Source organism: Coenobita brevimanus, unplaced genomic scaffold (genome assembly GCF_032717465.1).
Source record: "Coenobita brevimanus isolate Jiangsu-jjx unplaced genomic scaffold, ASM3271746v2 jjx.HiC_scaffold_144, whole genome shotgun sequence".
Classification (NCBI taxonomy): domain Eukaryota; kingdom Metazoa; phylum Arthropoda; class Malacostraca; order Decapoda; family Coenobitidae; genus Coenobita; species Coenobita brevimanus.
The window spans coordinates 82873-227051 of record NW_027642276.1 but is presented as its reverse complement, the minus strand read 5'-3'; the positions used below and the strand labels follow the sequence as shown (position 1 = coordinate 227051).

Below are 144179 nucleotides of genomic sequence, written 5' to 3'. Positions count from 1 at the left end.
AAGGCCTTCTCCAGATCAATGAAGACAGCTAGGCCTCTGCCGCCACGCAACTCGGACAGGAACGAACTCAGGCACTCAGCAGTCCCCTTACCCCTGGCATAGGCAAAAATATGGCTGTGAAGGTCTGGCAGGAGCCAGGTGAGTCGCCGGAGCACCATCCTCTCGGCAGTCTTGCATAGGCAGCTGAGAAGGGAGATGGGCCTGAAGGTGGTGGGGTCAGTTGGTTTGGGGATGGGGTGAATGGTGGCAGTCTTCCACTGATCTGGGAGTTTGCCCATGGACCAGGAATGGTTGATTAAATCAAGTAAGGCAGATCGTGCTGTGGTGCCAGCATGTGCGAGCATGGAATATGTGATACCATCGGGGCCCGGGGCAGTGTCAGTGCTAGTTTTGAGCGCGTTCTCTAGTTCATGGATGGTAAACAACTGATCACAGTCTGCTGGGGTGGTCTTGCAGGTGTGTATCAGTTCTGATCTGGCTTGGTGTAAGGCTTCTTGCTGACGTCTAGTGTCATCAGGAAGCTGGGTGGGAGAGGTCCGCTGAGCGAATGCAGCTGCCAACCTTTCAGCCTCTCTCTGTGGGTCGGGATGAGAGGGGGGACTAGGTGGATGGGGGTTAGAGACAGTCCTCAGCTTCTTCCAGATACTCCCCAGCCGTGAATGGGCCCCTAGGGATCGACACCATTCCAACCACCTTTCTTCCTTGATGTCGGCCTTTTCGGATATGGAGTGCCTGATGACAGCTTGAAGGTGGGCTAGGCTGTCAGGTGTTGGGTTGGCTCGGTGGATCTTCTTGGCTCTGTTAAGACGCCTGTTAAGTTCCTGCACTCTGGCACAATAGAACCAGTGGTCCTTATGGAAGACTTTTGGTGGGGCGGTTTTGGGGATGGAAGAGCCTGCTGCTGTGCTGAAGGCGTCTGTGAGTAGAGTGGCATGTTTTTCCAGGTCGACTGGGGAGGTGAATGCTGCTGTGTTCTCCAGTGTGGCAGTGAAGTGTGACCAGTCTGCTTTCTTGGTGTTCCACCTTGGTGGGGGCCCAGAAGGCTTGGGGAGTGGGGCCACATGAATGGTAGTGACAATAGCATGGTGGTCAGATGTGAGGGTGGGGTGCAGTTCCCAGGTGCTAAGGGTAGTCAGGCCAGAGGAGACGAAAGAGAGGTCCAGCCTGCCTCCTCGTACATGTGTTGGTATGGTGGGGTCGTTAAGGAGAGCTACATCAGGCACCTCTTCCAGCATCTCGGCTATATGGCGGCCAGCAGTGTTAGTGGTGGACCTGGACCCAAGACTGGGGTGGTGGGCATTGAGGTCGCCGCCGATAAAAAGTCGTAGCAGCAAGGCAGGACAAGATCAGGCGTGGCTCAGCAGTTACGAGAGCAGTCTGGTGGCGATATAGTTGACGAGGGCAGCTTTTTTGTTGTTGTTGTTGTTGTGATATTTGCCTCACAATAAGGTGAGGACACGGGCAAACAGAGAGCCCGTCAGAGGAATGGCAAAAACAAAGCTCTCAAAAGAGAGCATAGCGGTGACAATAACTGCAAGCCGAAGCAGCAAGGCAAGACAGGATCAGGCGTGGCTCAGCAGTTAAGAGAGCAGTCTGGTGGCTATATAGTTGACCAGGGCAGCATGTGGTAGGTCGAACTCGATGCCCTCACGGATGGCGGCTTCCTCAGATGGAGAGAGGGAGTTGGAGATGTATGCCTCACGGATCTTCTGATACAGAGTCTGGTAGACGAGAGGCAGTGTATCGTCGTCGTTGATCGGATCCGTGAGGCAGAAGAGTAGCTCTTCTAGGTCCGCATCCGTGCGGGCATCGAGATCACGATTCCCTGAGAGTGGTGGAAGGAGGGCCTCGATCCGGCGAGCAACGGAGGAGGGGTCGCTCTTGGTCTTTCCCCCTTTCTTCTTTTGTTTCTTCCTCTTCTCCTTAGGTGGAGGGGGAGAAGAAGAGAGAGCGATGGCGGCAGGCGGTGGTGAAGGTGGAAGAGGCTCCTCCACTTCGATTGGCGGTGTTTGCGATAGTGTTTGCCCAATGTGTGTTGTGTTCTGTTAGAAGGGATGTGTGTAGTTGAGTTTGAAGTAGTTTGTATAGTCTAAAGTGATCTCGTGTCCAACCATGTGTTTGGGAGTGAGTTCTTAATGCATTGTATTGATTGATGAGGATCTGTGTGTCTCTGTTGTGTTTAGTTGTAGTGATTGTTCTATGTGTGGTTGTAGGGATGTTGTTGTTGATTGCAATATTTATGTTGGAGTACCATCTTTCAAGAGATTGATCGATTTCCTCTAGTGTTCCATCACCGGGGATATGAAAGTTAGTAAATGTTGTGGTTATATCTTGTTTAAAGTCATTCCAGTTGGCCGTTAGGTCGAGGTGGAATGGGGACGGTTATTGGGGCAGTGGAGATAGTGGCGATTATGGGGATGTGATCACTAGTGGTGAGAGGGCCGGGAGAGAAATGGGTGTTGTGATAAGCTGTTAGGTTGCAAAGAGCTATGTCTGGGGTGGAGGTAGAGTTGTGTGAGAGGAATGTAGGAAAGCTGAGACCAATGTGTCTTATTGTGGTGTCTTGGATGAGTCTTGCAAGTTGTCTTCCTACGGCGTTTGAGTTTCTGTTGCCCAGGAGGCGGTGTTTAGCGTTAAGATCACCAATGAGGTATACAGGGATGGTTCTTCTGAATAAGTTAATAAAATCGGGGGTTGGGAGGTAAGGGCGGCTAGGGGGGAGGTATACTGTAGCAATAATGATTTTTCCAGTGTGTGTTTGTAACTCTACTGCAATCAGATCTGAGATAAAATTGTCTATGATTTTGTATTGTAAATTGTTTTTCAGTGCAATGGCTGTGCCGTCCATAGGGCGATTGAGAAAGTTTTTACTATGTGTTTTATACCCAGGGATACGGAGTGAATTTGGTGAGGTAGTGCCGTGGCTATTTATAAGAATGATATCTGGATCTAAATTACGGTAGGTATTTGCTAAGACCTAGACTTCGACCATGCCAATTAAGGACGTTATGTTGAATTATTTTCATTGTCTATGTCTTTGGGGTCTGGACTGAGAGGGTTGGGAAGCCTTTGTGTGCTGATCCCCTAGGCGAAGAAGTCTTTCTTCTTCAGTGTTAGCTGGCCGAATAAGATGTTGGAAGGTTTCTAGTTTTTCACAGGTGATTCTTAGTTGGTTGAGTGCTAAATCTGGATTCAGTATGTTGTGATTTTGTATGAATAAGGCTTTGTTTTCTTTTATAGCTTTGGCTAGTTCTCTTTGTTTGTACTCTTTGTTTGACTTGCAAACTGAGGGGAGGACTACGACCTCTACCTTGTCATTTTCGGTTTCGTCTTCGTCAGAGGAGCTTAGGTGTTCGTCTGATTCGCTGTCTGTTTGGTATTTTGAGATGTCATTACTTCCATGTGGGATGGATTCATCTTCATGTGTGTCAAGCGCCATAGCCTCTTCGTTTTTCTCTTCAGAGATAGGGATGGTTTGTGTGTAAAGGGATGACTCAGCAGGTTATTTTTAGTTGTAGATGGCAGAATGGCTTGTATAATTTTTTCAGAGGGGGGGTTAGGAGGGAGTTTGACAATTGGTAGTCCATTAAGTGTTTAACTTTCCCCCAGAATTTTATTAAAGCTGCCTGGGTTTGCAAGCTCGTGCATGTGAGCATTCATGATAAGAAGCATGTAGTCTGCAAACTTGTCGTTGGGAGATCCATTTTGTATAGCAGCTGTTGGGGTGTTAGGGTTTGGTTTTGTTACTTGTGCAAAGCTTAGACCTGGTCGTACTGTGGCGGGGGGGGGGGTGTATTTATTGCTTCCTTTACTATTTCTTTTCTTTTAGGGCATTTCATAGCCATAGTGCGGTGGTCTCCTTCGCAGTTAATACACTTTTTGAAGTTGGAGTTGCATTTCTTCCAAGTGTGATCAAGACTGGAGCATTCAGAACAGATTTTAAAATCTTTGGGTTTAGGACATTCGTTGATGTTGTGTGTGTCCATTTCATAGCACTTCATACACATTATGATATGTATATATTTCTCAGCCTGGATCTGATTTTTGCTGATGCACAGATGGAACAATTTCAGCCCTTCTATTGCTTTTTCTGCCATCTTGATATCATCAAATTCTATTTTCATAGTGTTTCTGTTGCCAAATTTGGTTATTTTGGTGATTTTGGCCCAAGAGTTTTTTTTAATGACTTCATGTTCAATCTCCTCTTCACTGTGGCAGTAGATGATGTCATCTACTTTGGTGCATATAATGCTCCTTTTAGCTTTTAGGTCGGGAGGGAGGATTGGGGTGAAGCCATTGTCCTGTAAAGATGTTTTCAGAGGATGGGACAGGAGCTTATTAGTGTCATCGTCTGTGGCTGTAGTTGCGATGATGAATTCTTTTGAATCATGGAGTCCTGTTATTTTTATGTTGTGAGGAGCAACTATTTCAAGCAATTTCAGTTTAACTTGATTTTCTTGGGGATTACTGTGTTTGATTTTAAGTTTACCCATTTTTCAACATGGGGAAAAAATCCTGAGAGGCCACTAACAGGCCGCCTAGTTGGTCCAATCTACCTGTGATCTGGAGCTTGTAACCTAAACTCCCTCCCTCTAAAGGGAGTGACCACTTGCAAGGTCAAAGGAGTACCCCTGATCCCTAACCCTATTAAAGAAAATACCCATTCCAGTGCTTCCTATAACCACCCCAGAACGGGGTCCCTCGTGCCACTGGCCTCGGGGTTCGGCTTCGTACCACACCAGAGCCTCTACTGGGCGAGCCTAACAGGACCAAAGTAAAATCTAAGAAATAAAGGTAGTCTTAAGTAGTAAAAAAGATTTTCAGCCAAGGTGAGCGAGCTGACAGACTTGCAGAATGATGGGAAAGTCGTAATCGGTAAGGTGCTGGGAAAAGCAGCAGTGAAAATCTTAGCTTGCGCTATCCACGTTTCACTATGAGCGCCGAGTCTATGCAGAGCGGGAGCGAGCGGGAGAGATGTTACCGCTGCGGCTGCCGGGAAGAGAATACTGGGCGAGCCTAAAAGGACCAAAGTCTATCTTGGGAATTCTGAGTCTGTCTCAGCTAGAGAACAGGGGTGAGGAATGATCCACGGGCTTGGATGATCAACATCGGCGTGAATTGGTAAGGGGAGGGTTGGATTTGACACTGCAGTACTGCTTTCCTATATAGTGATGTAAGACTCGCGAGTCAATCGTTCAAATCGAACGATTCCTTTCGCTGAATCGGGTGTATCGAGTCATTGTTTTCATTAACTCGTTCACTTAGTATTAGTTTATATTCTAACATTATATTTCGGTTGAGACTCGAGAGTGGTATGTGCACTGCTTATATCACTGCCAGGTATGAGGACACACCACCACTCATACCACACCATCACTGGCTGTTCACTGACCTAGTGACCAGACCTTCAGCTCGTGGCAGGCTGCGGGTATCAGCCTCGAGTTATGGACACGAGTGTCACGAGTGACATAACTTTAGAACTCGACTGACTCAGGCCGCTCCGGGCAAATGTGGCGGGGCCCGACCCGGCTCACCACTCACGAGTTTGAAGTACCCGGTCGCGGTATAAGTATTGCTCAGTGTTCACACCACTGCTTGGTATGAACAGTAGTGTGAGCACACATCACCACTCATAGCACAGGACCACTTGCAGGCAGCGTGTTCCAGCTTCGATTATTGAGTGTGAACAAGATTTCGCAGAACTCGTAATACATGACTCAGGCCACCCCGGACAGATGCGGTGGGGCCCGGCCAAGGCCCGGCTCACCGAGTCACTGGTGACTCACGAATTGGAAAGGATTTAACATAACAGGTCGCTGTGTTTTTCATTTCTATTTTATTCTAGCAATAAAATAATAATTTATTAAGCAATCTAAATGTTTTTCTTTATCCCACTAATAATTTAAAGCTATTTACATCACCTCAGAATGGCTTAACGTTTTTTAACGTTTTTTTTAATGCAGTCCTCTCAGTGCCTCAGTTTTTTAAAGGTTGGTTTAGAGACGATTCAGTTTTGGTAACCCCATCGAGGATAATGGCGTCGGCCAAAAGATAGAAAGATAGAATTTAACTGCCACAGTTTAATGGATTATGTTTATTTTTGCTCTAAATATGTCATTATTCAATTTGTTTAACGGAATAGTAAAGTTTTTTTTTTTTTATGTAATATAGGTGTTTCATTCTTTACCCCGATAATTAAAATTTTCTTGCATCAGGTCCATAGTATGAATAGGAGGGAGTTGGCAACATTCAATGATTAACCGAGTGTTGAGCGAGCGAGCTACGCTCTCTCACCCACCACCGACTTGCTCGGCTAGTCGGCTGGCAGAAATAACGGTTGCTGCAGCCAGGCTACTGACTTGGTGAATCGAGTGACTCAACTACCCGATTCTCTTCGGTGACTGACTCATAAAAACTCGAGTCACCAAAGTGAATCGAGTTTTCCATCTCTATTCCTATATAATTTGCCTGTGAGACAGTTGGACTGTCGTATTCTGCTGGATCGCGTGCCCTCCAATCAGGAAGCAGATCCGGCGCCATCCAATCAGAGCGCAGTGAGGTGTCAGCCACTGGCTAGTGGAAGATCGGAGGCCTCTTCTGGTAGATGTGCACGGTGCGAGAGCTTGAGGCAGAATGACATGATATGACATCGACATGGGCACCGCCGCACATGTTTGTCTGTTTGTTGAGGATTTTCCCTTCGTTGAAGTGGAAGGGGCCGGGCCATATGTTAGCCCAGTCAGTGATTTAAGCAGAGACAAGTAAGTGATGAAGACTGCAGGAGCAGTCTCTTGACTTTAAAAACTATATGCACATATATACACACATGTATATATATATGCATATGCACACATGCTCGCACGCACACTCGCACAGACACACACACACACATACATACCCTGCATATCAGTGGATATGCACGTTAGGTGGGAGGAGGTGCAGAGCGCACCACCTCAGTCAGTGCTGAGAGCGGGGCCGTGGCTACAACGTAGGCTGCAGCATTACGTAAAGAGTTTATGGATCTGGCTGCTTCGTGAGTTCTGGGAGTGTCTGGGTTAGGAAGAGGTCGTTTCCTGATGAGGGATGTGGCTGGGCATCTGAGAAGATAGTGCAGGAGGGGATAAAGTGGAGCCTCCTGGCAGTGTTCACATGCAGGTTCTGGGGTTTCGTCATCTGGAACCATTTCATCGTAGCATTTATAGCCCAGGCGAAGGCGGCGCAGACGATTGAGCATCGTAAGGTTGGATCTAGTTGTGATTGGCAGTGGTTTGTAGCGTGTGGCAAGTGAGTACCATCTAGCCGAGGGAGAACCCAGTTCAACATATAGGCGGTGGTCTTCTTTATTTAATCTGGCTGCCCTGGTCTTAATGGCATGCTTGACTTGGCGCAGGCTCGTGGAGATTACAAAATCAATGCTGGGGTTTTCTAGGGCTTGTTTTGCTATTCGATCTGCCTTTTCGTTGCCTGCAATGCCTACGTGACTAGGGATCCAATTTATGGTAACCGATCCCCCAGCATTGCGGATAGCTTGGGTGGTGGTGAGAATGTTGTATATTAGGTGAATGTTGTCTTTGTGAGCGTTTTGGCGAAGGGTGTGAATGGCCGAAGCCGAGTCTGTGTGTATGATAGTGGGAGTTGTTGGACTGTGTCCAGTCGCCGCACAGACGTTGTTGTTGTTGTTGTTGAAATATTCTCCCCACAACGTGGTGGGGAACGGGCAAACATGAGAGCCCGTCAGGGAAAATGCAGAAAACAGCTCCAATGAAGGGGCAAAGCGCGGACGGCAGACTGGCAGACAGGGCAAGGGCGGCAGAGGAAGGGAACGAGGCGATGATGGTGAGGCAACAGCCCGATGATCGACGAGGCGAGGGGGAGAGCGGTAGACTGCACGGCGCCGATGGAAGGGGCGCCGGCATGCTCAGGTGGATCCCCAAACGACTCGGCGGTGGTTGGCGGCCGGCTGCTCAATGTTTACAGAGGGCAGAGAGGGACGAGAGCATGGTAGACTAAACGGCGCCGATGGTGAGGGCGCCGAAGCTCTGATAGAAGCGTTCCGAACTCTGCCCTCAACCCCCATTCACTCGCTCCAGCTCTCCACAGCAGCAGGTGGAAGCGTAGAGGGAAGGCCCAGTCCAGGTGGACACAAGGGCACAACCCCGGTCAAGGTAGTGGCGGAGGGAGGGTGGTCGGCCATGGAAAGGGCGGACGAGCCTCAACCTCCTGGTGGGCTGACCAGGTCACTCCCGTAGGTGGAGAGGACAGACCCGTCCTTCAGCTGAAACGGCTGCTGTGGAGAGCTGGTCCCGCCGGGAATAGCGGTGGAGGTGTTGCCTCGGCGAGAGGTGGGCTGCGAGTGGCCGCACTTCACTTCACTTCGTCATAGAAAAGTGGGGGGAAAGAAGAGGGAGAGATTGGAAGAGATTAAGTGGGGAAATATGAAAGACAGTCGGAGGTATAAAGATTGGGGGCCGTCCCCATTGCTGTGGCTTAGTTTTTATTTTTTTGTGTATGCTGTGTTCCTGTTGGTCCTATACAGCGGTCACTCTGTGTATGTGCAGACAAGGGTAGATATATCGATGAAGGTGAAGAGCCTTAGTTTGTACCCCCGGCGCTACTAAGGGTGGTTCCTGTCTCTGTGGCATTGGTGGGTTCTGCTGTCTTGGTGGGTTGCTGCTCTCTGTTTCACAGGCTCTATAGTCATGGAAAGGAGGAGTTTTAGTATTAAAGAAAATGGGGGGGGGGAAGGATAGAAATTATCTTTCCTCCCCATGGCACTCACTGCACGAGGCATAGGCTGTGCATTGGCAATGTCTATTCCCAACCCACTCCACGTTCACGACTCCGCCATCAGATGTGACAGCTCCTTACATTTTGGTTTCAGGAGCTAGCACAACGGACGACGGAGTGCATTCACTCAGGAGTGGGCAGGGAATGAGTGTGCAGTGCAACTGTCTCCTGACAGTAGTGGTGGTCTGGTGCGGTCAGTTCAAGGTCGGCAGGTGTATGGGATATAGGGTAACGTGGTCTTTCGCTTCGTTGCTGCCGTTTGTATTATTAGTTATTATATATAATGAGAGGGGTTGTCGTTAGAGGGACGTATAAATTGGGTTTGGTGGCGGTCTATTTCTGTTTAAGAGGGAGCTGGGGAACCAATTATGCATCCTCCCGTATTCTTTGTTGGTGATGTCCTCGTAATTTGGGTCTCTGGTCTCTTCTAGTTTTTGCCAGATTTTTCCTGCCCTCTTGTGCATCCGGATGTTTAGTGCAGCTATTTTGTGCATGCTGTGTAATTGTTCTGTGATATAGTTGAAGGGGTGATGGTCGTTTTCGACAAATCTCAGAGCTTTGTTTAATACTCTTTGTAGTTTTAGTTTTTGGGTGTTTGATATAGTGTCCAGTGGCACAGGAGGGTATTCTAGCAAAGGGAGAATGTAGGCTAGGCTTTAACGAGGTGGCTTTTTATTTTTCTATTTAGCGTTTTAAAACGGTAGAGGGTGGACAGTGCTGCCTTCCCCTTGCATATTCGTTCCCTTACATGTTTTGTGATCCCGGCCTGAGTTATTGTGAGGCCTAACAGGCTTCCCTCATTGCTTGTGTTTAGTAGCTCACCATCCACAATGATTTCTTCCATGTATTTTTGTGCTAATGGAATTATTTTAAATTTCTGTTGATTAGTCCTGATCTTCCATCGTTTCTCATAATCACTGATTCTGGTGATTTCTCTGGCTACTTTGCTGGCCATCATGAGTTTGGACCGTCCTTGGTAAGTCACTATTTGAGTCACATCGTCAGCATACATTATGTCTAGGCAGTCTGGAGGTGGGTGGGGGGGTGTCAATAGTGTAAAGAATGTATAGGGTGGGGGAGAGGACGCTCCCTTGTGCCACCCCACTGTCGAGCTGTATAACGTCGCCTAACTGGTCCTTGTGTCTAATTCTCGCGGTGCGGTCAGTCACAAAATCGCATAAAAACTTCTCGAGGATGGTAGGGAGTTCTAGTTGTAATAGTTTGTATCTGAGTCCTTCATGCCAGACCTTGTCAAAGGCCTTGCTTACGCCTCTGAGGACGAGACAGCACTGTTCCCGTCTCGACAGGGTCTGGGCGATAGTCTCGTAAGTCAGGGCTATGGCTTCGTTTGTGTCTTTTTGTGGTCTGAAGCCGTACTGTCTGGGGTTATGAAGTCTGTTTGTCTCTAGGTAAAGTCGGAGTCTTCTGTTGATGATCCTTTCAAGCAGTTTTCCTGGTACTTCGAGCAGTGAGATTGGTCTATAGTTCTCGGGTGTCGTGTCAGTCTTTCCTGGCTTAGGTATCATTACTATTACGGCTTCTTTAAGTTTGTCAGGGAAGTATCCCGCGGACAGGGAGGCGTTGAAAATGTCGATGAGTCTTTCTATCATGGAGTGTGAGCATTCCATGATAACTTGTTTGTTAATGCCTGTCAGTCCTGGGGCCGTGTTCTTCGTTTTTGTGACTACTGTCTTAAGTTCGTCTACTGTGATTCGTCTAGTGAGAAGGTTGTTCGTTAGTCTGGAGAAGTCTGCTGTGTCATGGGGGAGGATTCTGTCTCTGTTGTCATTGAGGAAGTGAAGGACCATTCGTTCGTTGTCCTCGTCAAAATCGTCATTTTCGTCGTCAGATATTTGAAGAATGTCACGCCATAGGTTGGTAAAAAGAGTCAGTTGTCCTTGGGTATCATGTATTTTACGTCCTTGGCGGTCAATCAGATAAGGGGTGGGTCGTTTGTCTGTTCCTTTGAGAAGACGTACTTCTCGCCAGAACTTGGTTGGGTCAGGATATTTCTCTGTCAGCTGGGTGATTTTAAGGTTCCATTGGTCATTGCAGAGCTGTCTGCACAGTGTCTGTATGTCTCTTTGAAGCTGTCGATATTCTTGGTATTGGTCGTATGTCAGTCCCTGTCGTTCAGCAAGGTTGTGCAGTCTTGTATAGTGAGTCTGGAGTACATGCAGTTCTGGGGAAGGTCTTTGTGCTCTAATAATTTTAAATGTTGTTGTAGGGATAGCAGTTTTAATGCCACTATCCACTGCTTTAAGCCACTGCTCAAGTGCAGTGTCTATGTGTTCCAGAGTCTGATTGTCAAGGGAGGGGACGTCAAGGAGGGAGGCGTCAGAGGTCCTTCTGAAAAGGTCCCAGTCAGCTTGTCTGTAGTTGAGTCTGGGTGTGGCAGGGATATGTATAGGTGAGGTGGAGATGGTGAATACGATGGGTATGTGATCTGATGAAGTTAGAGGGCCGGGTTGAGAGAAGGTGTGATGATGGGCACGGTTGTTGGTGATGATGATATCAGGTGATGTGGCACTATTATGGCGGATTAAGGTTGGGAAGTTGGGGCCAGTATGCAGTGCTGTGCCTGCGTTAATGAATGTCATTAGGTTTCGTCCTACTGTATTGTCATAATTGTCTCCCAAGGCTGGATGTTTGGCATTTAGGTCGCCCAGTATGTATACAGGGTCGTTGTCATAGAGTAGTTTGTGAAAGTCGGGGAAGGGTAGGAAAGGTCGTCGTGGGGGAATGTACAGTCGCGAGCAGATGAAATGGAGACACCAGCACACACACCTCTGGGTCGCTTCTACCCGACTAGTTACTAGGTGTGGGGGGGAGGGGAGTGAGAGAGGAAGAAGGGAGGGGGGGTGGGAATGGAGGGGCTGGTGGAGGGAGAAAGGGCAGGGGAGGGTACGAGAGGCGTAACCATGGCTGTTCAGGTTTTACTTTATCTTAAGGATGTAGGATTGACTTTGGCCGAGCTTAATTAATCATGATGTCATACATATCACTGATAAGGTAATGGGTTTGTAACTTTAAGTTGTTTTCCATTTAAGCGAGAGAGCAATATATTGTATTACACATGAAGATATGGCTAGCTTCGCAGCTCAACTGTGGCTTCATAAGAATCAAGGCAAGAGCTAAATCGTTAACCTAAAGTTTCACAATGGCTACGCCGAGTTGAAGAGGGACAGGGAGTGAGAGAGGAAGAAAGGAGATGGTAGGCTGGGGAGGGAGGGGGGGAGGGGGAGAGCTTTTGGTGAGTGGAAGGGGAGGGAGAAACAGTCTTGGCTGTCTGAGAATGAAGGTGGTTGCCAGGCATCACATTTTGATATTGGCGAGTTTGTTAGTCATTATTCCCATTCTGGCAACATTCCTGGTGTGTGTGTGTGTGTGTGTGTGTGTGTGTGTGTGAAGGGAACTGCGGTTCACATGAATGGAACCCTCACTTCACCAGAAATGAGCTTATATTCTGCAAGAGGGTTTGTCTCACTCCGTTCCTCACAATTTTCTTTTATCATAAAAAACATGAATACCTGTGGTTCTCGTATTTTATATTATTAATAATTATTGCTAAAACACATTAAGCACTGAAAATAGCCCATTCATTAAAGAAACTGTAATCATTACAGTTGTAATATCGAACAAATACTGACGTATGATGACTTAACTAAAAATCAATACATAGCTTTGTAAATGTGAAATCCATCTAATTCGGTTTCATATGCTTTTGATCCCTAGCATTCCCAAGATAAAAAATGTGTATAATCATGGCTAGAGTCTGATGACATATAGCAAGACATATTTATGCTGACATCCTGAATGACGAGCACAATCAACCTATTAAAATGTTCATCCATTAATTGTTGGGCACCAGAACCATCACAGACAAGTGTTAACCCGTCGTGCACATATTTTCTTCACCTTTGGCTTATGACTACATTACTATTCTCCTCATTCCCCAATATTTTCCACCACACCGCTCAAACAGGTGTTACCCCCTCCCTCTTGAACCCCTTCCAGTTTCACCTCTCACCAATGAACCCCTCGAATGGAACTCGCACCTGGGGAGGGATACTTTTGAGACAGAAAAGCCTATTATAATTTGGCACGGGTGGAGGGGAGGAGAGAGAAAGAAAGGAGATGGGAGACTCTGGGGGTAGGGGCTGGTGGTAAGAGGAATGGGAGGCGAGGGGCCGCCAACATTCTATGCTGTCTGAGTAAGAAGGTGGTTGCCAGGCATAACATCTGTATAAGGAGTGAGTTTTGTTAGACAATAAACCCATTCTGGCAATATACTTGATTTGTGTGTGTGTGTGTGTGTGTGTGTGTGTGTGTGTGTGTGCGTCCACTGCTCCCTCCACCTGCTTTGACTGATCATCATCATCATCTAAATTGCCTGGGATTTCCATGCTTAAAACTTTGCTTTAAGTTAATTTCTGTTTATACTAGGGCAGAGGATCATGCAACAAACAGGTCTCTATGGTGCAAACAAGATGTTTGTCATGAGTAGGTCATTCATTATACTAATATACTGTATGATGCCTTATACTTGTAGATACTCATTTATAAAAAATCTTTAACCCATGACAAGAAGTAAATAGATCAGACAATAGGAGAGCTGCCTGTATAACGAAATCGTATCAGGAGGAGACACCACACAATATCTTATAATGGAACTAACATTTTATTTAGATTGTGGAAGGATGTCAGACATTCATACCGGTATGAAAAGTATTTTATATGTTCCAAAATAATGTAACACTATAACTACTACTTATATGGAAAATGAAGGAAAGCATTACACAGCTATGTTAAATACAATATTTTTACAATTGTCGACAAGATTATTAAATTAGTAAATACATTCCATGCTGTAATGAATCCAGCTAGCACTAAACATCATAGACATCATAGCTCAGGTCTCACGCTGCAGCCACGACTCTAACCACTTGCCGCTCTCGACCATGGGAGGTAAAGGACAGAGCCTCGGCACTCTGCCACGAGCCAAGACGGAAACATGCATTGACAGCAGACTGTGGAGGAAAAAAATGCATCATGTTACAATAAAGTTATATAGTTACGACTGATGTAGGGAAATAGAATTAATAGACTTGCACCAACCAAAACAATTACCGTTTTTGTGTGCATTAATGCGTATTTGTAAGGGAACATGATCTTATTATAGATGGACGGATAGATACAAACAACAAAATCTGCAAGTAAAATATTCACGTGATTAATATCCTGTCCATCCACCCTCTCTGTCAATCACAGCTTGAAGTCTCCGCTGCATGTTTCCTGTGTGGCGCTTCACGAGCTCCGGCTGTGCTCTGAATGTCTCCCACACCTCCTTGGCGTGATTTAGGAGTTCAGCAGGCGTCCTTTCCTCACCAGGGATCCATGTTTTCACCATGGAGCCCCAGATGTTTTCAATGGGGTTGCAATCAGTCCCTTTACTGGGCCACGGTAACAGTTGAAATTGTGGATGATTATTGAACCATTCCTGTACGACCCTGGCTTGGTGGATAGGGCAGCGGTCGTGCACAAGGTATACCGGGCCCTCTGGAAATGGGTGATTCCTGTTGGCAAAAGATGGTACGAATTCGTGGGTAAGGATTTCCACATACCTTTGTGCATTAAATCTACCCTGTATATGATGCATATCACCCATTCCATGGTGGCTTATCCAACCCCAAACATTTACAGTTTGGTGACCACTCCTGCGTTCCTCATAGATATTCTGGCGGTCGTATCTGGAAGAAAAGTTTTATGGTAGTTTTTATATATGCAAGTTGCTCAGCTAAACAATCATGACAGAATGCATGTTTGGTTAAATAATCTTCAAGCATTCTTTTAATTTGACGAAAACTATACTCACCGAGTATTGTTGCGCCTCCAACAGTGAAGCTGGCCATGATTTGTAGAGCTGAATGTTTTCTCATCAGTCCAGATTACACGCTCCCAAAAATCATTGTCTTTGTTAATGTGCTCTCTGGCAAACTGTAGCCTCCCATCTCGGTGCTGCTGAGTGAGACGATCCTTCGGTGCAGGAACTCTGTGATGCAGGCCTGCTTCGTGAAGTCGCCGTCGCACTGTCCACACACTGGCATCGAGGTGTTGGGTGTCACGGATGGCCACAGCGTTAGTGTGCGGGTGTGCCTCTGCTGAAGCGGCAATATCACGGTCCTGGGCAGGTGTAGTGCAGCGTGGTGGTCTTCCCCTTGGCAAATTAGCCAAGTTGCCACTTTCGTGCCACCTGTGTTACCAGCATTTACTATAAATCATACGGGAAATATCGGCATGAATGCATTGAAAGAAGATTAATACATGAAAAATATACATCACAATAGATATTGATTTGCAGTTATTCCACACATCCTGTTCAAGTTCCGAGAAGATATGGAGCTCTGTACTCTAGCACTTTCGCATCAAGAGCTGTAGAAATATCTTAGCACTGGATTCCCACAGCAATTTAAGAGGAGCCTCTCTTGCTGGTAAATTGCTGGGCTATTGTTTCGTTCAATCTACACCAGGAAACAGACGACCACATTGTTCCTAGTAAGGGATCTGTTTCGTGACATAGTTTGGAGGATTCAGTAGACCTAAATGTATTAACAAGATAGTTTCCCCTTAATTGATCCCATTATTACCCGTGGATTACTATTCGTTTCAGACCCTATGACATATCGTTTTTCGATAATATCTTCCAAACAAACATATGGATGAATAGAACATTTTCCTTGAAAGCAGTGATAAGAAACAGGGAAGTGAGCATGGAAGTAAAAAAGTTACTACATGACAGTATTGTGATACCAACTCTAACGTACGGAAGTGAAGCTTGGACATTGTTGGAAGGACACAAGTCAAGAGTGAGAGCCGTGGAAATGAGTTATTTAAGAGGAGCCTGTGGAATCACATGGAGAGACAGGCTGACGAATGAGGATATAAAGGAGCGTTGTGGTGTGGATGTGGATGTGATAGGAAGCGTTGTGAGGAACACACTGAGGTGGTTTGGCCATGTGGAGAGGATGGAGGGTGAAAGACTGACGAAGAGAGTGTATATGAGTAAGGTGGAGGGTGGAAGAGGGAGGGGGAGACCGAGGATGAGATGGAGGGATGGGGTGGAGAGGTATATGAGAGAGGGGGGTGTGAGTTGGGAGCAGTGCAGTGAAATGGCGGGGGACAGGGCGACTTGGAGGCGATTTGTTTGTGGCCACCCCAAACGGGATTGAGGCGTCTGGCAATAGATAGATAGATAGATAGGACATTTTCACACAGCTTGTGTGACACCCTTCCCTAATTTCTGACACTAGAGTGCATTGCCAGGTGTAAACATTCGGAACGTGATGGTGATGGCTGGGGTTCGGATGAGGAAGGCAAGGAGAGAGGGAGGTCTTCCCCTGTCCGAATGTCTACATGACTCTTGCCAGCTTCGCCTTAATAACCATAAGTAAACTCCTTTATTATACACACTTGAGAATGCACTGTAGTGTCACAAATTAGGGGAGGGTCTCAAAAATGCGGTGCCAAAATGTCATTCATCCAAATGTTTGTGTTGAAGATATTTGCAAAAAACGATATGCCATAGGGACTGAAATGGAGAGTATAACTTTTAGGCTCACCTCCTGATCCACCGTGAAACCTTCCCCGTAGAGCACCCCATGGTCCTGGCTATATCACGGATGGACATTCCACTCTCTCGGAGTCCAATTATGCGACCCCGTTCTGCTATGACCTCAAATCGTCTCTCCATCGTGAGCAGCAGCCTTGTGTGATACCCATAGTGCTGATGAACTCCTCTTCATCTCGGTTTAGCCAATATGAACCATTAGGTTAACGCTTTGGCTGTTGTATAGAATCTTATGAAGCCACAGTTCAGCTGCAAAGGTGCCAACTTCATCTATGACACAACAAACTACTCTCTCGCTTCAAGTGAAAACAGTTTTAAATTAAAACCCATTATCAGTGATGTGATTGACATCATGATTAATTAAGCTCTCCCAAAATCAAAAATTAATCCATAATCAAGATAAAGTAAGACCTTGACAGCCATGGTTATTGCCGCCCCTCCTCTCCTCCCTTCCCTTCTCTTCCCTCTCTTGATGTTTTTCCCACCACCAGCCACTCCATACACTCCCCCTCCCTCTCTCACTCTCCCGTAACTCGTCGGGTAGAAGCGACCCAGAGGTGTGTGTGCTGGTGTCTCCATTTCATCTGCTCGCGACTGTACGTCGTTGCTAGTTTAAGTGGTCCTGTCGAGGTTTGCAGCGTGATTGAGAGCATGTCTGTAATGTAGTCATCGTCTAGTCTGTATGTCAGTCCGTGTCTGATGGCTATAGCTGAGCCATCGCCGTTCTCACCACTGGTGTTGCGTTTGTGGACAGTGTAGCCATAGATTTTTATACTGTCACTGTCTTCAACTCCGTGGCTGTTGATGAGAACGACGTCAGGTGCTATAGTTTGGTAGATCGTCGTTAGAGTTCGTTTGTTTGTCGGCCAGTGGAGGACGTTGTTGAATTACTCTAATCGTTTCCATTTATTTGTTAACAGTACGAGTAGGGGGTTTTCTAAGTCTGTCAGTGCGGAGGAATACACTATGGCATTTGTTGAAGAAGCCGGGTTTCGCAACCTTGAACTGGCATGAGTTGATATCAACCCTTTTCTGGATGAACAGACTGTACACGTACTTTGTTGAAAGGTTGTCATTGCCGTATTCGATTTTTACATGTGGTGCGATGGTTAGCGCTGCTATTTGTTGCCTACCTAGTTTTGTTTTATTTTCCTGGAGGGATTCGAGGCTGTAGATTATTACTCCTCCTAGTTCACTGGCACTGACTTCTTCTTCGTCGGTCTCTTCGTCTTCCTCTGAAGTGGAGGCATCGGTTATATACTCTGTGTTCTGTGACGGTAGAGTAGCGTTAGAAGTGGCGTTTTCTGCCTTAGAGGGCGATGGTGGGGTCGGGTTTTCATCACTGATTGATTCAGCTGTTACCTGGGTGGGGGGGGTGCGATTGGGTGGCGATGGGGGGATTCCCCATCAGTTCATTGTCGGTGAGTGCTGATTCTGAGGGCGTGGTGAGGGTTGAAGACTCAGTCTGGAAGGCGGGGAGTAGAGGGGAGGCAGTAGGGGGTGTGGTGGTAACTGAATTGGTTTTGTTTAGGATAGCTTTAGAGGGTGGGTTGCTTGGGGCCTTGACAGGTGGAATTCCATTGTCTTGGAACAGTTTATTTAGGTGAGTACCATAAGTCCCAGGGTATGTTGCATTAAGCATATGTGCTTCATACATGCAGTACAGAATAGTACTGGGCGGGACTGTGAGGCTTGGTAGGGGTGAGTTAGTGGTAGTGCTGTTGCTGTTGATTGTTGTTGCAGCGGCTGTACTGTAAGTTCTTGATTGTCCAGCTTGCTGTTCAGGCAACTGGGTAATAGACTTTCTCTTCTCCTGCACCGCTTTTTTTCCTTACAGGGCAGGACATGGCAGTTGCTCCATGTTCACCATCACAGTTAACACATTTTTTTGCGCTTGAGGTGCACTGTGTGTACTTGTGCTCTGTGCTGGCACAGAGGGAGCATACTTTGTACTCTCGAGGTTTGGGGCAGTCCTTTACCGAGTGTCCATCGACTGCATAGCACTTGTAGCAGGTCAAGATCGGGATAAATTGTTCTTGTTCAATTTGGTAGTGAGGAATGCTGAGGTAGAACAGTTTAAGTCCTGCCTCAGTTGCTTTCTTTGCCTGCGCAATCTGTTTGAATGTTACTTTGATGTTGTGAGAGCGTGGAAACTTGTAGATGTTCTCCACGTCTCCCTCCCGAATGAAGGTGTTGTTGCAGGTTATTTCTTGTATGATGTCATCCTCATTGTTGTCGTAGATGATGTTGTCTACGTTTCTTAGGATGACGGATTTACGTGAGCGCAGTTGTGGGGGAAGGACAGGTTCATAGTCATTGGCCAGGAGATCTCGAGTGCATTCCTCTGAGAAGATCTTGTCAGCATTCGAGTCATCTGCCGTCAGTATGATTAAAGCATCATTGGTGGGAAACACTTTCAAAGTGGCTACTTCAGATTTAGCCAGGACCTGTAGCAGTCCAATCTGGGTGTTCCGGAGTTTAGGGCGGGAGTGTTTAATTTTAACTCTCGCCATCTTCACGCATGGAAAAAAATCTCCCTCTCTCTCTCTCTCTATACTGTATATATATATGTATACTAATATACAATATATATATATATATATATATATATATATATATATATATATATATATATATATATATATACTTTGTCTAATTATATATTTATTTACCCCTTCCTTAATTACTTATATACACACACACACACACACAAACATACACATGTACATCAGTAAATGTACACGTGTACGCAAGCCATGTGTCCATATATATGTACGGGACTGAATAAATAAACAATCTAAGTAGACAAACAAATGTCAGCAAGCAGTCCGGCAGTTCCCTACAGTAACGGGGGGCCTAACTCCCCGCCCTCTAGAGGGCGTCGTGGGAGACCCCGTCACTGCCCCGTGAGGGTCTTGCCTAACCTAGCCCTAACAGAATGCCACCCTTGCCGCCTCCTATAACCAGGCCTCTGAGGCCCCCCTTCGTGGAAGTACCCTAACGGTACCCCTTCAGGGTTCGGCTTCGTACTACGGCAAGGGACTCTAAGTGGCAGGCCGGAATGCCAGCTGACAAAGTAGAAAAGGAACGTGGAGACAAAGTCACTGAAGTTAACTGCAAGTTCGCCTAGATAGCAGCGCGAAAGTCTTGGGAGATGTGATTCCAAGTTTGAATACTGGGGAAGAGATGTTACCGCTGCAAGTGCTGGGAGAAGAATGATGTAATGCGTAATCATGGCGTCGATCCGTATCCACTCCAAGCTGCCACAGATATTTATAGCCTAACCTCAGTCTAGTGCATACAGAATCTTTCCACTTATTTCTATATTTTCCATATGTGAAGTGGGTTCTCAGAGCAACGTTAGTATAGTGATACACAGTTTCACTACTAGAATGTTTGCTGCTCCATTCTCTGATTTTCCTCTTGACCTTGTTTTGTTCTTATTATAGTTTTAATCTGTTTCAAGGTTAGTTGGCATACTACATCTATGTCTTCTTTTTCTGCTGCACTCTTGGCTAGTTCATCAGCTCTTTCGTTACCTGGTATTCCAACATGGGATGGTATCCATGTGAATGATATGAATCTACCCGATTGCTTGAGCTGATGCAGGACAGCTCTACACTGGAAGACTACGTCTGCCAGTGCAGGTGCTGTGCTCTTAAGGGACTCCAGTGCTCCTCGGCTGTCTACGAAGAAGCACACGTCTCCTTCACCTCCTGTGATCTCCCTGAGGCCGTATAATATTGCATATAGCTCTGCCTGAGTGGAAGACACGTTGTTGCTTATTCTAAAATTTATTTCGCTCTGCACACATGCACTGTCTACTTTATCTAATATTACGATCCCACACCCTGCTCTGCCATCCTCTCTGACCGAACCATCGCAGTAGACGTGAGCAGTGTTTTCCTTGTAGAGTTTATTTATTTGGTTTTGTGCATGTGTCCTTAACACACCTACAGCATAACATTCTTTCTTTTTCTGTAGTGGAGATATGCTCACCTTTACCTCTTCCTCTTCCCAGGGTGGAGGCCTAGGTGCCTGCGGTATCTCCTCACAGAAGTTTTGTACCTCGTATTTGAGTACGTTCCTCGCAAGGTCTTTCACATAGCCATTCTTGCCTTGCCTCCAGAAGGTTCTGGTTCCGTTAACAACATCTTTGATGCTGTTACGGAGTCCCAGTCCGCTTTCTGACCGCATGTGTCTTATTGCAGCCGCCACATTGTCTTCCTGAATTCTATTTTTTACACTCTGCAAATTTAGCTCAAGTCTCATGACATCTATCATGGTGTTCCTTGGGCAGCTAAGTATGATTCTCATTGCGGCATTCTGGATTTTTCAAGTTTTTCCAGCCTTCCTTCACCAAGGCAAGAGAGGACTGGGCTTGCGTACTCTAATACCGATCTGACAGTAGTGAGGTACATCATTTTTAGTACTGGTACACCCACCCCTGCACCACTATAGGCCATTGATCTCAAGGGCTGCAATCGTGCCTTGCATTGCGTTATTATGTGGGTCATCTCGGCATCTTTACAGTCTGCTGTGTAGCCGACATACATTCCTAGGTACTGGTAAATTCTCACCCTCTCGATGTTTTTGCCATTAATTATTAAATGTTTTTCCCCTAACGCACGGCACTGGAACTTTGTCTTACTCTCATTGATTACAAGACGCAGACGTTTGATCAGGTTGCCGAACCTGTTCAGTGCAGTTTGCGTAACATCAAAAGTTTTGGACTGTATCATGATGTCGTCGGCATAGATTACTGCACTGACTCCGAAACCCAGGTTTTCACGCGCCACTTTGTTCATTAAAAGATTGAAAAGTAATGGGCTTAGGACTCCTCCCTGTGGTGTACCAAGCTCTAGATGGCTGAAGAGTCACACTATCGTGACCATGAAATAGGATACAAAAACCCACACTGGCAGACGAAAAAAGATGTATTCCAAACAGTTTCGGCGACAGCTGTCGCCCTCTTCAGTGGATCTACAGACCAAGAGTGGTACATACAAATGCTGAGAAGCTGCTTATATGCAGGGTGAGGACACGTTTTCTCAACCACACCTGATGTGACCTCACCTGACTCTCCCTCTACTCTGTCCAGGTGAGGTCACATCAGGTGTGGTTGGGAAAACGTGTCCTCACCCTGCATATAAGCAGCTTCTCAGCATTTGTATGTACCACTCTTGGTCTGTAGATCCACTGAAGAGGGCGACAGCTGTCGCCGAAACTGTTTGGAATACATCTATTTTCGTCTGCCAGTATGAGTTTTTGTATCCTATTTCATGGTCACGATAGTGTGACTCTTCAGCCGTCATAGATCCCACGATAAGACACACATTCTTCCACTTCTTTTTGGTCACTTTCCCCCATCTTGTGGCCTGCTTTCGTCGTTATGAGAAGCTGCTTATCTCCGTCAAACACAAGAAACTACAGCAACATTTCCTCACCGATTGCCTCCATGAACAAGTGGTGCCTAGATCTTTCCGACCTTCTCTCTTCAGGCAGCAACACGACCCCTTCCCTGATTCTGCACGGATGTTACTGAAGGACGGTATACGCAACGTGAAGAGAGAAATTGACGAAACATACTACCATCTACGACGTACGTTGAGTTTCCTCAAGCAACAACTGCCAAGTGATTTATTTGAAGCAATATGTGAAACAGCTGATAAGAAATGTAACAGAGAAACTTATTTCACACGCATCCGACTGCAAGAAAAACTTAGTGATTTGTGTAACCACAGTCCGTGGAGTATGTGTATGTTACCGAATTCCATCTTAAATCTTTCTACGTATGTACTGAGTCGTGTCGAGGAGCAAGTTTTAAATTTAGGTTTGTCCTTTGCCTTGAAACCAGGAAATGATGTAGCACTTGATTTTGTTTCTTCTACCTTTAACAGCAAGCTGGATATCCCGTGCCTTACTGGTTTAATAATTAGCAGTTTCATAGGAAATTTTGAATCCAATGACTCCATACCACGACGTTTTCGTTTGGCCCTTGAAAGTCTCAAGAAAAATGATTCTATTCTTATTACAAAAGCGGACAAAAGTAATTGTGTGGTCATTCTAGACAAACCTGATTATGTGGAAAAGATGAACCACCTGTTGAGTGATGCCACTACTTACGAAAAAACTTGTGTCATCCCCTCTCAAGAGGTTAGCCACAGACTTTAATAAGAAAGTCAAAAGCCTTTTAAAGGATGTGCCAAACATTGATGCAAGTAAGTTCACTCAAATTAATCCAAAATTACCTTACATTTATGGGTTACCAAAGACCCATAAACCACAGATTCCCCTTCGTCCTATCATCTCACAGTGTGGCTCATTCACTTACAAACTTTCAAAATTTCTAGCGAACAAATTAGCACCATTGGTTGGCACATTCTCTAAATCCCATGTCCAAAACTCTACTGATTTTATTGATAAGATTAAGTCTCTCAGTTTCTCCAGTGGCAGGTTGGTCAGTTTTGATGTAGACTCGCTTTTTACTAAAGTCCCTATTGAAGATGTAATTAGTTTCTTGGAAGAAAAATTACCTAATTGTAACATTGATCTCGGCATGCCACATGATGTCTTTCTCCAACTTATTAGCCTTTGTGTGCAGTGTAATGCATTTTCTTTTGGTGATCAGTTTTTCATGCAAAAGTTTGGTATGGGTATGGGCTCGCCCCTCTCTCCAATTCTTAGTAACCTGTACATGGAATATTTTGAATCCAACCTTCTTACCACCATATCTCCTCAAAATTTAATTTGGTATAGGTATGTTGATGATGTGTTTTCATTTTGGCCAGACGTATACGCTAACTTTGACGAGTTTCCTACAAAATTAAATGCACTGGTTCCCTCAATTAAATTTAAAGTTGAATGGGAAAATAATGGTTCCCTTCCATTTTTAGATGTATTTGTGCACAGGGATGAACTTGGGACACTTAGCTTTTCTGTATACAGGAAACCAACCCAGTGCAATTTGTATATACATTATTATTCATATCACCACAGTTCCACTAAAATGTCAGTTATTTCTTCTATGTTCCTTAGAGCACTCAGAATTAGTAGTCCCCAACATCTGGATACGGAAAACGCCAAGATATGGAAAATATTTTTAGATCTAAAATATCCCAGTTGGTTTATAAGGCAAGCGTATTTTAAAGCCAGAAAAGCCTTTTTTGTACCTAGACCAACATCACAAAGTCAGCAAAATAAGCCATACATCACGGTTCCGTATGTGTCAAATCTTAGCTTGGTGAAGTCTGTGAGTCATGATTTGGATGTAAACATTGCATTTAGATATACTTCCACCTTAAGATCAATGCTGGTAAAGAATAAACCAATTAGTAACAAAACTGCAGGGGTATACAAAATTCCATGTAGAGACTGTGATTTGGTTTATGTTGGTGAAACGGGAAGGGATTTGGACACTCGCATTAAGGAACACAAGTATGCTTGTAAGATAGGCAACATAAATAACGCAGTGTACGTTCACTCTTCGGAAAACGACCATAGAATCGACTGGAATTCTAGCCAAATATTGTACAAATGTAGTAACTATAAGAAACGTAGGATTGTGGAAGCTGTATGTATAGAGAGATATAATAATTTTAACCATGGTGAAGGAATGTATAAACTAGATCCAGTGATGAGATGATTAGTGGCAAGGTCCTTGCCGCCCCTCGTAATCCCTCACTCAGGTCGTGGACAGAGTAGAGTGAGAGTCAGGTGAGGTCACATCAGGTGTGGTTGGGAAAACGTGTCCTCACCCTGCATATAAGCAGCTTCTCAGCATTTGTATGTACCACTCTTGGTCTGTAGATCCACTGAAGAGGGCGACAGCTGTCGCCGAAACTGTTTGGAATACATCTTTTTTCGTCTGCCAGTGTGGGTTTTTGTATCCAAGCTCTAGATGCTTTTCCCGGGAGAGTGTCCCTTGGGTCCACACCTGGGCCCGCCGCCCAAAGAGATAATCCCCACCCAGTGCAGCAATCTTCCCCTTACCCCCAAGCTAGCTAATTCATATAAAATTACTTCTCCATTGGCCTTATCGAAATCACCCTTGAGGTCAATGAATACCCTGCAGTAGTCAGTATCGCTAGAAAGGCACTTAATGACGGCGTCTTTTGTCCCTTTACCTTTCATAAAGCCATACAGATTCACACGTAGAGACAGTTTAGTATCCTTGGTGAGGGTGGCATAAGCTGGAAGTGTGAGTGTTTCACTATGAGCACTGCAACCGTCACCCAGGACCAAATGTCCTATACCTTTAACAATCTGTATTGTCTTACTTATCTCATTAACAGCACAATTAAGAGTAAATTGCATAGGCTTATTCGTAGAAAAGCACCACTTATCGTTATTCTTAACAAATACAGGAACAAAGTTTTTAATGACTCTTTTCCTACAAAGCTGAGGCGCAAAGTCCTTGTTGAGGAATGTAGCACTCTCACATGTGCTAGTACTTGACCTCAGCACTGGACTCTGCGGCTCGCACACCAGCAACTGCTGATGAGTGCGGCACTGAGTGAAATCGTCCATAAGCATATAATGTAAGCGATTTTCACTCAGTGCAATGAATTTGGCAGAGGGGACAGTCTGTACATAGACATCTGTGTCAGGGACTTTATAAGGCAAGGAAGTGATCCGGAAGACATCAAAAGTATCTGCCGGGTCACCCTGAACCGGAGCTAGTAGGCCTAAGTAGAAGCACACTGAAGAGGGAGTCTTGCGAGGCACTACCTTAACGAGATCCCTATATAACGCAAGGTATTCGGGTCGAGCAGGGAAAAGCAGTCCTGGTCTCATTAAAGAAATATTATTTAAAAGTTCCAGCAATAAGGTATTTGGCACGATGTCCACACTCAGACGAGCTTGCATCATATTCTGTAGGCCTAACTTAATCCTCACATGATCGGCAATGATATCCGACAAAGCTAACTGGAGATTAAGAAAAGCCTCAAATATGCGAGCTTCGCCTTCTAACGCTAGAGTTTTTATGGAGAAGAGCCGAATTACAGCATGTGAAATATTAGCTGCCCGCTGCAATTTAGTAATTGCAGCATGCATATGTGACATGTCTCTTATGGTCGTATTTAGTATTTGGGAGTGAACATTTAACACTCGACGCTCATTCTCGGACATCTGTTCAATTTGACCCAATCTAGTGTGAATTTCGTCCACCTGATTCTGGGTAGCAGTCCCAAATAAAGCATTAGCAATATTGCCAACAAGATCAATTGCGCCTCTAGTTCTACGACCTGACAGTGGTTTATCCGACAACAAATAATTAACAGAGTTCTTTAAGTCATCAAATCTAATTCTAAACTCATGTTGAAATGATTTCAAAGTCTCTCTTAATGACGACACAAGGGTGGATGAGTTGTCCATGTGATCTATATTCCACTGGACAGAGTCAACCAGATCCTGTGCCTCAGTAAGTGGTCGGTATAACTCATCCTGTATTAACAAGACAGGGACAACATAATGATTTCCAGTTGATATAAGTTTGGAGACTGGAGAATAGATGAGGCCTGTTGGAGCAGGTTTCTCAACGTGGGGGTCAATGTGCCTAGTCTTTCCTGATACTACGACTGCAAGCAGCATAATCTGGAACAAAAATAAAATAGCATGACTAGTAACTTATTCTTTACTTGTCTTCCTGTCAGTGTGTTCTATTGGCCTATCCATAACTAGAGGTAAATCGTCTACTGTTGTGCGTGATCTTAGGCTGTATCTAGGGGCCGACGCAGGGCTGAGGCTGCTAGCCGGGGAGAAACGATCTGGCGCCGGGCCGACCACTTTACTCGGGGACTCCCCTTCTCCACTCGCCTCGTGACTGCTCGCTCCGTTTTCTATCTCGCCTCCATCCTCGCTCTCATTTTCGCTTCTACTTTCATTATCACTTTCATTCCCACTCTGCTGAACTGGGTTGGTAGCACCCATAGAGCTTTGATTTACTGGCGTGTTGGATGATTGTGTCGTACCGCGGCTAGATACCGGAATGGCTGTTCATCTGAGCCGTCCTCGCCATCACCATCATCATCATCATCATCTGTTTCATATACTGGGTATGCCCTACGTACATTCTTATTATCCTTAGTGGTGAGGCAAGATTCGGGGATTACTCGCACACGATCAACATGAAGGGTGGAGACAGCTCCATCCTTCACACGTCGTACTTTAATTACAACATCACTAACACGCTCCGTGACTCTGTATGGTCCTGCATAGAGAGGCTGTAACTTCTTAGCAACTCCCCGTTTAGGAATCGTGCGTACGTACACTCTGTCTCCTGCCTTGATCGGTTTTACTACAGCCTTTTTAGCCCTGTAATTCTCATTCTCGGTACTAGCCCGGTCCAAGTACAATTGACATCTTTGAAATACTTTAGTGGCCATGGCTGCTAGCATATGTTTCGCATCATCTACATTGTAATGAGGTTGAGTCTCATGTATCGTTTCATAGGGTACTTGTGGGTCTCTCAGGTACAACAGGAAATAGGGCGAGTCCCTGATCGACCTATTATACCCTGAATTATAAGCCATGCATGCCAAATGTATCATTCGGTGCCAATGGTTTGCATTACTGTCGATCATCGTACGTAAGATTTGAATGACAGTTCCGTTCACTCTTTCTACTAATCCATTCGCAGAAGGGTGATACGGAGTCGTAGTGACGTGCTTCAATTTCAATATTTCCGCAATGCCGCGAAGATACCGCTTCAATGATCCCCAAACCGGATGCGCATCTTGCTGCTTCCGCAGTTCGTCAAGATTCCAGCTAACAGTGTCTGTATCGGTCACGCCCCTCGTAACAGCTATAAGTTCTATATCTTCGTCTTGCTCTCTGCGAAGACGTGACAAGGCGTCAGCCACTCGGTTCTGGTGTCCTGGCAGGTAGGATACCTCTAAGTCGTATTCGGCAACCTGTATCTGCCATCTAGCTATTCTGCCAGAAGGCTCCTTCACATTAAAGAGCCACGTGAGGGGTCGGTGATCCGTCTGCACAATCACTTTGTATCCCAAGACAAGAGGCCGATTTATCCGCAATCCGTACACAATACTTAAGGCTTCTTGCTCGATAGTGGCATAATTAAGCTCAGCTTTATTTAATGCTCTACTAAAATATGTCAACGGTCTAAGGTGTCCATCCTCATCTTCCTGTTGTAATACCCCACCTATCGCAGTACCACTCGCGTCAGTTGTCAGATAGAATGGTTTATCAAAGGAGGGAAACTTGAGTACGATGTCGTCAGTAAGCTTACTTTTCAGACTTCTAAAAGCTTGATCAGCCTCATCGTTCCACTCGATTTTTTGTTTACTGTTTTTCACTTCCTTCTTTCCACGAGTCAATTTTGTGAGAGGCAGAGCAATCTTAGCATAGTCACTTATGAATCTACGGTAATAATTAACTAACCCTAAGAAAGATTGGAGTTCCTTCAGTGTCTTAGGAACAGCAATTTCCCTTATGGCTCGGACTTTATCCGGTTGGGGCCGCAAGCCTTCTGCAGAAATTATGTGTCCGAGGTAAGACACTTCATCCTTGAAAAAACTGCACTTCTCTAACTTAAGAGTAAGTTGAGCTTCCTTAAGTCTGGCAAGGACCTCATCTAGGTTCTGTACATGTGAATCAAAATCCTCACCATAGACAATTATGTCATCCAGGTAAGTATGACTGATACGCCCTGTCAGTCCTATCAGGACTTCGTTAACGATCCTTTGGAACGCAGCAGGGGCATCTTTTAAGCCAAACGGTAGACTATTATATTCCCAATGACCGTCTGGTGAGGAAAATGCGGTCAGCGGTCGTGACGCCTCATCCAGAGGGATCTGATGGTATCCTTGCCTCAAATCCAAGCTACTGAATACAGTATTTTCTCCTAACTGGGAAAGAATTTGTGCAATGTTTGGCAATGGGAAGGGGTCTGATGTTATCTGCTTATTCAAATGGCGAAAATCGAGACAAATTCTTAGTCCACCATCCTTCTTGGCCACCGGGACCAAGGGTGAACAATATGGTGATCTAGAAGGACGTATTATATTTTGCTCCCTTAGTTCATTTAGCTGTTGCCTAAGAGTTTCGTGATACTTAACCGGTACCTTATAAGGACGACGGTTTACAACCGGTCCTGTTGCACAGATGTGATGGAGGAAATAAGGTGTAATATTCAGTGGTTCATCAGGCAAGGCAAACACTTGAGGATGCTTTCGCACTAGACGTTTGAGAGCATCATTCTCCTTAGTCTCCGGTGGACATAACTCATCTACTTTTAGAAAGAGCTTAGTTAATCTCCCTTCTCCCTGTGTCACACCAGTTATTTGCCCTTGCTCATCCTCCTGATCCTCGTCCCACATTATCTCCTCAAACGGTTCTATTGTCCCCACCCTGTACCTGCCAGATATACTGACCCGGTCAGGGGTGGCGTTAGTGTAGGCAACATAAACCCTGGACTTTCCTCCCGCCTCGCCCGGGACCATCTGTACAATCCCTGGCCACAGCATAGCAGCGAAAGTACTACCAGGATTAGGTGAGAATAACCCAAAGGACCATCCTGAAATTTCAGTCTCTAACGAGATCATTCCACTTGTGAACGGATCAATCACGACTGTCTCACTCGTCATACAACGCCCAGAGATATACTCCTGGTCATCTGATAAGCCGGTTTCAACTACATGCAAGGAGGAAGCACCATCTATGCGAAGATTCTCCTCTCCCGACTGTAATTCTACCTTCTCCCCATCGATCTCTATGCACAACGAATCTGGTGTAATACATAATGTATATTCCGAGCGAAAATAAAATCGGAACCTAGAATCACTGAAATAGTACACGGTAAGTTCCTCACCACTACTAATTCACTCTCGTAGGTGTGACCAGCCAACCCTATAGGCAGGCTAACCACTCCTACCACCCATTCTCGTTCGAACAGCGGAAGGAGCAGCATCTCCAGCTCTTTAATTCTACGGAGTTTACATCCCACGTTTCACTTTCGTCAACTCGATTCCTCATTTCCTGCCACCAGCAGCACCACACGACTGTGACTATACACTGTTGGGCAACTGACAGCTGTATATCACAGTCAGGCGGGTTTTCCCGCCTTCCAAACACTCTCCTTTCTGTAACGTTCCCCCCCCACCGTCTCCCCCCACACACATACACACACACACATCCAATACACCACACTCTATCTCCCCGTCCTTTGCAATCCTTTGCCCACATCGCCGTAGGATTTCCTGCAACCCCATCACTGGCGAACCGAACCCCGCGGGAAGGCCGTTTAGGGCCGCCACAAGGGGGGCCACTAGGTTGGCTGGGGAGCCAGGGGGTTGCAGGAAGGCAAAACGCTGTTAGGGTTAGGTTCCCCTCAGGGGGCAATCAGCGTAGGTGCAAGGGTCCCTCCCCACGACGTCCTTTAGAGGACGGGGAGGTAAAAACCCGGCGCCTAGGATCGCTGATATAGGTAGGCCTGGGCACTCCCTTTCTCTCTCCCTATCACTATGAAGAAAACGACCAACCAACCCAGAACCCCTCCCCAAGGACAAGGAGGAGGAGGAGGAACCATCCCCAAAACCAAGACAACGAAGCCAAAACCAATACAACTGAAGACAGGCACAACAACCACAGGCAACATGACGAAACTAGCTGGCCTAAACAAAAGACCAAGAGACCCCAGCCCCAAGGAACATACACCAGGAGCAAAAAAGCAAGTACCTGTGCAACAGGACAACTCGCAGAAGAAAAACCCGCTGACTCCACCCACCGAAAATTCAAGTGAAATGGACACCACTCCACCACCGCCAGAATCTGATCTTACAGAAGCAATCTCCACTTCACCCAGTGACACCAACGACACGGCCCAAGACTGCACAGCACAAATAGATGAGCAAGAGGCAGACAACTCCAATACAGCACCAGATGAAGACGAAAACTTCACCGTCGTCACAAACAAGAAAAAGAACAACAAAAACCAGAAACGAAGCAATGACAGCAGCAATGACTCACTAACTCTGCCAGCCCCCCTTAAATCGGGAAACGACAACCCCCTGCAGCACGACCTCCAAACATCCAACCCAGAAGAACTCCAGCTGTCTCTGTAAAGACTGCCCCACGCCCCACTACAAACCTACCACCCTTCTTGATACCAAAGCAGGAGGCCTTCGCCACAACAATGGACCTAGTCATGCAACTAGAAGAGGAACACCCCAACCTAAAATTCCACACCACAACGAGACGAGACTACAGTATGATCTTAACACCACACGACCAAGACACGTACGAGACCCTGAAGTATTGCAAAACAGTAGCAGGCTACCCTGCAATCATAAAGGAATTAAACCCCGACCTCGCAACACGCAAAGTCATACTGATGGGCTACAACCAATTCCAGCCACTAGAACCAATCCTAAAACACAGCCAGGTGGAAACAGCCACACGCTGCGAAACACGAGGGGAACCGACAAGACAAGTCGCTTTCTCAGTGCAGACCTCTTTCTCCTCCTTCCACTTGGGACAAACCCTCGAGGAAGTGGAGTGAGCATCCTGGCAGTGAAAGCAGCACTCAGTCTCGGATGTACAGTTGTCAGCAGAGTGACTTACAGCCGCACACTTGCCACACACGATGTTGGAAGCCCGACAAGCCTTTTCATGATGTCCATAGAGCTGACATTTTGAACAACGAAGGGGATTCGGGATGTACGGTCTTACATTTACAATTTCATATCCTACTTTGACATTTGTAGGTAGAAAAACTTTGCCAAAAGTGAGGACAACAGTGGCTGTCTTCATCCTTACGCCTTCCTGATAACGAGTGATGAATCTGGCATCAATTACATCCTGCTGAGCAAGTTCCTGTATGATCTCTTCCTCACTCATCACCATGAGATCCCTGCAAGTGATAACACCCTTGCAGGAATTCATGGATGTTGGGATCTTGGCTTCGATATCATGGCAGTGAAACTTGAGCAGCTTTAGCAAGTCTTTAACCTGAGCTGAGTTGAATGTCTTTACTAGGAGGTCCCCATTTCCAAGTTTTTTTACTTGTTCCACCTCTCCCGCACAGTGGTCAATCACCTTCTTGACAATGAAGGGATTGAGTCTGGACAGGGGAGTGGAAACTAGTGCATGAAGCGTTACGAAGGTCGCGTTATTTACAGGTATGTCAAGCGGGGAACGAGTCTGGCGTCCGTCAGTCTGGGGCCGGTCAGTCACGGTAGGGATGTCGTCAGGACTACCTCCCTCCCTGAAGGGGGGGAAGGCAGTAGGGGCGTCCGTCATAGCTACCACTTCCCCCGTGAAGGGGAAGTGGGAAGAGAGAGAAAAACGACCAAAGGGCAAAGTACCTGGGGAAGACCCACCTAGGCTGAGATTACCCTCTCAAACCACTGTCGGGAGGACGCGCCTGTGTGTGACTCACACCCCAGAGCGATCAGTGGGGGGTACACTCCAGAGGTGAGTAAGCAAAGGCAATCTCAGAAATTAGATATAGACACCTACTATATCTACTAAGGCCAGGGAGGAAAATGAGGTCTAGCTAACCTAACTTTATTGAAAAACGCCCTAGTGGCGAAAAAAGAAAAAGCTAACGCCGGTGAGGCAACCCTGCAGCTAGAGGAGAGCTCAGAAACACGTCTTCCTTCTCCACGACCATTCATCAAAGTCCAGGAAGCAGCAAAGACAGCAACAATATTAATACTCGAAGGAAGGCCAAAAGCAGAGTACAGGAACCAGTTTATGTCAACGTTTCGCCCACAAAGCTTCTTCAGGAACATCATTACTGGACAACACTCCACTCCTTAAACAGACCCAAGCCTGACTGGTAGTGCAGGATTGTGTACTTGTGTTCTGGTCACCATTCAGGCTTAGGTCAATTTAAATAGTGAAGCACTGTCTACTGGTGTTGTTCCTGAAGAAGTCTTGGGGCAGAATGTTGCAAGTGGGATTCTGTACTCTGCTTTTGGTCTTTCTCTATATACAGCAGCGAATACACCATAATTTTACTGTTTATCTTCCTTATGAAAGCTTACCCAGAATCCAGCTAAATGAAACGAGTATTTCCCCATCCAATTTTTATCCCATACTTCACACTCGGGACGATTTGCATCAGTATATGACCGATTCCCGCCTCAGTGTTACGAGTCCTTTGACGGAAGGTAATCGAATATTGTTTTTGCTGGGTTTTATGGGCCGGCTAAATGCCTCACACATAGTAAAGCCTCTAGTCATACAAGCCTCCGCACGCAACATACTGGTGAAGCACAAATGGTGATGGGTTTCTGTAGTGAGAATGACGCCAGATCCAATATTAACCCTCTGCAGTTCGGGACAGCTCTAGTATTACGCAAGTCTAATTGAATGTTGTTTTTGCTCAGTTACAGTATATGGACCAGGTTAATGTCTCTCACATTGGGAAGCCTTAAGTCTTACAAGGTTAGGCACGCAACACAGAAGCACAAATGGTGATGGGTGTCTGTAGTGAGAGTGATACGTAAATGTGTTATAATGATTCATCCCGTCAGTCTGCAATATGAACCGACAGGGTGATCACATATGCAAGTATGTCCGTGAGCAAAAAGCCTCCAACACCTATCTGCCAGTTGAGGCAATGGAAGGGTGCCACATGAACTAGTTTCTTGTGATAGCAATATGAAACACACAAGAGAAAGGTATCAGAAGGAACGATACTCTCATTTGACAAGAGTGAGAAATACGGAAAGTAGGACGCAAGGCTGGCAGAGAATTTTGACTCCACATGAAAATACTTAATATCAGGATTCTCTTTAAATGGCCGCCTTGGTTTGAGTTACCCTAAAAACAGATCACGAGACAAAAACGCTTTCACTGAGCGACCGTGGATCTCCAGCTGAAAGTATATTGATGGTTAAATAGTAGTGATATGTACGTTGGTCTGCTGTAACATCACATATTAGTTCTGTAGTGTGTTTTTATGAGCAAAGTGCAAACACCAGTAGATTACATGACCTCCCCCCCTTTCCGTGCGCGCGCAATCGCCCCCCTACACACCTCTACACGCAAGCTAATCAGTTTCCACATCTTAAAGTTGTACAAACCTACCTACGTGCAAGATATACAAGGAAAGTTATTACGAAAATGGTTATGGTCATCATCTTGCTCGTTCATTGGCGAGTTTCCTTAATTGGCCTCTGTGTGTGGTTTATGGCTTCTCTCTAGACTTGAAGGACTTGTATCTCAGTACTTGAAGCTTATTGATTCCTTGTTTTTTATACTGTGATAATTATAGGTCTTTCACAATAACCTGGCCCATTATTTTCGTCCTTCATACATATATCTCCTGGTCCATTTTCTCGTCCTTCATACATACATCTGCCACCCATTTCTGTATTACCTTCACCTTCACTTGGTAGATTTTTGTCCTGTATACCTACTTCGACCATCCATTTCTACTGTACACTCACTTTAAGCTGGTCCAAATTTACGTCTTCCATACAAACTTCACTTATCAATCATTCAGTCAGTCAGACAATCAATCTAACTGTCTACCTGTCTGTCACCAGATGCCTTAATCCCGTCAGGGGTGACCACAAATGAATCACCTCCATGTCACCCTTTCCTCCTCCATATGGCGACCTTCTCTGCAACTCACGCCCCCTTTTCTCACCTCAACCCTTCCTCTCTAACTTCACTCCCCTCCACAGTTTCTCGTATTGAAATAGATAATTTTCTGACCTGAAGTTTCCTTGTCTTGCTTCACTCCTATCCAAAGGCCTCTCGTATTGAACTAGTAATCCTCTCATCTCAAGCCCTCTCCTACTTCTCTCGTCTCCAAAGTCTCTCATATTAAAGGCGATACACTTTCTTAGTATTCTGGTCCACCTCGGTCTCTTCAATTGGTCTCGGGTCCTCAAGGCACAATCAAAAGCTGTAGGTGTTTCGTCTGGGCAATAAAACGATTTCTTTGAGACTTCCCTTCCAGTTTATTGGCTGTAAAATCTACCGTTCTTGAGTTTTCGGTGATACAATACATTTTGTGTTCTGGCATGACATATAAGTTAATTGTGCATCTTTTTTTTTTTCTTTTGAGAGAGAGAGAGTGGGTGAGTGAGTGTGTGCGTGCGTGCGTCCTTTACCGCAGCATTTTGTAAGTAGAAAATGGAAAACTTTGACCAGTTCCCTTTCGCTACCTCAGTCCATGTAATAAGGTGCTGGAATTTCCTATCAGCAAAAGGCATGGTATCACTTTTCTCTCATGTCATCTCAGTTTATATTTTTATTTTTATATTTTCCTTTTCCCTACTTTCATTTATTCTTTCCCCCATTTATATCCTCCACACTCCTACCTTCATTAATTCTTTTCCTCATTGTAATTTCCCTTATCAGGCAAATCACTTAGGATCCTCGCAAGCCTGTACTTAGAGCCGGTAGCATCAGTGGTTATAATCATTCCAAGCAGGAAAATTGTACACTTGAAATACACAGCCTCTTCGACTTATGGTCCTCCTCATTGTAAAGGGTGAGGCATAAGTCTGTAGGCATATGGAAAGGACACATCTGAGGTTATCCTGTGTGTGTGTGTGTGTGTGTGTGTGTGTGTGTGTGTGTGTTCTTTATCGTGTTCGTGTTCTTGAGGCAGTTCTGCTTCATCACCAAACTAGATAACAAAACTCTTCCACACACTCAAAAGACTCACCAGAAAGTTCAGTCCGTTCACGCCTCACAATTTCCACATAATAATAATGATAATAATAATCATCATCATCATTATCATCATCATCATCATCATCATCATCATCATCCAGACCTCCTTTACCACCCTACGGCAGGGTGAGAAGTAGCAACGTCCAGACAACCTAAGTTTGCCCAGTTCAATGGACCACGCTTCCATTCACTCATTAGTCAAGCCCCGGAATCCTGGCTCCATCAGATAAACCAAAAAACTTTCACCACGTTCTGTAGCTTCTCATATACCTATCTGATACAGTCAATTAGAACGCTGTCACGTTAAAATGGGGTGCCAAATTCCTGGTTATGCACTTCTCACAACATTCATCCAGCCAGGCTCACCGACTTCCATACCTCTCATCCCAGCACACTCATCCACCATATCTCTCCACCTTCTCCTTGGCCTACCTCTCCTCCTCCCTCCTTCAAATTAGCTCAGATATACCTTTTCCACCACTCTATTGTTATCCATTCTCTCCACATGACCATACCATCTCAGTACACTCTCTTCGATTCTGGTGTCCACCGACTTCCTCACTCCACATCTTCCGCGAATCGTTATTTCGTATCCTATCCACTCTCTGTACTCCACATACATTCCTCAGCAGTCCCATCTCCACTGCTCTCACTCTTGACTTTTCATTTTCATGCCACACCATGCATCATCAGCATACAACAAATTTGAGATATTCCATCCATCACCATTCATTACCAACGCCATCCTTGTCCCCATTACTCGTGTTTTCACTTCGCGCACACACACACACACACACACACACACACACACACACACACACACACAGTACAGGGAACCTCTACAAATGGTAAGAAGCAGACAAGAAACATTCAGATATTATGGATCTACAGTAAGAAGTGTGAACGTCGGGGGTAGGGTTGCGAGAGGCAGACCGAAAAAGACCTGAGACGAGGTCATAGAGTGTGACCTCAGGGATAAGGGACTGAATAGGGAGGCTGCCAGAGATCAAGCAGCGTGGAGAGCCATCATGTGACTAAGACCGACGCATGAAGCTTATTGGAGCTTTTATAAAAGATACGATACGATCACAGTACAAAGCAACTGATTAAGCAGCCAGTAACTTAGTGTAGAATCCGAATGCAGTATAGATATCGCTGGGAAATAAGCCAGGAAAGATGTGATAAACTATAGATTAGGTGGAAGGTATGGAAATCACAGTCCACTGAGTGTCCACATATAGAGCCACATGGAAATTTATATTAGACCACCGCCATTAAGAAATAAAGGTACCTTTTAACATGAGGCAACGTAAGAACAAGAGAGAGAGAGAGAGAGAAAATAAAAACGAAACGACAATGGACGGTATAAAGATTCGTCGAAGTTACGTAAGGGTCCCCTACATTATGTGGGAATTTTCTTTATTGCAAGCCCCGCCCCCAATGCGGCGTCTACCTGTCTGCCTCTACCCATTTAAAACCCCTATGCCCAGTCAGCGACCCTCAGTGTCGCTCTTGGTGTGGTGGGGTGTATACCTGCTTCGCTTAGCTCATTGGCGCCAAGCCGTCTACCTCTACTTTCACGGCTCGCCGCCATACCAACGGTTACCGCCTTAGTTACCCCAATGGTAGGTGGTAGTGTTGACGTGTGTCGCCCAGCTCCGCGGTGCCGCGCTGTCTGGTTATCCACAGCGTACTAATGCACACCAGTCTCGCACTGACAAATGAGGAAGTGAAGGAGCGTTGTGGTGTGGATATGGATGTGACAGAAAGCGTTAGGAGAAATACACAGTTGGGGTGTGAGCTAGAGGGGAGGGCATTGAAGTGGGAAGGGGGAGGGCACCACTGCTTACCAGATGGAAGCATCGGTGTAGTGTTAAATGGCCGCCTTGGTTTGAGTTACCCTAAAAACAGATCACGAGACAAAAACGCTTTCACTGAGCGACCGTGGATCTCCAGCTGAAAGTATATTGATGGTTAAATAGTAGTGATATGTACGTTGGTCTGCTGTAACATCACATATTAGTTCTGTAGTGTGTTTTTATGAGCAAAGTGCAAACACCAGTAGATTACATGACCTCCCCCTTTCCTTGCGCGCGCACCCCCCCCTACACACATCTACACGCAAGCTAATCAGTTTCCACATCTTAAAGTTGTACAAACCTACCTACGTGCAAGATATACAAGGAAAGTTATTACGAAAATGGTTATGGTCATCATCTTGCTCGTTCATTGGCGAGTTTCCTTAATTGGCCTCTGTGTGTGGTTTATGGCTTCTCTCTAGACTTGAAGGACTTGTATCTCAGTACTTGAAGCTTATTGATTCCTTGTTTTTTATACTGTGATAATTATAGGTCTTTCACAATAACCTGGCCCATTATTTTCGTCCTTCATACATATATCTCCTGGTCCATTTTCTCGTCCTTCATACATACATCTGCCACCCATTTCTGTATTACCTTCACCTTCACTTGGTAGATTTTTGTCCTGTATACCTACTTCGACCATCCATTTCTACTGTACACTCACTTTAAGCTGGTCCAAATTTACGTCTTCCATACAAACTTCACTTATCAATCATTCAGTCAGTCAGACAATCAATCTAACTGTCTACCTGTCTGTCACCAGATGCCTTAATCCCGTCAGGGGTGACCACAAATGAATCACCTCCATGTCACCCTTTCCTCCTCCATATGGCGACCTTCTCTGCAACTCACGCCCCCTTTTCTCACCTCAACCCTTCCTCTCTAACTTCACTCCCCTCCACAGTTTCTCGTATTGAAATAGATAATTTTCTGACCTGAAGTTTCCTTGTCTTGCTTCACTCCTATCCAAAGGCCTCTCGTATTGAAATAGTAATCCTCTCATCTCAAGCCCTCTCCTACTTCTCTCGTCTCCAAAGTCTCTCATATTAAAGGCGATACACTTTCTTAGTATTCTGGTCCACCTCGGTCTCTTAAATTGGTCTCGGGTCCTCAAGGCACAATCAAAAGCTGTAGGTGTTTCGTCTGGGCAATAAAACGATTTCTTTGAGACTTCCCTTCCAGTTTATTGGCTGTAAAATCTACCGTTCTTGAGTTTTCGGTGATACAATACATTTTGTGTTCTGGCATGACATATAAGTTAATTGTGCATCTTTTTTTTTTTTCTTTTGAGAGAGAGAGAGTGGGTGAGTGAGTGTGTGCGTGCGTGCGTCCTTTACCGCAGCATTTTGTAAGTAGAAAATGGAAAACTTTGACCAGTTCCCTTTCGCTACCTCAGTCCATGTAATAAGGTGCTGGAATTTCCTATCAGCAAAAGGCATGGTATCACTTTTCTCTCATGTCATCTCAGTTTATATTTTTATTTTTATATTTTCCTTTTCCCTACTTTCATTTATTCTTTCCCCCATTTATATCCTCCACACTCCTACCTTCATTAATTCTTTTCCTCATTGTAATTTCCCTTATCAGGCAAATCACTTAGGATCCTCGCAAGCCTGTACTTAGAGCCGGTAGCATCAGTGGTTATAATCATTCCAAGCAGGAAAATTGTACACTTGAAATACACAGCCTCTTCGACTTATGGTCCTCCTCATTATAAAGGGTGAGGCATAAGTCTGTAGGCATATGGAAAGGACACATCTGAGGTTATACTGTGTGTGTGTGTGTGTGTGTGTGTGTGTGTGTGTGTGTGTGTTATCGTGTTCGTGTTCTTGAGGCAGTTCTGCTTCATCACCAAACTAGCTCCCGTAACATCACTAACCAACACCGATGACTGGCACCTCAAATCACTAGCTCCCTCGACCAGTGCCCAGTTATCAAGCCTCTTCCCCTGTATGTTGCTGAGAGGAGAATTGGGTGATATTTTTATAGCCTCGTGACTGACTTGAGATGGCACAGTACTCGTTACCAACAGTGTATCAGGCGCCTTGGTCATAATTCTTAGTCCTTTCGAAGAGATTACATTTAAACGATTCAGTTTAGGTTTAGGATGGACTAACTTGCCTACCTGCTTACCTGCCTGTGTGCCTGCCTGTCTGCCTACCTAATTACCTACCCACTTACCTGTGTGTCCCTGCGTGCCTGCCTGTCTTCCTACCTACCTACCTACCTGTCTACACACACACACACACACACACACACACACACACACACACACACACACACACACACACACACACACACACACACACGCACACACACACACAAAGGCTAGGGAGACATGTTTAAGGCTATTTAGTGATGAGATGAACCCCGTGATAAAACTAGCAAGGTTTTGTTTGGTGTGTCCTGCCCTCTGTTTCTCCAACCCACAAACCTGTTTATTTATTTCCATATTAAGACAAACTCCCCATTTACCATATAATTATCGAAGTTCCTATTTATTCTCTTAGTTATTATTTATCTTCTATCTTAATTATCCATAGACTACCCCAAAGCTGTCTCATTATTACCATACTAATCAGATCCACCTCTTTCTCAGACACTCTTTCTCAGTGTAATTATTTATCCCAAAACCAATTTATTCTCAAGCTCAGCTAAACCCACCTTTATGTGTTAGTTTTATGTTTTTCCTTTTTAATATTAACTTGCCTTATTGTGAAACGTTTGGTGGTTATATAAGTGAAGACAAAGGATTAAGTAAGCAGTCCTAAACTCTGGTTGAGACAGAGAACGTTGATAAGGCAAAAGAATGATTATAAATGTATGTCGACCCAGCATCCTAGCCGTCAATTCTCCAAGTCTAGAGAGAGGGCCGAGGGAGCGCAGTGGTGAATGGAGTCAGTGTGGACCGCGAGTGAGCTAAGAGAGGACGGACGCCCCTGTCACTCCCTCCAGGGACAGAGTGTCGCGGCTGTGTTAGTGGTTCGGTTCCTTACTCTCCTGCAGAAGTCTCACCTCGAAGCCTCCTTCCCCTCGTTCACAAGTCTCAAAAGCCTCCTTGAGCACCTACAGCAGTATTTTTCCCCTCCTGCAAAAGTCTCAAAAGCTTCCTTGAGCACCTACAAGTCTCATTCAGTGGCCTACTCCTCCTCCAGAAGTCTCAAAAACCTGGCCTCTCGAGAGTGGGTTAGGCGCGCGACAGGTACGTGCTCGATGGCCCGCCTCACCGCACCTATTACAGTTGGTTGGGGCATCCCCGTGGATTTTCCAGTGCCTGTTTTTTCTTTTGGAACCTTGGCCTCTTTTGACTCTACACTTACATGTGCAACTACATCCCTTCTCTTTTCTTTTGCTACATTTACATCTGCCAACGACGAGTGACTTCGTTGTGCCCACTCAATGCCTTTACTCACAACTTTATCAAGGGCATCGACAGGGCCTGTAAACTCTTGCTGGTCAAGTGTTGCTCTATACTGGGCAGGGAATACGTCGAGAAAGTTGTCCAAAGCATGGTACAAGGAACAGTCATAGTACCGAGGCTGCAGAGTTCCAATGCGTTTAGCTATACTAGTCAATCGCAGCCAGTATTCAACCAACCGTTCGCCAGGATTACGACGCGCATGTTTTAACGCATGAAATGTAGGTTGGAGAGTTTGTTCTGGGGACAGCAGCGTTGTGAGAATAGATTTAAACCGGTCCCAATCATCATTGACCCTGATAATAAGGTCCTCAATGCTGTCATGTACCCCACCTAGAGTGTACTCCCGGACCACATCAAAGCGACCGGCAATAGTCCACCTAGGTCCCGTAGTCTTACTCTCTATGTCCTGAAGCCATTTGCTAAGGTCTGTTTCTAAGATGACACCAGGATATTCAGGTAATGTGGCAGTTCTACTTGCAGCAAAGCTCTTTAACCCTTTAACGCGGTAGACAGCATCCTTAGCATTATCGGCAATAGCCTGCGATAGTTGGTCGGACAGGGTAGCGATCCCTGCTGCAGCTGCAGCATCAGCCATTTCGAACAGTACTTCGTCTGAGTCTGTGTCTGAATCAAAGTAATGAGCAAAGGAAATTTCGTCTGAACCACTGTAAGAACTAGAGTCGCTACTGAATTCCATACACGAGTGTAAGAACCTAGGTGTGGAACCGCTTAACTCAAAAGTTTAATTAAGCCTTAAATATCCCATTAAGCTGCCACCATTGTCGTGTCCTCCACTCTCTACTTACCCGAGGTATGTTTCGTACTCAGTCTCGCCAAGTACGGTGAATGGCCGCCACTAATGAGTATTGGTAGCGTGTGACAGTAGCAGCGGAGAGTGTGGAGACAAGCCCAGAAGGGACCTGTAACCTCGTAGGTTAGGGCAACAAGATATTAAATACCCCTTTCTGCCCCAGACTCCCTCCTTGACTTCCCAAAAATTAACAGTTCCACACTAAGGTTACAAAACACAGAAACAATTTTTACTTTAATTTTTAACAATCTGCTACAAAGTATTTACACTACTTCAGAACAAATTACACAGTTATAACATTAACTTATTATCCCGAGTCTCATCTCGACACAAGGGAAATTTCAATCACTTATTTACGACTTGACAGCAAGTAAGTACTTGACTTGATAGCCATATAAGGCTTCAGTGGTACCATCTGTCTGTCTGTCTGTCTGTCTGTCTCTGTCTCTCTCTCTCTCTCTCTCTCTCTCTCTCTCTCTTACACACACACACACACACACACACACACACACACAAGATGCAACGGCATACATCAAAGGAAAGCCTGTATCTCAGTCGTATACGTATGCAAGATCATGATATTATTTTTCGTACAACAATATACTCACCATCTTTAAATTGTAGAGTGCATGCAATCACAGCCCATATCTTGTCTTTACAAGATCCCTTCATGTACTCAGGATGAGTAATGTCATACAGCACTCTTTGTTGGCGGACAGCCTCTATAAGTTCCTCGGAGGACGACATCGTGAGTACTGTCAAAATGAATTGCTGTGCTGCACGTGTGCAGGAAACTGCGTTTCAAAGACTACGTGGCGCAGGCTGACACAGGTCTGCACCTAAGCTGTGCTGCCCTGTGTGCCCACGTGCGCGCTTACATTTAAAATAGTGAGATGCAGTTTTCTGCCCTGCTCTGTGCTGCGTTGCCTGTGTCACCTGCGTCTCAATGTGCGCCCAGCCTACGTCGTAGCGTTCTATATGCTGCTTTCAGGTACTTCTGGCGTTCGCGACCCATTCTCCTATCGTCCCTCGCTCCATATTCGTCTGCCCCACATTCGTCTTCTTCCCTACTCCTCCTTTCTCTGCCTTCCTCCTCTCCCCCTCTACTCCCACTTGACCCAGGCCTCGGTCTGAAGGGGCCGTGTGAGTAAGAGGTGGAGATGACGTCAGGAGCAGCGGTATCTGGGTGGGCGGCAAGTACATGATCGTTGCAAGCCCGACATACGGCCTAATAAAGTTTACGAGGGTAAGGTGACCCAAGGCTCCGGCCTTAGTACACCCCAGAGAGAGAGTTGCCCCAGTGCATCCCTCTCCTGCTGTTCTCCCCTACAGGAGCAATACCGCGCCGACAGTCTCTATATGTGGCGGGGAAGGAGCGGCCATGTACGCCCTTCAGTTGCTTCTGGTCGGAAAGATCAGCTCCCAGCTACGGCCAGAGTAAAGAGCCCCTGCTATCGTACGTGTAGCTTTTCCCTACTACGGGAGCAACACCGCGCCAACGGTCTCTATACGTGGCGAGGAAGGAGCGGTCTTGTACGCCCTTCAGTTGCTCTCTGTAAGACGGGTAGGCATCCAGCTCCGGCCGTGGCACGTTCCAGGGTAGAGAAGCCCCTGAAGGTAGCCTCAGTACGTACTGGAGAGAGTGTGGCCTCTGTGCCCCTCACTCCAGCTTGTCCCCTACTACGGGAGCAGCACCACGCCGACGTTCTCTATACTTGGCGAGGAAGGAGCGGCCTTGTACGCCCTTCAGTTGCTCCTTGTACGCCGGGTAAGCTCACGGCCACAGCCAACGTACGTACCAGGGTAAGGCGACCCAAGGCTCCGGCCTCAGGACGTACCAGAGAGGACACGAGTGACGTGAGTCCTTCTCCAGCCTCTTCCTCCCTGTGGGAGCCCTTCGTTACCACCCGGGAATATAGCCCCGGAGGTGACACTAGAGTGGTGGCAAGGCCCGATATCGGACCTACCTCCCACGCCTGGGAGATCCTTGTTCCCGCCCGAGTCCCGAAGGAGAAGCTGCCGCAGCCCAGCCCTGTCGGCGCCTCTCCCCCTAGGTGCCCACAGTCCCAGGACACCCAGGCCAGACCCACCGGCTCCCGACGAAGGCGATCTCGGCTCCCTCACTCCACGGAGCCAGAGACGACAGGCCCGACTACTCATGCTGTTCAGCCCCAGTCCCGAGGGCCACCTCTTAGGTCGAGGCCCCCAGACAGGAGGGCCTCCCTGCACCACACCGACGAATGTGACCCGGGCAGTGACTCCCCTGCGGGTAATCCCTTGCCCTCTGCAGGCCGGGTCCCCCTAGGGCTCTACCCTCACGCCCTTGTCACGGAGTGAACATTACCCACCAAACCCCCTCACTTTTCTCTCCGACCCCATAACCCCATCCGGTACCCTCCATACTCTCGCTCACAGCCAGCTAGGGGTTTCTGTAGTTCAAGCACCTCTAATTACGTGTAGTTCGAACAACTAATAAAGGAAGAGTACAGTATATATTATAAACCAAGTTAGGCAAAGGTGTACTACAAAGTGTGTGTGTGTGAAAGAGAGAGAGAGAGAGAGAGAGAGAGAGAGAGAGAGAGAGTTAAAAGACAGGGAGCAACAGGCGGAAAGGGAGAGCGAGTGGAAACCTGAGGAATGAGAGGACAGTTACGGAGAAAATAAGAAGGGGAGAGGCAAGGAGAGAACAACGAGAGCTAAGAAAAGAGACAGGGTGTGAGAAGAAGAGACAGAGGTGAAATGAGATACAAGCACTGTGAAAGGGAAAGAGAAAAGGGAGATGTGAATAGAAAGGCCGGGAGACAGGGAAGTAGAGACAAAAGGGGAGACAGCTGAGAGAAAATGGGAATGGAGCAAACATAGAAATAGGGATAACAAAAGGAGAAAGTGGGAAAGACAGCTGTGGAACGGAATGCTGAGAACGATAATGAGAAAAATTAGAAAAGGAGGCAAGTAACAGGAAGGAGGAAGAAAGTGTGTTATTCTGGCCAAGACACAGGCAAAGAAATAGGCAGGATAAGACGAAAGCATTGAGGCTGAGTAGAACGAATGTAACATTCAAGTAAAAAGGGAGGCAGAGAAACAGACAAAGTGGAGAAATTTGCGGAAAGTAAAGATTAAGGGTGGGAGGAAAATAGGGTTATTTTTAGGGCAAGGAAGAGGAGGGGGATGTTAAGAAGGGAAGACAAGTGGAGGGAGAGGGAGGGAGGGAAAGACAGTGGGAAGAGCGGAATGGAAGAAGAGATTTCGGGTGACAGGGAGAGACAGAGAAAGGAGAGAGAAAAAGAGCATGCAGTTATTACTGGGGCAAAAAAGCAGTGAAGGAAATGGATTTAGTACAAGTAAAGAAATATGCAGAGCGTAATGGAGAAAAAAAGGTAAGACATGTAACATATGAAAAAAGTAAGACAAAGTTGTGACACTGGGAGGGAGAAAGAAAAGATGAGTGAGGTAAGGAGGGAGTGACAGAGAGGGAGAGAGACGAAGGAAAGGAAAGAGAGAGGGAGGAAGGTAGGGACTGAGCAGACAGCTATAGAGAAAGGGGAAGGAGGGAAAAGGAAACTGGGGATGAGACAAAGGATCCAGAGAGAGAGAGAGTGGGGGGGAGGGGGCAGTACTCAGACAGGCACAGACAGATAGGTCGACAAATATTCAGAAAGTGTGTGTGTGTGTGTGTGTGTGTGTGTGTGTGTGTGTGTGTGTGTGTGTGTGTGTGTGTGTGTGTGTGTGTGTGTGTGTGTGTGTGTGTGTGTGTGTGTGTGTGTGTGTGTGTGTGTGCTGCCGTCCCTGTGTCACTCCTATAACATTGTTCCATTTTTTCACCTGCGTGTTTTCTTCCTCTCTGCTTCAGCTTCTTCTCTCACTCACTTTTTTAAACAGTATTTCTCCTGATTGTTCTTACCATTCCAAGTCTCTCTCTCTCTCTCTCTCTCTCTCTCTCTCTCTCTCTCTCTCTCTCTCTCTCTCTCTCTCTCTCTCTCTCTCGCAGTATTCTCTTCTTCCCCTCCTTTCCTCCTCACTCTTCTCTCCACCTCTCTTTCTCTCCCCCATCTTACATCAGTTTACTCTCTCTCTCTCTCTCTCTCTCTCTCTCTGTCTAGGAATATAGAGATTGTTCTCATAGTCTATATCTCCTTAATACGGCCACTTCCTGGGTATAGCTGTGGAATTTTGATCGCTTGAAAAAGATTTACGTCGACATAAATGAGTTCAGGAGACTAAGGTATCAGGTTGGCCTGAGGGCTGTGGGACTTTTTTTTAGCAGAAACTCGTACACTACGAGGTCAGCTCATTACAGTGTTTAAAATCTGAATGGGTTTCACAATCATTTCATACAAAGTTGCTTACTCTTAACACGGACTCGGCACACAACCATGGTTGGAAGCTGTAAATGAAAAAATTTACCAGCAGAATTACGTGAAAACTTTTTCACGTGCAAGATCTGCTCCACATGGAACTGACTCAACATGGACGTTGTTAACACTACAGTAGAGAAGTTTAAGGGATTCATCGGCAGGATACACTAGAATAAATGTGAACTGGATATGCATTCCCAGGCAAACAAGAAGTATCTCCACGGTATGAGCTGCATAATCATTAAGATCCTAACTTTTCCTTGTTACTCCTCTCTCTCTCTCTCTCTCTCTCTCTCTCTCTCTCTCTCTCTCAGTGTGTGTGTGTGTGTGTGTGTGTGTGTGTGTGTGTGTGTGTGTGTGTGTGTGTGTGTAAAAGAGGTGTCTACTACCACAACATTTAACCACAACAGATTTATTCTCTCTCTCTCTCTCTCTCTCTCTCTCTCTCTCTCTCTCTCTCTCTCTCAGTGTGTGTGTGTGTGTGTGTGTGTGTGTGTGTGTGTGTGTGTGTGTGTGTGTGTATGTAAAAGAGGTGTCTACTATCGCAACATTTAATCACAACAGATTTATTCTCTCTCTCTCTCTCTCTCTCTCTCTCTCTCTCTCTCTCTCTCTCTCTCTCTCTCTCTCTCTCACACACACACACACACACTTCGTAGTACACCTTTGCCTAACTTGGTTTACAATATATACTGTACTCTTCCTTTATTAGTTGTTCGGACTACACGTAATCAGAGAGGTGCTTGAAGTACAGAAACCCGTAGCTGGCTGTGAGCGAGAGTATGGAGGGTACCGGGTGGGGTCATGGGGTCGGAGAGAAAAGTTGGGGGGATGGGTGGGAGATATCCTACCTCAATGGGTGGGAGTGTGGGACTATGAGGAAGGGAGGGGGAGGGGATACCTCTCCATCGAGCAGTGTTACAAACACCTTAGTCCACGGAAAAGGAGAAGAACTTATTCCGACGTCTGTACAAGATATATATATAATAATTTTTATTTTATTATTTTTTTGTAGTTTTATTTTTATTTTTTTTATTTAGTTTTTTTATATTTTTAACCTTATATTACTTATAATCAAAAATACCTAATCTAAAGACCCTAAAACTAACCACCTAACAGACAAATCGCTAACCTATACTAAATCCTAAGACACAAATAACCAGACCTACACTAATGGTAAAAAAGCCTCGACCAAGAGAACACCATCGACTGCAGATATGTAATGCCTTTCTACATTACATACCTGCACTCATCACCTGGTGACTGTCAGTCGAGGCACAACCTAATATAGGGGACATCAATATATGAAAGGGAACCAGACGAGTCAGGAACATTTCCATATACGTCAGCTGTCGGCCCTAATTAGAATAACTTAAGCAAGATGGTATAATGTGTTTACATAATTTATACAAAAAGTGAAGAACCTCGCCCAGCAGACCACCATCGACTGCAAGTGCCCAATACCTTCCTGTATTGCACACTTGCACTCATCAGCTGGTGACTGTCAGGCGAGGAACTTGGCTTAATGTAGGGGACATCTATATTAGAAATAGATCAGTGGGAGGAGGAACTATTTAAAATATGTCAACTGTCAACCCTAATTAATATTACAATATATACATATTTACCGTTGATAAAAACCATAACCACACAGTAAAAAAGTCACATCACTCTGATCAGTCCGGTCTCTCTCAAGAAAGCCATCAATTTATCAGTCATAACAATGTCCCCATCACCCAGGATGGTGGAAAGTGTGAAGGGGACGTCTGCTGCGCCGCAGTAATTTATAAGTGAAGCACGTTCACGAATAAATCGCCGACAGCGCAGGATGATATGACTGATAGATAACACCGCATCACAGATGTCACAGTGCGGTGGGAAGCGTCTTTCCATATAAGGTTTCATATGTGTTAAAATGGTGGCATTGAGCCGTAACCGTGCCAACACTTTTTCTTCCAGGCGACTGGGGCGGTTGGCGGTGTCCCAGTCGCCCAGGTACGGCTTACAGGTCGGAATATTTAGTCTGGTCCACTGACCTTGCCACAGAAGATTTATTGATTTCTTTCCGAGAGAGAGACTCGACCGTAGATCACGAGGAACGTCCCAAGTCTCCTCGAGCTCTACAGCCGACTTTGCAAGTAAGTCAGCCTTCTCATTGCCGTAGATACGACAATGACCAGGCACCCAGATCAGCGTGAATGACTTGTTGCATGAATGCAACTTATTAACGATGCGGCCCTGGATCTCGTGAGAGTCCGTAGTACAAGATGCAATTGCCTGAAGGGCTGATTTTGAATCTGAAAATATGACAAATGAGTCATGCCTAGAATTGAGAGCATAGTCTATGGCTTTGTCAATAGCAAAAAGTTCGGAGGTAAACACAGATGTATGAGTCGGCAACCGATACCTAAGTGCACATTCAGTCGACCACACACTTGCACCCACACATTCACTCGACTTGGAGCCGTCGGTGTACAATTGATGGGACCCCAAGTGACGAACACTGATGTTACGAAACAAGTGGTGGACCTCCGCATCCGGCGCCTTGGCCTTTGGTGCTGGGAGCCATGAGACATCCACTGTAAAGCCGGGTGGCTCCCAAGGCGCTATATTTTTAAACACCAACTTGTCACAGTCACTGGGGTCCACACCAAGCTCCTGAGTCAGTAAGTGGAGGCGAGCGGCAAGTGGCCGACGCACCCCCCGCAGAAGGTGGTGGTATTGACGCAGGGGGGTACAGGCCACATTGCCGATATTACTTTTCCTTAATGTCCTTACGCCGTAGGACAAGGCCAGGTGGTCACGGCGAATACGGAGGGGAGGCACATTCGCCTCTACTTCCATACGAGCCACACGTGTACACCGGACGGCTCCAAGACACATTCGCAAGCATTTATTCTGTAGCACATCCAATCCTTTCAGCGTGGCATCAGATGCCGAGCCATACACCTGTGCGCCATAGTCTAGCTTCGATTGAATAAGGGACTTATACACCATTAATAAAGATTTTCTGTCGGCACCCCAGGTAGTTCCCGCTAGGTACTTGAGGACATTTAACGGTTTATCACAACGAGCAAGCAAAGTATTAACGTGAAGTTTAAAATTCATTCTTCGATCAAAATGTATTCCTAGAAATTTTACAGAAATTTGAAAAGGTACCGCCTGATTATCCAAAGTTAAGCACAAATTAGGTACGTTACGATTAGTGAAGACTACAGCGGCACACTTACGGACGGAAAACTTAAATCCCCACTGCAAGGCACATAGGTGGACGGAGTCAAGGGCTGCTTGAATCCGCCCAGCCGAAAATTGTGCATTACGGGAGGAGTGCCATATTGCACAATCGTCAGCATAGAGCGAGTATTTAAGATTCCTGGAGATGGGAGCTGATGACAGAATATCATTGATCATCTATCTATCTATCTATTGCCAGACGCCTCAATCCCGTTTGGGGTGGCCACAAACAAATCGCCTCCAAGTCGCCCTGTCCCCCGTCATTTCACTGCCCTGCTCCCAACTCACACCCCCCTCTCTCATATACCTCTCCACCCCATCCCTCCATCTCATCCTCGGCCTCCCCCTCCCACTTACCCCCTCCACCTCACTCACATAAACTCTTTTCGTCAGTCTTTCACCCTCCATCCTCTCCACATGGCCAAACCACCTCAGTGTGTTCCTCATAACGCTTCCTATCACATCCACATCCACACCACAACCCTCCTTTATACCTTCATTCGTCAGCCTGTCTCTCCACGTGACTAAGCACACTTCCCTGTGGCACCCCGTTTTCCTGGATAAATATATCCGATGTTACGTTACGGGGCAATTTGACAGAAAGTCCTGTCCCTTAAGAAATTTGAAATAAAAATTGGCAAATTTCCTCTTAAACCATAAGCATAGAGCTTTATTAGTATACCATGTCGCCATGTCATGTCATAGGCTTTATGGATGTCCAAGAACACCCCTATCATGAATTCTTTATTGGCAAATGCCTCTGCAATACAATGCTCCAAATTCATTAAATGATCTAGTGAACTTCTGTATTTACGGAAGCCACATTGTTGATCATTTAACAAATTCTTCGACTCTAAAACAAAAAGAAGCCTATTGTTTACCATTTTTTCCATCACCTTACATAGACAAGAAGTCAACACAATAGGACGAAATGATGTGGGATTCATAAGACGACCAGCCTCTTTGGGTATCAGTATGACGAGCGCAAAGTGCCATGAGTTTGGGAACGTTCGAGACGCCCAAATCTCATTGTACAATGCTAACATCTTAATCAGGTTGTCCTGATTAAGATGCTGGATCATACCATACGTGATGGTGTCTGGTTCAGGGCTGGTGTCTTTACAGGATTTTAGGGCAAGGAGCAGTTCATCTAGCGTAAACTCTTGGTTGTACGGGAAGTCTACGTCTCTGTGGCAAAGTCTAATATCTGTAGCTCAGCCGTGCGTTTATGATGTTGAAAACGCGGATCATAATTGGCTGAGCTACTTACATGAGAAAAACTCCTGGCGAGGATGTTAGCAACGTCCACGGGCTCGTCATAGATGTTATTATTAACCCGCAGGGTGGTGATACGTATGTATGGGCCTTTATTATTTAATATTCTTATAGTGGACCAGACTTTACGTAATGGTGTTGTACGAGTCACCGTGGACACAAAGGACCGCCAGGAGTCACGTTTGGCCCTTCTTATTATTCTCCTTGCCTCAGCCCGTGCCTGTTTGTATGCAATAAAATTTTTCTCAGTGGGCTGACTATCAAAAATCCTGTATCTCCTATTGCGTTTTCTTAATGCTTGTCGGCAATCCGGCGTCCACCAATGTGCTCTATGCTTCGCCTGAACTGTAGAAGTCTTGGGAATAGCAGCCTCAGCTGCGTGTAATATGGAAGTAGTTATATTTTCGACCTTAACATCTATGGTCTCCCCAGATGTATGTAAATTGGCGATCCTTGAGAAGGATCCCCAATCTGCTTTCTTATAGTTAAATTTTGGAGGTGGAGGGTCCGAAATGATGTCGCGTGTATAAGAAAGACAGATGGGTAAATGATCACTTCCCAAGGAGTCGTCGTAAGGGTCCCATGAGAAATCTTGATGTATACCAGGGGAGGCCAAAGATAAGTCAATGGCCGAAAAGTTACCAGTACGATCATCTACACGAGTCGCTCTACCATCGTTCAGAAGACAGAGGTTGGACTGTAATATTAGGTCGGCTACTTGCTCCCCACGACCATCAATCCTCAAGCTACCCCATTGATAGTGATGGGCGTTAAAGTCGCCCAACACTAACTTATTGCCAGGAAGATGTTCAACTAGTGAATGTAAAGCATCACTATCAATGGGGCCATGTGGAGTACAGTACAGAGAGCAAATAGACAGATACGTGTTATTAAATTTTACTCTGCACGCGACCGCTTCCAGAGTAGAATTTAGAATCACTTCCGTTTGTGGGTGTGATTTGTGGGTGTATATGGCGACTCCGTGACCTTCATATCTTCTATACGAGTGGTAGTGTTTTAACTGTGGAGGATCAGGGTGATCCTCCAGGCGCGTCTCCTGTAAACAAATAACGTCTGGCCTGTGTATTGACAGCAAGATTGCTATATTTGGTAACTTATTCCCGACACCTCTACAATTCCACTGTAATACAGTGAAAGCGACGGTTTAAGATTTACGAGGGTGGCCAGTGCTCTTAGTTTTTTATGACGCCCGCCACCAGGCGAGTGGCTACCGGGGGACCTTTCCCGGTGCTTGCTCGTGGAGATCTCCATATTCTCGTCAATAACAAGGCTCCCAGAATCCATCGAGGAAGAGCTATTCTTTCTCTCGCTCGCTGGACTAGGAGCAGGAAGGACATGAGGACGTGACTGTTTGGTGAGGGTGGTCAAGTTAATTTTATCTGACTTGTCAGGCTTCTGTTTTGGCCGCACTGACTGCGAAGGAGCAGCGGCAGCCTGAGAGCTCGTATGAAGTGGCAACAGGGATGTCTGTCAGAGAGTTGGAACGTACAGGAGGCTTAGACTGAGAGGTAGGGCGTGGGGCATGAGGAGCGAATGTAAGGTCAGTCTGTGTCTCAACGGTGCACATCACGGGACGGGACACAACCGCCGATGCATAGGAGATATTAGGCTTGGGAGTTGCATGCAACTCCTTCACCTTCTTCCTTGCATCGTAAAAGGAAATGCCCTCAGTTGCCTTCACTGTGCAGACCTCTTTCTCCTCCTTCCACTTGGGACAAGCCCTCGAGGAAGTGGAGTGAGCATCCTTGCAGTGAAAGCAGCACTCAGTCTCGGATGTACAGTTGTCAGCAGAGTGACCTACAGTCGCGCACTTGCCACACACGATGTTGGAAGCCCGACAAGCCTTTTCGTGGTGTCCATAGAGTTGACACTTTGCACAACGAAGGGGGTTCGGGATGTATGGTCTGACATTTACTATTTCATATCCAACTTTCACATTGGTTGGGAGAGATACCTTTCCAAAAGTCAAAACAACTGTTGCGGTCTTCGTCCTTATGCCTTCCGAAAATCTTGTGATGAATCTGGCCTCTATTACATCTTGCTAAGCAAGTTCCTGTACGATTTCTTCCTCCTCCATAAGCACAAGATCCCTGCAGGTGATAACACCCTTGCAGGAATTCATGGCGTGCGGGATCATTGTTTGAACATCGTGACAGTGGAACTTCCTCAGTTTAAGCAAATCCTTGACCTGAGCTGAATTCTTGGTTTCTACGAGAAGGTCTCCACTCGCAAGTTTTTTCACTTGTTCCACCTCTCCTGCACACCCATCAATCACCTTCTTGATGATGAAGGGATTGAGGCTGGACTGGCAGTGGAACTAACCGCATGAATCATGACAAACTCGGCGTTGTGTATGTTAATGTCAAGACGGGTACGTGTCTGGGGCCGTTCAGTCTGGGGGCAGTCCGTCCGTGCAGCAGTCGGGGGTCGGTCAGGACTACGGGAGGCAGTAGTGGCGTCCGCCATAGTTACCACTTCCCCCGTGAGGGAGAAGTGGGAAGAAAGAGAAAAACAACCAAGGGAGAAATTGCCCGGGGAAAACACACCTAGTCTGAGATTACCCTCTCAAACCACTCTCGGGAGGACGCGCCTGTGTGTCACTCATCCCAGAGCGATCAGTGGGGGTACACTCCAGAGGTGAGTAAGCAAAGGCAATCTCAGTAATTAGATATAGACACCTACTATATCTACTAAGGCCAGGGAGGAAAATGAGGTCTAGCTAACCTAACTTTATTGAAAAACGCCCTAGTGGCGAGTAAAAGGAAAAAGCTAACGCCGGTGAGGCAACCCTGCAGCTAGAGGAGAGCTCAGAAACACGTCTTCCTTCTCCACGACCATTCATCAAAGTCGCCTGAGTGTGAGTGTCGCCGTGACCAGGTGACTGTGTCAAGTGTCGCTATCCGCACCCTGTCTTATTTATAGTAATATTTCCCCTACAAACTCCCAATCTTGTTTATCCCCTTTGTGATCAGTTCAGTGTATATCCTGCCTAAAAGTGACACATAGACAATACCATATATAATTCAAGATATCCCTGTATGAGCATTGTAGTGTGCACTGAGTGTAACTATATTTTGTGGTGCTGAATGTTAACTCTGTGTCTCTGTTCCCTTGTATCTCAAATATCACTCTGTGTTGTATTGTAACGGTTAGAATTAAGGTTATAGATGTGTTAAGGTGTACTGCCTGGTTTTTATGTCCTGTTCCTTTGTTGGTGCTTTACTTCCGGTCTAGAAAGAGGACCCCGCTTCAGTCGCTAGTGTTTTTAGGACGAGAAGTCGCCTTAAAAACACCAGCATAACACTGGTGGCAAGCGGTGGTTCTGGATCCGAGTAAAAGCACGGAGGAACGATAAAAGGAAACTTGTACAATGGCAGCCAAACATCACATTCAATTGCCGAAATTCAACCCGGACCAATGTAACATTGATGAGTACTTGGATATGGTTAAACTCCTCTTAGACATAGGGTTCGACTCAGACAAAGAAAAGATTGCAGTCACATTACCTAACCTGGGTAAAATAATCGCCACTGTCACTCCGAAAATCGTCCCGAGACTAAAATGGGATCAATTCAAACAAATTGTGAAACAGGCAGCGACGCCATCTCTGGGCACAGTTGTAGCCTTATCGCAACTAGACGCCCTCACATACGACGGAAGCCTCGATGACACCTTCATCCAGGTCAAGGTCCAAGGAGAGAAGGTCACTTCGTGCGCACATTCTGATGACGTCAGGTGGGAGATAAACGGGCGGCCGAAGGTGACTTCCGCTTTCTTTTAGGGTATACTGCTTTTTTTCTGAGGTAATATAATGTTATACAGCTTCGCCCCCAGAACTTTCAGTTGATCATATGATGGTTAAAATGTTTTCATTGTATAATTAACATTTCTACTAGTTAATGGGGATGTAACAGTTAACGAGAGAGAGAGAGAGAGAGAGAGAGAGAGAGAGAGAGAGAGAGAGAGAGATGGATTGGAGGGAAAAAAAAATGAAAGCCGTGATTTGGAGTCGGGGTAGAGATGGAGGGAGGGGAAGCGAGAAGGAAAGGAGAAAGGAAGAAATGAAGGAGAAAATGTGGAAGGCAGAGAAGGAGAGCAAGACGGGAGAGAGGGAGAAGCGGTAGGGAGGAACGGGAGAGAGAGAAAAGTGATTGGGCGAGAAGGAAGGGAGATACAGTATTTGCGAATGAAGTAAACGACGTGAGCGAAGAAAGGAAGAGAGTAGAAGGTATGGAGAGAGAAGAGAAGAGGAGGAAGAGGTGGAGGAGGGAGTTAGAAAGTGGAAGAAGAGGAGGGAGGATGAAAAAATTAGAAAGGGAGTTAGGGATGGAGGAAGAGAGAAGTGGAGAATGAGGAGGAGGGAGAGAGAAAAGTGAGGGAGGAGGAGGAGCAGAAATGGAGAGATGGACAGCAGAATGGGGGAAGAAAGGAGAAGGAGAAGGAGGAGCAGGTGGAAGATGGAGGGAGGTAATATCTGTACTAATGAAAAGAGAGAGAGAGAGAGAGAGAGAGAGAGAGAGAGAGTATAAAATAATGGTTTTCAAAGGAAGGGAGTGAGGGTATAGCTGAAGGGATAGATAGGTAGATATGAGGAAGAGTGAGAGAAAATGGAGGAAGGGAAAAACGGGAGGGCAGGATGGAGGGATGGAGAGGAAGGGATGGAGGGGCAGAGGAAGGAAAGTAGGTAATTGACTGAGGGTTAGAAAAATTGAGGGAACGGGTGAGGGAAATTGGAGGGAGAGGAAAGTAGGAGGAGAAGTGGGAGAGAAGGACAGCTAGTGGAGGGAGGGAGGCAAGAAGAATAGGAGATGGAGGAAAACCTTGAGGGAAAGTTGGTAGAAGAGAAAGAAAAAATGGAGAACGAGGAAGGAAAAGATGGGCTGCGGTTACGGGAGAGTGGAGGGATTCGCTAGAAGGATAGATAGTTGGATGGAAGGAGTGAGGGAGGGAATACTTGGAGGGATGGAGGGAGTGGATGAATGGAAAGAATTAGGGAGCAGTGAAAGGCGGCAGGGAGTGGAGGAATGGAGAGAATGATGGATGAGTGGAGGGAGAGAGGGTATAACGGAGGGAGGGAGAGAATGCATAGAAGGATGAAGGAATGGAGTTAGGGAGTAACGGAGTGAAGGAATAGTGGAAGGAGGGAGGGAGTAGTGGAAGTTAAAAAGTGAGGGAGTGATGGAGGAAAGGAAAGAGGGAATGGAGGAAATAAAAGAAAAAGGGAGTACTGAACGAAAAGAAGGAGGGAATAGAAGATGTGAGAGAAAAAGCAGCAATTGAGGGAAGGGTGGACTACTCCGTCACCGCTGCGTACCCGGGCACAGACGCAAAAACCCGGGAACAACTCATATTCCACAAACTCCTCAGGACCCTCCCCGGTTTCATTAAAAACCACTTCATAATACATGAACCGACGGGAGACCTGGATAAAAAAATCAACCTAATAAGGCGCCTTCTAGCCGTCCACTCCTCCCCCAAACGCATCGGGAACATCAAGCAATTCCCCACGGATCTCATCCCTGTAAATCCGTGGGAATTTTCTCCTTGCTGCCCTGAGTGCCCAATCCACGACATTCGTGAACAGCTAAAAGTTGCCCGGCGCAGCAAAACAACACAAGAGCGCTTACAAGCCTCCCCACCATACGCGGATTGCCGCAAGCCTCAAAGCAGGAATGCAAGACGAGGAAGTCACAGAAGGCGCCCCCGCATCCCACCGTAATGACGAGGGCCACCTCACATCTCCCCCAGTCCACGACAGGGGGAAACGTCATCTTTCCTTTTCCTTTCCTCTCACTATCTCTTCTATTTTGCCCTCCCCTATTCCTACCCCTATTCCTAACCTTCCCACCTCACACACCACTTTCTCCACTACTACCGCCTCCCCCCGTCCTATTCCTCCCCAACACAAAGCCTGCCTCCCCCAACACAGACCTCCTAGAACCCTTACCTCAACTTCCCCTAACCTACTTCCCAAAACCGCCTCCTGTCTACTCCCTCCCACCTACCACCTCACACCACCCGCCACCATCACTTCCCCGCCACTCATTTTTCCCGCCAACACAGCCAACTCATTCGCCTTCCCTATCACACCATCCTCCTCCTCACTCTCACCTGCCTCTCTACCCTCGCTCACCTCCCCCACCCCACCCTCAACCTCACCATACCCACAAACCCCTTCCCCCACTTCACCCTTACCTGACCCACCACCACCTTCCTCCGATTCTGATCCTTCACCAACCTCACCTCCGCCTGCATCTCCTCCGGCTACCCCACCTCCTCCAACCCACCACTCTCAATCACCGCCCGCTACGCCCACCACCAACACCGCACTACACCACCCATCACCAACTCCCACCTTCACCGCCGCGGAAACAACCACCACCACCGTACCACCACAACCAGAGACGAAAATTGAGAGGGTGCTATAGCGCCACCACGACCGCCCACCTGTCAGAATCCGAGGGACCCCCCACCTTCTCCGCCTCCTACGCCGGACTGACCACCCATCCTCCCTCCAGCTCACTCTCAACCCCCATCAGGAGCCTAACACCTTCACCACCCACTGGGTCAGCCTCCTCCAACACCTCACCCCGGCCCACCAGACATCCACCTCCACCACCTACCACCTCCAGTCGCGGGGTCGTGACTTTTACAAAGCGAAGGGTGGTAAAATGCCCGCCGTGCTCGCCGCCGGACCTCCCACCTCACCACCCCCCACCCCACCACCGGGCCGCCAACGCACCACCACCCCAGGAGGATACAACATTGGGGTTAGTGACCCCGATCAAGAGGGTCACCAGGACACTAAAATCCTGAGCCCCTGTTCCCCGCAACTGCCCCAACACCAGGTGACCAGGGAAAGGCAACTACCTTGCGGGCGGGACAACCATCGTCAGAAAAGGGGTGGGACTGAACTAGCTTCAGTCCCAGGTAACACCGTATTGACGGCAATTGTTACACCCTCTAGGGCAGGAGGCCCAAGACTACGGCCTAATAAAGTGTACGAGGGTAAGGCGACCCAAGGCTCCGGCCTTAGTACACCCCAGAGAGAGAGTTGCCCCAGTGCATCCCTCTCCTGCTGTTCTCCCCTACAGGAGCAACACCGCGCCGACAGTCTCTATATGTGGCGGGGAAGGAGCGGCCTTGTACGCCCTTCAGTTGCTTCTGGTCGGAAAGATCAGCTCCCGGCTACGGCCAGAGTACGTACCAGGGTAAAGAGCCCCTGCTATCGTATGTGTAGCTTTTCCCTACTACGGGAGCAACACCGCGCCACATTAACACTTTTTTCGATTTTCATCTTTCTTCCTCCAGACGATTTTCTTCAACTCTGGAGAGAAATTTCGTACTGGAGGGGTTAGATAGTGTCACCATCAACCCCTTCACTACGAGGGGATCTCCTAAGCTGAATAAAATCGTCCGGTTACCTAGAACAAAGTAACTAAGTCATTCTCTGTCTGAAGGGGTTATTGTGTCTGTCCCATCATCCCGAGAGGGTTTCTTTAAGCTCCAGGAAATCGTCTAAAGGTAGCAAAGTGTAAACATGACGTCACACTTGGTCTAGGCGCCACAGATCGAGTCCCGGAGGTGAACAAAGGTTTTTATATCATATAGACGTTTTATATTTTATATTTTGCAACTTTCAGAGGCATTTACTCAGCTTTAGGAGTCTTATGGATAGGCTTAATCAAACGTATCGAACCTCCCATGTTAGAAAAAATAGCTTACAGAAATGCGTCCTCTTACTGAAGGGACGGAATGGGCAGATCGAGTGACTAAGATATTGAATTATGTATAAGACTGGTTTTGTTGTTATTTCTATTATTATTATTATTATTATTATTATTTCAGGCAAATGTCCCAGGCTTCTAGACTGGCTGACTAGCGAATGTTATTAAGTCTCCCGTGGCTCCGTGCTCCTTCCACTCAAGAGCCTGCACTTCACGCATTCCACGCACAAGATGGCGCCACCGCTGCATTCTTGCGAAGACGAGAGGTCAAGAGGACGACACTTGCTTTTTGTTTGTTTGTTTACTGTAATTGCTTAAAGTTGTGATCCCTCCAACTTGAATGCTCAGTTGTAACTATAGATAACTAGAATACGATGCTAGTCACGAAGAAGGGCTATGAAAAGATACAGAGCTCGTAGTATTGGCTGAATGAATCACTCTTGCGTGATAATCAAAGACGGTGAATAAAACCCACACTTGTAGACGAAGAATATAATTACCAAACAGTTTCGGTGGACACTGCCACCATCTTCAGTGGTCAAGATAGTGAGAGGGAGTGACATACTGATTATACAAGGGTTCCTTTTTATGCGTGTGTGTGTGTGAAAGGGTGGGGTAAAGGTGAGGTGGGGTGGGGTAGATTGTAAGCGGGGATTAACCCAAGGGGGATTTTTTGGGGGACATTACCGGACAGGTCAGGTGTAATTCCTATCTGACCTTACCTGTGTCGTAGCAGGAAGGGTGGGGTAAAGGTGAGGTGGGGTGGGGTAGATTGTAAGTGGGGATTAACCCAAGGGGGATTTTGGGGGGGACATTACCGGACAGGTCAGGTGTAATTCCTATCTGACCTTACCTGCGTCGTAACAGGAAGGATGTCTCTTCCTGCTACGACACAGGTAAGGTCAGATAGGAATTACACATGACCTGTCCGGTAATGTCCCCCCCAAAATCCCCCTTGGGTTAATCCCCGCTTACAATCTACCCCACCCCACCTCACCTTTACCCCACCCTTCCACACACACACAGGCATAAAAAGGAACCCTTGTATGGTCATTATGTCACTCCCTCTCACTATCTTGACCACTGAAGATGGTGGCAGTGTCCACCGAAACGGTTTGGTAATTATATTCTTCGTCTACAAGTGTGGGTTTTATTCACCGGCTCGTAGTATTTTTTTCTTTTAACTAAGATACATGAAATAAGCTGCAAAAATACGAAAATACGAGCTTACTTAATGTAAATGAATTATAGTACGTTCAGGATGGAGGGAAGGCATTTTGTATTTTGTTTGTGATGTTATAGTGCAGTGGTTCCCAACCTTTTTGGTCCTGTGGCCCCCCGAGAAAATTATGAGAAGCTCCATGGCCCCTATATAACTCAGATCGTATATTTATATATTTTTAATATTTGATATTGTGCAGAAAACGGTAATTACCCCAATATACTTAAGGCTAAACCAGCACAGTAAGGTATATTTCATACTTGATTTCTGTCAGGTTTTACCCAGACCAAGTAACTTATAATATCTTATATTACCAATAAGGCCCATGGCCCCCCAGTCAATGTCCCATGGCCCCCTTGGGGGCCATGGCTCCCAGGTTGGGAACCGCTGTTATAGTGTCTCTCAGGATCCTAGGATCCTGTCTCGGCTGAACCAAATTGTCTGGCGTCAGCTGGAACATGATGCTAGAGTTATGTCGGTCGTGAGGGGGTTAATGGTGACGGTATTGACACTGTCAGGCTCCTATGACTCACTCAGTCGAATAAAATCGTCTGAGTCAGCTGAAATGGGGTACTAGAGTTGTCCCGAGCATCACTCAGGGGGTTAAAATCCTAACCCTCTGGTGCTTGGGACAACTCTAGTACCCCATTTCAGCTGACTCAGACGATTTTATTCGACTGAGTGAGTCATAGGAGCCTGACAGTGTCAATACTGTCACCATTAACCCCCTCACGACCGACATAACTCTAGCATCATGTTCCAGCTGACGCCAGACAATTGGTTCAGCCGAGTGGGTCTGGGGCCTGGGGGGCACTAAATGAAAATATCCAAAAAATATTAAAGGGGGGGCTATATCAATTTTGCCACAGGAGGTATACCAAAATTGGACTTTTTAATAAAACCCCCTTCTCTCTCACTCCCTGTGTTTTGTATATACCCCTCTGTGTCTGCCGGTAGTGTGTCTGTCCCACCCTCTGTGTGTGTGTGTGGTGTGTCTACTGTGTGAAGGTGGCTGTGAAGGTGTCTTGTGTGTGTGGTGTGTCTACTGTGTGAAGGTGGCTGTGAAGGTGTCTTGTGTGTGTGTGTGTGGTGTGCCTATGAAGGTGGCTGTGTACGTGTCGTGTGTGTGTGTGGTGTGTCTACTGAGTGAAGGTGGCTGTGTACGTGTCTTGTGTGTGTCGATGTGTGTATGTATGTAGTAGTGTGTGTGTGTCTTGATGTGTGTATGTATGTAGTAGTGTGTGTAAGTGTCTTGGTGTATGTGAGCTGAAGTGCAAGTATGGGGCCTTGTGGTTTTAAGGAAAGCCTGCTACGCAAACTTCCCTCAGCCACATTTTAAAGAAACCTCTATCACACCGGGACTTGAACCCGGGTCTTCCTGATTACCAGGCCAACACCATGCTGACCCTGCTACCGCGGCCCCACAAGGTTAGCGGCTAAAACTTCTACTGTATTTTATTTCTTTACATGTTTACAAAAAATGGGAAATTGGACAACATGCATAGACTAAACTAAATTTTCATGTACCTATTAATGTCGCTTTAGGAGGAGATATCTCGAAATTTCCTGAGCTACTTGGAATACCTAAGCCTGCAGTTTAATGCTAATCATGAACAAGTGCTATGGAAAGAATATAGAGCAGTTGCTACTTATATAAAGGGAGAAAGTAAAAACTGCAACTTAGCCTGCTATCGAACGGCAGGTCTTAAACGATTAACCATATATTACATAAACTTAACACACTGAGTGACACAGAAACTAAACATATGATACAAATTCTTTAATGAAACTTATAATGAGAGTACAAATGACAAAATATACACTGCACAGGAAGACAGTACAATACTTATTGGTCATACCTTCGGTGAGAACTGAGAAAGCCTATCTGTTGTACCGATTTATAAACGGAAGAGATGAATCGCTAAATTTGATCTACAGTAAAAAATAATATTAATAATAATAATGAAGACATAAAACAATAAAGACAAACCATACAGACTACATGTCCACCCTAAACTGACAAAAACCTGGCATCTCTCCACCTTGAATGCTGAGCTGTTTCTAGAGATAAAGACTAGCTTATCATGCAGATCACAATGAAGATCTATGGGGAGGATGCAAAACCATAATACTGTCTTATTCTGCCACTTAGATACAGGAACTAAGCAGCAGAAGGACTAAAATTTGTCAAGGTGAGCCAACTACAATGACACAGATGAAGTCTGAGATTATATAATGTGTAATCATGAACTGATTGCATCATTCAGTAAAGATTACAAAAGGAAAAGCTATCAAATCTGAAAGTGTAAGTACTATACAAGATATGATTAACCTTGTACATCCATATTCTGAGATATGCTTCCTATATCATAGCCTACACATAAATTCATCCCTCTCAACAGTAATGGTATATTCCTGCTGTCTCCTGACTTCCAATCAACTTATGAAACCTCTCTCCTAATTACAGTACAGTAATATGTTAATGAAGGCTACTAGTAATTACCTTCAGTATGATAATTCTTATTTAAAGGTAGCAGCAATGGTTAATGAAGGATGTAAGGTATGCAGTCCTTCCAGTTCAATATACTATGTCTCCAATCAGGCTTTATCCAGTGTCTCTCCTACACATGTTAAAGAATGTCATATGGGACTCTTTGAAAAGTCTCTCCTATGCTGATTAACATAGTTTAAAGGTAACAAGAATGGCTTAATGAAGCCTGTCCCTAACACCTTCAGTCCAAAAGCTCTATCAACCTTTAATTACTTTCCTACTGAACAGGTTCCTGAAGGTTGTAATGTGACCCTTCCAGTTTGAAAAGTCTTACCCAAGCTGAATAACAGTCTTAAATTAGCAAGAATAAAGGCTAATCATTGGAGCAGTTTGTGCCCTGTAATCCAAAAGATGTAGTTATATTCTCATTTTACTATCTATTTCTACCACCAGACCATCATATCTAACTTGAGACAGACATATAGTACTGTATTAAAGGGATTAATGGAGGAAGAACAGGACTGAAGAGTATTGTATCAGTGCTGTAATAAGAAGGGGTAGATTGAATGATGGGGCATGTTGAAAGGATGGAGGATGGCAACTGGACACAGAAAATGGCTTGGAACAAGGTCATAGAGTGTGACATCAGGGATAGGAGGCTGATCACAGAGGTTGCCAGAGGACTAATTCCAACCAGCTAGGGCCAATGGACCACATAGCTCTGAAGGGCAAGGAGAGACCTCGTATACACTACCCTGGTGGGGGCTCGAACTGTCAACTTTATGGTTGTGAAGAGCAAGCGCTACTACTGAGCTACTGCAATCGAGCAGCATGGAAAGTCGCCATTAGGTGACCAAAGCCAATGCATGCAAGAATGTTGGAACCTTCATAAATGATACGATATAACCCCTCCAGTTCAAAGTCTTTCCCATGCTGAATATCATCTGAAAGAAGCATGAATAAAATCAGTTCATCTTTCAAGTGTGTGGTTAAAACTGAAATCCATCCATCCATCCATCATCCAATCCTACGTTGCCCCATGAGGCGCGTAGGAGCCCGGGACTAGGCAGTTGGTCCTGACATTTAAGATGAGAGAGACCAACCTCACTCATCCCTGAGAAGCATTACGTGAGCAATAAACCCCAATCATCCCTTGGATATGAACCTTCACCGGCTTATGGTTTCCTGGTGTACAGGAAACCACTTGGCTTGTCACTCAGTGTAAAGTCACCCACAGGCAGAAGGAAGAGGAAAGAATGAAGGAATGCAAGACAGAATTGGGAGTGTAAAGTCACCCGTAGGCAGAAAGACGAGGAAAGAATGAAGGGGCAAAAACTGAAATAAAATACTTAATCCATGGGTCTTGGCATCTGGTATTGTATTTTAATCCTGTTAATTCTAAGTAATATCATTCAGCTTAGGAAAGAGTACATGAACTGGAGTGGCTAAAGCCTTGATCAACTTCTTTACTACTTGGAGACTCTTCCAAAGGAGATTAAACTTGCTTACTGGCCTAGTTCTACCAGAGGAAACAATGGCTAATGGGGTCTCTGAAGATTATTAAAACTGTCTACAAGTTATTTTTTCTAGCCTGAGAGATCTCCAACCCTTTCAGATTAGTTGATGGCAAGTGTGGCAAGACTGCACAGATGATAAGACTAGTAACCAAGGAGATATCATATGAAGAGAGAGAGTGTGAAGGGAACTCCTAAGGTGATCAAAATTGCCTACAGAGCATTAATTCTATCCTAACATAAATTCCTAATCTCTTGTAATTGAGCTGATGGCCAATTGTTGTTAGACTGGCTGTCAGTATGAATGGTAACCCAGGAGACTTACTCCTTCCTTACAACTATGACTCATTCTAAGCAACCACAAACTGGTATTTGAACTGTATGAGTGACCCAGGTCCCTCATATTAAAACAAGTTATGTAATTACAACCGTCTGAATGTATATGTGTGGGCCATTTCACTAACCATGATGTACTGTTGATACTCCTTTATATTCATTTATTTATTTTTTCTTACCTGCTGCTGAATCATACCTCACCCCTCTTTGTATTGAGAATTAGGTTCTGGTTGATGCTGGAGAGGGGTGCCTTCACATGGTGGCACCAATATCACCAGGCAATAGAGCTGGCTATATTCTATCTATCTATCTATCTATTGCCAGACACCTCAATCCCGTTTGGGGTGGCCACAAACAAATCGCCTCCTACAATAAAACTCTTCTCTCCATATCGACTATTGAGCCAGAAGGGTCATATCAACCACACATACGCTTTGAGGTAAAACAGGGTGAATTTCATGAATATTAGTAATTCATACAGTACTATGATTATCTGATTAAATGCTGGAAGTTTTATGCAGGGGTTCATTGACAAATTTTGAGGTGCAAGATTTTCAGGAAAGTGATGGCCAATATCATATTTAATCTACCATTATCAAATACGCCCTGGCCCCCCAAAAATGAACTACATAACAAACTCCAATCGCCAAGTAATACAGGCCATGACACTGAATTATATAATGAAATGGAATCAAGAAGACATGGCAATAAAAAGGAAACAGCAGCATGAAGAAATGTTACATAAAAGACATTACTAAAAGACCTTAAAATTGAACAGTAAGTGAAATACAGTCAGGAGGTAGAATGATTGCCTCAAAAATGTCAAAACTTCTGAAAATTGATATAGCTACATAATACAGTAATTCTGAAGGGCTTATGAGAAAATTCTCTTGTGGCCACAGGGAACGGGGTCCATGATTTATTTAACTCCTTCAGTATGATGGGACCCTCACTCTAATGGGTCAAGTCTCAAAGCCAATGCCTGGCAGATCTGATCTTCTGAATCACAGTGGCTTAATGAACTCTACTTGATTTAACATAACAGAATTAATATACTCATTCTAACTTATTTGCTTTAACCTACAACACTCAACTTACTGTACTTAGTTTAACCTACTAGACTTAACTTACTACATATAACATTTAATTTAACCAGCTCAATATTACCTCAGTTTAACCTATTCCACCTTACTTTAATTCTTATGGGGTACATGGGGTTAAGGGCTATAAATCTTATGAGGGATTCACAACAGCCTTAGGATCAATTTCATCTCATAACTAAGAGACATGGGTTAAATTCAGTTCTCTCTTCTCCTCATCCAACTTGAAGAAAAGAAATCACAGCTATGGCAGAAAACTGATCATAAATCCATCTGAAAGTATATACTGTACAATTTTTTTATACTGTATCATACACTTAGCCAGTCCTCTCATAAGTCAGGGATCACGCTAAATTATCAGAACTTTTCCCATATCAGGCAGCAATGTTTGAAGATATTACAAACGTTTCCATTCAACTCATCCTGTAAATCAGGAGCAACAAGATCAGATCAGATATACATGAACCAATGGTCACTCTGCCATTAAATGTCTGGACTGAAAACACTAGCCTCATACTCCTACGCTTCTCAAGGGGTACTAAAGGACTGGTCCAGTTGGATTGAGCCAGTTAAGGTTTATATCCTAGGGGTGGTTGAGGTTGATTGCTCATGTAATGCCACTCAGGGATGAGTGAGGCTGGTCACTCTCATCTTAAATGTCGGGACCTACTCCCTAGCCCCGGGCTCCTATGCTCCTTATTGGGCAATGTAGGATTGGATGATAGATGGATGGATGAAAGGACTTTGGGCTATGTTTGGTGTCCACTGTTTAGTAACTCTGCAAGTGTATTCTGATCATTACTTGTTCGCTTTAACACAAGTCTGCCTAAGGAGTCTTTCGTACTGTACACATGATGCTAAGAGGGACTCCTTTGTGTGGTGGGACTGATATAATCATGTGGCTTAACTACAGTACAAGGTAATACAAAATTATGTCCCTCACCACCCTCTTTTTCCCCCAGACCAGTTTTGGTGCCAGCAGTCCACCAAATTCACATTCAGATAAGCCTATGGTTACTACTGCTGGTTCAGTACAACCTGCCAAATCCGTACATCCAATTTCCAAAATATTTTTTCATAATATAGAGGGGTGTTGATATCATGTCCTCACACATTCAAGGCATAACTGAAGACTGAGTTCTTTTGTGGACATGTTTAAGAGCAGATGATAAGTTACTAATCCAAGTGCTTCAGTTTACTTATTGTTCTCAATTGCCTTGACTACAGTATTTGTTTCACAAGTCATTTCTCACAGCTGCCATTATGATTCCACTTTCCAAAATGTTCCATTTTGCATAAAGCCTTTGGACCTAGGCATTTTGGATCTGAAAGGTTGTACTGTACACCTACTACTACTGTTCTTCTTAGATGGATACAATAGTTTACATATCATCATTATCATAAAAAATACAATCTCATCATACTTCTTTCACAGTGTAGGATCCTGTGGCTAGGCTAACCTAGTCCAATACATGTAAGGGTAGATGACCTGTCTACATCCCTTGGTGGTGTTAAAAAAAAAAAAAAATCCAGTTGCTTCTTGGGGACAAAGCCATGCATGGATGTCATTCTGACTGGGCGTTCTAACCCCTAGATGTCCTTTTCCGGCCACATGCCCTTACTGGCACCAACCTGTGTCATTGTAGGGTATGAGGTATGATGCATAAAGTGCATGTATAGCAGTGAAGAGCAGGTAGTTATAAAAATGTTTGGCAGGGTATGCTGGCCTACCCTCTATGTTAGTGACACTGAAAAATGTCAAGGGGGAGCTCCAGCTCTCCCTATCACCAGCTTTTCCACCTTCCTTGAGAGTACAGTACTGCCCTCACAGGCTGGTACCATACTACAGCCTGCTCCTGATAATAATTATTTAATAATAATACAGTAATTATAATAATAATAATAATAATAATAATAATGCAGGTGGGGAAGGCACCAGGTGTGTCTGGGTTGACTGTTGAAACACTGAAAGCCTCAGGAGATACAGAAGCAAGGTTAGTAACTGACCTGATAAATACGATTATAACTGAGTGTGTTTTCCCAGATGATTAGCTGAAGAGTGTACAGTAATTGTAAATGTCTACAAGGGGAAGGGTGATGCCCTGGAAAGAAGAAATTCGTTTCGTTTCGTTTTTAAAGGCTCCAACATGCTTGCATGTGTCGGCCTTGGACACCTAATGGCGGCTCTCCACGCTGCAAGATCCATTGCAGCCTCCCTGTTCAGTCCCTTAACCCTAAGGTCACACTTAATTATAGAGGCATAAAGTTTTAGACCAGAAAATGAAGGTAATGGAGAGAGTTCTAGAAGGATGTACTGTCATCTCTGCGATCCAGACTTTTACATGGTCAAAAGGGGTAGAAAACAAGTCACTATTGATGACCAATGTGTGATGAAACAGTCAGGAACTCAGATTGATGGAGACTCTCTCCCATTAACGGCCTCTTCGGTTGCGTTTATTACATTTCAAGTGGCCAAGTTAAGAGTGGTAGCATGCCAAGATGACTGGGCCAGTCTCCAACTAGGCCAACCCAAGCCCAACCTTCGCAGTTTCCCAGAATGCTTCTAAGTCGTACATTAATAAACCACTAGGTAAGCTCTACACGACCAGTTCTCAAGGGTTATACAAACAATAAGGTTCGAGTGGGAGGGAATGTGTATTAACAAGACCAAAAAGTAGAAATCTTCCCCAGCTACTTGCTTTACAGATTAAACATGACTCAACTGGAACATTGTTCAAAAAATATATACCTATATGGTCCCAATATCAAATGCACAAAATTTAGCTCCTCTGTCCCAGTCCAATGTGTTTCTTCATAATTGTCCCTCTGAGCACAAATTTCACTGGTCCAGCCCTCTGCCACTGCTGACCTTGACCTCTAAACTTGGGACCTTGACTCACTCACTGGTGCTTAGACCTCCACACTTGAACTTTGACTCCCTCAGGTACTTCGACCTCCACACTGGGACCCGCTAGAAGTTAATATGAATAATGAATAACTATTCCTCCCAATGCAAGTAATCCCTTCACATGATCAGGAAGGTCTTATAATAAAGAAACATGAGTTACAACACTCAGCATCTCAAGTAATAACAGAATAACACATGGCACTACAGACACATAGGTCTGCTCAAAATAATACTTATTGTAGGGATAACATGGAAGAAAAAGCACTGTAACAAATACAGTAAGCATGAATAACTGTAACTCTAACCATGAAAATCATCACTGCATCAACATCATTGTGCCTCACAAAGCAACTATGTGAACATTTACTCACAACATAGCCCTAAGAAGTACTGAATTGCAAAGTCATTTTAACTCAATAATAAATAATTCACAGTCTCTGGGCACCTAATACTTGGCCTACAAAAATCACACATTTATCTGAGGCTCAGACAGAACTCTATAGCATTTCGTATTCCAGTTACTAAATAATAAAGTACAGTACACAAAAATATGGGAAATACCTCACTATCCAGCTCATAGGGAAGTTGTCAAAGATCTAGCAGCATGGATATCACTATACTCCTTTCGCAGCAAGAAGTCCGTTCAGGGTGTGGCAGAAGTTGGAATTCCCCCAAGTGCGACGTTGCCAATTTGACCACCAATTATCGGATTATCACTCTGTCTCCCTACCTACCCCCATCTCACCTGTTTCTCTCTCTCTCTCTCTCTCTCTCTCTCTATATATATATATATATATATATATATATATATATATATATATATGTATATTGTATATATTTATTATTTATTTTCAACTTTTTTTCCACACCACCTATGAGGTAAAAGTCTAGGCGCGTTTTATTTTTAAGAGGTTTCCCCTATAGGCCTAATCCTCTCTCTGATCTTTAATCATAATCTTCTTCGTCATCAGAACTTTCTGTTATATTGACGAAGAATGACTCTATGAAATGTTCAGCTGCTATGTCTTGTTGTGCTAGACAGGGAGTGACCCTGGGTCCCTCGCCGACCTCGGCGTGGCAACATGGGAAATAAGCGCTGCCACGTGTCATATAATTCATTCAAATCGTTGTTATAATTCTAAAAAGTGATACTCAATGTACTATATAGCTTCCTTTACTATATACAGAATATAAAAAACAATTTCAAATAGCACATAGATGGGAAATAAGAGAGAGAGAGAGGCACGTACTACGGTTGATTTGGCAGCATCGCTAGAGGTGATTCACCAGGTGGGCCCCACCCTGAACGGACTTCTTGCGGTGAAAGGACTATAGCACTCAGAAATTTTATGCTATCCTTAACCATGCTATACCTAGATCTAGGTTTGGCTGCAATTATTTGGAGAGGGAACAAAATGATGAAAATTCCAAACCTGAACACTGACAGAAGAGCCAAACCCTCCTGTTTTGTGCCCATTTTGGGCCTGTCTGAACCTGAATCCCTGGGTTACCCACAGCACATCCTACCAACTCAGTTACAATTCCCTACATCGTCATCTGGGATCCACTGGCACCTGCTCCAATGTGCCATTTCACTCAACCTGTGAAAAAAAATATCATTAATACCATCATCACCATTTGGGATTCATCTGCTTAAGGTTTTGGAATAACAGGTACACCTAATGTGCCACAGCAACAATAATAATAACTATGAGGTATTGACATCCTTGTAATAAGGTTTGCTAAAATTACAAGCAAATTCATAAGCAACAACAAATGATAAAGTGAAAGGAAGTTGTGGTGCTAATGATGATGTGCATGAAAGCATTTTGAGATGGTCTGGCCATGTGGAGGAGTAGAAAGTAAGAGACTGGCTGGAAATGTGCATGTGTGGGAGGGGAAGGGGGAGACTGATGATGAGATGGAAGGAGGGAATGGAGAGAGATTTCAGAAAAGGTGTAAACTGGATGAAGGGCAACCAAATGGCAGAGGATATGGTAACACAGAGGTGATCCATTTGTGGTGATCATTTACAGTATTAAGATATCTCGAGACAGACAAATAGATAAACAGCTACACTGATAAATAAACAGAGAGACAGACTGACAGGCATACAGATTCATAGTCTTGCTTACCTCACCTAACCTATGTACATTTGGTGCCCTCTCCCCCACCCATCCCACAGCCTACTGATGATTTCTCTAGCACTGCACTAAGCTCACTTTAACCTGACCCAAAATTGCCCTCTCCCCACTCTCAATGCTGTTTTAACAATAAGAGGAAACTACAAAATTACACTAGTCATGAAGAAGTGGCTTCACAAAACAGGCCCAGGGCTAGGCTACTGCAGTCCAGTACATTTAAGGGTAGATAACCAGCTAGCTTCCCTTGGTGGCATTACATGACTAAAAAGCCTCCAGTCACCACTTGGGGATAGAACTTATGCAATTCTGTCACTCCATATGGGGCATTCTAACCTCTAAACCACCACATACCACAACTACAAATAAACCATGCTTAACCCGTTGATTACGCATTTACCTTTCTTTATCCCACCCATGGCGTGAAAAAAAAAATATATATATATATTGTTTATTATAAACTTGGATGTTTCAAGAGAACATTTAGGAGTGATGAGGTGAGTATCCTGCCTTGATTCCACATTTTCAAGCGGTTACAGTTAATTTACTTGTATTATTGAGCTTGTGAAAATTAGATATGGCAATGGAGATAACATAGAGGTGAGCATTTCTAGTGAGTATTCGTGTTTCGTAATCAGAAAGGGCAACAAATTCCAAGCAGACGATGAAGGCTGGCTGGCTTCGTGAGTATCCTGGTCCACTTCCATGATTTTACCTCTAGCATCTGATTTACGTGCATAATTCTGCTCGTTAATATTAAATAAGTTAATGGAGCGTACTAGGGAGTAAGTATGTGAAAGAAATATTCGTGTTTTGAGGTGACTGAATGAATGGTGGTGTAAATGGAAGAACAGACGTCGAAGAAGGCTAGCTTAGGTATTCTGCCCCGATTCGTTTTTCGGCGCTTCCATCTAATTTACTGACATAATTCTACTCATTGGTGTTAGAGAAGCAACTAGAGATTATTTGGGTGTACGCATGTGAGGGAAAGTGGCTGTATTGAGATGATATTTGGCATCCTTGTAAGATTTGACGTCGAAGATGGCTGGCGTAGTAAGTTAAGTATCCTGCTCTGCCTCCATATTTTCCTTACTTACAGCTAATTTCCCCACTTAATTCTGCTTACTGTTGTTATACATGGCAGTGGAGATAAATAAGTGTAGTTTGGTGGGAGAATATTGTTGTTTGCAGATATTTAAAGGATGTCGGGTTTTTTCGTGTCCTTGCCGAAATATTGTAAACATTCAGCCCCCGAAATATTTAGGATGTTCGTATGTTATGTATTTCCGTTGATTTATTGTTTATTGTTTATTATTTATTACTGGTTATTATTTATTGGTTATTGGTTATTATTGGTGGTTGGTGCTGGCAACAATACTCCACTCACTTGATGTAGTGCTGCCTATGTCTTCCTTAGCCTTATTCTTTTTCTGTGCCTGCCCTCCTCTCTTCCTATTTCTCCCATCTTTCCTGTCACTTCTTATTGCTTTTCTTTCCTTTACAGGTGGCTTTACATTGAGTGACAAGCCAAATGGTTTCCTGTAAGCCAAGAAACCATTTATAACGCTGGGTGGTAACCATATAACCAACCCATACGTGCTCCCTACGTGTCAACAAGTGGGTTGGTGGAGGGTTAGTGCCCCTCCCCGTAAAACAAATAACTCAAAGTCAAATGGCCACCCATTACGGGATTGTGGCGTCTGGCAATAGATAGATAGATAAACTTGGAGATGAACATCCAGGGCATCATCTGGTGAAAAAAAAAATCTCTCTCTCTCTCTCTCTCTCTCTCTCTCTCTCTTTCCATTTTTGCATAGCACCATGCATAAGTCTGCATAGGGGGAGTGAAGTGAAAACTTAAAAAAAAAAATTGTTAGTTTTTGTTTATGATGAACTTGAAGAGAAACATCCAGGCCATCATCCGGTGAAAAAGAAAAACTCTCTCTTTCTTTGTCTTTGCATGGCGCCATGCGCAAGTCTGCATGGGGGTGGAGTGGTTAGCATTGATGCACGGCCACTGGAAGGTTAGCACAGCCTGAGCTGTGGCTCGCAATCCATGGGTTAATTATACTATACCCTTTTACTCTAACTCAGTCTAAAATTTCCATCATTCCATCTTAAGCACTGACCTGTAACAAGATATCAATACTAAAAGATGATGCTAGTCACAAAGAAGTGCTATGGAAAGGATGCAAAGCTGTAGCATTGTCTTACTGTGCCAGTATGTTATGTGAAGTAAGCTGCAAAAGGACAAAAATCTGGGCCAAGCTATGGTAAAAGGACTGGCTTTAATACAGGTCAATACATTTTGAAACGCAATCCACTCACTTGATGTAGTGCTGCCTACTTCTTCCTTAGCCTTTATCATTTTTTTCTGTGCCTAGCCTCCTCTCTTCCTATTGCTCCCATCTTTTCTGTCACTACTTATTGCTTTTCTTTCTGTTACAGGTGGCTTTACATTGAGTGACAAGCCAAATGGTTTCCTGTAAGCCAAGAAACCATTTACAACGCTGGGTGGTAACCATATAACCAAATCATACGTCTTCCCTACATGTCAGCAAGTGGGTTGGTGGAGGGTTAGTGCCCCTCCCTGTAAAACAAATAACTCAAAGTCAAATGGCCACCCCTTACGGGATTATGGCTCCTCTGTCATATGCCTAACCCTATCAATGAGTATTCTACCATATATTTTACCAGTCACACTAAGAAGGCAAATACCCCTATGGTTACCACATACTTCTCTCTCCCCTTTTCCTTTGTATAAAGGAACAATTATACCTGATTTCCAGTCCTCTGGAACCCTTCCCTCTTCCCAAGCCAATCTACACAACTTGCATATCCATTCCACAACAATCTCACCCCCATACCTCAGCATTTCACCACACACTTCATCAATCCCTGGGGCCTTTCCCATCTTGATCCTCTTCATTGCTTCCACTACTTCCGCCCTACTGATCTCTTCCTCCCTCCTCTCATCTCTCCTTCTCCCAGCCATTCCCCAACCACTTATACTCGCACTGTTGTCACCCTCTACATTCAACAAATCCTCAAAGTGCTCCTTTCATCTCCTCACTGTAGTGGAAGGGTTAATGTAATGTGTGTGTGTGTGTGTGTGTGTGTGTGTGTGTGGAAGAGAGAAAGAGAGAGGTGGGGGAGTTGATGAAATGATGTGGAAAAATACTACGTGTCTTGTAATCACTCACCTGGATTGCCAAATTTCTGGTGTGCATCTCCCCCTGCCTTCGACCTCCATTTTTCTAACGCTGTGTGTCCAGGTACAGCATGGTCTTGACATTGGCTTGCTTGTTTGACTATCTTGCGTTTGTGTTCAGCCTTTGGTTCCTTCTCTCTGAAAAATGAAATAGTGTTAGTATATTGTATTGCTAGCACTTACTGTTAGGAATTTGGCGGAGAGGAACACGCAGAGAACATCAGGAAAATGGTAATGAAAATAAAAAAGATAAGAAAACTGTATAAATAAATGAGGGAAACCTGTCATAGAGGTATCCAGGAAAAATGGCCTTGGGTTCATTCTTCCTTGCATAAAAAAAAATACACAGAAATAATACAGACTCCTTCAATACTTCGTCTTAATTTAGTCCTTAATCTTAAAACTATGAGACCAAAGGAGAATTAAAGACCTCAGTTTTTGACGGTCACTAATGTAAGACTAGTAGGGATCAGATTTATTAGCCTGCATGCCACATTTTGAGTTCCTAATTAAGATATCATACAGGTAAAATCAACACATCAGTCTGTTTATCTATCTATATACCTAGGCTGCTTCCCCCAAGGAAAGAGAGGTAGCCGAGACAGGACGACACACTCCCCATTTACTCATCCATCAGTACAGGTGCATAATATCAGTGATGGTTTATGTGAAAATTCTTTACTTATTCAACATCATGACACATTCTTATTATCATTATTATTATTATTTAACTGATACAACCTGATGATTATAATTGGCTCAGGGTAACTGGGTTGTCAACAGTCTCCTCTACTCCTGCCAGCATCTAGAGATTTCTCCTGAGATGGGTGAAGCTCTACTGAAGGGAAGAGGCTCTGTGTGTGTGTGTGTGTGTGTGTGTGTGTGTGTGTGTGTGTGTGTGTGTGTGTGTGTGTGTGTGTGTGTGTATGAAGGTGTGCCTGTGTATGGAGGTGTGGCTGTGTGTCTCTGTAGGATATTACACAAACCATCTCCATAACGTGGTGTCTAAATATGTATATCAACATTTCATAAAGCCTCTTATTTCCTAAGTACAGAATCACCCACTGTCTATCAATAAAGATAATATATACTTACATATATTCACACCATATTACTTCTACCAATGACATACACACACTCTGACACATAAACATAACCAATACTTTACAATATTTCCACTTTCACAAACATCACACTCCCTACACACCCATCTCATTCCCAGATGTACTTTGCCAGCATGTGGTAGTTAATTCTGCCTTTCACTCTCCCTCATATTTCTCCACTTTCATATGCATCATCCCTCCTACGGACACCCATCTCCCACTGGCACCTCGTCAGCATGGAAGTTAATTCTGGCTATCACTCTCCCTCCGACTGTAAGGTCCGACCCTACACTGAACGTAGCATAGATTAATAAAGATATATATTCAAGGAAAAACTCCAGGATTATGTTAAGCTGAGAGAAGACCTTACAGAGCAACAGAAAAGAAAAATCAATTGACTCGCTACTATGGATGTATTTATATCTCGGTGCTCTTTCTTATATCTAAAACTAATCTCTGGAGGGGTGACCACAAACAAACCGCCTCCATGTTACCCTGTCATGCATCATCAGGCTGCCTCTCCTTCAACTCACACCAGCATCGTTCATATACCTCCCCACCGCATCCCTCCACCTCATTATTCTCGGTCTCCCACTACTCGTCTCTCCACCTAACTCACATACACTCTCTTATACTCCTTTCACTCTAACTTGTCCTAATATTACTGTCTCTGTCTTCAGTTCTGAGCTGTAGCAATACGAATACCAGAATATGACGCGTAAAATAAATAAATAAATAACAAGCATCATAGTAGGTGGTGGTAGGTGGTGGCGACCATCATCCACTCACTTGATGTAGTGCTGCCTACTTCTTCCTTAGCCTTTATCATTCTTTTCCTGTGCCTCCCCTCCTCTCTTCCTATTTCTCGCATCTTTCCTGTCACTTCTTATTGCTTTTCTTTCCTTTACAAGTGGCTTTACATTGAGTGACAAGCCAAATGGTTTCCTGTAAGCCAAGAAACCATTTACAACGCTGGGTGGTAACCATATAACCAAACCATACGTGCTCCCTACGTGTCAAGTGGGTTGGTGGAGGGTTAGTGCTCCTCCCTGTAAAACAAATAACTCAGAGTCAAATGGCCACCCCGTACGGGATTATGGCATCTGGCAATAAATAGATAGATAGATAGAATTTATAAAGACCACAATACCTTCCTGATCTGATGCTTGAAGAGAAGATGAATAATGTGCATGTCTTTGTATTCCAGTGAAGGGATGGACCTCTCCAATTTACTGGGTTGCACTTTGGAAACCAACACTAGTCTTGCACAGCACACTGGTACTGTCCTCTAACCCTCTTATCCTCAAGCTTTAACATCCAAGTTCAGATCTGTAAGAAAAAATACCATATAGTACTTAAACCCTTTCACCTCTATGACATATTTCAATGAGATTATTTTATTCAGCACGATTAATATAGCCTTCATCAATACAGTCCCTCATACCACCTCAGCATAGTCCTGTAATCCTCAAGTTTTAGCTTCTGATATGATGTCAACATGGAAAGATAACAAACTTTAACTCTTTCTGTTTTACCAAATATTTAAATTTGTCTTGAGAGACTGGTACAACCCTGCACAATAGCCTCCCACAGGACACTAATACAATCCTCTAACCCTCTTCTCAAGCTTTAACATTCACCCTCAGATCAGTAAACAAAAGACAGCAAATCAAACCTAACCCTATCAGCTCCACCACATCTTTTGATTCAGTAAGATTTTATTCAGCTTGATTCGTATACCCATCAACAATGCAGTCTCTCAACAGCTTCTTATTCAATCCTCTAACCCTCTAATCCTAAGACTTTACCTCTGAAGCTTCACATACGTAGAAAAATCATTCAAATTTAACCCTACCAACTCCATTACATCTTTAAATTCAAGATTACTTTATTCAATGTGAGAGACTGACATAACCTTCGACAATACAGTCTCTCACAAAACACTGGTTAAGTCTTTTTACCTCTAATTCCTCAAGGCATTACCTTCTAAGATCAGACCAGTAGTAAAGCAATAAAACTTAACACATTCTACTCCACCACACTGATTAATTCAAAATGATTTACTCTGCCTGAATGAGTATTATAACCTTCCAATAATACCATCACTCAATAGCACCTTGACATACTTCTCAAGCTCTCTAATCCTCAGGCTTTGCCTCTGAAGGTCACAACTATAAGGAAAAATAATCAGGGGAAAGATTTATGAAAAGTTGAGATCGAATGGGATACAAGGGTTTGAGAGTAAATACGGATGAAACAAAAGTGATGATGTCTAGGGCTACTGGTGGTACCGTCAAATCGGAGGGAGAGTGGCCAGGTTCGGCTCACCACAAGGGTATGGGAAGTAACTTCATCTTGTGCAGTATTTGTAATAAGTGGATGCACAGATGTGGTCGTATTTGAGGTCGACTGCGAGATAATGCTGATTTTGTGTGTTTGGTGTGTAAGGGAGAGCATGTAAATTGTCAGGTATGAAACAATTGATCTTGCTGGGGATTTTTGTGTGTGTGGAAGAGTTTTGTCATTTGGGGGACATGTCATGTGCTGAACATGGGGCTGGAGAGCTAAGGCAAGGAGTGGCTGGAGGAAGTTCAGGGAGTTGTTACCTCTCCTGCCACTGACAGGGTTCTCCCTCCACACTAAAGGATCTCTGCATGCAGCATGAATTAGAAGCATATTGCTATATGGGAGCAAGACCTGAGCATTAAAGGAAAAAAGGGGATTAATCCCCAAGCTAGACCTCATCAGATCATATAGTCCTGCTAGGGTTACAGGAGAGTGCTACCCCTCCCAGCACAGCAGCCACTAGGCGGGGCGCGAACTCGCAGCCTCACGAATACGAGCCCAACACCCTACCACTGAGCTACCGCGCTCCCCGAGCAGTAAAGGAAGAGGGCAATGATTAGATGGATGTGTAATGCATCACTGAATATGAGGCATGGGGGGACTAGGTTTGTTTTGTTTAATCGACCAGATGGTATATTGTGAACTGCCATTCTGCATATATTTGTCAAACATTATGGCTATATTAACTTAAATTCACTGTCATACCCACTGCAATTGATCAGGGTGTGGTAATCCAAAAGGAAACCCACCTTTTAGACCCGCAGCAGCAAGGTGGCTACGAGGCCTCACTCATAGAGGTGTTTAATTGACCAGTTGGTACTCTGCAGCCTGAAAGAAATTAAATATATTACTTCCTCAAGTTTTTCTTTTATACCATATTACATGAAAAACAAAATGTGGCAGGTGTTAGGGATGAAATTCATGCATTACAGTACAGTCATGCCTACATAATACCCAATCCTCTAGCATGAAACTCACATAACACAGGAGGCAAAATTTTATTTCCAAATTTAGTCTATCTCTATCTATCTATTGCCAGACGCCATAATCCCGCAAGGGGTGGCCATTTGACTTTGAGTTATTTGTTTTACGGGGAGGGGCACTAACCCTCCACCAACCCACTTGTTGACACATAGGGGGCACGCATGGTTTGGTTATATGGTATAATAATAAGATTAACAAAGAAATCAGGTTAAGATTCTCTTGCACGTTATTTATGCACTTCGTGTCATTTGTGCAATTCATGTCAATAAATAATAATAATAATAATAATAATACGGTAATAATAATAATCCATCCATCCATCCATCATCCAATCCTACGCTGCCCCACTAGGAGCGCAGAAGCCCAGGGCTAGGCAGTTGGTCCTGACATTTAAGATGAATAATAATAATAATAATAATGATAATCCATCCATCATCCAATCTTATGTTGCCCCACAAATTCCTTGACGAGTCTGGCTAAATGCTTGTTTACAATCAATTCTCCGCATCTTGATCCTATATCTCAGGTTACAGATAAAAAAAAAAAAACAACAGGAAAAACAAATCCCATTTTACCCCTGAGGTGTGTAGGTGCCTAAGGTTAGGCTATCAGTACATTTAAAGGTAAATAAAAGACCTACTTCCCTTGGTGGCATTACACAACTGATAAACCTCAAATCACCGTTTGGGGACTGAACTTAACCACCAGACCACCACATGGCTAAACTCAGAAGTATAAATCAAAATTCCTCTTTTGCATTCTTCCTCTTCTGTCTTTCCTTCATTCTCTCCTCTTCCTTCTGCCTACAGGTGACTTTACACTCCCTCTTCTGTCTTTCATTCCTTCATTCTTTCCTCTTCCTTCTGCCTATGAGTGACTCTACACTGAGTGAAAAACCAAATGGTTTCCTGTACACCAGGATACCATTTACTACACTGGGTGGTAACCATACAACCAAATCATGTCACCTGGTGGTTTAGTGGGTAATTAAGGGGCTCCAATCGGACCTATGTAGGTTTAAATCCATGGGGTGGTTGGGGTTTACTGCTCACGTAATGCCACTCACAGGTGAGTGAGGCTGGTCACTCTCATCTTCAATGTCAGGATCAGCTTGCCCAGCCCCAGGTTCCCACGCTCCTCATGGGACGGCACAGGATTGGATGATGGATGGATGGATGGATGGATGGATAAATTAAAATGTTTGGCTTGTGAGGTGCTACCAGGATTCTAAGGGCTTAAATATATGATTCCTTGTGTGGACTCTCACTGGGCATGCAGCTGGTAGTTATACACTTTCCTACTTTTTCCCTGTTCCTGGATGCTACCTCACCCCATCCTTAGGTGAAACAAAGGATCATAGTATACTTGAGAGTGTGAGGGTGTAAGCATGCCCCTAATCTCTGATTATTAAATGCAACATTGATGTTATCAGCCTGCATCCCATACTACTGAGAGCAATAAATAACAATACAGAGAAGTTAGATATGTTCAATCATCAACACATGCTTTAGTAACTGCCAATAAAAAATGGGGTTTTGTCCACAACTTTGCACTCTCAGTTTTCATTATACAGTCCAAAAGGTAACGACGATGAAGAAAAGGACGAGGACTGTGAAATGAGGATGAGGAAGGTGACGACAAGGACAATGAGGACGAGGATGACGAGGGTGAGGACAAGGATATCAAGGAGAAGGATGTGGCTGAAGCTGCCACTTACAATGATAGTGGGTGACTGGAAACACCAATGAACTGACTGAAATTACCATAATCTGAACCACTGCAAGGAACATGGAAATTCTATAATTTATTCTAACAAAACTTACTTTTCTAATCTGAAGTATCAGCCACTAACACAACACTTTTCAATTTTTCCTTTCACAAAGCTAGAGAGGGATGCCTTCACGTGATGGTACCAAAAAAACTGGGTGGCTCACTGCCTGGTTATACCAATGTCCTTCAATTACTTTCCAGTCCCATGCAAGGAGGATGGGGGACTGTAGAAGAATGGCAACTCCAACTTGCAGTCTACCAGAATCATTGATAAGTCCAAAGTCACAATCACAATGGTAATTCCCTGTATCAAATTGCAACAATATTATCTGAAGGAGGCCAGAGTAATGAACAAAAATTTTTTCCCCTGATGGCAGCGGAGGCAGCAAATTTAGTCACAACATGAAAATGATAGACATTATAGGCAGAGGAAGCTGCCCATTTATTCTAACACCTTACTATGTGGTGAGGATTGACATGTTGCGGCAAGAGGCCCCAAATTATCTTTCATATGGTCATAACACGGCAAACTTGGGTCATGACATGGTGGGAACAGACACAACGTGGCCAGTGATCGTCACAGCACAGGTTGCATCAGCCTATGACATATAGCTGTCATGTGTCTGCGTGGGGTGTCGTCACAGCCGACTGAGCATTCCTACCCCAGTTGAGCCTACCCTCTCCCCACACTCTGGCTGCACTCATGCTCTGTGTGATCATTATGACCAGTAAGAGTCCTTACTGTGCAGTACTATTGATGTCACTAGTGAAGGTGTCACTCCAGTACCAAGATAAACTAACATATTAATACTTGTTCAGTGAAGGGGGTTAATAAATTGTGATTTCCTGGTTCCTTACACCTAGAGGGGCAGTCTGTGAACTCAGAGGGTGAGTGTGGGCATTATACAGCATGTGTCTGGGAGGATGGCAACTGTTACATGAAAGCCAACAGTGTGGCTGGATATCACACCACCTGAGACCCAACACCCACACCAGCAGGATTTCAGGTGAGATGGACTCCTCACACACACACACACACACACACACACACACACACACACACACACACACACACACTGTACCCATCTACAGTATATAACCTTTATTATATATTCTTACTGTCAAACTGAATGTTTTACTGACTTATCCGTATGTTATTTCCTGTCCTTATTGTCAGGCACAGTGTATGGCTGTCTTTATTTTTATTCCATGATTTCTGAAGCCACAAGTACTTTATTAATGTTTTTCTCTTGAACTCTTCTCAAATTGCACATGTTTTACATAATATTAATTTTAATCTCCATGTTGGCAGAATGAATATTAGGTAATACAGAAATGTGCATACAGTACTTCTTTCCATGCATGAACTTCCATTTTTTTTCTGCTAAAGAAGTAATCTCTCAGAAATGTTAGCAATACTGTAGATGTAAACGTAATACAGTAGATGTAAACATAAGCAGTTAGGTAGATTATTTTCTGGTCAGCAGGGCTGATAGGAGGTTAGTGAGGGATGTTAAAGTTATAGGAGGTGAGGAGTGTGTGCAGCAGCACAAACTATTGATTTGTGATATGGTGCTTAAAGAATGAGTGATGAAAAAGAGGACTTATGTACCTAGGAGGAAAATATGGAAGCTGAAAAACCAAGCAGTAAGGGATGCCTTCTATAGCGAGATGAGGAGAGTGGTGGTTGAACAGGGAGCTGTGGATAGAGGCGTTAATGAACAGTACAGAGCCCTCAAGAACAACCTCTTCAGAGTTACTGATGAAGTATGCGGTTGGACAAGAGGCCCACCAAGACATAAAGTAACTTGGTGGTGTGATGAGGGTGTAGAAGCTGCAGTTAAGGAGAAAAGAAGGCTTTTCCGGGAATGGAAGAAGGGTGGTAACAAGGAGGAATACTTGGCTGACAAGCATAGGGCTAGAAGAGAGATATACAGGGTGAAGTCTGAGTCACAAAGACTTGATAACCTAAATCATGAGGAAGGGAAAAATATGATATTTAAGGTGGCAAATCAGATGAAGAGGGATAATTGGGATATTATAGGTGAGCAGTGTGTGAAGAATGATGATCGAAGGGTTGTGGTGAACAGTGGGAATATTAAAGGTGCAGTTTCCTGTAAGCCAAGAAACCATTTACAACACTGGGTGGTAACCATATAACCAAACCATACGTGCTCCCTACGTGTCAAGTGGGTTGGTGGAAGGTTAGTGCCCCTCCCCGTAAAACAAATAACTCAGAGTCAAGTGGCCACCTCGTACGGGATTATGGCGTCTGGCAACAGATAGATAGATAGACAGAAGAGTCCTGCCCTGCCTCGGGACCCCACTCCACTTCCCTCTAGCAAGCCCACAACCTCTTCCATTCAAGGTAAGGAATCCTCCAGTATTTATATGTACAGTAATCCCTCAATTAGCTTGATGTCCATTATCCAGACCCTGTAATCTGGCTATTCAAAACCAATAATCGTACAATTTCCATTTTATTCGGACAAAATGCTTGCATCCAGGTGGAAATTATGGCTGAGCAAACATTTTCCCCTGGCAGAGCCATTTCTTTTTCATGTAACTGCAAGGTATGTCCCTGCAGTGGTGATTGCTTGTCTGCTTGATGAGTCTGTTTGACCACGGTAATTGCTTGGCTGTGGTTTATAGGTCTCCTTTACCAGACAAAGTAATGTAAAAAAACAGAAATTAGTGCTGTACAATTTTTTTTTTTTTTTTTATGCGAGGAAGAAGGAACCAAAGGCCATGAGCCCGCAGTAACAGTTCCCTCCAAGAGAAAAACAAAATACAATAGAGAGCCAAATTCAAGATACGATCATTTTGAGATGCCTGGACACACTGCGTTTGAAAGACTGGAGATCATAGGCAGCAGGAAATACAGACAGAGGGAAACAGTTCCAGAGCTGACCTGTTGCATAAATGAAAGACTGGGAGTAACGGTTAACTCTTGCATTAGAGAGTTGGACAGAAAAGGGATGAGAGTTTGCTGCCAGACGGGTGCTACGCGCCCGTCGTAGAGGTGGAGGAATGCAAGCAGACAGTTCAGAGGAGCAGTGACCATTAAAGTAGCGATAGAAAAGAGATAAAGATGCAACAGTGCGGCGAAGAGACAGAGGTTGAAGGGAGTCAGTAAGAGGAGGAGAGTTAATGAGACGAAAAGCCTTTGACTCCACCCTATTGAGAAGAGCTGTATGTGGGGAGCCTCCCCACACATGAGAGTTGTACTCCACACAGGGGCGGATAAAACCCCTGTATAGAGTCAACAATTGTGCAGGGGTAAAGAAAGAGCGGAGTCGGCTTAGCACACCCAATCTCTTGGAAGCAGATTTTACTATCTATCTATTGCCAGACGCCTCAATCCCGTTTGGGGTGGCCACAAACAAATCGCCTCCAAGTCGCCCTGTCCCCTGCTATTTCACTCCCCTGCTCCCAACTCACACCCCACTCTCTCATATACCTCTCCACCCCATCCCTCCATCTCATCCTTGGCCTCCCCCTCCCTCTTTCCCCCTCCACCTCACTCACATACACTCTCTTCGTCAGTCTTTCACCCTCCATCCTCTCCACATGGCCAAACCACCTCAGTGTGTTCCTCATAACGCTTCCTATCACATCCATATCAACACCACAATGCTCCTTTATATCCTCATTCGTCAGCCTGTCTCTCCATGTGACTCCACAGGCTCCTCTTAAATAACTCATTTCCACTGCTCTCACTCTTGACTTGTGTCCTTCCAACAACGACCAAGCTTCACTTCCGTACGTTAGAGTTGGTATCACAATACTGTCATGTAGTAACTTTTTCACTTCCATGCTCACTTCCCTGTTTCTTATCACTGCTTTCAAAGAACCAGCAACCTTTCTTCCCTGCTGTACCCTCTCAAGCACTTCACCCTCCAAACCTCCATCCTTACTCATCACACTACCCAAGTACTTAAACGTACTCACATTTTCCAATTCCTCACCATCCAACCTCGCTGTACATTCACTGACTTCACCTCTCTCAAAGACCATCACTTTACTCTTCCCTACATTCACCTTTAGATTCCGTTTCTTACACACTCTCTCAAACTCATCCACCAAGCCTTGCAGCTCCCCTTCATCTTCACTCAACAACACAGTATCATCTGCAAACAACAGTACAGGGAGTTTCCAAACACTATCCTCTCTCACCAGGGCCACTCCAACATCCACTACCCTACCTTGTACCTCTTTTATTACCCCATCCATGTACAGATTGAACAAACATGGAGACATGACACATCCCTGTTTCAACCCAACTTTCAAAGAGAAAAATTCACTTAGTTCACCATCCACACGCACTGCAGCCTTCGCACCATCGTACATACTCTTCACAGCATTCAACAACTTCCCATCTACTCCATATATTCTTAACACTTTCCACAATCCTTGTCTATCCACCCTGTCATATGCTTTCTCCAAATCCATGAAAGCAGCATACAACTTCTTTCCCTTCTCTAGAAACTTTTCCACTAAAGATCTGAGAATGAATATCTGATCTACACAACCTCTTCCCTTCCTAAAGCCTCCCTGTTCTTCTCCAACTAATTTCTCTGTTCTTTCTCTAACTCTGTCAATAAGTATCCTACCATACACTTTTCCTATTAAACTAAGAAGACAAATGCAGATTTTACAAGAGATGTAATATGATCTTTCCAAGATAAGTCCCGAGTAAATGAAACTCCAAGCATGTTCAAGGATGATGCAGAATTAAGCTGAATATTATTAAACATTAGTGGGTATACCTGTGGAAGATTTTGTCGGGTTGATAGGTGTAAGAACTGAGTCTTAGATGCATTAAAAACAACCATATTATTTTTACCCCAGTCAGAGATATGAGCCAAGTCAGACATTAGGTGTGCCAAAGCCTCATCCCTTGTTTGTTGAAGTAACTGTTGAGATGGGCGTTGCGGGAACTGAATGGAAAGGTGAAGGGTGGAGTCATCAGCGTATGAGTGGATAGGGTTAGATGTACAGCTTAGAAGATCATTGAAGAATAAAAGGAAGAGAGTTGGTGATAGGACAGAGCCCTGAGGAACACCATTGTTGATAGATCTAGGAGAAGAACGATGGCCGTCTACAACAGCGGCTATAGAACGACCAGAAAGGAAGCTAGCGATGAAGGCACAGATAGAAGGATAGAAACTGTAGGAGGGCAGTTTGGAAATTAAAGATTTATGCCAGACTCGATCGAAAGCCTTTGAGATGTCAAGTGCAATGGCAAAGCTTTCGCCAAAGTCCCGAAAGGAGGATGACCAGGAGTCTGAAAGGTAGGTGAGAAGATCACCAGTGGAGCGTCCCTGACGGAACCCATACTGACGATCGGAAAGAAGGTTGTGATAGGAAAGATGCCTTAAAATTTTTCTATTGAGAATTGACTCGAAAACTTTTGAAATACAGGACGTTAAAGCAATTGGACGATAGTTGGAGGGTTGGGAGTGGTCACCCTTCTTTGGGACTGGCTGAATGAGAGCAAACTTCCAGCAAGAAGGAAAGGTACAAGTTGACAGACAAAGGCGAAAGAGTTTGCCTAGGCAAGGTGCAAGCACAGAAGCACAGTTCTTGAGAACAACAGGAGGGTACTGTTGTGGCCTTTTCCAATAGCTCTCAAAGTTAGGGTATGTATGAAGGGGGGCCAGGGGAGAAGTCCATTATCCAGAAGGATCCACTATCCAGACATGCCGTTGGCTCTATTACATCAGATAACCGAGGGATTACTGTAGTGATGTCTTTATTAAGTATGTAAATGTCTTGGGAAAGAAAAAAGAATGAAAATCGCCCCAAATGGAGAACTTGGGGCTGGCTTAGGTAACATGAAACCCTTTAACATGTAAACATATGGCCTGATAAGGTGGAATTCTCATAAAGCAGGAGTTTCAGGGTACAGTACTGTATATCCGCATTATGTGAGTGCTGGCTGTATATGCAAATGGACTATATTTCCTCACTAGATTTGTTAATTTCTATCTACCTACCTACCAGCAGGCAAGGGTTAATACAGTATAGTATATAGCTGAAACCACAACTGCAATTACAGTACTCTGTATTCTGAAGCATTGTTTGTCTCATCATTTGCTGACATTTTTCTTACAGTATAAGCCATTTCTGTCACAAATGCCCCCTGGGGACACTGATGAATCCCCCTGGGGGCATCAATGACTCCCCTTGAGAATTAAATAATCCAAGGAAGAAAGGAGTTAATTGCAACTGAAATCTATCTATCTATCTATTGCCAGACGCCTCAATCCCATTTGGGGTGGCTGCAAACAAATCGCCTCCAAGTCGCCCTGTCCCCCGCCATTTCACTGCCCTGCTCCCAACTCACACCCCCCTCTCTCATATACCTCTCCACCCCATCCCTCCATCTCATCCTCGGCCTCCCCCTCCCTCTTTCCCCCTCCACCTCACTCACATACACTCTCTTCGGCAGTCTTTCACCCTCCATCCTCTCCACATGGCCAAACCACCTCAGTGTGTTCCTCATAACGCTCCCTATCACATCCACATCAACACCACAACGTTCCTTTATATCCTCATTCGTCAGCCTATCTCTCCATGTGACTCCACAGGCTCCTCTTAAATAACTCATTTCCACTGCTCTCATTCTTGACTTGTGTCCTTCCAACAACGTCCAAGCCTCATTTCCGTACGTTAGAGTTGGTATCACAATACTGTCATGTAGTAACTTTTTCACTTCCATGCTCACTTCCCTGTTTCTTATCACTGCTTTCAAAGATCCAGCAACCTTTCTTCCCTGCTGTACCCTTTCAAGCACTTCATCCTCCAAACCTCCATCCTTACTCATCACACTACCCAAGTACTTAAACGTACTCACATTTTCCAATTCCTCACCATCCAACCTCGCTGTACATTCACTGACTTCACCTCTCTCAAAGACCATCACTTTACTCTTCCCTACATTCACCTTCAGATTCCGTTTCTTACACACTCTCCCAAACTCATCCACCAAGCCTTGCAGCTCCCCTTCGTCTTCACTCAACAACACAGTATCATCTGCAAACATCAGTACAGGGAGTTTCCAAACACTATCCTCTCTCACCAGGGCCACTCCAACATCCACTACCCTACCTTGTACCTCTTTTATTACCCCATCCATGTACAGATTGAACAACCATGGAGACATGACACATCCCTGTTTCAACCCAACTTTCAAAGAGAAAAATTCACTTAGTTCACCATCCACACGCACTGCAGCCTTCGCACCATCGTACATACTCTTCACAGCATTCAACAACTTCCCATCTACTCCATATATTCTTAACACTTTCCACAATCCTTGTCTATCCACCCTGTCATATGCTTTCTCCAAATCCATGAATGCTGCATACAACTTCTTTCCCTTCTCTAGAAACTTTTCCACTAAAGATCTAAGAATGAATATCTGATCTACACAACCTCTTCCTTTCCTAAAGCCTCCCTGTTCTTCTCCAACTAATTTCTCTGTTCTTTCTCTAACTCTGTCAATAAGTATCCTACCATACACTTTTCCTATTATACTAAGAAGACAAATGCCCCTATGATTACCACACACTTCTTTTTCCCCTTTACCTTTGTACAAGGGAATAATTATACCTGACTTCTAAGCCTCCGGGACTCTACCTTACTCCCAGGCTAATCTGCACATCTTCCACATCCATTCTACTACTATCTCTCCCCCATGCTTCAGCATTTCACCACACACTCCATCAATTCCTGGGGCTTTCCCCAATTTAACTTTCTTCATTGCTTCCACAACTTCTATCCTACTGATTTCTTCCTGTCTTCTCACCTCCCTCCTTCTCCCAGCCATTCCCCAGCCACTTATACTCGCATTACTTCCATCCTCTACGTTCAACAATTCCTTAAAGTGTTCTCTCCATCTGCTCACTTTTTCTCCCTTCTCCACTAGTAATCTACCATTTTTATCTTTCACTCCCCTGCTAACTTCACTTCCACCCTGTCTTACTCTTTTCACCTCTTTCCAGAACATTTTCTTACAGTCCCTCCACTTTACACTCAAATTCCTTCCAAATTCCTCATCCACTCTCTTCTTACTAATCTTTTCACCTCTCTCTTTCTTTCTACATATAACTCTCTCTTCCGCCTCTCAACTTCTTCCACGCCCCTATTTCTCATCCATTCATTGTATGCTTTCTTCTTTTGTGTCACAGCCTGTTTCACCTCTTCAGTCCACCACGCTGTTCCTTGCACCCCCCTCCGTCTTCTCTTCCTTCCACACACCACATCACATGCTGCACATATTTCTTCTGTAAATATCCTACACACACCTTCCACGTCTCCCATCTGCTCCAACTCATATTTGCCCAATCGTTCCTCCACTTCTCTCTTATACTCTGCCTTTTTCTCATCCTCTTGTAACCTTTCCACTCTCCTTGCAACTACTCCTTCCTCTCATAGAAGAAAAAAAATCAACAAATGGTGAGATATAAACAGAAAATACCTCAAAATACAGTGCTTGAATTCCAGACGTGGTTTCTGCTAAATACTCACATTTACCATTCTGACTGGGGCAGCTGCTGACGTGGAAATGTACCCCTCAACAGCTAGATATCATGATCCCACCAGGGTGACCACAAGCAAATCACCTCCATGTCACCGTCTCCTCTGCTATCAGGCACTGGAATGAATATTTTCTTTTTAATACCTTCAGTCTTCACTAGTTTAACTCACAGAGCAGGGATTTTTTTTTTTTCATGCCATCTCATGATTATATTTAGCTTTGTATAGACTTCTGGAAGTGTAGGGGTTAGGCACAGCCTCACTGAACTCCTGCAATAACAGAGACTTTGCATAAGTTGAATAAAATTGCCTTCTGGCACTATGAATAAACTGAAAAGGGCATCACCGGGATTGCAAGAGTTAAAGGGACTCACGGAGTTTATATCCCCGATGTAAACAAACTACCCATTAGTTTTTACACACATCCCCTCATTTTTTCCAGCCAATTAACCTACTATGCCTGCCCATGTACAGGATCACATTCGACCTTAAAACCTAAACAGATGGTGTGAATATCAGGGGATTTAAGTAGCACTGCTTACTCCAGTTTAAAGGGACATCTTGGTCACCTGGAGATACACACCGCCGTATATCATCCTTATAGCTAATAATTACAACTTACATCAGCCGACTACACCTCTCGATAATGACAGCAAACACTGATAAACACAGGGACATCTTGGTCACCTGGAGATACACACCGCCGTATTTCATCCTTATAGCTAATAATTACAACTTACATCAGCCGACTACACCTCTCGATAATGACAGCAAACACTGATAAACACATGGGCATAAGAATTACCATAAGAAGAAGTAGACTAACACCGTAAAGAATAAATTCTTCACTCACCTCCAGCCTCTCTCAAAGTTGCTCCCATAATGCAACAGTGACGTCACACTGCAAATAAAACATTTACTTATTAAATTTTAAGAAGAAAATTTCGTGAATATATTATCAGGTTTTTAAACATTAATTTTCGTGCAAACTGAATAGAGAGGTAAGTAAAGTGTTTCTTGTTAAATTCAAGATAACCCCATGAATCACTGGTATCATCTCTCTCTCTCTGAAATTCCATACAGAGTACCAGAGTAGGATCACTATTTACTGTCCTCCCGATATATCTCTACAGTTTTACAAGGGGATTTAAAAATAAACAGCCTGGTGGTGGTGGCAGGGGATAAAATTTTGCGATACCAGTCTCTAATCTGCTGCCATTCCCTACAGAACCTGAGCATAATAGACGAGAAATTAGCCCAGGTTGATGCAGCAATTCTTAACTCAAAATTGCCCCAAGAACAACTTTCTGAAGTCTGTCAAACATTTCATGCAACACCCTGTATGGGAACTTTGGATAAAATATTGGTGATATAATTCTCTAACTGTGTGCCATTCCCAACAGAATCTGAGCAGTCTAATGAGTCCACGCTTTGAAGGTTGGGTTGAAACAGGGATGTGTCATGTCTCCATGGTTGTTCAATCTGTACATGGATGGGGTAATAAAAGAGGTACAAGGTAGGGTAGTGGATGTTGGAGTGGCCCTGGTGAGAGAGGGTAGTGTTTGGAAACTCCCTGTACTGTTGTTTGCAAATGATACTGTGTTGTTGAGTGAAGACGAAGGAGAGCTGCAAGGCTTGGTGGGTGAGTTTGCTTTAGCATCGTGTTCTTCAACGTCTAACAAACAAACAAGACAGGGCCACCTAAGAAGGGGCGCTGGAGAGGGACGCCTGCACGTGGTGGCACAGACACAACCAGAAAACTCCACAGCCTGGGTATACAAAAGTTCCCTCGTTCCTTCCCTAGCCCAGAAAAGGAGGATGGTGGACTGCAGGGGAAGGGCAACGCAGTCTGCAGTCCACCGAGTTTATGCCCCAATAAGCCTGAGGTGAAAACAACAGCTAGAAAAGACGGTAATTGTGTGTGGTGTGTGTGTCTGTGTAACCTTCCCTTCATTCACCCCCTCCCCCTTTCCCTTCCCTCTCCCCCTACCCTTTCCCTTCCCCCTCCCCTTCCCCTTCCCCCCCCTTCCCCTTCCACCCCACCACATCTCTTGGTCTCTAGTTTCTTTTCTCCATTTCCTCTTTCTCATTTTCTTCTTCCTCCTCCATCTTTTTCTTCTCCTTCCTCCCCCTCTTCCACTCTCCCTTTCTTCCTCCTTCACCCCCTCTCTCTTCCTCTTTTTCTCTCTCACCCTACTTGTCCCCCCCTCCTTCTCTCTTCCCCTCCTCCCTCCTCTCTTTCCTCTACCATCTCTCCTTTCACTTCTCTCTCTCCCTTCTTCCTCCTGCCTCCCTCTCTTCTCTTCCCCTCTCGACTGACACTGTCTTCCTGTGTCTGTCAGTCTCACTCTACATATATATAAACACGTACATACATATACAAACTTTCACACACACACACACACACACACTGATACATACAAACAGATAGATATACAGACAGGTAAGTAGATACAAAGTTGGCTGTACTGTAGATAGGTAGATATATAGACAGACAGACAGCCAATTAGACTGATCAATATGGCTAGAGAAACACACAGGGACAGTTGAATATAAAACACAGACAGACCAAAGGAATTGATGTCCCTGGCAGCAACAACCCTTCTCCCTTTAGTTCTTATTCACTCCATTCACTTTAGACTCTTTCTCCTCCCTTTTCTCCCTCTCCATTCTTTCCTCCCTTCTCTCTTTCCCTCACCTTGTCCCCTGCTTACCCCTTTCGTTCGTTTTCCCTTTTTCACCTGTTCCCTCTTCCCTCTTAGTCTCCTGTTCCCTCTTTGTCTTTCCTTTGCCCTCCATATCTTTGTCCCTCCTCTTTATTCCTTCTCTCTCTCTCTTTACCTTCCCTTCTCCCTCCCTCTTTACCTTCCCTTCTCTCCTGTACCCTTCTCCCTTGAATCCTCATCTCTCTTTTAGCCTCTCTTACTTTCCTTCTTTCCTCTTCCTTCTTCCCCTGCTTCCCTCTTTCCAATATTATTAAAAAAAAACACAGTAAAGGATGCATGACATTTATTAGAATCATATTAACACTGTCATGAAGAGATACTGGACATGCAGACAAAAAGTGGATTCACATCAAAGGATATTATCATATTCTCCATTATTATGTGTACAGTTGGGGATAAGAATATAGCTGACACTATTACAAAACAACTCTGGTAGATGGATGGTGACTATCAACCCTGGGAGATACTATCATGAGTGAAATGAGGCTACACACTTGGTAACTAGTCACAGTCATCACTCTTAGGCAGAGAACACACAGCCATAAGTAGTCACTCGGTAATTTTTTTCTTAATAGCTTCCAGCAACTGTTGGGAGGTAACCAGCTAGGTTGGCACTTGTTTAGCTTCCAGTCCTTAGAAAACATTGGCTGTACCATGGCTCACCCCAATACTGGGAAGTGCCCCTTTCAGATTATGTAAACAGTATAGCTGAATCAGAAAATACCAACATTTGACCTCTCAGATGATGATAACCCCCTGTACATTATCTTTGAAAGTTGTCAACCCTCAAATTCACACCAAAAACAACAATTTTACTGTTTTAATAATACTTAAGTTTCTTTTTCAAGTCCTTCTAGTGAACAAAAAGCTGCAGCAGTAGTACTAGTATGTAGATATGGCTACTGGCATTACAAGATCACATTCTAGGATAACACTCTGTAGTGTGGACTATGTGAGAAGGCAGAATTTTCACAAGGGGTTCTTCTGACAGGAAGAGATGTCATACAGAACATGCTGTATTTGCTGCCACCTAAGCCAGCTGGTCAAGCTTATCGCTCCAAAGATGAAGCAGCTCAGCTGCTTGCAGAACTTATTCAGGAACACTGGCTCTTTTGCAACCTCTACACCATCAACACCAGACACATAAACACATTCTGAAGCTCTATGGAGACTTTGTGACTCTAGTTCAGACATGGAAACAGAGACAAAACCACAGTTTTGTCAAGAGGGCAGACACTTTCAACAATCATGCACAAGAGGTCTTTGATATCTTCTGCCAGGACCCTATAATATGCCAGAAGCTGGAACAGAAATATGGGGTGAGAATGACTGACATGGAGTGGGACTTTCTACAAGATCAGAGAACCCAGAGAAAGATGTACTGTGAAGACTTCATTGATCGTAAATGGATGAAAACAATGGAACGCAGACAAAAGGACTTGCAGGCCCTTGACAGAATGAGACAAGATGTAGAAAGAGTTGAGCAAGCCAATTGCCTCGTTTGACTTTAGTAAACAGTCAGACTCAGAGGAAGATCACCAGAGTATGGATACAGATGGAGGTGGAACTTTCCCTTCCAGTGATGAAGGTATCAGTATGGGTGAAAGTGACTCAAAAAGGTGCCACTTGTCCTCCACAGCTCTCAGCTAAGTGATGTGCTGCCGCAAAAATACCAGTATATCCGTGACAGCATAAGGAAAGTGTGACCAGAGTAATAGGAGTTGATAAACTGAAGAGCTGCTACCACATGTGTGATGCACAGGCCGTAGCAGCCGTCATCACAGTTGCAAACCACATGTTTGACACAAACTGGAAGGCACACAATGAACCAGAGGTCACTGATCTGGACACCATGCCAGAATCCAAGAGTGTCAGGGCAGCAGGCAAGAGCACTGAGGTGTGCACTCTAGATGAGACAGTCAAGATCATGAACTCTGATAAGTCGTGGTGACCTATTCTGATGATGGCTCAAAGAAGAAGGGTGCTGGGTCATTTTCTGTTCAGGGTATCACCATTAACGGAAAATACAGGTCACTGCCCACACTAAGCATTGCTTCAGAGTCCAGAAAGAACTTAGCTGCTCTCTGGGTGGCAGTCCTGGAAATTCTGGAGGCAGCAAGTGGTGTTGCAGCCAAAACTCTGTTCAAGAAAATTGACTTTGTGATCACAGCCCAGACAGCACACAATATCAAAGTGGATGAACTGTGGCTGAGAGTCTGGACTCTGAACATGTAATGAGCACCAACTCTGATGTTCAACAGGGTCATTACCACGCAGTGGGATGAAATAGAGAACACACTAGGTAGAGACAAGATCTACTCAACTTCCTTGTCAATGCAACAACAGCAACAATGAGTGTCACTTAACAAGCCCTGGACTGCATGACAAGACTTATCATGACTTTGATCACAAATCATGGAACAAGTGGCATGAATCTGACCTCCACACAGCCCCACCATCTGTCAGCCTCAAGGATGAGCATTCAATCACTTGACACTGACCGGCACTATCAGTCTGTACCATCTGGCTACTGTGGCATCCTATCTGCAGTAGTATGAACATGTTACCAATCAGCTGGCCTGGATTTGGATTTCCTGAAGGTGATGTACTGTGCAGGTGGTCTCCTTGGACTTCATCTGGTTGAACCACACCTGTCTCTGATGACATCTGCTGAAAAACAACACACAGCAAGATCATGCCAGCATATCAACAGCTGTGCCAGAACCGAGGGATGTAGTGCCAGTCACTTTGTTGCAGGCAGAGGAACCAGCATTCAAGTTTGTTTCTGAGGAAAGGTTCCAGCATACAATGTATGATGAGGACATCTGCAGTGCCATACTCGAAGTTGCAACCTCATTCCAACCTGAGGTAATCAAGCTCCTGAAGACGATCATTCCCAAGTTGGCTACTGGCTTTCAGAGGCAGAAGAGCAATATCTTCAGCTTTGAGGACTGACGAGTCTGCAGAAAGTTGTGTCACTCAGATGGATCCAAAGAAGTTGGAGAAGGCACCAGTCCACAACCTGAATGAAGAGTGCAGTGTGGGCTTTGTTAACTATGAGCTATCATGAAGAAGTGCCAAACAGCTTGGGAGTGCATCTGCAGCACAGGTGACAGCCACATCCTCAGACCTCATTGACCCAAGACAACCAGGGTCTTTCAGGAACTATGGCAGCAGCATCAGGAAAGGAGGAAGGACACCAGAAATCATGCTGCAAGAGGATCTGAAGTAGCAGGACCTGCAAGACATGGAGATTGCTAATGTTGCAGTAGATCATTGGAGAAACAAAGACCTTGATACACTGAAGGGAATGGGAGGCCCTTTGACATGTATGCAACGACTTATCTTCCTCTCGTGTTCCTGAACTTGATTCTTCTGAATTCTCTACTCTCTGGCTTCAGCTATCCTGTCATTCTCTGACTAAATATATCCGTGATGTTTACTTATCCCCTAATTCTACTGACTATCAAAAATTCTTCGACTATCTTACTTTTATGATGGAACACATTCTATTCATTTCTCCTTTCTCTGAAATCTCCATTCTACGAGATTTCAATGTTCACCACCACCTTTGGCTCTCCTCTCCTTTCACTGAGCCACCAGGTGAACAAGCCTACATCTTTTCTATCCTTAATGACCTATAGCAGCTTGTACAGCACCCTATCCGTATCCCTGACTGCCTTGGAGAGCGCTCCAACATACGTGACCTCTTCCTTACAACTAATCCTTCTGCTAACACTGTTAATCTTTTCTCTCCATTGGGCTCCTCCGATCACAACCTTATTACCTTAACCTGTCCTATCACTCCGGTACAGCCTGTGGTCCCTCCAAAGAAACAGTGACTGTGGCACTTTGGAGCAGCAGATTGGGAGGCCCTCAGGCAGTACTTCTTTGATTTTCCTTAGAATGATTATTGCTTCCATGGCCGTGAGCCATCTGAGGGTGCCTTGCGCATTACAGAGGTTATTCTCTCAGGCATGGAAGCATACATTCCTTTCTCATACCCTTTGACTAATGCAACAAAGCCTTGATTTAATCACGCTTGTTCTAATGCTGTCCGCAACAAGGAGCGGACCTATAAAAGGTACCAGCGCCAACCCACCCCTGAATCACATCTTTTTTATGTTTCTGCCCGGAATCGTACTAAATCTGTTCTTCGCTCTGCTAAAAATATTTTCATCCGCACTAAATGCTCTCAACTTTCCAACTCGAATTCCTCCTGCTCCTTCTGGCACCTTGCCAAAAACCTTTCTAACAACTTTACCTCATCATCCTTCCCTCCTCTTTTCTACTCTGATGGCTGTTCCTCCATCACTTCTACCCTCTGACCTCCTCATGGCTGCATTAAAATTTCTTCAGCTGATGTATTTTCTGCCATCACTGGCCTCAGTTCTAACAAGGCATATGGGCCTGATGGAGTCCCTCCTGTTGTCCTCAAGAACTGTGCTTCTGTGCTTACACCCTGCCTAGGTAAACTCTTTCACCATTGTCTTTCAGCTTGTACCTTTCCTTCTTGCTGGAAGTTTGCTCTCATTCAGCCTGTCCCAAAGAAGGATGACCATTCCCAACCCTCAAACTATCATCCAATTGCTATAACATCCTGTATCTCAAAAGTTTTTGAGTCTATTCTTAACAGAAAAATTTTAAGGCATCTTTCCTAACACAACCTTCTTTCTGATCATCAGTATGGGTTCCGTCAGGGACACTCAACTGGCGATCTTCTCACCTACCTTTCAGGCTCTTGGTCATCCTCCTTTCGGGACACTGGCGAAAGCTTTAACATTGCACTTGACATCTCAAAGGCTTTCGATCAAGTCTGGCACTAATCCTTAATTTCCAAACTGCCCTCTTACGGTTTCTATCCTTCCATCTGTGCCTTCATCTACAGCCTCCTTTGTGGTCGTTCTATAGCTGCTGTTGTAGACAGCCATCGTTCTTCTCCTAGATCTATTAACAGTAGTCTTCCTCAGGGCTGTCCTATCACCAACTCTCTTCCTTTTACTCATCACTGATCTTCTAAGCTGTACATCTAACCCTATTCACTCGTATGCTGATGATTCCACCCTTCACCTTTCCATTTGGTTCCCGCAATGCCCATCCCAGCAGTTACTTCAACAAACAAGGGATGAGGCTATGGCACTCCTCATGTCTGACCTGGCTTGTATCTCTGACTGGGGTAAAAATAATCTTGTTTTTAATGCATCTAAAACTCAGTTTGTACACCTATCAACCTGACAGAATCTTCCACAAGAGTACCCACTAAAATTTAATAATATCCAGCATCATCCTTGAACATGCTTGGGGTTTCATTCACTCGGGATTTAACTTGGAAAGATCATACTACATCTCTGGTAAAATCAGCTTCCAAGAGATTAGGTGTGCTAAGCCGACTCCGTTCTTTCTTTACCCCTGCACAATTGTTGTCTCTATAGCCGACTCTGTTCTTTCTTTACCTCTGCACAATTGTTGTCTCTATACAGGAGTTTTATCCGCCCCTGTGTGGAGTACAACTCTCATGTGTGGGGAGGCTCCCCACATACAGCTCTTCTCAATAGGGTGGAGCCAAAGGCTTTTTGTCTCATTAACTCTCCTCCTCTTACTGACTCCCTTCAACCTCTGCTTCTTCGCCACACTGTTGCATCTTTATCTCTTTTCTATTGCTACTTTAATGGTCACTGCTCCTCTAAACTGTCTGTATGCATCCCTCCACGTCTACGACGGGCGCGTAGCACCCGTCTAGCAGCAAACTCTCATCCCTTTTCTGTCCAACTCTCTAATGCAAGAGTTAACCATTACTCCTAGTCCTTCATTTATGCAACAGGTCAACTCTGGAACTGTCTCCCTCTGTCTGTATTTCCTGCTGCCTATGATCTCCAGTCTTTCAAACGCAGTGTGTCCAGGCATCTCGAAATGATCGGATCTTGAATTTGGCTCTCTCTTGTATTTTGTTTTTCTCTTGGAGGGAACTGTTATTGCGGGCTCATGGCCTTTGGTTCCTTCTTCCTCGCATTAAAAAAAAAAAAAAAGTGTCTCATAATTTTAATTCCTTAGTTACACAACTTTGTGATACGTCAGTAATGCGTCAGCTTTTGAGAGGAGTGCTAAAGTTGTGTCTCAAGAAACACACAAAAACTGGTGCTCAAATATAGGCTTTAAGGAACAAAGACGACATACCATAAATGCAGTAAGGCCTTGATATATGTTGCCTCTTTTTTTATGCCCTCCCACTTTTTTATGTTTTTTCCCCAGCACGAGAGAAAAAATACTGACTGTTAAAAGTTCCATGGCCACTATTAAAGCTGACTTGCCAATTTCACCCAGTTTACATAAATAGTTAAATTTAAAAAAAAACTGCGGTATTATGAAACATACCCATGACATGTACCAAGGACCTTCTGTATCTAAGACTATTGAAAAAAGATTGTGAAACTGCCAAACTAGCTTTAAGGCAATACTGAGTCCCTTTATTTTATTCTATCTATTTATTGACAGATGCCTCAATCCCGTACAGGTGGCCACAAACATATCGCCTCCAAGTCGCCCTGTCCCCCACCATTTCACTGCCCTGCTCCCAACTCACACTCCCCGCTCTCATATACAGTACCTCTTCACTCCATAATACTTTTCACTGCTCTCCCACGAGACCCCCTGACATCGTAAATACATGTTCACTATCATACCAGTGCTGAATGTAATGCCCCAGAGGTGGTGGATAGTATGATCATTTGATGACCCCTATCTGGTGTGTGGTAGGTGGCCTTCTAGGCCTTGGAAATGTGCATAACAGCCATGTCCAGACAGATACATTAAAAAAAATAAAAAACTGTATGAAGTTAGACTGGGAGAGGAGACAAAGGCTGAATTTTTGTTAAATATAAAAGTTGTCAAGTGCTGAAACACAGAAGTCATTGAGGAAATGCCTGTTTAGTGCATAATGCACTGCAGGATATGCTACAATCCTCACAAATGAGCTAAATAAGTAAAGTTGTGAATGCCACAATCCTCACAGATGTGCAAAGTTGTGCCTGTACATAAAATAAAAGACACAGGAAAACAGATGTGTAAGAACTAGGTTGTACACTGGCAGCAGAATTATATTCATTTTTCTTAGCTTTAGCTAAGGTGTGGTAGGGTTTGTGACTGATCAACTGCTACATCAATCCTCATGCAAAGAAATATAAATAAATAAATAAATAAAAAATAAAATAATAAAAGGACAAATTAAAATAAATCACCAGTGAACCTCAAGGCATTTCTCCTACAGCCTTCCACCATAAGGGAGGTTCCCAAAGTGATCAAGACATGGGAGATTATGATGAATAACATCAGAAGAAAACTCATCTTCTAGTGGAGGTGTGACAGAATCAGACAGTTTCAAAATATTATTGTTTAGTGAGTTAGAATGATATGTTAGAATTAATGGAAACATAGATAAATCGTGAGAATAGCATCAGTTTTAAGTCAGATTTCATAAACACATATGAAAATGGACGATTTCGTGAATAAGTACACATTGGGGGTCATACAGTACATATAAACAGTACTGTGTACTCTATCTATCTATCTATCTATCTACCTACCTACCTACCTATCTATCTATCTATCTATCTACCTACCTACCTATCTATCTACCTATCTATCTATCTATCTATATATATATATATAGAGAGAGAGAGAGAGAGAGAGAGTATATATACTGTCTGTATATATATATATATATATATATATATATATATATCCTCCCTGGGGAAGGGGGATAGAATACTTCCTCAGTATTCCCTGCTTGTCGTAAGAGTCAACTAAAAGGGACACTTTTATCTACATTCTTTTTGCTCTCATTCTTTCCCTTGTACTTTGTCTGTCCAAACCCTGTGCATTTTACTTTCATTTAGTTAATTTCCTCTCTCCACTGTCTGGTTCCTGCGAGCCACTGGCATTGGCTCCAGGGTAAAATATTTTACTGCTTAAGAAATCTTTATGAACTCTGGTGACGAAGCAATGGCCCTCAGTTCCATGCAGCCCTTAAGTGGGCAGGGGGTGCTAAGAATCCCACGGTGTAAAAATAAGTTCATAAATCCAAAAAGAACCTTAAGAATAGGAAACTGGAATGTTCGAACTCTCAATCAGGCTGGTAAAATGGAAGAACTTATTTCAGTGTTCAAGGAATACAAGATGGATATTTGTGCTCTGACAGAAACGAGGTTGCTTGGAGCTAATAAAATGAATTTGGAAGATGGTATTACTATGTTGGTTTCTGGTAGGAGTGATGGAAATCATTACCAAGGAGTAGGCTTACTGCTGAGTAGAGATGCTTGCAAGGCACTATGTGAGTTTGAACCAATTAATGAGCGCTTGCTTTATGCTCGCTTAAAATCTGACCATGGTAATATCAGTATGGTTGTAGGGTACGCTCCGACAAATGAGGCCGCTGATGAAATGAAGGATGACTTTTATGAGAAGCTGCAGGATGTAGTGAATAGAGTGGCAAGACATGATGTGTTAGTTTGCATTGGTGATTTTAATGTGATTGTTGGCAGTAGTAGGGATGGCTTTGAAGATTGTATGGGTAAGGAGGGTGTTGGTATAAGAAACGAAAATGGGGTGCGACTTGCAAGCTTTTGTTTGGCAAATGACCTTATAATTGGTGGAACTATCTTTGAGCATAGAAAAATACATAAGACTACTTGGATTTCACCATGTGGTAAATATTGTAACCAGATTGACCACATTGCAATTAGCAGAAGGCATAGGAGTTATTTGCAAGATGTTTGCGTAAGGAGGGGGGCAGATATAGGTAGTGATCATCAACTTGTTGTGTCAAAGATTAAAATAAAACTTAAGAGAAACGTTAATGGTAATTGTACAGGAGGTAATAATTATGATTTTGATGAGCTGAGAAGTGATGAGAGCACGAGGGAAAAGTTTCGGTGCGAATGAAGAAACAAGTTTCTAGTCCTGAAGACTTTGATGGAATCTGAAGACAATGATATTAATCAAATGTGGAGAGAGGTAAAAGAGGTTTTGCATGAGAGTGCTATGGATACTATTAAGAAAAAGGGAAAAGCGAGAAGGAAAAAGTGGATGTCAGATGAAACATGGAATGTAATTCAGAAAAGGAAAGAGGCTAAGTTAAGAAGTGAAGAACAACATGTTGATGGCCAGGTAGTTGAAGTACTTAGAGCAAAGTATTGGAGTTTACATTCTGAAGTAAAAAGACTCGTTAGACATGATAAGAGGAGACTATATGATGAAAAGGCGACAGAGACAGAAATTAAATTAAGTAGAAATGACGGTCAGAGCACAACAGCAGCGTATCAGGCCATAAAGGAGTTAACTGGGACTGAAAAGAGAAGGAAGGAAATACCTGTACGAGATAGAAATGGTAATTTGATGACTAAAGATTTGGATATAAAAGGAAGATGGAAAGAGCACTTTGAATCTGTTCTAAATAGACCAATCCCAGCTGAAGAGGACATTTTGCCAGCCGAGAGAGATTTGCAGATAGAAACAGGGGATATAACTTTGGAAGAGGTAGCAAAATCTATAAAGGAGTTAAAGAATTTTAAGGCTCCAGGTGAGGATGGAATATTCCCTGAAATGCTTAAGGTGGAAAATGACGAGTTGATGAATGCACTTTTGAAACTTTTTAATGTGGCTTGGGATAATGGTGGAATTCCAGAAGAGTGGAAAAATGGAGTGATTATAAAAATACCAAAAAAGGGAGATTTAAGTGTGTGTGGCAATTGGAGGGGGATAACTTTGACACCTGTAGTTGCAAAAGTCTTTTCCAAAATCTTGTTGAACAGAATAGAGCCAGTAATTGATAAAATTTTAAGAGAAGAACAAGCGGGATTTAGAAAGGGTCGAGGTTGTAATGATCAGATTTTTATTGTAAGGCATCTAATGCAACAAGCTAATGAGATGAAAATGCCACTTAGCATGTGTTTTGTGGATTTTGAAAAGGCGTTTGATAGTGTTTCACGTGGAGCTATGTTGAAAATTATGAGATTCTATGGTATACCAGAAAAGTTTGTAAATATTATTAGAAGCCTGCATGAAGGTACTTTTTGTAAGGTAATGATGGGTGGTTCTTTGAGTGATCCATTTCAAGTTAGGTCAGGAGTGATTCAAGGAGGAGTTCTTTCGCCATTGTTGTTTGTTTAGGTTATGGATTATGTTATGAAAAAGGTTGTAAGGAGAACAGGTGCAGGAATTAACTAGAAAGAAAATAAGAAGCTGATGGATTTGGTCTATGCTGATGATATTGTACTGATTTGCGGAAGTATTTACGAGATGCAGAGGGTGCTTGATTGTCTGGTGGAGGAAGGAGAAAAAGTGGGATTGGTAATAAATTGTGGAAAGACTGAAATTATTAATATGAACGTGGAGAACCAAATCGATTGTGTAATTGGGAATAATGTGGTGAAGAATGTAGAAAACTTTAAATATCTGGGAACAATTGTATCATCTAATGGATCATTAAACAACGAAATTGAGGAGAGGATTAGACAGGCTTGGCGAGCTGTTGGAATGTTGAAATCTGTTTGGAATAATAATATGCTTTCGGTACATACTAAAGTGAAAATTTACAAGTCCATGGTTAGACCAATTTTAATTTACGGGCATGAGTCATGGCACAGTACAATTGCAACAGATCAGAAAGTATTAGGATTTGAGAATAAAATACTGAGAAGGATTCTTGGGGCAAAGTGGCAAGACAGAGTTACAAATGAAAGAGTAAGGGATATTACGAGAGTGGAACCAGTTAATGAATATGTGAGACTGTCTCCCTGGAAGTGGCTGGGGCACATATACAGAAAAGAAGGTTGTTTAATACAGGATATGCCAGAGTGGATTGCTAGAGGAAGAAGAGGCAGAGGTAGGCCGAGGGAAACCTTGGTTGAGGACAATGAAAAAAGAAGCAGGAGAGGAGTGTTGGTGGGACCTGAAGGAGATGGCAAGAGACAAATATTGGTGGAGAGAGTTCATTGAGACCCTATGCATCCCATGGGGTGCCACAGGAAATGACTGATTGATTGATTGATATATATATATATATATATACTGTATATGTGCTAAAGAGAGATAGAGAGAGAGAGAGAGAGAGAGAAACATCAACTCACAACTTCCTGATGCCAGACTCTTCTTTCTTCCAGGGAGCGTCGTCAGGCTCGAAGGGCATTGGTCCCTGCACTGGGGGGTCATCCTCTTCATCGTTAACTCCCGCCCCTGTGTTCCTGTGCCACAGACAAAAACAGAAACAGTAAGTCTCCTTTAATTTCATCAGAGTTTGTCTTCATTATTGTTGCCTTCTTTGTTTTTAATTTGTTATTACAGGGTTTAGTAGCTGCCATTTCTGCAAGTGTAGTTTGCTTTGTATGTCGAGTGGTGTCACTGTTCTTTTAAAGGTATAAACATGTTTTGAGTGCTAGTGAATTACTTAGGATGAATTGTTAATTTTGAGAATCAAAAGATGAGGTTATTATCTATCTATCGATCTATAGCCAGACGCCTAAATCCCATTTGGGGTGGCCACAAACAAATCGCCTCCACTTCGTCCTGTCCCCCGCCATTTCACTGCCCTGCTCCCAACTCACACCCCCCTCTCTCATATACCTCTCCACCCCATCCCTCCATCTCATCCTCGGCCTCCCCCTCCCTCTTCCCCCCTCCACCTCACTCACATACACTCTCTATTATTTTTATTATCATTTTATTGATTTTATTGATTTTATTATTATTATTATTATTATTGCTCACCTGATATGTTGATATTAAAAAGATACACAGTACTGATATGATACAGATGATAATGTTAACCCCATGAATCCAACGACATAACCTTTCTTTCTGCTACCTCGTGACGATGATTTTCGTCAGAAGATCGTCTGTTAGTGAAGATGTTGGTGGAGGCTATATTAAATTCTTCCAGTTCAGAGTCTCAGTTTGAAGGTGGGATGAATAATATAGAAATACATTCCTGGATTCATGGAGTTTAGGTGCACAAGACAGTTAACAGTGATGGAATTGTTCTCTTGCATGTTATTTATGTAAACTGTGTAGATATTAAAAACTTTATAGATAACATGAGTGAATACTAAGGTGTAATGGAATAGGTTAATACTTGGCTGCTGAGATGTGCATTAATGAAGTTAAGGTTATATGGTAATATTCTTGCAGCTCCTAGTTTTAATCAGCTGTTCAGCTATATAGTATGTGGATTTAATGGTTTAATGTCTACTTGAGATGAAAGCCCACTTATGTGTGTGTCAGTTTGATTTCCTGATAGACAGTGAGAGATTTTTTGATCAGGTACTTCCACCAAGGGCTTTTCTAGTCATCTATCATTCTTTCTATCTTGAAGGAGGTAATATGTCAGTGGCTGTTACAAACCCTGCCTCATTGTTGGTTGTGCCCTGGAATGAGACACATAGGCACACTATGTATTATACTGAAAGATGCTCCACAAGTGATCACGGAATGTTTGAGGTCTGTCGTAACCTTCTCTCTCTCATTTTTAAAATTATGGCCTTTATTCTCAGAGTATTAAAAGTGCAGAACTATTTCCTGATTATTTACCTATTTTTGGTCTCGTTGTAATGCTAATATCTATGGTTCTTTGGTTTTTTATGTTATTATTTAGGATGTTTCACTCTCATCTTAAATGTCAGGAGCAGCTGCCTAGCCCCGGGCTCCTATGCTCCTCATGGGGCAATGCAGGATTGGATGATGGATGGATGGATGGATTCAGGATGTTTTATAGTTCCACTTTGTAAAGGTTTTTCTTTCTTTCTAGACCCTACCTCACACCATTCTGTGGTGGGAAAGAGAGACCAGGATGTTGATGATGGTTAGTCAGGACGTGACTTGTCTTCTACACACTAATTCTTTTTCCTTAACCTGACATAGCCCAGAGGCAGAAAAAGACAGTGCTGAGGTCCTATATCCTTTCTATAGCACTTTCTTATAACTAGCATCAGATTCTAGTGTTAATATTTTTTACAGCTGAGCATTCAAACTGTAGAGGTAGCAGTTTTAGGCCAAGTTACAGTAACTTGTTCACATATTGTATTGGGACTCACTGTGATCAGCGAAGAGGCTCCCATGCACCTCTTCCTTATCAGTTTATTTCCACATATGGCACATTGATATTCTCTTGTAATTTATTTGGGGAAATAGCAGTCAGATAAATTATTTCCTGGTCAGGAGGGCTGATAGGAGGTAGGAGAGGGATGTAGAAGTTATAGGAAGTAAGGAGTGTGTGCAGCAGCACAAACTATTGACTTGTGATACGGTGCTTAAAGAACGAGTGATGATAAAGAGGACTTATGTGCCTAGGAGGAAAATATGGAAGTTGAAAAACCAAGTAGTAAGGGACGCCTTCTATAGCGAGTTGAGGAGAGTGGTGGTTGAACAGGGAGCTGTAGACAGAGGCGTTAATGAACAGTAAAGAGCCCTCAAGAACAATTTCTTGAGAGTTACTGATATAAAATGCGACTGGACATGAGGACCACCAAGACATAAAGTAACTTGGTGGTGGGATGAGGGTGTAGAAGCTGCAGTTAAGGAGAAAAGAAGGCTTTTCCAGGAATGAAAGAAGGGTGGTAGCAAAGAGGAATATTTGGCTGCCAAACGGAGGGCTAGAAGAGAGGTATACAGGGCAAAGTCTGAGTCACAGAGACTATTACTTGATAACATAAATCATGGGGAATGGAAAAATATGATATTTAGGGTGGCAGGTCAGGTGAAGAGGGATAATCAGGATATTATAGGTGAGCAGTGTGTGAAGAATGATGAAGGAAGGGTAGTGGTGAACAGTGGGGATATTAAAGGTGCATGGGGAGAGCATTATAACCGGTAGTTGAATGAGGAGTTTGACTGGGACAGGGAAGGCTTGGAGCCAGCAGATCCAGTGTCTGGCCCTTGGCCTTTGATTGATGCTGCTACTGTGAGTGAGGCAATAGGCAGAATGAAGGTGGGGAAGGCAGCAGGTGTGTCTGGGTTGACTGCCGAAATGTTGAAGGCCTCAGGCGATATGAGGGTGAAGTTAGTCACTGACCTGATAAATAGGATTATTTATGAGTGTGTTGTCCCAGATGGTTGGCTGAAGAGTTAACAGAGGCACCATAGTTGGCTCCACTTCACCTCATAAAATGGTTCACCTCACAAAAATGGTTACCACTCACAGGTGTAAGTGTGTTCCTGGGTTACAGAAGTGAAATCAAAAGTACATTCAAGTCCCTTCCTTCCTCTCAACTCTTCCATTGTAAACCTAGCCCTTCCAGGCGTAGCATTCAAGAACACACAACACATCCATCTAATCACTGTCCTCTGTATGTCTGAGCCAATGAATATCCTCTTCCTTTACTGCCCATGTTTCACTACCATCCAGCATTACACTCCTAACACATGTCCAAGATGAATATAATTTCCTGACCAACACATATACAACATAAGTCCAATACTAGACCTTCTTTACTTAGCCTAAGGTGCCTTCATATGGTGGCACTGATGTGTGTGAGTGGTGGAGTTGCCCAGGTATTTTAACATCCCTCAACACCTTCCTTATCTCTGCATGGAGGATGATGGAAAAAAAAAAATATGTTCAAGGTTTGTATAAATCCACCAACTGTGTAAATTAAAATAAAAAAAGAACTGACGCTAAAGAGGGATGCCTTCACCTGGTGACACTAATGTACAACCTCCCTCAACCCACAATTTCAAATAAGGAGGATGGTGGAGAGGATGGAGAGTGAGAGGCTAATGAAGATAATGTATGTGAGTGAGGTGGGGGGGAGGAGAGGGAGGGGGAGGCCAAGGATGAGATGGAGGAATGGAGTGGAGAGGTATATGAGTGAGAGGGGTGTGAGCTGGGAGCAGGGCAGCGAAATGGCAGGGGACAGGGTGACATGGAGGCGATTTGTTTGTGGACAACCCTTACGGGATTAAGGCGTCTGGTAATAGATAGACAGAAAGATAGGATGGTGGACTGCAGGAGAAGAGCAACATCAGCCTGCAGTCCACTATATTTCAGAATCTACCTTTTGATTCACTTTCATCGCTTCACCCACAGATAAACAAACCGAGATACACGAAAGCAACAAAACCACACGTGCCCTATGGTAACATGCCACACATACCTTCACTATAAGCGTGCGCACATGCACACACACACACACACACACAAAGATTCATATCCTGATGGGCTTGAAGGAATAACAAGAACAAAGAGGCATCACATTCACACACTTACCACATTGTACAGGGCAGGTGTTGGGGTTAACGTCCAGTACAGTTTCAAGTTAGCTGGGGATTCCTCTTCTTCTTCTTTCCGCCTCTCTCTAGGCAGCTTCCACGGCTGACAATCAACTCACGCACCTGAAAAATATATTACACAATTAGTCCTTTCCTTCTGAACCTTAAGTTTACCTGGTAAGAAATGTATCTGGTGGCATCAAGAACAATATCATTTGGGGACAACAACAGGGTGACATGGAGGCAATTTGTTTGTGGCCACCCCTGGAGGCGTCTGGCAATAGATTGATACTTTTTATTTTTTAATGCACAGAAGGAACACAAGGCTACAAGCCCACAAGATTGTTCCCTCCAAGAAAAAATAAAAACATGATAACAGAAGCCTTATTCAAGACCCAATCATTTCAAGATGCCTGGACACACTGTATTTAAAACACTAAAGATCACAGACAGTAGGAAATACAAAGACAGTTCCAGAGTTGACCTATTGCATACATGAAGTACTGAATGTAATGGTTAACTCTTGCATTTGAGAGTTTACATATTACTATCTATCTATCTATCTATTGCCAGACACCATAATCCCGTACGGGGTGGCCATTTGACTCTGAGTTATTTGTTTTACAGGGAGGGGCACTAACCCTCCACCAACCCACTTGACACGTAGCGAGCACGTACGGTTTGGTTATATGGTTACCACACAGTGTTGTAAATGGTTTCTTGGCTTACAGGAAACCATTAGGCTTGTCACTCAATGTAAAGCCAACTATAACGGAAAGAAAAGCAATAAGAAGTGACAGGAAAGATGGGAGAAATAGGAAGAGAGGAGGGCAAGCACAGAAAAAGAATGATAAAGGCTAAGGAAGAAGCAGGCAGCATTACATCAAGACAGGTTATCATTCTCATTATTTATAACCAAATCAAAGCATTATAGTGTTTTAACAAGTTCTTGATATTATGTCAAAGTTACCATCACATGATGTTTATATATTTATTTTAAATTTAAGTTTTGCTGATTCTATGAATATTATCAATGTCAATATTTTTTATTTCCTTGTACGGTCCAAAATGAGCGTATGGTCAATTAATTTCATCAATCAAATGTCAACTGTAACAAACTCTCTGAGGAAACTGAAGAACCTTCTCAGAATTACAACACATCAGGTTTGGTAAGTAGGGCAGACACAGCCAACCATCCTGCCTACAATTTCAGTCTTACTCTGCCTGGCATTGCACTTCCACCACCGCTCTGCTACTTAACTAGACCCATTTGACTGTAATTTGGCCTACAATGTCTCTCCATCCTGAATACTGAGCTGTAACAACAAATTTACATTAGAATAAGATGCTAGTCCTGACTAAGTGTCATGAAATGGATGCAGAATGCTCAGGAGAGAGAGAAGCAGTCAGGGAGAAAGACTGAAAGTTGAGAAGCTGAGGATCAAAGAAATGGCAGATGAATACAGGACCAAAGTAGAGGACGAGTTAGAATTACTGAATTGGAATGAATTGGATCTGGACAGACTGTGGAAAGCATATAGGGATTGCTTAGTTAGGAATGCTAAAGCGGTATGTGGTGTGGCAAGAGTAACAACAAAGAAGAAAGGTATGGCATGGTGGGATGAGGAGGTAAAGAGAGCGGTGGAGGAAAAGAGGAAGAAGTGGCTAAAGTGGTTACAGGATAGGGGTTCAGTTGAAATAAGAACTGAATATGTTGTGAGCAAGAAGCACGTAAAGAGACTAGTGATGAGGAAAAAGGAGGAGGTAAATGAGGATCTAGGAAGAAAAATTAATGCAAACTACTCTGAAAATAAAACGTTATTCTGGAAAGAGGTGCGGAAATGTAGAAGTGAAAGCAGTAAGAAATGGGATGGTATGAAGGATGCAGGTGGTAGATTATTAACCCATGGAGATGAAGTAAGGACCAGATGGAAAGAATATTTTGAAAGCCTGATGAATAGGGATAGAGAGAGCAGAGCAGCTGTAAACATGATTGGTTTTGGGGGTGTGCAGAGAAGGTATGCAGTGCCAGGAGACGTGACACTCACACAGGTGAAGAGTGCTGTGAAGCAGCTGAAAAATGGGAAAGCAGCTGGGGTTGATGAGGTGTATGCAGAGATGCTTAAATGTAGTGGAGAGAATGGAATGAAGTGCTTGTTGGAGATATGTAAGAAGACATGGATGAGTGAAACTGTTTCTGCAGAGTGGAAAAAGGCTGTGATTGTACCCCTGTACAAAAATAAAGGTGAATGAAGTGAGTGTAAGAATTATCGTGGCATAAGCTTACTGAGTGTGGTAGGGAAGGTATATGGAAGAATTATTATAGTGAGAGTAAGAGAGATATCAAAAGTCCTAGAGAGTGATGAACAGGGTGGCTTTAGGAGTGGCAGAGGATGTGTGGATCAAATATTTGCAGTGAGACAGATAGTAGAGAAGGCTTGTGAGAAGGACCATAAGGATTTTATGGCATTCATGGATCTGGAAAAAGCATATGACAAAGTGGACAGAGAAGGATTGTGGAAAGTTTTGTGCATGTAAGGTGTAGAGGGTAAGCTGTTAGGTGCCATCAAGAGTTATGATGGTAGTGAAGCATGTGTCAGGGTTAATGGGCATCTAAGTGAATGGTTCACAATCAGTGTGGGCGTGCGACAAGGTTGTGTGATGTCCCCATGGCTGTTCAATGTATATATGGCTGTGGTGATGGGAGAAGTGAAAACATGAGTAATGGAGAGAGGGATGGCATTGGTAATGAATGGTGATGGAAGGAATATCTCAAATTTGTTGTATGCTGATGATGCAGTACTGCTTGCAAGTACCGGACAAGAACTTGGTACGCTAGTGCAGAGTTTTGCTGATGTCTGTAAGCGTCGTGCCTTGAGAGTACACGTAGAAAAGAGTAAAGTGATGGTTATTGAGTGAGAAGGTGACTCCCAGTGCAATGTCACAGTAAATGGAGAGAGACTTAATAGAGAGAGACTTAAAGCATCATACTGGCAAGTGGAAGTGCAATAAGATTGTGTCATATCATATTGTTTATAAAGGCTCCAACCTGATTGCATACATTCGCCTTGATCACCTAATGGCAACTCTCCACATTACTTGATCTCTGGCAGCCTCCCTATTCTGTCCCTTATCCCTGAGGTCACACTCTATAACCTCGTCCCAGGTCTTTTTCAGTCTGCCTCTTACAACCCTACCTGACGTTCATACTTCTCACTTTCCCCACCCAACTGCCATCCTCCATCCTCCCCACATGCCCAAACCATCTCAATCAACCCCTCCTTATCACAACACCAATACACTTCGGTCCGATCCTTCCTCTCAACTCTACCCTCAACGTTCACACCTCTCACCCTCCACACCCAGTTGTCATCTTTCATCCTCTCCACATGCCCAAACCGTCTCAAGCCACCCTCCTCATCACAACATCAATACATTCTAGTTCCATCCTTCCTCTCAACTCTTCATCAACATCTCTCACCATACCAGTTGTCATCTTCCATCCTCTCCACATGCCCAAACCATCTCAATCTATCAATCCTCATCACAATAATGTTTTCATGTACTGTACATTTTTATACCCTAACTCCTGTTGCAACAATAATCAACTTACATGATGAAACTAAAAAATCCCTAATTATATATGACATGGTGGGCATACAAAGACAGAAAAAAAAGATCACTTCTATATTTTTACCTTAGAAAGTGCAGAACTAACCATCTACATGATATCTCCTTGCTGGGTATAATTTAGTCAACTACCGAGGCTGTGTTTATACTTGAAGATTACTTTTCTCATTTATTTGTACCCTTAAAATTTGCACACACACACAGGTTCATTTGTGCAACATTGGGGGGTTAGTCCTTAGCTTTAACTCATCTGATGTCTGTCTATCTGTTGCAAGACGCCTTAATCCCATTAGGGGTGACCACAAACAAATCTCCATATTGCCCTGTCCTCTGCTATTTCATTGACCTCCCTGCAACTCAACATCCGCTCTCCGATCTCTCTCCACTCCATCTCATCCCTGGTCTCCCCCTCCACCTGACTCAAACAGATCTCCATGTTGCCCTGTCCTCTTCTACTTGATTTACTCTTCTCTAACTCACACTCCTCTGTCTCATACATCTCGCCACTCCATCCCTCCATCTCATTCTTGGTCTCCCCTTCCACCTCGAAATGAACGGATCTTGAATTTGGCTCTCTTTTGTATTGTTTTTGTATCTTTCTTGGAAGGAACATTAATGTGGGCTCAGACTGTGGTTCCTTCTTCCTCGCATTAAAAAAAAAAAAAAAAAAAAGCTCTTCCAGCTATTCAGACTCTTACACACTCTTTCAGCCAGTCTAACTTTCATACACTCTACTAGCCAGTCTCTCATTCTCCATCCTTTCCACTTGGCCAAACCACATCAAAGTACTTCTCTAAACACTTTCAATCACAAAAGATTTCACATGAGCTAAGGGGTCTTTGTATGCAACATGTGCTACGAGTGTAATGCTGTATGGTAGTGAGACCTGTGCAGCAAAGGAAGAGGATATTCACAGGCTTAAATGTACAGAAATGGCAATGATTAGGTGGATGTGCAGTGCATCCCTGAGTGCAAGGCCTGGGGGAGCTAGGTTTACGACAGAAGAGTTGAGAGGTGGGGTGGGACTGGAGTGTATTGGTGTTGTGATGAGGAGAGGTAGATTGAGGTGGTTTGGGCATGTGGAGAGGATGGGGGATGATAACTGGGTGCAGAAGGTGAGAAGAGTTAATTTTAGGGGTGGAGTTGCAAGGGGTACAGCAAAAAGGACCTGGGACAAGGTCATTAAGTGTGACCTCAGGGTTAAGGGACTGAACAGGGAGGCTGCCAGAGATTGAGCAGCATGGAGAGCCACCATTAGGTGGCCAAGGCTGACACATGCACGTTGGAGCCTTCAAAAACGAAACTAGTCACACCAGGTACTGACCAGAATTTTCAGCCATGTACCTGCACAAACAGTTTGGTTTCTAAGGGTGCTGTCTACCCCTCCATAAATATAAGTTTTTTTGCTTTCGTTTTATAATCCTGACAGTCTGTTTATAGGTGACAGAATGGTGCAGAGACCAAGGATGAGGTGAAGGGATGGAGTTGAGTAATATCCGAGGGAGGGGGGAATGAGTTGAGGGGAGGGCAGTAAAATGGTGGGTGACAGAGCAACTTGGAGGCGTTTTGTCTGTGGCCACCCTTTGCGGGATTAGGGCATCGGGCTATAGATAGATAGATAGATGGTGCAGCACAGATGATTTGCCACACAGCACACCCAAGGCAATAACCCTACATGGAGTTTACTGATGACTGACACTGTGTAGGCAGAGCTGATGGAGAATATGAGATACTAGAAGGTCAAAAGGAATAGGGAAGTGAGCTCAGAAAGACAAAGAGAGAGAGAAAAAGACAAGTAGATAGATAAACAGATAGAGATAGAGAGAAAGAGGGAGAAACTTTATTACAGTACAATGATCCCTACTCTATCATATGGAAGTGAAGCTTAGCCTTACCTTATGACACCCTATGGAGATCTCAGCCACTAAGCCTCAGTTACGCAGTGCCGTGGCATCAATATATTCTTGCAAATACCCTAGCCTGTCGCAGTATGCGGCAAGAGGTGGTGTGTCTCCCATCTTTCGCAGGAAGGCGTCTGATTTCGGCTTGAAGGCTTCTACGGTGCAGGTTAACACGTTTGTGAAATATCCTTTGACGTGGCAGGATCTTCCCCTCTTGCTACGGAACCTTTATTCAAGCTTGGGTAGTACCAGACTCCTCCACAGGGTTAACATGCTGGTCTCATCCCTGGTGAAAGGACACAGGTCAAGGGTGAGAGCAGTGGAAGAGTGGCAAAGAGTGAATAAATGTTATCTGAGAGGAGCATGTGGAGTGAAAAAGAGGTATATGAGAGGTGCATGTGGAATTATATGGAAAAACAACGACAAATGATGAAGGTGACAAGCACTGTGATGTGGATGTTACGAGAAATACTCTGTGATGGTTCAGTCAAGTGGAGAACAGAGAATGAGACTGACCAGGAGACTGTATGAGTGAGGTATTAGGGCAAACTAAGGCTAAGATGGTGGGATGGAGTGGTGAGAGATATCAGAGGAGTTGTGAATGGCAGAAGACAGAGTGACATGGAGACGATTTGTCTGTGGCCACCCCTTGAAGGATTAACGTGTCTGGTAAGTTATACAGATAGATACAGGTAGATAAACAGACAAGGTCAAAGGGAATCTGCTGGTAATGCATGACTTCCTGTAAATGTCTGTTACTATGACCTCAATCTTGGCTATAAAAAAATAAATAAATCATGCCCTATGGGTCAGACACTTACATATTGAAACTTTATTTATTTATTTATAAGTGTACATTAGTGATTATTTAATGCACAGCTTCTCCCTTTCCTATCAAAATTCTAATGCTTGATCATTTTAAAAACACTTCCCTACCTTTCTTCCTGCCTCCCTCCCTTCCTGGATGGTGTGGAGGGTGCGAGATAATCCTGTCTATTCTTTTCTCACATGTTTCTTAAATCTTTGTACCCTCACATCCACTCTTTTTTTCTCACCAGAATGAGAGACTGACAAGGAGAGTGTATGTGAGTGAGGTGGAGGGGGGGGGAAGAGGGAGAGGGAGGCCAAGGAGATGGGATGGAGTGGAGAGGTATATGAGAGAGGGGGGTGTGAGCTGGGAGCAGGGCAATGAAATGGCAGGGGATAGGGCAACATGGAGGCGATTTGTTTGAGGCCACCCCTTATGGCAACAGATAAATAGGTAACCTTAATATGTGGCAATAGGCCCCCTGTTATTCCTGCTTCGTGTGAACGCCTGTATGAACTTGATAATTCCTCACATAACTCTCCATTCACTCTCACATGTACAGCAGCTGCCCATTCATAAAATTTCACGTCAACCTGACAATACATTAAGATACAGTTTTCTCAATCTATCTATCTACTGCCAGACGCCCTAATCCCGTAAGGGGTGGCCACAAACAAATTGTCTCCGTGTCGCCCTGTCCCCCGCCATTTCACTGCCCTGCTCCTAGTTCACACACCCCTCTCTCATATACCTTTCCACTCCATTCCCCCATCTCATCCTTGGCCTCTCACAGCTCTCTCACAGCCCATTTTTACTATCACCCATGGAACTCTATCAAATGCCTTCTCCAAATCCACAACCATCATTCATTCCCTTGATATAGTCCCACCTACTTCTTCCTTCCCCTTTCTCATTCTGTGTGTCCTCTCTTCCTACTTCTCCCTTGCCATCCTGTCACATTTTATTATATTTCCAATGCAGGTGGCTCTACACTGAGTGACAAGCCTACTGGTTTCCTGTAACTGAGAAAACTGTTTACAATGATGGGTGGTAACCATATAACCAGATGATGGGGTGATGTGCAGCCTTCTATGGTGACTGTCAACTGCTTGGACTGACGCATATCCGGAGTCCATCCAGAAACCAAGCATCCATAATACTCCCTGTGCCTCATTTTTTATTTATTATTATTTTTTTTTTAATGCAATGAAGAAGAAGCCAAAGGCCAGGAGCCCACAAACCATTCCTTTCAAGAAAAAAACAAAACAAAAACAATACAAAAGAGAGCCAAATTCAAGATCTGTTCATTTCGAGATGCGTGGACACAATGTGTTTGAAAGACTGGAGATCATAGTAAGTAGGAAATACAGACAGAAGGAGACAGTTCCAGAGTTGACCTGTTGCATAAATGATGGACTGGGAGTAACGGTTAACTCTTGCATTAGACAGCTGGACAGAAATGGGATAAGAGTTTGCTGCTAGACGAGTGCTACGCACCCATCGTAGAGGTGGGGGAATGCAAGCAGACAGTTCAGAGGAGCAGTGACCACTGATGTGGCAACAGAAAAGAGATAAAGATGCAACAATGTGGCAAAGAGAGACAGGTTGAAGGAAGCCAGTAAGAGGAGGAGAGTTAAAGAGACGAAAAACCTTTGACTCCACCCTACTGCAGCTGGGGGGTGGTTTGCATGCATAGGAGAGGCAGAAAATTACTCTTCAGATTAATCAAGTATACCATCTAAGGTTCAGAAAAATCTTGGGTAGACATCTGGATAAGTGGTCAATTTCCAGTAAATGGCCTTTGAACTCAACATATACATGCAACTTTTTTCACCAAAAATGAAGGTATAATCAAAGACAATATGCCTCAATCTCTGCTTCTAATTCATATGAAAATATTGTTTTGGTGTCTAAATATATGTTTTTGATGTCCAGGAATTCAGCTATGTCGGTTAAAATGTGCCCAGACTTAGAGAAATGCATAAAAAGTGGAAAAACTGTTTGCCACAACCGATGCCAAAATCGTTATAGCAGAAAATTTATTGTACATCGAATTTTGGGGTGGAACTTTTCTATTATCGTTGTAGCGAAATATCGTAAACCGAAACATTGTAAAACGAGTAATGACTGTATTATAAGCGTTCATAAACTGGACAGCTGCTACCACATGTGTGAAGCACAGGCTGTAGCAGCCATCATCACAGTTGGAAACCGGATGTTTGACACAAACTGGAAGGCACACGATAACCCAGAGGTCACTGATCTGGGTACCCTGCCAGAATCCAAGAGAGTCAGGGAAGGAGGCAAGAGCATTGAGGTGTGCACACTAGATGAGACTATCAAGATCATAAACTCTGATGAACAAGTAGTGGTGACCTATTCTGATGATGGCTCAAAGAAGCAGGGTGCTGGGTCATTTTCCGTTCAGGGTATCACCATTAACGGAAAATACAGGTCACTACCCACACTAAGCATTGCTTCAGACTCCAGAAAGAACTTAGCTGCTCTCTGAGTGGTGATCCTGGAAATTTAGGAGGCAGCAAGTGGTGCTGCAGCCAAAACTCTGTTCAAGAAAATTGACTCTGTGATCCTCCTTTCAGGACTTTGGCGAAAGCTTTGCCATTGCACTTGACATCTCAAAGGCTTTTGATCGAGTCTGGCATAAATCTTTAATTTCCAAACTGCCTTCTTACGGTTTCTATCCTTCTATCTGTGCCTTCATCTCTAGCTTCCTTTCTGGTCGTTCTATAGCCGCTGTTGTAGATAGCCATCGTTCTCCTAGATCTATTAACAGTGGTATTCCTCAGGGCTCCGTCCTATCACCAACCCTCTTTTATTCATCAATGACTTTCTAAGCTGTACATCTAACCCTATCCACTCATATGCTGATGATTCCACCCTTCACCTTTCCATTTGGTTCCTGCAACTTCCATCTCAGCAAACAAGGGATGAGGCTATAGCACACCTATTGTCTGACTTGGTTCGTATCTCTGACTGGGGTAAAAATAATCTGGTTGTTTTTAATGCACCAATGACTAAGTTTTTACACCTATCAACCCGACAAAATCTTCCACGGGTATACACACTAATGTTTAATAATATTCAGCTTAATCCTGCATCATCCTTGAACATGCTTGGGGTTTCATTTATTCGGGACTTATCTTGGAAAGATCATATTACATCTCTTGTAAAATCTGCTTCCAAGAGATTAGGGCTGGGATGGACAAAACTCCGTCGGATGGCAGCCTTAAGGCTGGCCTTATATGAAATATTAAAGGCGGCCCTACGGCTGCCTCTAAGGCCCATGCACGACGACCCTTTGCTTTGTCTTAGGGCTGATTTAAGTTTCGTGCATTGGTCTTAGCTAAGGCTGGCCTTAACCGTAGGGAATGTTTTGGGGGAAATCTAGTGCGTCAGCTGCGACCTTGCCGACCAATCAGACGGCAGAACACAAACACTGGGCCAATCACAGACCTTCATGAATCAGCTGGGGGTGAGAGGCGTGAGGAGTGTTTATGTTACCGTCATAGTGGGAAACCAGTCACTGTATAGAACGCCAAGGTAAACTTCAAGCCAAGGTGTAAGATAAAATCATCTGTACATATTTCCTTGGTATTCTGTAGATTACCGTGTTTATTTTAGGCAACGTGAGAAACGACCAAACTGCAGCAAACCGACAAACTGTGAACTCAGTCATTTGAGTACGTTAGGTTAATTTAGGCTGCAGTTAGTTTTAGGCTGGGATGGTCTGGGCTACGTTTAAGTTCGATTACGGTAGGTTGGGTTAGGTTAATTTAGGTAAGTGCTTAACATAACGTTCTTCTAAATTAACCTAACCTAACCTAACCTAACCTTACCTAACCTACATTATCCCAGCCTAACCCCTTGTTATTACATTATACTTTGCCATAAAAATATTAGATATTCTACAGAATACCTATGCATTCTATTAAAGTCCCAGGTTAGATAAAATATATAAAGTCAGAATGAAATAAACTTATTTCATACTTTACCAAAAAATGTTGGTCATTCAATAGAATTCCTAGGCGTTCTATACAATACCTTATTTCACACAATGCCGGTAACAAAAACACAACAGTCAAGGATAAGCAAGTGAAGTGCCGGTAATTAATTGAAAATGACGGGTGCAATGACAAGACGTCCCAATATTAGTGATGAAGAGCGATACACCCACACAACCTTTAAAACATTAGTCAGATGAGAGGGTTTACGAGTAAAGAAATAAAATAGCAATAGGAATGGGAACTTATTATGTTTGCCATGTTTTACCTAACCATTGTCTAATTTTAAACAAAGTAATCAGCAACCACAATTACCTGGCATAAAAATGTCACCATAGACACCTTCGTTCAGATCTCTGGTGGTTAGAATTAGCCCAGATATAGGCAGCGTGAGTGCTGCCAGGATATCTGTAATTACAGCTCATTATCATTTTCTTGCTGTCACAAACAACTTGCACAGCCAGTGAATTAAACCGTTTGTGGCTGACAAATACATGTTCTTTGTGATCTGGGGCCTTAATTGGTATTAGGGTTCAATCCATTGCTCCAAGCACTTTAGCAAGTTAGGAATAATGATGAATTATCACCAATCCATAATATAGCTTTTTGGTTCTGAAATGGTATCAATCATATCTTTTCAATACTTCCTCTAAAATGAACAACTTGCAAGAGAATATAAGGTCATTTGTATATGGTGTAATGCCTTCTAAATGGAGCTGAGAATTTTTAAAAGATTGACAGTAAAATAAATGGATGTAAAGCCCATTTTACTCGTTACTCTTCTGTTAAACCTTCCCATTTACCTGCCTCCTTTTATAGTTCTGGATATTTTACATCCTGTGCCAAAGAAAACTATATTTATCTAAGCAGATGCCTTAATCCTGTAAGGGGTGGGCACTGACAAATCACCTACATGTTGCCCTGCCCCTGCCATTTCACTGCCCTCTGCCCCAAAGAAAACTACACATGGATAATGATACCAATGACTGATAATTGCTACAGAACTGCAAAGCAATACTAACCTTCATTCCACTGTGGCTTAACTTGATGTGTAGTACCAACTGCAGATATGTGGTTTAGTCCAGTCATGGATGGCGGCTAACTTGGTGAAGAGGTAGAAATGGCCAGAGTTGAGTCACCAGCAATGGCAATCCTTCCACTCCTGAAAATCATCCACACCACATTACTCACTAACTCAAGGATACTGTACTTGTCTATCTACCTATATATCTATTGCCAGACACCATAATCCCATAATAGGTGGTCGTTTGGCTGCAAGTTACTTATTTTATATGGAGGGAAACTAACCCACCACCAACCCACTTGCTGACACATAGGGAACATGTATGGGTTGGTTATATAGTTACCACCCAATGTTGTAATTGGTTTCCTGGGATCTAGGAAACTTTTTGGCTTGTCAATCAATGTAAAGCCACTTGAAAAATAAAACAAGATTAACAAAAAGTGACAGAAAAGATGGCAGAAATAGGAAGAGATGAGGACAGACACAGAAAAATGAGAGAAACTGTCGCAGTCAAGCTCACCTGGCAACACACGTTTATATACGGTACTGTGATCCCTTGGTTATCATGCATAACTGGTACAAGGCTTGGTGTGTGATAAAGAACTTGCACAATAACAAAAGCACACTACCTATGGGATTTACCCTACAGTACCGGGCATCCCAAGTGCAATCCCAAATTTTCCCTTTGACAATAACACAGACCAACTAAATACATACATTATGATATGCTGTGTATCAGAAACACACACAGGCATGGTTAGATTAATAGAAAGTGAAGACACAATAAGGAACACACACCATAGAAAAACATGAGATGGGCTTGAGATAAGGGGTTTTCATACTAAGGGGTGGAGAATTATCATTACTGGCAGTAGAATGGATTTGGAAGATGTGCAGACTGGCCTGGGAGGAAGGCAGAGTCCCGGAGATTTGGAAGTCACGTATAATCATTCCCCTGTACAAAGGAAAAGGGGAAAAAGTGTATGGTAGGAGACCTACTGACAGAGTTAGGGAAATAACAGAAGAATTAGTTGAAAAACAGGGAGGTTTTAGGAAGGGATGAGGTTGTGCAGATCAGATATTCATTCTTAGGTCTTTAGTGGAGAAGTTTGTAGAGAACAGACAGAAGTTGTATGTGGCTTCACGGATTTGGAGAAAGCATGTGACAGGGTGGATAGACAAGGAATGTGGAAAGTATTAGGAATAACATGGAGTAAATGGGAAGTTGTTGAAAGCCATGAAGAGTATGTATAAGGGTGCTAAGGCTGCAGTGTATGTGGATAGGGAACTGAGTGAATTGTTCTCTTTGAAGGTTGGATTGAAACAGGGACGTGTCATGTCTCCATGGTTGTTCAGTCTGTATATGGATGGGGTTATAAAAGAGATACAAGGTAGGACAGCAGATGTTGGAGCAGCGCTAATGACAGAGGGTAGTGTGTGGAAACTCCCTGTACTGTTGTTTGCAGGTGATATTGTGTTGTTAAGTGATGATGAAGGGGAGTTGCAAGGCTTGTTGGATGAGTCTGGGGGAGCGGGTTAGATACTGAAACTTCATTGACAGGTCAACTTGGGAAATATCAAGAAACAGGACCTCCTTTCCCACCCTAGGGCAGAGTGAGGAGTAGCAACGTCCAGACAGCCCAAATTTGCCCAATCCAATGGGTTATACTTCCATACGTTCATCATTCAAGCCCCCAGAATCCTGGCTATATCGGATACGCTAAAAACATTCACCATGTTCTGTAGCTTCACACAAACGTATCCAATAGAGTCAATCCAGACGATACCACGCTAAAAAGGGGTGCCAAATCCCTGATCATGCACTTCTCCTCACAAGATTCATCCAGCCAGCTCGAACAGAACAGTAACGACTATAAGTGTCTAAACTATGCCAAAAGAAAAAAAGATTTCCTTCTGGTTGAAATACCAAAGCACTCACATTTCATATCTGCATTCATAATGAATTATTCAATAGATACAAGTATTATGTATCCAGGAAAAAAAATCATAATCGTGATGCCATTTGTCCATAAAAAAAATACTGTAGGTTCTGAATCAAAGCAAATGAAACTTGACTAAACACATATAAGTAATCAATGTAGAGATAAAAAACCCAACAGTAAACTAGGTTAGTCTATTTGGAATGGAAAACATAAAAGCAGTGAATGTGAAGAGGTACTTTGCACTTTTTGCACATGATTCTGGTATGCCTGTGACACTCTGCACATCGAGCTTGGTTGCAGGAGTCTTGTACATGACCAGTTATATCATCATCAGTGCGTACTTTCTGATGCACTCTTTTTTGCCCTCTACCACTACAGTATGGTGATTTTGTGGGTGGTGACTAGTAAGTTCCAAGGTAACCCTGCACCACTGATCACCTAAAGTCACAATATGTCATTTTACTAGTAGCACACACTTTATGAATCTGCCACCCATTCTGACAAGCTGCATCAATTCCAAATGCAAATAGAGGATACCATCATTTCTTTCCTCTAAATGCCACCCTTTGTGAGTCTACATTTTGGTCAAATCGATCCACTCCTCCCATATGCTTATTGTACATGGTCACTACATGTGGGCAGTCAACTTTGATTTTCTGTCTCTTGTTATTCACAGTTGCTATTCTGTCTGCTTTTGTAACAGGCCGACATCCATGACAGTTAGATGCCAAAGTCACAATATTATTATCATTCCACCTGACAACACTTATATTTTTTGTTGTTCTCATGGTCATTGATCCTCTTGCCTTTTTCTTCATCACTTGTGGACTTTCCAAAGGACACTTCTCAGTTCTGTTCTCTCGGATTGTTCCTGTTCCTTTGTGTCCCAGTTCAGTTAGTTCATCCAGAAGTGGCAGACTAGTGAAAAAGTTGTCAAAATAAAGACTGTATGACTTGATTGTCTTAGGTAAGTGAGATGTGAGAGACAAAACAACAGAAGCACCAAGTCCTAGCCTCAGTTGATCTGGCAGTGGGGCTGTTTTTGATCCCTGGTATGGTATGAAGTATACCAGATATCCTCCTGGAGTTGCAGCTGACCATAATTTATATCCAAATCTAATTGGTTTTGCATGTATATGCTGTTTACTGCCATGATGCCCATAATATGGCACCATTGTCTCATCAATAGATATGTTACTAGTTATTACATACTTTGAATTTTTCACAAAACATTCATTCAAATGATCAAAGTAATGTCTCACTTTTCCAAATTTGTCATTATCAGGGAGTTGCTCATTGTCACATGTGTGTAGGTATTTGTGAATCTCAAAAAATCTCCCCCTTCTAATGCTATTTGAAACCAGTTGATTGTGGGTGTCAGATTTTGTCTCCCAAAACATGCGTATGTTTTTTGGAGTTAGATATCCTGTCAACAAAAGGATTCCTATATACACCTTCATCTCACTTTCAGTCACCTGTAGCTCATGGTTTTTCTGAGATGCATATCTATTTGACATATCCACTAATAGCTTCACCAATGACTTGTCAAAGCCGAGTTCAAAACATTCAGTAGGCGTCATAAACTCTCCCAGAGTGTCATTCACTTGCACATCTTGCTCAGGTACAGATAATTTAGGGAGTTCTACATTAGCTTTCCAGAGTCTGTTTGTTTTCTTGTTCCTTGATTTACATTATTTAGGTGGTTTGCTGTTATTTAGCAACTATTTATGCTGTTCAAAAGAGACACTGAGTTACCATCACTTACCCCTTTACTTTTCTGGTAGCCATAATGAGTAGAGTACTCAATAATTTGGTGAAAAGACTTCAACACTCCCTCTTTCACCTCTTGCTGCAGCTTCATATGTAAACATTGGGCCACACTGATTATATCAAAGAAAACAGACATGCTTGAGCTCCATAGAAAACCAAAATTTAAGGACAAAGTAATAAAGGTTAATAATCCACATCCAGACAAACTTGTGTAACCTACAGGGGACACTGGGCTCTGGAGGGTTAATTTTCACATACGAAATGAGGTAGGATCCATAAACAAATAAAAAGAATGCACAAAAGTACGAGTAATTAATGAGACAATCACCCATCACCCATGCTTTCAAAAGTAATCCACCCCACAAAAAGTATATTTTGTGCACTGTTCATAAGTACTTATCAACAAAATTATGCAAGAACTGGGAAAATTGCATACCAATGGGAAAAAAACATCAAGCATGGAAGAACAAAGAAAAAATCAGAAAAAAATCTTCACCTCAATCTTTGGTTGGGGAAAAATTCAGCAAAATGATGATCTGCTTAATGATCACCAAACTACCTGTACAGTACTCTTGGCATGCATAAAAAAGTGAGTAAGCTTGGAATATAGAGAAGATACAAACTATCAAGCTAAACTTGTCACTGAAAAAAAGGAAACTGCCTTTACTTCTTTAGCTCAGGGGCATCATCTACAGCATACTGTATTTTTATTTAGACTGTTAGAAATTGAACAGCATGGAAAGCTGCCACAGGTTGTATTAATAAGAGCCAAAAGGATAATGGTACTGAGGTGTAATAAACAGAGTAAACTGGTAGGGAAAAGGTATTAAGATACCTCCAAAGCCATTAAAGACGTCAGCCCTGCATTTTTGGGATTGCTGACAGGATGTGATACAGTATTCTCATTGTGCTTTACTGTACAACTGTGAAAACAAAAAAGACATACGTGCCAAGCATTTATTTTTTTTTGAATGCTCTATTTTTTAACGTACTGTACTCTTTTTTTTTTTCTACAGTGTTTGACATTAGTGTTATTGTATTTAACTTTTACTTTTTTCTAACAAATGCTAATACTAGTTCTTAAGTCAATAAGTCTTAATGCAATATTGACTAAAACCATTGGAGATGTTTCCTGTAAACTGGAAAGGGGTGAGGCAGGGTGAGGCAGAGGAAAGCAGGGAGAGATTGAGAGGATGGGTGAAGTTGGGTGAAATAAATGATTGAAGAATGAGGAAAAGTGAGAGTTTAGAGGGGAAGAGGTTAGGCAGAGTGAGGATGGTTACTAAGTTAAATAAAGAATACAGTCTGCAGATTTTAACCATGGATTTTGTATATGATGAGGTGAAAGAGAGAGAGATTGTCCAGGTGCTTGAGGGTGCGAAAGTGGATGTATGTGGAATAACTGAAACAAAATGTAAAGGAGAAAGTGTGAGAGAATGGAAGTATGGATGGGGTATATGTGCAGGAGTAGGTGAGAATGAGAGGGCAAAGGAAGGAGTATGTATAGTTGTGAGTAAAAGATGGAAGAGGAGCATAAGACAGTATGGATCAGTTGGGTCAAAGATTGTGTGGGTAAAGTTGAAAGTTGGAATACAAATGTGGGCGATTGTGTGTGTGTATCCACCAATGCAAGATCGTGCTAGAAGAGTGAGAGAAGAGTTCTGGACAAATGTGGAAGTGTGCATGGAAAAGTTTGGAAGGAATGAGAGAGTGTTTTTGATTGGTGATATGAATGGTAAAGTTGGGAATGTGAAGGTGGATGGAATAGTTGGTGAGTGGGGTGTGCCTGCTGAGATAGATGAGAATGGGAGTGCGTTAGTGGACATTTGTGCTGGGAGGGGGTTCGTGATAGCCAATACCCTCTTCAGGCATAAAATGATCCACAGGTATACATGGCGAGTGATAAGAAGGGTGGGTGGTGAACTGAATGAAAGGAAGGCAATGATTGATTATGTGTGTGTGGATGAAAGGATGCAAAGATGTGTAAAGGATGCAAGAGTGTATAGAGGTTGGGGGAGTGGACTTTCTGACCACTACTTGGTGGTGGCCAGAATTAGAATGCAAGTAAGATGGAGGAATAGAAGAAGGGAAAGACGAGAGGAAGGAGTAGTTTCAAGGAGAGTGGAAAGGTTACAAGAGGATGAGAAAAAGGCAGAGTATAAGAGAGAAGTGGAGGAACGATTGGGCAAATATGAATTGGAGCAGATGGGAGACGTGGAAGGTGTGTGTAAGATATTTACAGAAGAAATATGTGCAGCATGTGATGTGGTGTGTGGAAGGAAGAGAAGACGGAGGGGGGTGCAAGGAACAGCGTGGTGGACTGAAGAGGTGAAACAGGCTGTGGCACAAAAGAAGAAAGCATACAATGAATGGATGAGAAATAGGGGCGTGGAAGAAGTTGAGAGGCGGAAGAGAGAGTTATATGTGGAAAGAAAGAGAGAGGTGAAAAGATTAGTAAGAGAGAGGTGAAAAGATTAGTAAGAGAGAGTAAGAAGAGAGTGGATGAGGAATTTGGAAGGAATTTGAGTGTAAAGTGGAGGGACTGTAAGAAAATGTTCTGGAGAGAAGTGAAAAGAGTAAGACAGGGTGGAAGTGAAGTTACCAGGGGAGTGAAAGATAAAAATGGTAGATTACTAGTGGAGAAGGGAGAAAAAGTGAGCAGATGGAGAGAACACTTTAAGGAATTGTTGAACGTAGAGGATGGAAGTAATGCGAGTATAAGTGGCTGGGGAATGGCTGGGAGAAGGAGGGAGGTGAGAAGACAGGAAGAAATCAGTAGGATAGAAGTTGTGGAAGCAATGAAGAAAGTTAAATCGGGGAAAGCCCCAGGAATTGATGGAGTGTGTGGTGAAATGCTGAAGCATGGGGGAGAGATAGTAGTAGAATGGATGTGGAAGATGTGCAGATTGGCCTGGGAGGAAGGTAGAGTCCCGGAGGATTGGAAGTCAGGTATAATTATTCCCTTGTACAAAGGAAAAGGGGAAAAAGAAGTGTGTGGTAATCATAGGGGCATTTGTCTTCTTAGTATAATAGGAAAAGTGTATGGTAGGATACTTATAGACAGAGTTAGAGAAAGAACAGAGAAATTAGTTGGAGAAGAACAGGAGGCTTTAGGAAGGGAAGAGGTTGTGTAGATCAGATATTCATTCTTAGATCTTTAGTGGAAAAGTTTCTAGAGAAGGGAAAGAAGTTGTATGCAGCTTTCATGGATTTGGAGAAAGCATATGACAGGGTGGATAGACAAGGATTGTGGAAAGTGTTAAGAATATATGGAGTAGATGGGAAGTTGTTGAATGCTGTGAAGAGTATGTACGATGGTGCGAAGGCTGCAGTGCGTGTGGATGGTGAACTAAGTGAATTTTTCTCTTTGAAAGTTGGTTTGAAACAGGGATGTGTCATGTCTCCATGGTTGTTCAATCTGTACATGGATGGGGTAATAAAAGAGGTACAAGGTAGGGTAGTGGATGTTGGAGTGGCCCTGGTGAGAGAGGATAGTGTTTGGAAACTCCCTGTACTGTTCTTTGCAGATGATACTGTGTTGTTGAGTGAAGACGAAGGGGAGCTGCAAGGCTTGGTGGATGAGTTTGAGAGAGTGTGTAAGAAACGGAACCTAAAGGTGAATGTAGGGAAGAGTAAAGTGATGGTCTTTGAGAGAGGTGAAGTTAGTGAATGTACAGCGAGGTTGGATGGTGAGGAATTGGAAAATGTGAGTACGTTTAAGTATTTGGGTAGTGTGATGAGTAAGGATGGAGGTTTGGTGGGTGAAGTGCTTGAAAGGGTACAGCAGGGAAGAAAGGTTGCTGGTTCCTTGAAAGCATTGATAAGAAACAGGGAAGTGAGCATGGAAGTGAAAAAGTTACTACATGACAGTATTGTGATACCAACTCTAACGTACGGAAGTGAAGCTTGGACATTGTTGGAAGGACACAAGTCAAGAGTGAGAGCAGTGGAAATGAGTTATTTAAGAGGAGCCTGTGGAGTCACGTGGAGAGACAGGCTGACGAATGAGGATATAAAGGAGCGTTGTGGTGTGGATGTGGATGTGATAGGAAGCGTTATGAGGAACACACTGAGGTGGTTTGGCCATGTGGAGAGGATGGAGGGTGAAAGACTGACGAAGAGAGTGTATGTGAGTGAGGTGGAGTGGGGAAGAGGGAGGGGGAGGCCGAGGATGAGATGGAGGGATGGGGTGGAGAGGTATATGAGAGAGGGGGGTGTGAGTTGGGAGCAGGGCAGTGAAATGGCGGGGGACAGGGCGACTTGGAGGCGATTTGTTTGTGGCCACCCCAAACGGGATTGAGGCGTCTGGCAATAGATAGATAGATAGATAGACTATAAAGGGTTGGCAATTGCCAACACCTACTTTCGTTATAAGATGATCCACCGGTATACATGGAGAGTAATGAGGAGGATGGATGGTGAACTTGTTGAACGAAAGGCAATGATAGACTACGTGTGTGTGGATGAGCGAATGAGAAGACAAGTGTTGGATGCAAGAGTGTGGAGAGGGTGGGGGAATGGAGTCTCGGACCATCACTTAGTGATGGCCAAGGTAAAGATGCAAAGAAAGTGGTTGAGGAGGCGAAGGGGAAGACAGGAGGAAGCAGCTCCTGTGAGAAGAGTGGAGAAATTGCAAGATAGTGAGAAAATGACAGAGTATAAGAGCATAGTGGAAGAAAGATTGGGAAGGTATGAGCTAGAGCAGATGGAAGGGGTGGAAGATGTATGTAAGATATTCACAGAAGAGATAGGCGCAGCGTGTGAGGCAGTTTGTGGAGTGAGGAGGAGATGCAAGGGTGTACAAGGGACAGCATGGTGGAATGATGAGGTGAAACGAGCTGTGGAACAAAAGAAGAAGGCATATGGTGAATGGTTGGCGAGTAGAAGTAGGGGAGAATGTGAGAGAGAGAAGAGAGAGGTATATGTGAGCAGGAGAAGGGAGGTTAAGAGACTGGTGAAGGAGAGTAAGAAGAAAGTAGATGAAGAGTTTGGGAGGAATCTGAGTGTGAAATGGAGGGAGAGTAAGAAATTGTTTTGCAAGGAGGTAAAGAAAGTAAGGCAGTGTGAAAGGGGAAATAATAGGGGAGTGAAAGATAGGAATAATAGATTGTTGGTGGAGAAGAGAGAGAAATTGAGGAGATGGAAAGAGCACTTTGAGGATTTGTTGAATGTAGAGAGTGAGAGCAGTGTGAGTATAAGTGGTTGGGGAATGGCTGGGAGAAGAAGAGATGAGAGGAGGGAGGAAGAGATCAGTAGGGAGGAAGTAGTGGAAGCGATGAAGAAGATTAAGCTGGGAAAGGCCCCAGGAATTGATGAAGTGTGTGGTGAAATGCTTAGGTATGGGGGTGAGATTGTTGTGGAGTGGATATGGAAGTTGCGTAGATTGGCTTGGGAAGAGGGAAGGGTTCCAGAGGACTGGAAATCAGGTATAAATGTTCCTCTGTACAAAGGAAAAGGGGAGAGAGAAGTATGTGGTAACCATAGGGGTATTTGCCTTCTTAGTGTGACTGGTAAAATATATGGTAGAATACTCATTGATAGGGTTAGGCATATGACAGAGGAGCTAGTTGGAGAAGAACAAGGGGGATTTAGGAAGGGAAAAGGGTGTGTAGATCAGATATTTGTTCTAAGATGTTTAGTGGAGAAGTATCTAGAGAAGGGAAGGAAAGTGTATGCTGCCTTCATGGACTTGGAGAAAGCTTATGACAGAATAGATAGGCAAGGTATGTGGAAGGTATTAAGAATATATGGAGTGGAGGGGAAATTGTTGAGTGCTGTGAAGAGTATGTACGAGGGAGCTAGGGCTACGGTGTGAGTGGATGGTGAGCTGAGTGAGTTCTTTGATCTCAATGTGGGACTGAAACAGGGGTGTGTGATGTCTCCATGGCTGTTTAATATATATATGGATGAGGTTGTAAAGGAGGTGCAAGGTAGGGCAGTGGATGTGGGGCTGGCCCTAATGAATGAGGGTGAGATTTGGAAGCTTCCGGTGTTGCTGTTTGCTTGATGATACAGTATTGTTGAGTGAAGATGAATGGGAGTTGCAAGGTTTGGTGAATGAATTTGGGACAGTGTGTAGGAGGAGGAAGCTGAAAGTTAATGTAAACAAAAGTGAAGTTATGGTGTTTGAGAGGAATGAAGTCACAGAGTGTGCAGTGAGGTTGGATGGTGAGGATATGGAGAATCGTTTCGTTTTTTGTTTCGTTTCGTTTTTAAAGGCTCCAACATGCTTGCATGTGTCGGCCTTGGTCACCTAATGGCGGCTCTCCACGCTGCATGATCCATTGCAGCCTCCCTGTTCAGTCTCTTAACCCTAAGGTCACACTTAATGACCTCGTCCCATGTCTTTCTCGGTCTACCCCTCATAACCCCACCCCCAATATTAACACTTCTCACCTTCCTCACCCAATTATCATCCCCCATCCTCTCCACATGTCCAAACCACCTCAATCTACCTCTCCTCATCACAACACCAATACACTCCAGTCCCATCCTACCTCTCAACTCTTCCATTGTAAACCCAGCCCCTCCAGGCCTTGGACGCAGGGATGCACTGCACATCCACCTAATCATTGTCATTTCTGTACGTCTGAGCCGGCGAATGTCTTCCTCCTTCACTGCCCAGGTCTCACTGCCATACAGCATTACACTCCTAACACATGCTGCATACAAAGACCCCTTAGCATGTAGGGAGAGCCCTCTCAATGTCAGGAGAGGCAAGAGCTCCCTGAACTTCTTCCAACCACTTCTCACCCTAGCCACAGAGCTACCTCCAGCCCCACCTCCAGTACACAACATGTCTCCCAAATAACAAAACTCTTCCACACACTCAAGAGATTCACCAGCAAGTTCAATCCTTTCACGTCTGACGATCTCCACCTGCTCACCCCGGCACGACGTACACATAAAATCAGCATTATCTCGCAGTCTACCTCTGATACCACTACATCTCTTATGCACCCATTTATCACACACACCGCACAAGATGGAATTACTTCCCACGCCCTTGTGGCAAACTGCACATGGCCACTCTCCCTCGTCTTTGACAGTACCGCCACCAACCCTAGATATCATCACTTTTGTTTTATCTGCATTTACCCTTAAACCCTTTTGCCCCATACCATCTCTCCACTTCCTAAACCTTTCCTCCGCCTCCCGTTCATTCTCTGCAATCAACACCAAATCATCAGCATACAACAACTCCCACAGGAGTCCGTTTCTAAAGTCACGTGAAAGGGCTTCAAGTACCATGATAAACAACATGGGACTCAAGACTGACCCCTGATGCACACCAACATTCACAGAAAACTCATCACTCAAATCTCCATTCACTCTCACCTGGGTGTGAGCACCCACATACATGGCTATAACCACCCTAACCAGCTACTCCTCCAAGCCAAGCTTTCTCATTGCCCACTTCACCACCTCTCTAGGGACTCTGTCAAAGGCCTTTTCCAAATCAACAAAAACAAAATAAAGATCCCTTCTCCTACCAATATATTTTTCCTGAAGCTGTCGAACAATGAATATGGCATCAGTGGTCCCCCTACCTGGCATAAACCCAAACTGCATCTCATTAATATTCACTCTTTCGCTAATCATACCTTCTAAAACTCTCTTCATTACCTTCATTATCTGATCTAAAAGCTTTATACCTCTATAATTTCCTCTTTCCAGGGCATCACCCTTCCCTTTATACACATTTACAATTACACTCTTCAGCCAATCATCTGGGACAACACACTCACAAATAATCCTATTTATCAGGTCAGTGACTAAACTCACCCCTATATCGCCTGAGGCCTTCAACATTTCGGCAGTCAACCCAGACACACCTGCTGCCTTCCCCACCCTCATCCTGCCTATTGCCTCACTCACAGTAGCAGTATCAATCAAAGGCCAAGGGCCAGACACTGGATCTGCTGGCTCCAAACCTTCCCTGTCCCAGTCAAACTCCTCATTCAACAACCGGTTATAATGCTCTCTCCATGCATCTTTAATATCCTCACTGTTCACCAGTGAGTACTTGGGTAGTGTGATGAGTAAGGATGGAACTGTGGGGGATGAAGTACGTGAAAGGGTACAGCAGGGAAGGAAGGTTGTTGGTACACTGAAAGCAGTGATGAGAAATAGGGAGGTGAGTATGGAAGTTAAGAAGTCACTGCATGATAGTACAGTATTGTGATCCCTACCCTGACGTATGGAAGCGAGACGTGGACCTTGCAAGAGGGGAACAAGTCAAGAGTGAGAGTAGTGGAAATGAGTTACTTGAGAGGAGCATGTGGAGTGACGTGGAGGGACAGGTTGACGAATGAAGAAGTGAAGGAACGTTGTGGGGTAGATGTGGATGTGGTTGAGAAGATTAGGAGAAATACACTGAGGTGGTTTGGACATGTGGAGAGAATGGAGAATGAAAGACTGACTAAGAGGGTGTATGTAGGTGAGATGGAGGGAGGGAGAGGGAGGGGTAGACCGAGGATGAGGTGGAGGGATGGAGTTGAGAGGTATATGAGGGAGGGGGGGGGTGAGTTGGGGGGAGGGTAGTCAAATGGTGGGAGACAGAGTGACTTGGAGGCATTTTGTCTGCGGCCACCCTTTGCGGGATTAGGGCGTCGGGCTATAGATAGATAGATAGATAGACGAGAGAAAAATTACTGACTGTTAAAAGTTCCACTGCCACTATTAAAGCTGACTTACCAATTTCACCCAGTTGACATAAATGGTTTATTTAAAAAAAAATTGTGGTATTATGAAACATAACCATGACATGTAATAACGACCTACTGTATCTAAGACTAATGAAAAAAGATTGTGAAACTGCCAAACTAGCTTTAGGGCAATACTGAGTTCCTTTATTTTATTAATTTCTTTATATATATTTTTAGAACAATATTAGACCTTATCACTCCTATCTGAACTGAGCAACCTACCTGCCATTGCCTAACAAGGTCTTGGCACAATTATTTTTTCTAAAAGACTATCTATCTATCTATATACCTAGGCTGCTTCCCCCAAGGAAAGTGAGGTAGCCGAGACAGGACGAGACACTCTCCATTTACTCATCCATTCAAACACATTCATTTGCATCTTAGCCCTAAATGGGAGAACGGCCAGATCCTCACCGCACCACACAGCACAAGGGTCAACTGCGTAATGCAATCAGTGACATCCGCAGCAGGGCCCGACAGCAGAACTGGTTTACCCCTGCCATAGCATAACAGACCCATCCCCTTACCCACACCTGACATGACTAGCTGATCAGACCAAATGCGGGAGAATATCCCCTCAGGGCTGCGTCATCACTTATTCATTCACAATTTCTCTCCATTTATTTCTGTCACGCACAGCCACTCTTCCTTACTCAACAGACATCCCTCTCGCATCCAGAGCTCTCTTCACACTGTCCATCCATCCTATTCGTGGTCTTCCTCTCAGCCTTACACCTCTCACATCAGATCTAGTTATCTTTTTCACCAATCGCTCATTATCCATTCTCTCCATATGCCCAAACCATTGCAACACCCTCTGCTCAACTCTACCAGCCATCTCCCGAACAACTCCAGTTCTCCTTCGCACTTCATCATTTCGCACCCGATCCATACGCGTCACTCCACACATACTCCTCAGACACCTCATCTCCATTACATTCAAACTTTTCCTCTCTGCTACACCCATATTCCATGTTTCAGCCCCATATAATGCAGTCGGTACCACAACACCCTCATACAGCCTTCTCTTTACATCCATTCTAAGCGAACGACATTTAAACACTTTTTTCATTCCTCCCATCACCTTTCCTACTTCATTTATTCTAAACTTCACTTCTGCATCTATTCTTCCATCCACAGCAACATGTGACCCTAGTTATTTAAAACACTCCACCTCCTCAAGCAACTCACCATTCAAAACTATATTCATCCCCCTACCATCTATCAACCTTGTACACTTCATCACTTTACTCTTATTCTCATTTACTTTCAATTTCCTCCTTTCACACACCCTTCCAAACTCCTCTACCAACTGTCTCAATCTCTCCTCTGAATCAGTCACCAGTGCAGTATCATCTGCAAACAGCAGCTGCTTCACATCCCACTCTCCACCATCAACATTTACCAGACTCAGACCATCTAAAACTCTTGCATTAACCTCCCTTACAACACCATCCATGTAAATATTAAACAACCAAGGCGACATCACACATCCCTGTCACAGCCCCACTCTCACGGGAAACCAATCACTCACAGCATTTCCCACTCTTACACACGCTCTACTATTTACATAAAAACTTTTCACCCTTTTTAGTAACCTACCATCAAGTCCATACAATCTTAAAACAGTCCACAAAGCCTCCCTATCAATTCTATCATACGCTTTCTCTAAATCCATAAATACCCAAAACACATCCTTGCCTTTCATTAAATACTTTTCACACACTTGTCTCACAGCAAACACCTGATCAACGCATCCCCTCCCTCTCCTAAAGCCACACTGCTCATCACTAATCACTCCCTCTGTACCCTCTCTAACTCTCATAATTAACACTCTACCATACACCTTACCTACAACACTCAACAGACTTATACCCCTAAAGTAGTCCATGAGCCTGGGTCGATATCGGTACCATCTGGTGGGGCAAATTCTAACTGATATTTTTTAATTCCCTCATGTCCTTGATTAAAAATTTGATATGATAGCAGTCGCAGATGAGTAGCTTTTTATGAGTAATTGGCCATATAAAAATGGCCGCCCCTTAACTGATAAGGGTCTATAACTACTTTTACTACAGGTAGAAACATGATCTTGGTGTTTAAACTTATGTTATGGAGTATTTCCTAGTCCCTGGTGGCCACTACAAATGCCTAAGAGAGTCGGCCATCCTTATTTGACTGGAAAAATTCAAAATGTTGATTATAGATACTTCCAGATACTCGGTGCTTTCAACGTATAGTTGCTAAACTGAGAATGTACAACTAATTTGTATCTTTCACTTTCAGGTAGCTTGCATGCTTAGCTGTAGAAATGGAAAGTGAAAGGACATTGGATGTAAGTCAAGCGTCAAGTTATGGTGGTGGTGATAATGCTCAAGATGGACAGGGTCCTTCAACGCGTGCAAAAACTGTACCAGAATGCATTATACATAGCAGTACTTGTGATGAAAAACTGACCCTGAATCTCTCTTGTTTGAGGGACATGAACTCATGGAGCACACTTCTTAAGGCAGCACAAATAAAGAAACATCTACCAGTTCTAAACATTGCCCAAGAAACTCCAGAGGGCATCATTCCAAAAATTCACTACCATAGGAAATGTAGAAGTCTGTTCACAATGAAAAGGGACCTTCAATCGAAACAAAGTACAGAACAGGCATCCAGTGACAAGGAAAAATTTGAACGAAAAAGACTCCAGAGGAGATCAATGACAGTATCTGAAGAGTCTAGAATATACAGCAAGGTCTGTATCATATGTGAAAAGGACAAATTTATGCCAGGCAGCCGGACAAGGGAGCGACTTACACAATGTGTTGAGCTACGGTCAGATGATACTCTTAGGAACACAGCAATTTCCAAGCAAGACAGCAGGATCCTAGCCTTATTGGCAAGGGCTTTAGTAGCAGCAGATGGCCACTATCATAGATCATGCTACAGAAGCTATACCAGAACAAGGCCACAGGTGATTCCCATAGAAACAGACTTAGAAGAATATCCATGTGTAATGAAGGAATCCTTTCAGAAGTTGTTTGCCTATATCAGAGAAGATGCTTTTGAAAACCCCAGGGTAATTAAGCTGACTGAGCTTACCACAAAACTGACCTGCTGGATGCTACATGAGGGAGTTCATAAGGTGGAAGATTCTACAAAGAAACATGTCAGAAGATATCTTGAGACAGAATTTGGAGAGAGTCTGCATTTTGTACAAGATGCAAAGAGAAAAGTCCTGGTGTACCCTGATAACTTGTCCCGAAATGCACTAGTCAAGCAAAATGTCATTCTGATGGACACAGTAGAGGACCTGGAATCAAAATGCGACATTGAAGGACTCTTGAAAAAGTCAGCTCACTTGCTTCATAATTCGATAAAAAAGCATAGTGTGTCCATATCTTGGCCCCCACTTGCATCAGAACTGAACAATTCTTCAGCTTTTATTCCAGGCAACCTAAAGGGATTCTTGCAACACTTAATAGCAGGGCCTCAGGATGAAGCTTCCCTTTCTCCAAGAATTCAGCGCCTCATTGAATCTGTAGGCCAAGATATTGTCTATGGGGTGACCCGAGGACAGCTGAAGCCACCAAAACATCTAATGCTGCCATATGCTACCAAGGCCTTCACAGGCTCAGTAGAACTCATTAGGATGATTAATCGTCTTGGGCACGGTGTGTCCTACACGCAAGTTGAGGAGTTGGAAACTGCATTATCTATTCAGAAACTTGAGTCCCAAGGAGATGAAAGTGTAGCCATACCTGAGCAGCTCCAGCCACTCATCCCAACGACCCTAGGCTGGGACAACATAGACCGGTTGGAAGAAACCTTGAGTGGGGGAGGTACATCTCATCGAGTAAATGGCATAGCAGTGCAACCCAGAGTGTATGGACCACATCCTCCTAGGAAAGCTCTACCCAAACCTGTTGTAAAGAAGAGGACCCTTGATGCAAATCCTATCATTCTACCTCCATACAATGCTGGTGAACGGGTAGGACCACCATCAAGACTGCATATTGCGTTACACTATAAGGAGGTAGTACAGCAAGCCCAGAAGAATAATTTGATTTGGATCTTGGCTAGATTGCATACTGCCAGTAGTCAAGAGAACCCAGTACCTGGATGGACAGGGTTCAGTATTGCTACCAGAGATAATGAAGAAGTTTCTCAAAATACTGTGGCATATCTACCCACCATCAATGCTCCAGCTACTGAAATGTCCACTATCCATGAAGTTGTGATTCGTTCGCAGAAGATCAGGAATACTTTGGAGCTCAAAAGCATTGTCGTAGTGTGTGACCAAGCGATATATGCAAAGGTCACTGAGATATTGTGGAAGCACAAGGACACGTTTTCGCACATTGTACCACGACTTGGGGCATTCCATACAATATGCACATTAATGGCAGTGATTGGGAAGCGTTTCTCTGATGCAGGACTACAAGACCTTTGCATCGAGTCAGGTGTCATTGCAGAGGGATCCATTTCTGGTGTGTTGGAAGGACGCAAATACAACCGTGCCATTCGACTTCATAAGCTTCTGTATGAAGCTTTGATGCGCCTGGTTTGGAGAGAATTCCCATCCTGGTGTGAGGAGCATCATAGTGAGAGTGCACATCATCTTCAGTCATTGGTGGTTGAGATTGAAACCATGTCTGCAAACCTGTGCCAGACTTCTTTCACAGAGCTCATCCAGTCTCCTTCTTTCCAAGTGATAGCTGAACTGTTTGACAAGTTCAAAGAACATCTTCGCAGTAAGTGTGGTCCTTTGGCCTGCTTCTGGATGAGTTATGTTGAAATGGTGGAGATTGTGTTGAATTTCGTGAGAGCCTCTCGTGAAGGAGATTGGCACCTGCACCTGGCAGCAATCCAGGCTATGATACCCTGGTGCTTCAGTTATGATAACATTAACTATGCCAGATACGTCTCATGCTACTATGCTGAAATGTCACATCTTCCCACAGAAAATCCCGATGTCTATGAGTATTTGAAGGCAGGAGGTTTGTCTATACAGCTTGGAACTGAAAATACATTTGGAAAGGTTCCAGTTGACCAGGCTGTGGAGGAGACGATTAACAGAGACACTCAGACAGCTGGCGGTACAAAAGGCTTCAGTCTAAAGCCAGCAGCAGTTAACCTTTACTACTTGACTGCAGAGTATCATAGCTCATATCTTAGAACCCTGAAATATGCATTGGACATGGATCAACCAAACAGTATGCACAAAGATCTTCAAAAAACAGGAATCCTCAAAGATGAAGAAGATGTCAAGAGGTTGATGGAGATTCTGGACAATAGCTGGATCAATCCTGTCAGTACTGAACAAATGGATCTTGTTTGCTTGTCAAGTGGATGTGTGGCTCCAAAAGATATTGAAACAGACCTTCTCGAAGCAAGACAATTAGGACAAAGAGCATATCAAAATTTCAGAGAGGAAAGGCTACAAAGCAGTCCACCAGTCAAGAAATTCCACGACCCTCTGCCCAAACTGAACCTGAAGACATTCGCCAACTTGAACAAGAAAAAGAAGACAAATAGCAACACTCCAAAGGAAGTAATCATGAAAGCTGACCGAAATCTATTTGCTCACATGGTACTCATTGCTCAGAGCAGAAGTTTGAATCTGCAGGAGGTTTTTCAGTACCCACTAGGCCCTCTTCCATGGTCCCTAGCAACAGCAGATGGTAGCCTCAGAAAGACAAATAAAGCTGCACTGGCCAAAGAGCTACAGAAGAATGTCTGTCCAGCGAAATGTGTGCCAGGGAAAGCTGCTTGTCTTATTGATGGTATGGCCCTGATCCAGAAAATAAGAGGCACCCATAAAACCTTTGCTGAAGTTGCTGACCATGCTCTTTCCATTGTAATTGCAGAAGGTGATGATTCTCCACGCATTGATGTTGTATTCCATGTGTACCAAGAAAATTCAATCAAAGCTGCTGAAAGAGTTCGGCGAGGTGAGTCTGAATCTACCCAGTTCAAGAGCATCTCACCTGGCCATACCATCAAACAATGGAGAAAGTTCCTTGCCAGTTCCAGAAACAAGGAAAACCTAATCAAGGTCATCACAGATGAGTAGAAACATCCAAGACACCAGAGACGGTTTGTTGGCAAAGTCATATATGTCACCTGTGGGGAAACCTGTTATCGACTGACTGAGCATGGTTCCATGGTAGTGGATGGATTAAAGTCCACTCAAGAAGAAGCAGACACACGACTTCTTCTTCATGCTGCCCATGCAGCCTCACAGGGCTATACAGCAATGAAGGTTGTATCAGATGACACAGACGTTCTAGTGCTATGTGTGGCCTTCTCTAGTGATATCCCAAGCAGCATCTATATAAAAAGTGGTACCAAAAACAGAGTAAAGTACATAGATGTTACCAAAGTTGCAGCCACACTTGGACCAGACAACACAAAAGCACTTCTGGGTCTTCATGCCATGACGGGCTGCGACACTGTGAGTGCCTTTGCAGGAAAGGGGAAGGTCTCTGCTTTGAAACTAATGAAAGGTAACACAGAACACCGAGAGGCCCTGCAGAGGGTTGGAGAGGGCTGGAACCTAAGTCAGGAGCACTTTCAGAAGTTAGAGGCCTTCACGTGTCACCTGTACAGTATCCAGGGAGCAACTAGAGTGGATGAGCTACGTTACCAAATCTTTTGTGCCAAGAAAGAAGAGGCTGAATCCTGGCAGCTACCACCATGTAAATCTGCTCTGTATCAGCATTGTCAGCGTGCTATCAGGCAAGAGTGTGGAAGCAGTCATTGGAAAGATGCCCAACCATTCCTCCCCCAACAGGAAGAGGCTGGTATACAGAGAATGTGGATAACAATGAGCAACTCATGATTGATTGGTCTGATGTTCCTGCTGCCCCTGAGGCTATTCTGGAACTACTCTCCTGCAAATGCTCACGCTCATGCAAGAATCCAACATGTCCATGTCTTGCGAATGGATTGCCTTGTACAGAACTCTGCAAGCTACAAACATGTAGCAACCAAACACAAGTTGAGATTATGAATGACAACACTGAGGATAGCAATGATGAAGCACATGACGAATGGGTGTAATATTTTCAGAATTTCTTTTTAGTTTTTACCTACATTCACTACAATGAACACAAACATTACATACTTTTCAGATTATGTTCAATGAAGTTCTCTGTCAAGTGCCAAATACCTCTCATCTGCTGCCACTTTAGCATCACGCACAGCCCTTCTCGCTCTATTCCTCTTTTCCTTATACCTTTCATATGACATCTCATCCTTCCTCTGCAGCCACACTTCATTTGCACGTCTCTTCTCAGCCACAGCCATACTTACTTCCTCGCACCACCATTCACTTCCTTTTCTTACACCACCACCCACACGTCTCACACCACACACCTCTTCTGCATGCCCCACCACAGCACTCTTAAACAACTGTCATTCCTCCTCCACGCTGCCATTTTCCCGATCTTTCACTGCGTTCCACTCATCTTTCAATTTCTCCTGATACTCTATCTTTTTCTCTCTTTTATCCAACTCACTCACTTTCAAAACCTCCCTGCCACACCTAACCCTCCTAGCTCTCACCCATCTCTTACCTACTCTTAACTTTCCCTCCACCAGGTTGTGGTCAGACATACCTCCACCCTCCCCTCTCAGAACTCTCACATCCAACAATCTTCCTATTACATTCCTAGACACAACCACATAGTCCATCAAGGCTCTATCAACAACCCTTCCACCCTCCTGTCTCACCCATGTATAGTTATAAATATCTTTCTTCTCAAACAGCGTATTCCCAATCACCATCTCTCACTCAACACACATCGCTATCATTCATTCCCCATTTTCATTTCTTCCAGGCACACCATGCATACCAACTACGCCTTCAACTGCTACATTTCCCACTCTAGCATTCAGATCTCCCATCATTACCACAGTCACATTTGCTCCAAAACTCTGCAGACACTCATCAACATCATTCCAGAAAGACTCCCTCTCTTGTTCATCCCTTTCACTACCAGGCCCATATGCACTCACAAACACCCACAACTCACGTTCAAATTTCGCTTTCAACCACATCAGTCTTGATGACACCTCCTTCCATTCAATCACACATTGCTGTACTTCCGGACTCACTAACAAGGCCACACCTTCTCTTGCCCTTCCTCTATCAACACCTGACAATCTTCCATTCACACTTCCAAACATAGATTCCCCCTTCCCTTTCATCTTCGTTTCACTCAAAGCTAACACATCCAACTTTCTTCTCACACACATTTTTCTTAAATTTTTATATGTTCTAGTATATAGATGCAGTATATTCAAGTGTGAAGTAATCCCCACACAGAATAACAATGAATGTGATTCATGTCAGAATTACTTCATGTGCAATACAACTAGTGTTTTATACTTCACATGAAATACATCGTGTTTTTTTAACCATATAAAGGTTCTTTGTCATTGTTATAGTGGCTGTACCTAGTGAGTGAGAGCAATACAAAGCATGAATATCACCAAATGTAGTTTGTTTATCTGCTCACCATCCTCCCTCCTTCCCCTTAAAAATAAATAAAAGCTACATTCTCATCAGTGTAGAAGGCTAACTTACACCTCTTCCTTACCAGTCAATTTCCACAAATGGCATGTTATGAAAGTCAGCCAAGGGAATTTAATAAATTCTATTATTGCTGCCTCAATAAAACTACATTCAGCTAAGGATGACTTTTTGAACTGGAAGAGCTGGATATAGTTTTCATTAACCCCTTCATTACTTGGGAATTTTCTTGAGTATATCGGTCTTGCAGTCACAAGAATAAAAGATGTCCTCAGACTGAACAGGTTACCAATCTCCTGTGTGCTATTTATGCATTCTAGTCCACAAAAAAATAAATACAAAGACAAATATTATATGAGAATATTATGGTAAGGAAGAGATGCTAGAAAGTCTCATTAGCTGATGGAATACAACATGTAGTTTGCTTACCTCCACACTGCCCTCCAACCTTCTCCATATACCGTACACCCTGCAGGCCCCACCACACTGCACTAAATACTCCTTGACCTTGAATCAGCATTAAGCACATCTTGACTGCTGCTGTTGCAATTGAGTGCTCCCTGGCTAGACACCTGTAGAGTAAGGATGAACTTCAGTATTTCTTAGTACATCACACTGACTATGAGGTCCCCACACTCTCAAAATGAAATAAAATATTTTAAGAGCTATTGGCTCTGTACATACTAGCAGCAACATACATTTGAAATTTAATAAAAAGAGGTACATTACTACTGTAGAGTAATATTTATGGTTTGCTCCTATCATCTGTCAATTTATTATTCATCCTTTGAGTGATGACTGTTTACCTCTTTCATATTACCAATCAAAAACACTCTCTCATTCCTTCCGAACTTTTCCATGCACACTTCCACATTTGTCCAGAACTCTTCTCTCACTATGCTTGCACGATCTTGCGTTGGCGTATACACGCACACAATTGCCCACATTTGTATTCCAACATTCAACCTAACCCACACAATCTTTGAGCCAACTGATCCGTACTCTCTTAAGTTCTTCAATCTTTTACTCACAACAATACACACTCCTTCTTTTGCCCTCTCATTCTCACCTACTCCTGCACATATTTCCCATCCATACCCCTATTGTCTCTCACTCTCACCTCTTCATTTAGTTTCAGTTATTCCACATACATCCACTTTCACACACTCAAGCACCTGACAGAGTTAAGGAAATAACAGAAGAATTAGTTGGAGAAGAACAGGGAGGCTTTAGGAAGGGAAGAGGTTGTGTAGATCAGATACTCATTCCTAGATCTTTAGTGGAAAAATTTCTAGAGAAGGGAAAGAAGTTGTAGGCAGCCTTTAAGCATTTGGAGAAAGCATATGATAGGGTGGATAGACAAGGATTGTGGAAAGTATTTTGAATATATTGAGTAGCTGGGAAGGTGTTGAATGCTGTGAAGAGTATGTATGAGGGTGCTAAGGCTGCAGTGCATGTGGATGGTGAACTGAGTGAATTTTTCTCTTTGAAGGTTGGGTTGAAACAGGGATGTGTCATGTCTCCATGGTTGTTCAATCTGTACATGAATGGGGTTATAAAAGAGATACAAGGTAGGGCAGTGGATGTTGGAGTGACCCTAGTGAGAGAGGGTAGTCTCTGGAAACTCCCTGTACTGTTGTTTGCAGATGTTAAGCGAAGATGAAGGGGAGCTGCAAGGCTTGGTGGATGAGTTTTGGAGAGTGTGTAAGAAACGGAATTTAAAGGTGAATGTAGGGAAAACTAAAGTTATGGTCATCAAGAGAAGTGAAGTCAGTGAATGTACAGTGAGGCTGCATGATGAGGAAATGGAAAATGTGAGTACATGGTGGTAGGTGGTGGCGACCATCAACCACTCACTTGATGTAGTGCTGCCTACTTCTTCCTTAGCCTTTATCATTCTTTTTCTGTGCCTGTCCTCCTCTCTTCCTATTTCTCCCATCTTTCCTGTCACTTCTTATTGCTTTTCTTTCCTTTATAGGTAGCTTTACATTGAGTGAGAAGCCAAATGGTTTCCTGTAAGCCAAGAAACCATTTACAAAGCTGGGTGGTAACCATATAACCAAATCATAAGTGCTCCTTACATGTCAGCAAGTGGGTTGGTGGAGGGTTAGTGCCCCTCCTCGTAAAACAAATAACTCAGAGTCAAATGGCCACCCTTTACGGGATTATGATGTCTGGCAATAGACAGATAGATAGATATCAATGGTAAAGTAGGGAATGTGAAGGTGGATGGAATAGTTGGTGGGTGGGGTGTGCCTGCTGAGATAGATGAGAATGGCAGTGTGTTAGTGGACATTTGTGCTGGGAGAGGGTTGGTGATAGCCAATACCCTCTTCAGGCACAAGATGATCCACAGGTATACATGGCGAGTGATGAGAAGGGTGGGTGGTGAACTGAAAGGAAGGCAATGATTGATTATGTGTGTGTGGATGAAATGATGCGAAGATGTGTAATGGATACAAGAACTTATAGAGGTTGGGGGAGTGAACTTTCTGACCACTACTTGGTGGTGGTCAGAATCAAGATCCAAATAAGATGGAGAAATACAAGGGAAGGACGGGAAGAAGGAGTATTTGTAAGGAGACTGGAGAGGTTAAAAGAAGATGAGAAAAAGGCAGAATATAAGAGAGAAGTGGAGGAACAATTAGGCAAATACGAATTGGAGCAGATGGGGGACGTGGAAGGTGTGTGCAGGATATTCACAGAAGAAATATGTGCAGCATGTGATGTGGTGTGTGGGATACAGAGAAGACGGAGGGGGATGCAAGGAACATGGTGGTGGAATGAAGAGGTAAGACAGGCTGTGGCACAAAAGAAGAAAGCATACAATGAATGGATGAGAAATAGGAGCGTGGAAGAACTTGAGAGGCAGAAGAGAGAGTTATATGTAGAAACAAAGAGAGAAGTGAAAAGATAAGTAAGAGAGAGTAAGAGGAGAGTGGATGAGGAATTTGGAAGGAATCTGAGTGTAAAGTGGAGGGAGTGTAAAAAAAAAATCTGGAAAGAGGTGAAGACAGGAAGACAGGATGGAAGTAAAGTTAGCAGGGGAGTGAAAGATAAAAATGGTAGATTACTAGTGGAGAAGGCAGAAAAAGTGAGCAGATGGAGAGAACATTTTAAAGAATTGTTAAATATAGCGGATGGAAGTAATGAGAGTATAAGTGGTTCTGGAATGGCTGCGAGAAGGAGGGAGGTGAGAAGACAGGAAGAAATAAGTAGGATAGAAGTGTGGAACCAATGAAGAAAGTCAAATTGGAGAAAGCCCAAGGAATTGATGGAGTGTCTGGTGAAATGCTGAAGCATGGGGTAGAGATAGTAGTAGAATGGATCTCGAAGATGTGCAGATTGACCTGGGAGGAAGGCAGAGTCCCTGAGGATTGGAAGTCAGGTATAATTATTTCCTTGTACAATGGAAAAGGGGAAAAAGAAGTGTGTGGTAATCATAGGGGCATTTGTCTTCTTAGTACAATAGGAAAAGTGTATGGTAGGATACGTACTGACAGAGTTAAAGAAAGAACAGAGGAATTACTTGGAAAAGAACAGGGAGGCTTTACGAAGTGATGAAGTTGTCTAGATCAGATATTCATTCTTAGATCTTTAGTGGAAAAGTTTCTAGAGAAGGGAAAGAAGTTGTATGCGGCATTCATGGTTTTGGAGAAAGCATATGACAGGGTGGATAGACAAGGGCTGTGGAAAGTACTGTATTAAGAATATATGGAGTACTGTAGATGGGAAGTTGTTGAATGCTGTGAAGAGTATGTACGATGGTGCGAAGGCTGCAGAGCGTGTGGATGGTGAACTGAGTGAATTTTTCTCTTTGAAATTTGGGTTGAAACAGGGATGTGTCATGTCTCCATGGTTGTTCAATCTGTACATGGATGGGGTAATAAAAGAGGTACAAGTTAGGGTAGTGGATGTTGGAGTGGCCCTGGTGAGAGAGGGTAGTGTTTGGAAACTCCCTGTACTGTTGTTTGCAGATGATACTGTGTTGTTGAGTGAAGACGAAAGGGAGCTGCAAGGCTTGATTCATGCGTTTGGGAGAGTGTATAAGAAACGGAATCTAAAGGTGAATGTAGGGAAGAGTAAAGTGATGGTCTCTGAGAGAGGTGAAGTCAGTGAATGTACAGCGAGGTTGGATGGTGAGGAATTGGAAAATGTGAGTACGTTTAAGTACTTGGGTAGTGTGATGAGTAAGGATGGAGGTTTGGAGGGTGAAGTGCTTGAAAGGGTACAGCAGGGAAGAAAGGTTGCTGGTTCCTTGAAAGCAGTGATAAGAAACAGGGAAGTGAGAATGGACGTGAAAAAGTTACTACATGACAGTACTGTGATATCAACTCTAACATATGGAAGTGAAGCATGGACGTTGTTGGAAGGACACAAGTCAAGAGTGAAAGCAGTGGAAATGAGTTATTTAAGAGGAGCCTGTGGAGTCACATGGAGAGACAGGCTGGCAAATGAGGATATAAAGAAGCGTTGTGGTGTGGATGTGGATGTGATAGGAAGCATTAGGAGGAACACACTGAGGTGGTTTGGGCATGTGGAGAGGATGGAGGTGAAAGCCTGAAGAAAAGAGTGTATGTGAGTAAGGTGGAGGGGGGTAGAGGGAGGGGAAGCCCGAGGATGAGATGGAGGGATGGGGTAGAGAGGTATATGAGAGAGGGGGGTGTAAGTTGGGAGAAGGGCAGTGAAATGGCGGGGGACAGGGCGACGTGGAAGCAATTTGTTTGTGGCCACCCAGAACGGCATTGAGGCGTCTGGCAATAGATAGATTCATAGATAGATATACGAGAAACCGATGATATGACCTGGTAACTTAGGGACTATTTTCATTATACAATCTCGAAAATCCAATGATAAGACATTCAGTCTGGGGCGAGGTGGGAGGATTCTAACTCAGTCATCCCAGCAAACGCAGTCACCGCCATTTTCTCTCAACCTCGGAGAGAATTAGCGGAACTGCTGAGCTGCAGCGTTGCCAGACATGTGATAATTATCACAATATGCGATATTTGGCACACTTTGCGATATGAGATAGCATGCATGCAATAATGTGGTAACTCTCATAATTTCATAATCTGAAAAATAAATCAGGGATTGCAAAATTAACAAGTCAACTGTAACACTAGTACAACTGAAGGATTTAGTAACTTACGATAACCAGAATTATAATATGGAAAGTACTTAACAGTTAAACAAATTCAGTAATGTTAATTAATCACTCCACATATAAATATATTAATTCCACAGTAATTACCAATTTATATGAAGAAATGCCTTTGTCTATGAGTGAGATAATTTTGATCAAAAAGTGATAATTATAACATGCCGGGTATGATAATATGGGTATGGGAATCTAACAACACTGCTCAGCAGGAGACTGTCAGATTCCCTCTTCCAACACAACATTACCACTGATAGATGAGTGTTATGCATGTTTTATATGTTTAATTAATACCGTGAAGATATTCACAGAAGAGATAGGCGCAGCGTGTGAGGTATGTGGAGTGTGGAGGAGATGCAAGGGTGTGGAAGGGACAGCATGGTGGAATGATGAGGTGAAACGAGCTGTGGAACAAAAGAAGAAGGCATATAGTGAATGGTCAGCGAGTAGAGGTAGGGGAGAAGATGAGAGAGAGAAGAGAGAGGTATATGTGAGCAGGAGAAGGGGGGTTAAGAGACTGGTGAAGGAGAGTAAGAAGAAAGTGGATGAAGAGTTTGGGAGGAATCTGAGTGTGAAATGAAGGGAGAGTAAGAAATTGTTTTGGAAGGAGGTAAAGAAAGTAAGCCAGTGTGAAAGGGGAAATAATAGGGGAGTGAAAGATAGGAATAATAGATTGTTGGTGGAGAAGAGAGAGAAATTGAGGAGACGGAAGGAGCACTTTGAGGATTTGTTGAATGTAGAGAATGAGAGCAGTGTGAGTAAAAGTGGTTGGGGAATGGCTGGGAGAAAAAGAGATGAGAGGAGGGAGGAAGAGATCAGTAGGGCAGAAGTAGTGGAAGCAATGAAGAAGATTAAGTTGGGGAAGGCCCCGGGAATTGATGGAGTGTGTGGTGAAATGCTTAGGTATGGGGGTGAGATTATTGTGGAGTGGATATGGAAGTTGTGTAGATTGGCTTGGGAAGAAAGAAGGGTTCCAGAGGACCGGAAATCAGGTATAATTGTTCCTTTATACAAAGGAAAAGGGGAGAGAGAAGTATGTGGTAACCATAGGGGTATTTGCCTTCTTAGTGTGACTGGTAAAATATATGATACGATACTCATTGATAGGGTTAGGCATATGACAGAGGAGCTAGTTGGAGAAGAACAAGGGGGATTTAGGAAGGGAAAAGGGTGTGTAGATCAGATATTTGTTCTAAGATGTTTAGTGGAGAAGTATCTAGAGAAGGGAAAGAAAGTGTATGCTGCCTTCAT

General features: G+C 43.8%; 1 pseudogene; it reads left to right on the top strand.

The window, feature by feature from the left end:
• Window positions 1-30572: 30572 nt before the first annotated feature.
• Window positions 30573-91684, top strand: LOC145389587 (uncharacterized; annotated as a pseudogene).
• Window positions 91685-144179: the final 52495 nt, after the last annotated feature.